Source organism: Grampus griseus (genome assembly GCF_964374135.1).
Source record: "Grampus griseus genome assembly, chromosome: 16".
Classification (NCBI taxonomy): domain Eukaryota; kingdom Metazoa; phylum Chordata; class Mammalia; order Artiodactyla; family Delphinidae; genus Grampus; species Grampus griseus.
Window position 1 is genome coordinate 3,830,250 of NC_139010.1, and position 144,179 is coordinate 3,974,428.

The 144,179-nt window shown below is 45.8% G+C and overlaps 2 protein-coding genes across 4 annotated transcripts; one reads left to right on the forward strand and one right to left on the reverse strand.

The window, feature by feature from the left end:
- Positions 1-14,661: 14,661 nt before the first annotated feature.
- On the reverse strand, positions 14,662-40,829 carry TAF5L (TATA-box binding protein associated factor 5 like). 3 transcript variants are annotated; one of them, XM_082674278.1, is made up of 5 exons: positions 40,697-40,829; positions 31,364-31,508; positions 28,467-28,571; positions 20,803-21,527; positions 14,662-16,589 (listed from the first exon to the last, which is right to left on the reverse strand). In XM_082674278.1, exons 2-5 carry the CDS (start codon positions 31,503-31,505, stop codon positions 15,792-15,794), a joined length of 1,770 nt encoding a protein of 589 aa, XP_082530404.1. In that variant the 5' UTR covers positions 31,506-31,508; positions 40,697-40,829; the 3' UTR covers positions 14,662-15,791. The 3 variants fall into 3 exon arrangements, with proteins under 3 accessions (XP_082530404.1, XP_082530405.1, XP_082530406.1); XM_082674280.1 differs by lacking the exon at positions 14,662-16,589 and adding an exon at positions 18,259-18,680; XM_082674279.1 differs by lacking the exons at positions 28,467-28,571; positions 31,364-31,508; positions 40,697-40,829 and adding an exon at positions 25,183-25,328.
- A 2,294-nt stretch (positions 40,830-43,123) lies between these two features.
- URB2 (URB2 ribosome biogenesis homolog) lies at positions 43,124-67,334 on the forward strand (the record flags this gene model as incomplete). The annotated part of the gene is made up of 9 exons (XM_082673414.1): positions 43,124-43,249; positions 44,599-44,775; positions 46,496-49,802; positions 53,781-53,941; positions 55,531-55,641; positions 57,433-57,675; positions 60,494-60,581; positions 62,282-62,421; positions 66,446-67,334. The coding sequence occupies 9 exons, from the start codon at positions 43,124-43,126 to the stop codon at positions 66,641-66,643; spliced, it is 4,551 nt and encodes a 1,516-aa protein (XP_082529540.1). The 3' UTR covers positions 66,644-67,334.
- Positions 67,335-144,179: the final 76,845 nt, after the last annotated feature.

The following is a 144,179-nucleotide window of genomic DNA, read 5'->3' on the forward strand; positions in this document are numbered from 1 at the left end:
AGGACATTCCCCTTCTCACAGAACGTTCCACTTTAGAGAACCTGAGAACATACCCCTCCTCTCAGAAGGTTCCACAAAACACAATCTGAGAAGATTCCCCTCTTCTCATAACATTCTCCAGGACAGGAAAGGTCAGAGAACATTTCCCTCCTCAAAGAACATTCCATGGGACAGAGCTAAAGAAAATTCCCCTCCTCACAGAACTTTCCACAGGAGAGAACCTGAGAACATTCCCTTCCTCACAGAACGTTCACAGGACAGAACCTGAGAACACACCTCTGCTCTCGAAACGTTCTACAGGACAGGACAGGACTAGAGAACACTGCCGTCCTCACAGAACCTTCCACAGGACAGAACAGGAGAACATTCCCCTCCTCCCAGAACTTTCCACAGGCCAGGACAGGAATAGAGAAATTCCCTTCCTCATAGAATGTTCCACACACAGGACTAGAGGACATTCCCCTCCTCGCAGAACATTCCACAGGACAGGTCAGCAATAGGGAACATTCCCCTTTCCATGGAATCTTCCACATACAGATCTAGAGCACATTCCCCTCCTCTCAGAAAGTTCTATAGGGCAGGACAGGACAGGAGTAGAGGACATTCCCCTCCTCTCAGAACGTTTTACAGGACAGGAAAGGACTAGTGAACATTCACCTCCTCACAGAACATTCTACAGGAGAGAACTAGACAACATTCCCCTCCTCAAAGAACGTTCCACACGACAGAACCTGAGAACATTCCCCACTCTCAGAACGTTCTACAGGACAGGACAGGAGTAGAGAACATTCCCCTCCTCATAGAACGTTCCACAGGACAAAACCCGAGAACATTCCACTCCTCACAGAACGTTCCACAGGACAGGACAGGACAGAACTAGAGAATATTCCTCTCTGCAAACCATGTTCCACAGGAAAGAACGTGAGAACATTCCACTTGTCTGAGAACGTTCTACAGGACAGGACAGCACTAGAGAACATTCCCCTCCTCACAGAACGTTCCATAGGACAGAACCTGAGAACATTCCTCTCTTCAGAGAATGTTCCACAGGATAGAAACTGAGAACATTCCCCTCCTCACTGAACATTCTACAAGAGAGGACAGGACAGAAATATAGAACATTCAACTCCTCCCACAATGTTCCACAGGAGGGAACCTGAGAACATTCCACTCCTCACAGAACTTTCACTGGAGAGGACCAGAGGACATTCCCCTCCTCACGAAACGTTCCATCAGACAGAACCTGAGAACACTCCCCTCCTGTCAGAACATTCTACAGGACAGGACTAGAGAGCATGCCCCTCCTCCCAAAATGTTCCATAGGAAAGAACCTGAGTACTTTGCCCTTCTCTCAGAACGTTCTACAAGACACAAGAGGACTAGAGACATTCCCCTCCTCACAGAATGTTCCACAGGACAGAACCAGAGAATATTCTCCTCCTCACACAACATTCCATAGGAGAGCACTAGAAAATATTCCCCTCCTCACATAACGTTTTGCAGGACAGAACATGGGAACATTCCCCTCGTCACACAACGTTCCACAGGATAGAACCTGAGAACATTCCCCTTTTCTCAGAATGTTCCACAGGACAGGACAGGACAGGACCAGAGTAGAGATCATTCCCCTTCACACAACGTTCCACAGGAGAGAAGTAGAGGAGAATCCCCTCCTCTCAGAATGTTCTACAGGACCGAGCTAGAGAACATTCCCCTCCTCACAAAGGTTCCATACGACAGAACCTGAGAATATTCCCCTTCTCTCACAACGTTCTCCAGGACAGTACACGAGCAGAGAACATTCCGCTCCTCACAACTTTTCATAGGACAGAAGCAGAGAACATTCCCCTCCTCACAGAACGTTCCACGTGATAGAACCTGAGTACTTCCCCTCCCCACAGAACGTTCACAGGACAGGACTAGAGAACATTCCCTTCCTCAGAACAATCTACAGGACGGGACAGGACTAGCGTATTCACCCCCTCACAGAACATTCTACAGGAGAGAACCAGAGAACATCCCCCTCCTCACAGAACGTTCCACACGACAGGAACCTGAGAACACTCCCTTGCTCTCAGAACGTTCTACAGGACAGGACAGGACTAGAGACCATTCCCCTCCTCATACAATGTTCCACACACAGCACGAGAGGATATTCCCCTCCTCTCAGAACGTTCTACAGGAAAGGAAAGGACTAAAGAACATTCCCCTCCTCACAGAACATTCCACATGGCAGGATAAGAGAACATTTCCCTCCTCACAGAACTTTCCACAGGACAGAACCTGAGAATATTCCCTTCCTAACAGAACGTTCCACAGGACAGAACCAGAGAGCATTCCCATCCTCACAGAACGTTCCCCAGGCCAGGACTAGAGGACGTTCCCCTCCTTAGAGTCCATTCTACAGGACAGGTGTAGAGTACATTCCATTACTCACAGATGTTCCACAGGACAGGACAGGACTAGAGAACATTCTAATAATCATACAACGTTCCACCCACAGCACGAGAGGATATTCCCCTCCTCATGGAATATTCCACAGGACAGGACAGCAATGGAGAACATTCACCTCCTTATGGAATCTTCCACACCCAGGTCTAGAGGACATTCCCCTCCACGCAGAGTGTTCAACAGGACAGAATCTGAGAACATTCCCTTCCTCTCAGAATGTTCTATAGGAAAGGACAGGACAGGAATAGAGGATACTGCCCTCCTCACAGAAAGTTCCGCTGGAGAGAACTTGAGAATATACCCCTCCGCTCAGAACGTTCCAGAAGAGACAACCTGAGAATACTCCTTTCCTCTCAGAACGTTCTACAGGACAGGACAGGACAGAAAACATTATCCTCCTCACAGAACATTCCATGGGACAGAACCAAAGAACATTCTCCTCCTCACAGAACGTTCCACAGGAGAGAAACTGAGAACATTCCCCTCCTCACAGAAAGTTCACAGGACAGGAATTGAGAATGTTACCCTGCTCTCAAAACGTTCTACAGGACAGGACAAGACTAGAGGACATTCCCTTACTCACAGAAAGTTCTATACGACAGAACCTGAGAATATTCCCCTGCTCTCACGACACTCTCCAAGACAGGACAGAACCAGAGAACATTCCCCTCCTCACAGAACGTTCCACCTGACAGAACCTGAGTACTTTCCCCTCCTCACAGAAGTGTCACAGGACAGGACTAGAGAACATACCCCTCCTGACAGAACGTTACACTGGACAGAACATGAGAACATTCTCCTCCTCTCAGAACGTTCCACACGACAGGCCAGGACTAGTGAACATTCACCTCCTCACAGAACATTCTACAGGAGAGAACCAGACAACATTCCCGTCCTCAAAGAACATTCCACACGACAGAACCTGAGAACATTCCCCACTCTCAGAACGTTCTACAGGACAGGACAGGACTAGAGACCATTCACCTCCTCATACAATGGTCCACACACAGCATGAGAGGACATTCCCCTCCTCTCAGAATGTTCTACGGGACAGGAAAGGACTAGAGAACATTCCCCCCCTCACAGAACATTACACAGGGGAGGACAGGTATAGAGAACATTACCATCCTCATAGAATGTTCCACACAAAGGACTAGAGAACACTCCCCTCCTCACAGGATGTTACAGCGTAGAGACCCAAAGATTATGCCCCTCCTCATGGAACATTCCACATGAAAGGATTCGAGAACATATCCCTCCTCACAGAACGTTCCACAGGACAGGAACCTGAGAATATTCCTCTGCTCTAAGAACGTTCTACAGGACAGGACAGGACTAGGGACCATTCCCCTCCTCATACAATGTTCCACACACAGTACGAGAGTACATTCCCCTCCTCTCAGAACGTTCTACAGGAAACGAAAGGACTAGAGAACATACCCCTCCTCACAGAACATTCCACATGACAGGATAAGAGAACATTTGCCTCCTCACAGAACGTTCCACAGAACAGAACCTGAAAATATTCCCCTCCTAACAGAACGTTCTACAGGACAGGACAGGACACGAGAATATTCCCCTCCTAAAAGAACGTTCCACAGGACAGAACCAGAGAACACTCCCATCCTCACAAAACATTCCCGAGGCCAGACCTAGAGGACATTCCCCTCCTTACATTCCATTCTACAGGACAGGTGTAGCGTACATTCCACGACTCACAGATGTTCCACAGGACAGGACAGGACTAGAGAACATTCCAATAATCATACAATGTTCCTCTCACAGCACGAGAGGACATTCCCCTCCTCATGGAACATTCCACAGGACATGAGAGCAATAGAGAACATTTACTTCCTCATGGAATCTTCCATACACAGGCCTAGAGGACATTCCCCTCCACACAGTGTTCCACAGGACAGAACCTGAGAACACTCCCCTCTTCTCAGAATGTTCTATAGGACAGGACAGGACAGGACTAGAGGATATTCCCCTCCTGACAGAAAGTTCCACTGGAGAGAACTTGAGAATATACCCCTCCGCTCAGAACATTCCTAAAGACACAACCTGAGAATACGCCTTTCCTCTCAGAAAGTTCTACAGGACAGGACAGGACAGAGAACATTAACCTCCTCACATAACATTCCATGGGACAGAACCAAAGAACGTGCCCTCCTCACAGAACGTTCCATAGGACAGAACCTGAGAACATTCCCCTCCTCACAGAACATTCATGGGCTAGTACTAGAAAACATTCCCCTCCTCATAGAACGTTCCACACGACAGAAATTGAGAACATTCCCGTGCTCTCAAAACATTCCACAGGACAACAGGACTAGAGAATATTCCCCTCCTCACAGAACGTTCCACAGGAAAGAACCAGAGAACATTTCCCTCCTCACAGAATGTTCTACAGGACAGGACAGGACTAGAGTACATTCCTTTCCTCAGAGAACATTCCACAGATCAGAACATGAGAACATTCCCCTCCTCTCAGAATGTTCTACAGGACAGGACAGGACTAGCGAACATTCCCCTCTTCACAGAACATTCCACAGGACACAACCAGAGAACATTCCCCTCCTCACAGAACTTTCCACACAACAGAACCTGAGAACATTCCCCTGCTCTGAGAACGTTCTACAGGACAGGACAGGACTATAGAACATTCCCCTCCTCAGAAAACTTATTCCAGGAGAGAACGAGAGAACATTCCCCTTCTCAAAGAACGTTCCACAGGAGAGGACTAGAAGACATTCAACTCCTTACAGTCCATTCCCCAGGACAGGAGTACATTCCCCTACGCACAGATGTTCCACAGGACAGGACAGGACTAGAGAACATTCCTCTCCCCCAGAACTTTCCATAGGAAAGACAGGACTAGAGAACATTCCCCTCCTCATACAATGTTCCACACACAGGACTAGAGGACATTCCCCTCATCTAAGAACGATCTACCGGACACAAAAGGACTAGAAAACATTCCCCTCCTCACAGAATGTTCCAGACAAAGGACAAGAGGACATTCCCCTCCTCACAGAATGTTACACAGGACAGAAACAGAGAATATTCCCCTCTTCACAGAACGTTCCACAGGACAGAAACTGAGAACCTTCCCCACCTCACAGAACGTTCTACATGACAGGACAGGACAGGACTAGAGAATATTCCCTTCCTCACAGAACATTCGCAAGTACATAACCAGAGAGCATTCCCCTCCTCTCACAACGTTCTTCAGGACAGGACAGGACTAGAGAACATTCCCGTCCTTACAGAACATTCCACAAGACATAACCAGATAACATTCCCCTCCTATCAGAACGTTCTAGAGGACAGGACTAGAGAACATTCCCCTCCTCTCAGAACGTTCCATAGGAAAGAACCTGAGTACCTTGCCCTTCTCTGAGAACGTTCTACAAGACAGGACAGGGCTAGAGACATTCCCCTCCTCACAGAACGTTCCACAGGACAAAACCAGAGAACATTTCCCTCCTCACAGAACATTCCACAGGACAGGACTAGAGAACATTCCTCTCCTCACATATCATTCCACAGTACAGAACCTGAGAGCATACCCTCTTGTCAGCACGTTCTACAGGACAGGACAGGACTACAGAATATTCCCCTCCTCACAGAACGTTTCCTGGGACAGAAGAAGAGAACATTCCCTTCTTCACAGAACATTCCACAGGACAGGATAGGAATAGAGAACATTCCCTTCCTCATAGAATTCTCCACACACAGGAGTAGAGAACATTCTTCTCCTTATACAATGTTCCAGAGGACAAAACCCGAGAACATTCTCCTCACGGAACGTTCTACAGGACAGGACAGAACTAGAGATCCTTCCCCTCCTCACAGAACATTCCACAGGACAGGAGTAGAGAACATTCCCCTCCTCACAGAACGTTCTACAGGAAGGACAGGACAGGACTAGAGAACATTCCCCTCCTCACATAACATTCCACAGGGCAGGACAGGTATAGAGGACATTCCCATCCTGATAGAATATTCCACCCACAGGATTAAGGGACATTCCCCTCCTCACAGAATGTTACAGAGTGCAGACCCAGAGATTATTCCCCTCGTCACAGTACATTCCACATGACAGGATTAGAGAATATTCCCTTCCTCACAGAACGTTCTATGGGACAGGACAGGACTAGACAACATTCCCTTCCTCAGAGAACATTCCACAGGACAGAACTTGAGAACATTCCCTTCCTCTCAGAACATTCCACAGGACAGAACTTGAGAACATTCCCCTCCTCACAGAACGTTCCAAAGGACAGAACCAGAGAACATTCCCCTCCTCTCAGAACGTTCTACAGGACAGGACTACAGAACATTCCACTCCTAACAGAATGTTCCACACGATAAAACTTGAGGTCATTCCCCTGCTCCCAGAACGTTCTACAGGACAGGACAGGAGTAGAGAACATTCTCCTCCTCAGAGAATTTATCACAGGACAAAACCAGAGAATTTTCCCCTCCTCACAAAAAATTCCACAGGACAGAACCAGAGAACATTCCCATCCTCACATGACATTCCACAGGCCAGGACTAGAGGACTTTCCCCTCCTTGCAGTCCATTCTACAGGACAGAAGTAGAGTACATTCACCACTCACAGTTGTTCCACAGGACAGGACTAGAGAACATTCGTCTATCACAAAACGTTCTATAGGACAGGACAGTACTAGAGAACATTCCCCTAATCATACAATGTTCCACACACAGCACGAGAGGATATTCCCCCCCCCTCACAGGCATTCCACAGGACAGGACAGCAATAGAAAACATTCCCCTTTTCATGGAATCTTCCACACACAGGTATGGAGGGCATTCCCCTCCACACAGAGTGTTCCACAGGACAGAAGCTGAGAACATTCCCCTCCTCTCAGAAGGTTCTATAGGATAGGACACGACAGGACCAGAGGATATACCCCTCCTCACAGAACGTTCCACTGGAGAGAACCTGAGAACATACCCTTCCTCTCAGAATGTTCCACAAGACACAACCTGAGAACATTCCCCTCTTCTCAAAACGTATGACAGGGCAGGACAGGACGGAGAACATTACCCTCCTCACAGAACATTCTATGGGACAGAACCAAAGAACATTCCCTACTCACAGACGTTCACAGGACAGGACTAGAAAACATTTCCCTCCTCATAGAATGTTCCACACGACAGAAATTGAAAACATTCCCCTGCTCTCAAAACGTTCCACAGGACAGGACAGGACAGGACAGAACAGGACTAAAGAATATTCCCCTCCTCACAGAACGTCCCACAGGAAAGAACCAGAGAACTTTCCCCTCCTCACAGAACATTCCACAGGACAGGACAGGAATAGGGAACATTCCCTTCCTCATAGAATGTTCCACACACAAGACTAAAGGACATTCCCCTCCTCACAGAATGTTACACAGGACAGAACTAGAGAACATTCCCCTCCTCACAGAAAGTTCCACAGGACAGAGTAGAGAACATTCCCCTCCAAATAGAATGTTCCACACACAGGTCTAGAGGACATGCCCCTCCTCAGAGAACATTCCACAGGACTGGACTAGAGAACATTCCCCTCCTCACAGCATGTTCCACAAGAAAGAACGTGAGAACATTCCCCTCTTCTGAGAACGTTCTACAGGACAGGACAGAACTAGAGACATTTCCGTCCTCACCGAACGTTCCACAGGACAGGACAGGACTAGAGAACATTTGTCTCTCACAGAACGTTCTGAAGGACAGGACAAGACTAGAGAACGTTCCCCTCCTCACAAAACATTCACAGGACAGGAATAGAAAACATTCCCTCCTCACAGAACGTTCCACAGGACAGAAACTTAGAACAGTCCCCTCCTCTCAGAACGTTCTACAGGAGAGGACAGGACAGTAGAGAACATTCCCCTCCTCATAGAACGTTCCACAGGACAGAATGAGAGAACACTCCCCTCCTCACAGAACATTCCAGAGGACAGGACTAGAGAACATTCCCCTCCTCACATAACGTTCCACAGGACAGAACGAGAGAACATTTCCCTCGTCACAGAGCTTTCTACAGGACAGGACAGGAGGAGAGAACATTCCCCTCCTCACAGAACGTTCCACAGTACAGAACCTGAGACCATTCCCCTCTTCACAGAACGTTACACAGGCCAGAACCAGGGAACGTTCCACTCTTCACAGAGCGTACAGAAATTAAGGACATTACCCTCCTCTCAGAACGTTCTACAGGACAGGAAAGGGCAGAAGTAGAGGACAATCCCCTCCTCACACAATGTTCCACAGGAGAGAACTAGAGAACATTCCCGTCCTCTCAGAACTTTCTAAGGACAGGACTAGAGAACATTAATCTCCTTAGAAAACGTTCCTTAGGTCAGAACCTGAGAACATTCCTCTGCTCTCAAAACGTACTACAGGACAGGACAGGGCCAGAGAGCCTTCCCCTCCTCACAGAACATTCCGTAAGACAGCCCTAGAGAACATTCCCCTCCAACAGAAGGTTCCACAGGACAGAACCAGTGAACATTCCCCTCCTCAGAGAACAATCCACATGACAGCACTAGAAAACATTCTCCTCCTCACAGACGCTCCACAGGGCAGATCCTGAGAACATTCCCCTCCTCTCCGAACGTTCTACAGGACAGGACAGGAGTAGAAAACATTCCCTCCTCACAGAACATTCCACAGGACAGAATCAGAGAACAATCACCTCCTCACAGAACATTCCGCAGGATAGGAACACAGAACACTCCCCTCGCCTCAGAACGTTTACAGGACAGGACTAGAGAACATTCCCCTCCTCACAGAACATTCCACAGGACAGAACTAGAGAAAAATCCCTCCTCACAGAACATTCTTCAGGACAGGACAGGACAGAACTAGAGATCATTCTCCTCCTAACAGATCATTCCACAGGACAGGACTAGAGAACATTTCCTTCCTCACAGAAAGTTCCACAGGACAGAACCGGAAAACATTCCCCTCCTCTCAGAAAGATCCACCGGACAGGACAGGAGTAGAGAACGTTCCCCTCCTCACACAACTTTCCACAGGACAGAAAAAGACAACATGCCCCTCCTCTCATAAAGTTCTACAGGACATCACTAGAGAACATTCCCTCCTCACAGAACTTTACAGAGGATAGAACCAGAGAACATTCCCCTCCTCACAGAACTTTCCACAGGGCAGAACCCAAGTACCTTCCCCTCCTCACAGAACGTTCCACAGGACAGAACCTGAGAACATTCCCCTCGTCTCAGAACGTTCACAGGACAGGACTAGATAATATTCCCCTCCTCAAGGAACGTTCCACAAGACAGAACCAGAGAAGCATTCGCCTCCTCAGAGAACATTCCACAGGACGGGACAGGACTAGAGAACGTTCCCCTCCTCACAGAACGTTCTACAGGACGGAACCTGAGAACATTCCCCTCCTCAAGGAACGTTCCACAGGAGAGAACCTGAGAACATTCCCCTCGTCTCAGAATGTTCTACAGGACTCAACTAGAGAACATTACCCTCCTCACAGCTGATTCTACTGTCCAGTGCGGTTCCAGATGTTTGTCTATGTCCATCACATGTTACTAGTCCGTCCTTCTATTTATAGCCCGTTCACTTTTTCTTTTTTGGTTCTTTTGATGAATGGATGTTTTTGAATTTAATCCATCTTCTCTTTTTTTTATTGAGGGCCTTTTGTGTCTTTAGGAATTTCTTCCTATTTCTAGGTCATGCGGATGTTCTTTTAAACGCTTTAGATTTCTGCCTTTCACATTTAGGCTTTATTTTACTTGGAGTTGATTTTCATGCATAGTGAGTTATGGGTCTAATTTTTTTTTTTTCCCTGTCGATTGCCAGTTTTCTTAGCAGGGTTGTACAAAATCTCTCCTTCCTCCCTTGCTGTGTGTGTCACCTTCACAGTTTATTTGTTTCCTATTACCTTTCCTCTTTTCAATCAGTTTCAACGGTCTTTCAATGCTCATTACTCAACCATAACTTCTAGTGCTCAGATTGTGAGTCCCCACCACCCCTCCCCACCAAATCTAATGGATAATTTTGAATCCTTATCTTTTGTGAATTCTCAGTAGCACAGCTGACCATTACCGATTTTGAAGTATTTTCTCCCCTAGGCTTCTGGAACGGTACCCTCTCCTGTTTTTCTTCCTTTGTTGGCTGTAACTCCTTCCTGACCTTTAAATGTCAGGGAACATCAAGACGTAGTCCTAACCCCTGATCTCCTGGTTATCCTTGGTCATCTCATCTATTTGCAAGGTTTCCAATTCCAACTATATGCCAAGGATTCTTGCCCTGTCAGGGACTGATTCAGTGATTAGCAGGCCTAATCCAAATCGGAGAGGTTTGTTGGTGCTTCCAGAAATTTTTTTCCTTGTTCTTAAGAGCATGGAATGGAAAGTAAGGTCACATTCCCACTGGACATGAATATCTGGCCCTCGTTGCTGTTGGTAGCACTCTGCACAGGAGACACACCTGACCTTTAGACTTTGTTATGTGAACCAATAAGATTCGTTGTTTTTAAAGCCACTTGGAGTCCTATTTCTGTCCCACGTGGCAGAAAGCACTGTAATGAAGACAACTCCCGAATTAGCAGGTCGAGGCCCGATGTCTCCTGAGCGCCAGGCGTCTGTCCCTCTCTAAAGGCGTCTGACGTCTTCACTTGGTTCTCTCATAATCACCTCAAACTTGAGGCCCAAAAGTGAACACTTTATCCCTTCCCCAACCTCCTCTTCCTCTAGTATTTTCATCACAGTAAGTGGCAATACCAGCTATGAAATCGCTCTTGCCAGAAACATTGGGGTCATCCATTATTCCTTTCTTCTTTTCTCCCATCCAACCCAGGACAAAGTCCAGCCAAATCCAGCTCTGAAATACTCACTGGACTTGTCCCCTTCTCTCCTTGCCCACTGTAGCCACTCTGGCCCACGCCACCCGCCTCTCTCCCCTGCACGACTGCAATGACCCTAACTGCCCACCACCCTGCCCCCACTCTGTGTTCCTTCCAGCTGCCAGTGATTTCTTTTTAAATCAGTAATTCTTTCACCCCAGTGTGAGCTGGGGATCTGGGCACTTACTGAATGCCTCTGCTTCCAGGTTGGTCAGGAGCGGTCTTATCTGAGGCTCAGCCAGGCAGGATCTGCACCCAAGCTCAGCCGCGTGGCCTGTGGCAGAATTAGGTCCTCACCGGCTCTGGGTTGGAGGCTGCTCTCAGTTCACTGCCCAGGGGGCCACTCGGCAGGGCAGCTGGCTTCCACCACTCAGCTGTGCCCCGCAGTGCCTGACAGCCTGGGTTCAGTAATCGATGCCTAGTTATCCTGACGTTGAAGTGAGTTCCAGTTGTAAACATGTGTCTGTATGCCTCCCTGTTGCCAGCAATATTAAGGTGGAAACCGGGCTGCATCCTTTCCCTGTTCTACACCCTTCCGTGGCTTCCATCCCAAACTCCTGTTGGTGCCTGACGCCATGCCAGTTACCCAAGCTCATGTCACGCTGTGGCATTCCTTACCTGCCCCACTGGACTTCCCTGAGTGTGCCCAGTTCTCTCCTGACTCTGCCTGGATAACTCTCACCTATCCTACAGGCCTCGGCTTAATTACTACTTCTCCGGATCCCTGGGCTTCTTCTTCCACCGCAGCCAGTACAGCACGCGCTACAGACTGAAAACATGTATGTATACATTTATGGCATCATTTGATCAATATCTGCCTCCCTCTCTAAAGTCAAGCCAGGGACTGTGTCAGTTTTGCTTACCACTGTATTTCCACCCACTAACATGATATCTGATTGTAACAGACACTCACATATTAACATAAAAAAATTGTTTTTGAATTTCAGTCAATCATAGGAGAGTATTTAAGTGTCCTTCAACGTGTGAAATTGACAGGGAACATTTGCATTCCTTAAGCTCCTCAGTGAAGATTTTCTGCTCCCCACAAAGCAGTTTGAGTCACTTGGCTACTATGCAGGTGACAATAATATGAAGTTTTGGTGTGGGCCGGGCATAGACATAATGGACACTTCTCTAAAACATGCAACTGAAAGACAAGTTGAAGTACAGACTAATCTTTTAATCCATGTACTTAATACCAATCTGGGCGATAGCAAAATCAGAAGCCTACATATGCAACAGGTTTTTTTTTTTTTAATACAACCAAGACATTTTAAATACGGGAATAAAATGAAAAACTAGGAATCATGGATACAGTTAGAAGCTGGATCTTGAACATAAAAGCTTTAAATTGGTTCCTCTTTTATGTCTTACATTACTTTCCTTTATCCTAATTTTCTCTCTTTTGGCTAGTCTATATTGCTAAATTACAGTCAGATTTTCTGAGCCTGTCAGTCTAAGAAATTTCAGCTGTTCCCCCGTCCCCCACCTTAAACACGTTGCAGAGATTTACCATTGTGCTTCAAAATAAGTGAATATTCTGCGGTTTCTTTTAGCTATATATTAAGTTTTTTCTTACTAGCAGTTCCTGATCCTGCTGTTTCTACTGATTTATCTGGCAAAGGGAAGCATGAGTCTTGTAACTACTGCCAGGAACACCGTTACTAGAGACCTCAGGTCACTCTTTACCTGGTTCTGTGGGAATGAAGGGAGACAACAGCGTGGATGAAGCATGGACCCAGAGCCAGACTGCCCGCTTCAAACTCTGGCTTCATCAGTTACTAGCTGTAATTGATGACACTTGGCAAGTGACTTAATCCATCAGTGCCTCAGATTCCTCGCCTGTACAATGGGGATTATAAACAGCACTTAACCCACAGCGTTGTTACGGAGATAAGTTACTTTTCATAAAACCCTTGGAGCAGTTTCTGGTAGAGAGTAAGAGCTATATACATATGCTTGTTAAGTAACTTATTTATACTCATATTTCCTTTTTGGAGAGTTTTTAAAAAATAAGTTCTTCTATCTTCAGGACTATACCCTCTAGCTAGAACTGGAGGGTTTGGAATATAGATCGTCTATATAACACACCTGAGACACGTTGACTATTCCGTGCTGGGTACAGATACTACAGCTTTTCTGGGTATTTTAGGTATTTCACCTACGAAATGGTAATATCTCTAGTCCTGTCTGCCTCACAGGATTGCTCTGAAGATAAGATAAAATAAAGCAGTACAAGAAAGCGACCTGAAGAGTGTGACCATGTTCTCATGCACCGTTGTGGACATAAGGACACATACACAACCTTACAATATTTCCAAGGGTTTGGGGAAGTAATGTGGGGTAATTTAACTATATCCCACATTAAGATTAGTTCACAAAAGGCCAACTATGCAGATCACTGAGAGCCTGAACTGAAATCACAAAGTGTGTATGTGACTGGTAGTGTGATGGCCGACCAACCTAGTGCACTTCTGTGTTTAATCAGAGAAATTCTGCATTAAAACACAAAAATGAAGCCTAAAATCGGTGGTCCTTTCACTTCTGAGAAAGATTCAGCCCAATTTAGGCGTTTCATTGTTTCCAGCAATACACCACAAATCCAACTTCAGAGCTCACTTATTACGGATGAGAACGTGCTTGAATTCTAGGCTCTACCAGCAGACCACGTGAAAGGTGATGCTGCCTGGGTATGCCGCCAAACATTCTTTCTTACAGTATCTCAAATATATGGATTTTTATGAATAAGAAACATTTCCTGTTAATTAGGATCTTAGGCTCAAGTAAAAAAATTTTTTTGCCTAGAATTCTAGTCTTCCCATTTAATTTCGTGATACATCTTGGTGTCCTTGCCAGAAAATTGTTTTAAAGTACATTTAAAAAATTCTTGCATCATTTAAATCTTTGAATGAGTCCTTTATCTGGAATGGTTCAATAAATGGTCTGAGTTAATTAAATGACACCGTCCTTATGCCCCTTAGAGATTTTACAATGGGGTCTTTAAAGAAAACTGAAGTAGGATCTCACCAAAAAACTCTAGAGAGAAAAATGTATGTTGTCTCTGGCGAGCCACTGGCAAGTTTGGATATATAAAAAGTATCGTATGCTATCAATAATCCACGTGAATGCAAAGAGGAATGATTTGAAGCAAGCTGGATAGAATACAAGAGACAGGAGAGCAGCTCCCCGGGGAGTCCGGGCTACGTAACTGGCTGCCACCTTGCAGAAAGCTGAGCTGTGTCCCCAGAACAGCCCACACCCCCGCCTGTCCTCAGTTTAAAAGAGATGCCAACGCTTTTTGTTTTTTGAAACTAAATACATTTTAATAGAAAACAAAATACAAAATAACTCTTTTCAGAAAACAGAAATATTTAATCCTTTTTCCACAAATTAGAAGTTGCTTTATCCTCAGAGCGTAGTTTTCGACGTGTGTGTTCGTACTTAAGATTTGTTTCACAGACTGTTCATTAAACTGCTATTGCAAAGCAGGAGGTGGGAGGGATGATCTCAGGGGGAAAAGACGCTGGAAGAGCCACACCTCAGAATCATTCGGAAATTCAACATTTTCTAATTCTATCTTTTGACTTCTCACTTCCAATTATTTTCATTTCTTTACCACAATCTGTCCTTTCAGGGGAGAGAACTGTTAATAGAAGTGCAGCCACGAAAAGAATCTATCCCACCATCACTGCAAGAGCCCAAGACTTTCTCAATCAAATCCACCCACCCACTTCTAGAAACATGTCAGCTGGAGTGATCAATCTGTCACCCAGAAATTTTCCCTTTCGCCCAATACACTGTACGACCAAATTCTCTGAATTCCCTGAACCTCAAAATTCCAAGTATCACAGCCAGTGCCAGGAGTAAAACCTGAAAGATGAGAGCAGAGAAGGCCCCTCCGCCAGTGCTAGGTTTCCTCTTCGCATTAATAATAATAATTATAATAATAATAAAAAATCCTGGTTCTCTGCAATCACGAAAAAGGAAAGACATTTGCCAGGATGACCCCGCCCCCTTTCCTCGTTCCCGCCCCCGAATTCTACCCAGATAGAGTCCCTTCCACCCAGTGACCCTGCAGCACTGCTCCTGGGGAGGGTGCCCAGCAAACCTCCTCTGGCCAAGTGCAGCCCCGGCGAGGTGAGGGCATCTTGGCTCCAGAGACAGGAAGGGGCCGCCAGGGGGACACCGCGGGATCTCCGTGATTCTTGATCTCACGTTCGTTCCCCGTCACCGCCCTTCCTCCCCCCGTCCCTCCACACTTGGGGGCTGAGCAAAGGGTGGCGGGCTCGGGATGTCCGCGGGATGAGGGGGCGCGAGGGGGGATGCGTGGGGACGCGGGGAGTCCTTCACAGTCAGTCAGTGATTTCATACGTCTGTCCTAAGACTTGTCGTCTGGAGCCCTTCGCACGCCCCAGTCCGTTACATCAAAGATAAAAATCAATGTTCCTGATTTTCTTGTGTGATTCCGGTCACCAGCAGGAGGTTGCAGGCCATGAACTGCACGCTCAGCACGTTGCTCATCTGGCCGGTGTAGACGCCCACGAGCTCGCTGGACGAGCCGTCAGCGGGTGCGCTGCAGTGCGCGCTCCTGATGTCCCAGATGCGCACCGAGTTGTCCATGGACGCCGACGCGATCAGGCTGCTGTCCGGGCTGAAGGTGAGGCTGGTGATGTTGTCCGTGTGGCCCCGAAGCTCTTTGTAGAGGGTCCCGGACGCCAAGTCCCACAGCTTCAGCCGCTGGTCCTCGCCCGCCGATGCCAAGTACTTACCGTTGGGGGAAAAGGCCAGAGAGAGCACGGGGCCGCGGTGGCCCGTGAAGAGCCTCACCGAGTTCCCCTGCTGGGTGCTCCACAGCCGGACCGTCTTGTCGGTCGAGCCCGTGGCTAAGTAGTTGGAATTGGGGTGGAACTTGACGCAGTCCACGTCTGCCAGGTGCCCGGCGTAGATGCGTAGCGGGTGCGTCCGATCAAACGACCACAGCCTGGCCGTGCGGTCGTGGGACCCACTGGCGAAGTACAGGCTGTGCGGGCTGACGTCCAGGTCCCACACGGGGTAGGCGTGGCCCTGGTACAGCACGGTGTTGGTGAAGCTGCCAAGGTCCCAGTACCTGATGGACATGTCCTCAGAGCAGGAGAGCAGCCCTGAGCTGTCCGCAAGGAACCTGGTGCTGTACACTGGCCCGCAGTGTCCCCGCAGGACCTTCATCTCCGTGCCTGCGTTATCGTCCTCGTCGTCCTGCGGGGACGCACGCACGCATGCACGCGCGCACACACACACACACACACACACAAAGAGAAGAGCGTTTAGTGGTCTGTCATGGAAAACAAACGTCTAGAAACAGACCTGCTTGGGAAACAGCATATACTCAGTGAACGACCCTGCTCTTTACGGTGACTCCAGGAGAAGAACTCTTAATTGCATAACTGAATAAAAAGTCTCCTACCACTTACAAATTGCCTTCCTTAAATTCACCTCGCAGCTAAGACTACAGCAAGGCTACTAGTGCAGAGCGATGACTGTGGACCTTACTCTTAGGTTGAGGAGAACCGATTTCAAGAGCCGATCGCTCGAAAAGACGTACTTTTGAACTTATGTTCTTAGATGCTCTTCTACTGGCATGTCTTCGCCCGTCAGTCTCAGCTGCTTTGCAGGCCATGCTGCCCCCTGTCTCCAGTCCGTTTAGAAAAATCTCCACATGCCTGTTACCGCCACGCCTGGGGCCAGTGATGGAGGCAGGCGCGGTTTCAAGATTTTTATACAGAACCGCTGCGGGAGTTCATCCAAAACTAAAACCTGGACATACCGCAGAAATAACAGTAGGCCAGGGGTGCAGCCATCAGCAAGTTATGCTCACACCCTGTGACCAGGCATGAACGGCTGGTGTCCAAACGAAAGAAGAGTTTTGAAACCGTGACTCTCTGGAGGGTCTCAAATATTTTCCCAAAGTAACAAATGAGGCGTGGAGTCAGAATTGCTCTAAATAAAGCCAAGTGACTCATGTGAGTCTTGGAAATGAATCCCTAGGTGTGGCGACAGAAAGGACGGCTCGTGGTGTGGGGGGGCCCCTCTCCTCATCCTCTTCCCCACAAGCACACTCTCTGTGTTCAAACCCACTCTCCGTTCATTCTCTCGCCTACAAGCTCCTTAAAACTGCAGCTGTCCTCACCCTGGAATTCATAAAGCCAAGTGACCTCACTGGAAGAGCAGGAGGTAGGATGAAGCTTCATGAACCGCTTGCCTCGTGAGCCTCTGGACAGAAAAAGGGCATCCTTTTAATCTGAAAACTATTAAATTCAAAATGGAATGAATGCCTCCAACGTTTATGTATTGGAGAAAAGTTAAGAGAAAATAAACACTGATGTCCATGAAGATTCAAAATGGCTCTTCCAGATACTCAACATTAAAAGCACTTAAGCGTTTGAGAGCTTAAGGTTCTACTGAGCGTTACCAAGAATATTAGTAATTTTCCTTTCCAAAGAGATTACAACAACACTTTAAAGTTACTGCTCTGCACCGGAGAGTTTGTGTCAGAGCTGCGGGGGCAAGAAACGACCCTGGGTGAGTTACACAGAGGGCCTCTGAAAGCTAGCGGCCAACAAGGGCACACGGTAGTCTCCGAGGCTTAAGAGGTCTTCATTTGGACCAGGCAGTCATGGAAGTGGGTCTCCCCTCTGTGTGCTCACAGGCAGAGAGCAGGACACACCGGAGTCAAGCTGGACTCCCCAGGGGCCCAGCCATTGTCCTGAGCCTGTGGAAGAGTGCCTGGTTGACTCTACAAACCAAGAAATGGGGAAGCCAGCATGGGCCTGCTGGCTATCCCTATCAGCTCCCTGCCAGGACCGCAGCTTAAAATAGTCCGGCCACATTTTTTTCTGTGGCTCAACCCATCCCCATTAGGGCCTCAGCACAGTCAAGCTGAAACCCTGAACAGGCAGTGGGTCACACGTGCCTGGCCTCACGGAGCCTCCCATGCTAACAGAACAGCACCGCAAATGCCCTGCCACTGTCTAAACCCTCACAGTAAATTCCACCCCAGATGCATCCCAAATAGGAATTTCTAATTTGTAAGGTACTTTCATGTAATAATAAACTATATTATGTACATGATGAGACATGCTTAAACCAGAAATTTTCAAAGAATAAGAAATATAACATCTTCAAATACTATAGTCTGCTGACCCTGCTTTAGGCCATGGAGTCCCTCCGTCTGCTTCTGTGCTAGGACGTTCCAAGTGGCCCAGCTCACAGTGTGGTCATTCCTAGATCAGGGTACTTTGGGGTCTGAAAGTCAGCCCGGGGCTGTTCTCCAATTAGCTACCGATGGAGCTGAAAGAAATTAAATATGGCTGGGCTTGGGAGTGGGTGAGACTTGGAAGCAAGTGAGACACTGCTATGTGTGTGAGAGATGACAGCAGCCTGACCTAGGAGAGAAAAGGTGGCTGCTGGCTAGTGTGAATGGACGTGTGCTCTACGTGTAAATACACAACGGAGTTCTAAGGCTTAGGACAAAAAGGGAGACTATAACAGACTTCGTTAATATTTAAAAAATACTGCTTATGTGTAGAAATGACAATATTTTGGCCATATTGGATTGAAAATACATTACTAAAATTAATTTTGACTACTTCTTTTTACTTTTGTAATGTGACTACTAGGACGATTTAAGTTACATATATGGCTCACATTATATTCCTATTGGCCAGATCTAAATGACAGTTTTATACACAAGTTACAGAACTGAGTATTACTGACAACACTGACTTGATTTTTCAAACCTAAAGACGACCAGATTGGGGGCAGAATGACCAGACGTTAAATGAACTGAACACAGGTGCTGCACTGCTGGGCTGAGGGCGGGGAGGCTGGTGGTGATGAGGGTGGTCCTGTCCTGTCCACATAACTGGAAAGAAGGGCAAGTCCTCCACTGGGGACCTGTGGTTTTGCCATGCTGTGCAAATATTAAAAACACACAGCTGCCAATCGACAAGCTATCTCCATCCGGTGTGCAGCAAAGTGGGGGAGGGAGGGCAGGCCCGCTCCCCATTCCCAGGCTGCTGGCACCGGGTGACGGGAGCACTGCGGGCCCAGCGAACACATTTCCGAGGCTAATCTAGCTTCTCTTCACGTGGAGACAACAGAAGCTGGAGGGCAGGGCTGTAAATCCAGGTGCATTTGGGATAATTTTATGCTTACACAGGAGCTTTTGGTTACTGTTTTGGTTTTTTTAAAAAAATGAGATATAATTCACATGTTACAAAATGCAGCGGTAGCCACGGTGTAATCTTAAAAACTTTTATTTTAGGCTAACGTTCTTTCCATCTTTGCATCTATCTTTCTACCTTTGCTCTCTTCCTTTGTATTATTTTTTAATGCCTAGAAAAATCCCCAAACTCAGTATCATCAAAGCTAATAAGGTCGGTAGGAATAGTTTTTTTAAGTAAAAAACAGAGTAAACGAGGGCAGTATCCCTCACTGTACGTGAAGAACCACCAAGACGCTAGAGCTGTGTCTCCAAGGAAGCTAAACTCGCGCACTGAAACACATTCTGGAGGGCACTACAGAATTCTAGAAATCGAAGTTGGTGCATCGGAATTTAGACTCTTTTCTCATCCTAACAAACTCCTCTAATTATACTGTCTTAACTGCAAGAAGCAAAGACTCAAAGGCCATACTAACTGGAAGGTGACTAAGAAAACAGGAATAGGTAGAAAAGGGGCTTAATTTGTACACCAATATTCTTGCTACCCTCATCAGTAACGGGAAATTAACTCGAGTGATTTTTTTTTTTTTACTCATTAACTTTTCAACCTGGTGCAAAGGTTTTCCATCCCAAGTAACTTGAGGCCGAGCCACCTGAATTTCAGTGGTGATACGACAGCGCTATCCTACCCACAACTTCCGTGGCGCCACTCTCAGGGAAGGTGAACTCTGTGCAGTTCAATTTCTATCTCCCTTTGCCCATGCTCTTTTTGAGGCAATGACTCTCGGTGACCTGAAACTCAGGCCACTGTGCCTGCCCTTTTCAACTACCACCCGCAAACAGAGCGAACCAGCTCATCACACCGACTGCTGGACGAAATGGCGGCACCCTGGGTGAAGCCAGAGGACTTGCACTGCCCTCGAAAGGCCGAGAGCAGCCAGGGTGGGCGAGGGTGGAGAGAAACCAGTGTCCTCATCTACTGCTCATGGCACTGGGAGGCGGCAGTATCACACTTGAAGACGCAGACCCTCTGACCCAGTGATCCTACGTCTAATTGCTTATTGTCTCCGCCAAGGCTGGGCATTAGCAGGGAGTCACTGGCTACAGGTTACGAGGCATGAGTCTGGCGTTAGCTATACGATGTGGGAAATAAGGAAGTGCGTTTGCCGTAAGATCTGTCACGTTTGGTACAAATATTCCAAGCTGATTAGTAAGGCAGACGCAGGGAAGAAAGACCGACATTCCTACCTCCTTCTCCAAGATATCACAAGCCAAGTGGATGCGGGACACGTCTACTTGATGCGGTTCGGATTTTAACTTCTTGGAGCGCAGACTCCACAGTTTTATACAGGAGTTGTCAAAGCCAGCGGCGAGCAGCTTGCTGTCCGGGGAGACCTCCGCCGTGTTCAGCAGCTGCTCCGTGTTGTAGAAGGCGTAGAAGCAGATGGTGGTGAGAGAGGGGGGGCCGTCCTTGACACGCTTAATGCTCTCCTGCAGGACCTCCAGCGCGGCCTCGTTCTGCAGGATGGGCGCGGGCACGTCGGCAGGCTCCAGGCCGCCGCCCTCGCCCCGGGAGGGGCCGCCGCTGGCGTAGAGCTGGTAGTCCGTCCTCTTGGCGGGCTGCACATCCAGGTGGATGTGCCAGGTGAGGACTCTGCACAGCGCGGTGTTATTGTCACTCTGGAGGTAGCGGAGAAGGTAGTTGTAGCTGTCTTCCTGCAGGCGGACCACGTACTTGTTGTCCAGGAAGGCCCGCAGCCGGAAGTTAGACAGGATGTCCTGGATGGTCTGGGTGGTCTGCAGCTGCTCGATGACGTCCTTCTGGCTGGCATTCTGCAGAAACATTCCATGGAAGCGGCTGTAAAAGCTTTCCACTGTGCTCTTGGGACTGCTCTGGACCAGGTTGAGGTGGAGGTAGACAAAGAGGGGGTAGAGGAGAGGCATCACTTCATGGCTGTGCTGGGATTCAGAATCTGTAATGAAAGAGAAGCAGGGCCTTTACCGTCAGCAGAGTCTCCTGGGGAGCCCGCCGTCACATGGCCTCTTCTGGCCGGGACCCTACTTTCTGAGGCTATGGATTGAAGTATAAGCCCAACACAGAATTCTGCACACTCAAAGTCCAAGCCGGGACTGAGGAAGGAAGAGCACGGACCCTGAAGGCCAGCAAACACGGCCCGAAGTCAGCCGTAAACCCAGAATTCGACGGCCAGAGGTTAAGCGATGTGCCTGTTCTCACATGCATTCAGTAGCTCGTACCAGGTCTTCAAGGGTTAGTATTTTCCCCAGCACATTAGTGTTGCTCCAACTGGGACCTGAGACCTTGGAGAGACCTTAGATGCATTCTTGGGAGACTGAGTTCTTCACAGAAACCTTAACTTGATAATTTAAAAAACAATGAACACAGGTAAATTCAGAATTATCTGGATGGCCTTTAGCAAGTAAGTATTAACATACAGTTTTAGTGCTGTACTTTGTTCTGTGATTCCTCTTGGCCCCATCACCTGCAGTAACATCAAGTTCTTAGTTTAGTGGGTTCATTAACATGTCTAGCCCCCCTGACTGCCATGTCTCAACGGCAACATGACATCGTTCATCTGTAATTGTCCCACATCTGTCAGTGTACTCATTTTGATTTTGCTGGTTAAAAAGTACAACTTCTCTTTTGCAGTGATAATTTACAAGTGGAACACTTTCATGTCATTAAGACTAAATCATTTACTAACCTGAGACTTTAACACCATGAAAGTACATGACAAAGAATGTTCAAAGAAGTGTACAGCTTTGTCACAGGCTAATGAGAAAAGCACAGAAGTGTGTGTGACACTTAAGTGAGGGAGGGCAGAGAGAGCTGTGACGGAGCGAAGGTTCCACAGCCATCTGGACGGAGGCAAGTGGCCAGCGAGCAGGGCCATCGCAGGCACCAGCACCTCAGGGAAGCTGGGTGACACCAGCCCTAGGCCCGTTAGAGTAGCAAGTTATGACTGGCAAAATCCATCTGTTACTTTCACTTGTTGTCAATTTGAAGTTTATTTTTGTGGTTTTGCTTGTACTTTATATGTAAATGAGTTTAGCTTTTATACAAAATAAAGCATAAAGGTTTCATGTGTAATGTCTGTACATACCTAAGTAATTAATATAAAAATGCTTTACGTCAGCTCTTAGCACTTCCGCTAGCATTTTCTTTCTTTCTTCTTTTTTTCCTGAAAAGGAATCCACACCTGGCTCAAGATTCAGGAACACGGCATTAGGGAATCTTATCTCCCTAACTGGAAGGGAGATGATTCCTGCACGCTCTCTCTGCTTGATGCTCTGTTTCACCTCATCACAGGTGAATTAACTGCAGAGTAGGTGCATTTGAGGATCAACATGCCCCCACTCAAATGCATTCTTAGAAGATGAACTTCAATCGCACTGATCCCGCTGAACTGAAGTCAGGGCTCCTGCCTCTGTACCAACAGGCACAGTGAGCTCTGGTGCTGGCTGTGGTGAGGGACCCTGAATGCCGAGGGGAAACTGGACTGTGCTCCACAGGGCGCCGAGGACAGTGCGTCTGGGACACAGGAGGTCACTTAGGGCATCTCTTAGTACCACCATCCCTGAGGTTAAGGTGAGTGGAAATATGGAACAATCCAATCCAGGCAGGACAAGTAGTGGCCCAGGCCCTTCAGGCCGAAGGTTTGCATCATCCCACCAGGTAAGGAGCCAGGACCAGCTGAGGCACTAACTGAAGGCAAAGGGAATACAGAATAGGCGGCAGAGGAAGGTGAAGACCAGCTATGACCACGTGACCAGTGACAGAACCCAGGACTGGACCTGTCATGAGTATTCCTCCTTATTTTGTTATGAACGTGTTTGTGTGTGTGTGTATACCTATACATAAGCAAATATCTTTGTTTTCTTTCCTTTCTTATCCCCTTACCATGGAACATAAGTTATAGTGACTTTGTATCATTGTATTTTTTCTTTTTGTTTTGGCCGTGCCGTGTAGCATGTGGAATTTTACTTCCCTGACCAGTGATCAAACCCTGGCCCCCTGCAGTGGAAACGTGGAATCCTAACCACTGGACCACCAGGGAATTCCCTATATCATAGTGCTTAAGTATTGTTAACTTTACGTCACAGTATTTAAGTTATGGGATCTCAAGGAGAAGGGTAAACATCACCTGTGGACTTTGCTTCCTCTTCTGAGGAAGGCATTAGGGCATTCTTGGTTGTACTTGGGATAGCTGTACCATGTAAAGTAGAAGTATGACCTTGTTAATCACCTTTACTTGCAGGTTAATTATGGTTTAAGGACATGGGTAAGGGTGCCATCACAAGTCCATAGGTGGTGGACTTGTGATGGTTAATTTTATGTGTCAACTTGGCTGGGCCACAGTGCCCAGAAACCTGTTCACACATTATTCTAGATATTTCTGTGAAGGCATTTTTTAAGATGAGATGAACATTTAAGTCAGTAGACTAAGTACACTGGATTACCCTCCACATGTGGGTGGGCCTCGTCTAATCAGCTGAAGGCCTTAGGAGAACAAAGACTGACCTCCCTGGGCGGGGAGAAGGAATCGGCCAGCAGGCGGCCTGTGGACATGAACTGCAGCTCTCCTGAGTCCCAGCCTGCAGGCCTGCCCCACAGATTTTGGACTCGTCAGTCTCCACAATCACGTGAGCCAATTCCTTAAGATAAATCTCTCTATACATATTCATTTTGTTGGTTCTGTTTCTCTGGAGAACCCTAATACAGATTTCAATATTTCCTTACATACTGTAATTCTTTAGAAGACCTCTGGAATATTTCTTTCCCCAAATACTAATTAAAACAAACAAAAAGATTCAACCCTTACCAATTAGACGTCCAATATATTCTACTGGGACGAAGGGCTGTTTTCAACTCCTTACAATCTTAGTTTCAGGCTTATTTTCGAAAATGAGAGGCATTTTAATTTACTAAGTCCAGGATTAAAAAAAACTAGCCATCTAGAAATAGGGATGCAGTACTTTAAAACTTACGGAAATTCACTGTTGTTTCAGCCCATAGTTTCAAAGCTGCTTAACTGTTCTTTCTTGTCTGAAGAGAACAGTATATTAGGTATAAAGCTCCAATCAACATATTCTATATGTGGAACAAGGTGAGACTAACATTAAGTCTTAACTCAATTTGAATCTCGTTCCCTTGAAATTGTAACATACACCTTATATTTTACTGAAAGGACACTAAGTTAAACGAACACCGAGCTTGTTGGTCCTCACTCCCCGGCCCTTCTCCACAGGGCTGGGCCCACCGACTGCACACCGTCCTCAGCTCTGAAACAGCACCAGCTGGCCTGCACCTTCGTGTCCCTGCCTGGGGGCTCCTCCTCTTCCCTTGTTCCTCGAAGGCTCACCTCACTCTGCGGAACTACCACTGCATGTGTGCCTCCCACGAGCCAGGCACTTACACCCACATTGTGTCTAGGAGTCACAGCTGTCCCCAGATTCAGATCCAGAGTGACTGACCCCATAGGCTATGCTCTTCCCACTACATGTCCTGTAGGAAAGGCCCTGGAGCAACAGGCAAGCTCACGGCAGCTCTCAGCCCCACAGCTTCTGGAGGAGAAATACTGGAGGGAGCTCAGCCTTAGAACCTCTTACCTTTCTCTGTTATCTCCTTCGAGAGTTACCATCTCCTAGAATTTATTTTGTATCTCCCCGGGGCTGATGCTGAGTACTGTATCACAGTCTGTATCTTCTGTGTTACGTAGCAGGATGCTATCATGGTAACAACGTAAAAAATAAAACCTGACTTATTTCTGTTCAGTATACCCCACCCCCACCAAAGAGCCTGAGGCATCCTCAGCTCTTCTCCCTTCTTTACTCCTTAGCCCTGGAGATCCTACCTTGACAATGTAACTGTGAACTGAAGACCCCACTTTCAGCATCCACAGCCCTGTCTCACTCCTCAGGGACCACAGTGGACTCAGGCTGGCCTCCCATCGCCCCTCCCACAAACACTCTCGTCCACTGCTTCCACACCCACATTCACGCCCAGGCTTGTCTCCATCACACAGGATGAGGGTCACACTTCTACCCCTGTGGTCAGATCTTGCCTCCATTTTGTCTGTCTGTATCTCCAATCTGAAAGCCCATTTTCTTTTTTCTCTTAAAAAAAAATTTTTTTTTATTGGAGTATAGTTGACTTACCATGTTGTGTTAGTTTCTGCTGTACAGCAAAGTGAGTCAGCTGCACACATACACCTATCCACTCTTTTAGATTCTTTTCCCATATAGGTCATTACAGACTACTGAGTAGAGTTCCCTGTGCTGTACAGTAGGTCCTTATTAGTTACCTATTTTGCATATAGTAGTGTGTGTATGTCAATCCCAATCTCCCAATTTATCCCTCCCTGAAAGCCCATTTTCAACAAAGCCGGCTCCTTCGCTGTTCCTGAAAAAATCATCACCGTCTCTGCCCCTTTGCTCATGCCTTCGCACGTAGGCCGGATCCTCCCACTCTGGCACAGATGCCCAGCGTGCAAGTGCTAACGTCGACCCTACCCTCCTCAGGAAGGCTGCCTCTGACCACCCCACGCCAGCCCCTCCCTTCACTCCAAATGCAGCTCCCACGAACACCCAGCAACTGGCTCCGTCTTGGCCTATGAAAACACTCCCCCAGTCACATCTCATGCAAAACTGTGACTTCTAGCCCTCTTATGTTAGGGTTAACTTTCAGTTCAGATTAATGACTACATGTTGTATTTCATCTTGGTGCTCAGGAAATAACTCTTCATTTGACTTGGTTGACTGCTCTTCAGAGCCCTGAAGGTGGAGAAAAATGTTCCAGGAAAAGCAGTCTGTGAGGAAAAACACATATACTCACCCCCTCAAAATAACCTGTGACCAAGGATTAAAAAATTAAATTACAGGGCTTCCCTGGTGGCGCAGTGGTTGAGAGTCCACCTGCCGATGCAGGGGACACGGGTTCGTGCCCCGGTCCTGGAGGATCCCACATGCCGCGGAGCGGCTGGGCCCGTGAGCCATGGCCGCTGAGCCTGCGCGTCCGGAGCCTGTGCTCCGCAACGGGAGAGGCCACAACAGTAAGAGGCCCGCATAGTGAAAAAAAAAAAAAAAGAATTAAATCACAGACAAGGTAACAGACAGCAGCCTTCTCAGTTTTGAAACAAGATGAGAAATTGCGTAGGAAAAGGCTGATGGAGACTATTACAGTGACAGATTCGGAGCTTCCGCGTTGCCTGGCTCCCTCATCAGAGGGCGGGCCCCCATCAATACACTCTCCTGCAATACCTAGCCCAGGACAGTCAGCCTCACGTAAGTACAGGATGACTGAGGGAAAGAGAAGGGCTGGAAGACGCCAGGCACTTCTTTCTAAACCAGCTTCCTCACCACTAGGTTGATGAGAGAAGTCTCTCAGGGAGAAATCATAACCGTATTTAAAAAACCGAGTAAAATAACTTTCTAAAAACTGATTTTAAAAAATTTAAAAACTGCTCAAAGCCTCAAAAACCAATGCCAATAATGAAAAATAACTTGATTATCTCCAAGTTCTTGCTTACCTCTGAATGAAATCCTTCTTATAAATCCAATTTTTCTTTTTTTATCTTTAGTGGACATGGAAAGCAGCTGATCACTGTTCTGAGACATTTAACATTTATATGATGTGAGGATCTTAATGGAGTTTCTTTCTTTCCAGTTTAAACATAATAGACTCTTTTTATTAGACCCTTAGTCTTCGCAATTTTTTCATCTTTGTAACAATTCAACAGAATGAATTCAACCGTCAACAACTGTGAGACTGATAAGATGACCTTCTTCAGGGTTTTATTTTGTAATCTTTATTTCCTGTAACATTTTGGTCATTTTGCCCGACTACGGAATACCAGAAATGTGGATTCTTTCCTTTAAAATACTAACCATTATAAGGGTGAAGTAAAATTAGGACAACTCTAAGTGTGCAAAATTAGGTCTATTATTTTGGTTTATATATTGATCACTTACTATGCCTCTTTACCATTAAAAATTATTAACCTGAGGGTTGTTCAAATAAGGAAAAAAAAATAAAACAACTTCAAAGTATTTTAGCTATAATTTTCTACTAACCAATACATGCTAATTACTCTCCATCCTTTGAGGACAGAGAAAGTTTTGTATTTCTTGTACCTCAAGGTGTTTTGTATAAAGTACTCAACAAAAGACTTCGATTAATAACCAGAATCAACATGGTCTCGCTTAGTGTAATCATCTTTTCAACATTAAAATTATAATCAGTCATCTTAGGACTAGACGAAATCACTTGGTTTTGCCTCTGAATAGCCTTCTTCACTTTACATATGAGGAACTAAAGGCCCCAGAAAGGCTACACGACTACATTTTTTAGAGTGATTAATTTAAAAAGTCATAGAGTGAATTAGAAAAACTCATTAGAACTCATATCTACTGATTCAGTGTGTCTGTGGTTATCACAGCACCCACGAACTGGACTAAGTTACAACTTCTAATTTTTTGGTGTTGCTGATTCATGAGGATTACTGTCTTGCATTTTTGGAAATAAGGGGAAAAAACCATGTTGAGATGTACTGTATCACTGGTAGTGATATCAACGTCCATTTCACACCTGCTGCATTTAAGGAGGTTTCCCTACATGGCTGACTGAGCTTCTACTTGTTCAACACAAGTCACAGTCACTGTGTTGAAGGCCACGGACAAAACAGTGAGTAACACACCCAGAGCCCTGCCCCTGCACACTTTAATCTCCTGATTTGACTCTCTTGGGAGTTCCAGTAGACCATAAGTGTGAAGGCAAGGCCTGCGTTCAACCACCTTTGAATCCCTGGTGCCTAACACAGAGCTGGAACACAGCCGGCTCTGAGGGAAGTTCGCAGCGCCCTTTAACAAGAGAAGGGGTGGCGTGGGGTACTTACCGGCGAGGAAATTCCGCAGCCGTCCGAACTGCACTTCATATTGCTGGGGCTCTGCCTGGCAAGGGGCCGCAGACACTATGTTGGCACAACCAGATTCCGATTGGACTAAGGAGGAAAAGACACATAAGGTGGGGACGGCAAAGACAATCGCCAGCCCAAACCGTGGCAGGATGGACGGAAGGAGGTGCAGCTGTAGCATCTGACATCTCAGCCCGCTTTCAAAGTACGCTGGGGCTTCTGGTTAAATATGACCCACATGCCTACCCCACCCGCTCCTGACACCCAGTGACGTGACAGCAGAGGAACGAAAGGTATAAAGCACAGGGTACGCGAGCTGGACGAGAGAGGAGAGGCACACAGGCTCACGAGAGACTCCTCTGGACGCATCTGACCCCAGGACCTGACACTGTACCATCGTGTGCCTTGGGATGGGTCCATCTTCAACCCCCGTGCTGGGCATTCAGTGGGCCCTTTCAATCTGGAAATTCACGTCTTCCAGTTCTGAGAAATTTTCTTGAATCATTTTGTTGCTTTCTCTCCTGTGTTCTCTTTCTGGGACGCCTACAATTTCGAGGTAGGTCTCCTGAACTGACCCTTTAATGTCTCCCAGATTTTCCATTTTTTGTCTTTCTGCTCTACTTTCTGGGAGGCTTCCTCAACTTTCAACCCTTCGAATGATTTTTCAGTTTCCCTGTCATGTATTTATCTCAATGTTTTCTTCTCTTAAAATAGCAGTCTCTTCTTGTTTCAAGGCTATCAATGATGGTAGTTTTGAAGGTTTTTTTTCTCTCTGCTGTTTGCTTCCTTCAAGTTGCTTCTCACTGTTTCCTTAAATTTTTCATATGAAGCAGATCAGTTTCTTCCAGGATCTGACAGTCCCTAGTTATCTGAAAGTGAGGCACCACAGAGCTGATGGGAACTCTGGGCGTGCGCTTATCACCCAGGAGGACCTGGATGGGCAATTCCCTGCTGGCGATGTCTTTAGGTCCATTCTGTTGGGCAGGACAGATTCACCAGGGGCGAGGCTTTTAATCACCTTCCTGGACAGCAGGTGCCTGGATGGCAGTGTTCTCGGCAGCGAGAGGAGGAAGGAGGCTGGAGTCTCAATACTCAGGATGTAAACATGCACTTCATCGCCATTCTGTGAGTTCATGCTTTCTAACAAGAAAAGCAAAATTCTCCTACCCTTTCTGCTGGGGGTGGGGTGGGGGACCTCACAACTGGGGAGAGGCGGCGGGGGACTGACAAGCCATCTTCAACAACAATCCGGACGAACACCAACGTGCGTGGGACGCACGTGGGAAAGAGGAAGCAGGAATGTAATTAATGCAGCAGGGCCAAGGAGACACGACAGAGAGCATCGAGAGGCGGGGAGACAGATGGGAAGAGAGTCAGCGCCCCTCCAGGAACTCGGACACACGCTGGAAGGCTGCGGGCCCTCCTGCTGCCCCGCCGTGAGGGAACCAGTCTCGAGTCCTACAGTCACAAGCCCTCACAGGCATCCTCCCCTTGCCATTCCGATGACCACCCTTTAGCTCAGGCTGTCCTGACCTCTCACTGGATCACGCTGCGGCCTTCTGACTAGATCCCCTGGCGCCAATCCGGGCCTTCCCCCGTCAACACAGCCACCACGGCCATCCTCCTAGGACCCACGTCTGATAACCTGGACACCCGCCCCCAGCTTTGCCCCCCGATAAGCTCCTAATGGTTCTCTGGAAACTCAGCTCATGCCTTCTATGATTTACTGACCCCTGACTATATGCTGGGAACATGAGACCTTCTGGGAAGCCCTTGTGACCTGCCGGCCAACCTGAGAGCACCACCTTCTTTGCTCGTATGGAGGCTGAGCAGCCCTCACGGGACCATGGCACGCCGCCCGCGTGCGCTCATCCGCCTGCCTCAGCTGACTGTAGCAGAGCTCCTCGGGAGCCAGGGTCGAGTCTTAGCTCTCTCGAGAACTTCTCAGCACCTGGCCACCAGCAGGCTTTCACGACCATCTGCTGAACGCAGATGTAAGTATTCCGATTACTCAATCAACAGAAAAACCTAGGACAAAATCTTACAATAATCACACTTTAGAAGCTTCCCGCTTTTCCTGGTGGTTTTCCAGGAACACTGACTCTCCTAATACGCCATCGTATCGAAAAGAAGACAACTGAGAACACAAATTTAACAGTGCTTTGCCCTACTGTCTATCAGCAACAGCACAGGCTCCAATGAACACAGGCCAGCGGGAGCTTATCAAAGGCCGTGACGGCGAGTTTAGAAGGAATTACTCTGGTCCTGTACACTGGCCATCCTACTAGAAACATTAAGGCTTTCATGAATCGATTCCGAGTTCATCGCCTGGCCCTGTCCTTGTCAGGGGAACCCAGCAGAGTCTGAAGGCGAGGGAGAGTGAGTGGGTCTGACACTGAAGGGAAGGAGGCTTCCCCTGAGGAGCCGGGCTGAGCTGGAGAAGGCACTGCCACCTTAAGCTCCCCACACCCGGCCATTTAAAGACGCTCATAACCATCCTGACAGCACGGCAGGAAAAATTTCTCCAAAGTTTTTCTAAAAAAGAATCCAAATCCAATTTCAAAACAAAGAGCAGAAGCAAAAAGAAATGTTAAAAGTCTCAGGAACACGTGTATGATGCCAACATTTCCACCCACTGATCCCAAAGGACTCATCCAACTGGAGAACGTGCCTTCCACGGGTGAGGCCCAAGCGACAGGGGAGGGGACACGTGCAAGAGGGGGACAGAGACCCTGGCCCTAGCTCACGGAAGGAGAAAGTCGCACACGACATCAGGTACAGCTCAAAGCCCCCGGGATCCTGCAGGAGGACGTGTTGGGCGGGGGGTTTTCAGAGGCACTTGGGCTGGACGCTGCCTCCGGGACGGGGGTGGGTGGTACCTGCGAGGCTGGTGGCCATCTCCTCGGCGCTCTGCGACAGCCGCAGGCCTTGCTTCAGTGGGCCGTCCGCGTCCCCGTACTGCCGGCGTTTGAGGTAGCAGGACACGGCCATCTGAATCTGCTCGGTGCGCACCCGTTTCATGACCTGAGGGGGAACCATAGGGACAGCCTGACGTCACGCGTGGGTAGAGGCCACGTGGCCAGTCTCCTGGCTGACTTGAGAGCCTTAAGACCAACCTCACCCTCTCTTCCACTTTATGTATTGTCCCGATGAAAACACGGCCAACTTCAATGATGGAAAACAGGAATAGCCTAGATAATAAAGCCCCACGGGACTTCCCTGGCGGGCCAGTGTTAACACTCCGCGCTTCCACTGTAGGGGACATGGGGTCGATTCCTGGTTGGGGAACTAAGATCTCACATGCCTACGTGTTGCAAGGTGCGCCCCCCCCCCCCGAAAAAAAAAAGCTCCACAGATCCTCTGCAAACTCCATTTAGGACCATGATTTCAATCCACTCCGAGGAATTCCAGGGCCCTGTGTTCCCGGCCGCCCCTCGCTCAGGGAGAGGGGTTCAGGGAGCAGGGAGCCAGCCAGAAAGCAGGCAGGAGGCAGCACGAAATCAGAGCCCTGAGACATTCAGAAACCGGGTAAAGAGGTGTTAGAAAGTGAGAAGTTAATAATGGGGAAAGGGAGAGCTATGTTTTCTCTTAGCAGTCAGGAAAAGGCTGCTGGCGCTGAGTCAAGGATTTGAGCAGTGTGTTTTCATGTCAATCATACTGTTTACCTCTTTCACACTTTATTTGTAACGCCAGGTACAGAAAAGCATCAACATTGTAAGAGGGTACGTATATGTGTTAGAAAATCTCATGAATTCTTATACGGAAGGAAATGCACTCAACAGGGGTAAATAACTTCTGATAATTCAAGCTAAGTTGGCGGTTCCCCCTCCAAAAGGACTATTTTCCTTGACTGCTAAATTTATTATCAAGAATGACAGGAACCCCTGATACTGCCATGGGCCTCAAACACTCCTCTGCCTGGAGTAAAGAATACTGCAGTCCAGATGACCAGTGACAGCTGAATGAATTTTCTAGGTTCACTTCTGTGATGTAAAAAATATTTTCTTCTTCAGGATCAGAATATCGTGTCCATTTTGGAATGCATGCAACCTTATCCATACACATGTGATGGTCCCCACCAGGGTAACTTTCTCTAAATCAAGGACTTCTAATTTTTTTGTGTGTGGAAGATGTGTTTTTGATAGTTTATTTGGATGTGTTTAAATTTTCAGTTTCAATTACATGCACTGGCTTTCTCCTTTGTGATCTCCTCCATTTGTTTTTAAGATTTAAAATTCCCCCCATTCCAAAAACCTGTTATTTATTTTTTCTTTAAATATTAAAAAAAGTTTATCTGTATCTAATTTTTATCCATTACAATTTCTTTCAGTGTACAATATGTGGTGAATAACCAAACAACTATTTTACCCAGATACTGCAGCAAACAAGTTGTTCCAGAATCATCTGCAAATAAATAATCCTTCCAAACTGATTCATGGTAACTCTTTTAAAACACAATCTGAAGATCGACTTTTCAATTGCCTAAAAGTCACACAACAGAGCAAACAGTGAAGGCTGGAGACATGCACACACAAAAACACATATATTTATATACAAATATAAAATGTTAAGAAATCATAAATATATTATTTTAAACCAGGTGTAAAGAATGATTATATTATCTATGCATTTCATTTCTGGATTACCAGAGACAGTATCAAATATTTGTTAGAAAGGAGGGGCACTGGGTCTGAAATGATTGAGATTCAGTGATACAGTGAAACAGTAACAAATTTCCTCATACTGAACCACCTTTCACTATGGAATTTGCCTCACTTGGTTATGGTGTGTTAGTCTTTCACTGTATGACAACTCAGATTTTTTTTTTTTTTAATTTTTGGCTGCGTTGGGTCTTCACTGCTGCGCGCGGGCTTTCTCTAGTTGCGGCAAGCGGGGGCTACTCTTCGTTGTGGCAGGCGGGCTTTTCATTGTGGTGGCTTCTCTTGTTGAGGAGCACGGGCTCTAGGCGTGCGGGCTTCAATAGTTGTGGCACGTGGGCTCAGTAGTTGTGGCTCGCGGGCTCTAGAGTGCAGGCTCAGTAGTTGTGGCACGTGGGCTTAGTTGCTCTGCAGCATGTGGGATCTTCCCGGACCAGAGCTTGAACCCATGTCCCCTGCACTGGCAGGTGGATTCTTAGCCACTGCACCACCAGAGAAGTCCCCAGATTATTTTTTAATTAAGATTTTTTTTCTATTGTTTATACAAGAATTCTGAGACTTTGAGAGTGGGGATCACTGCTCTAAGTATTCATCTGTCCATTGATGGAGACAGATAATTGTTTCTTTGTGGTTACTAATAAGCATTCCTGTACCAGTTTGACTATTTCAGTGATTCTGTATGGTTTTCTAACCTGGTTACACATAAGAGTCTCCTGCGAGTGTGTGTATAAATAATTTCAGCCTTGGAGATTCTGATTCAATGTAATATTTAGAGAAAAAAAATTTAAGTGCACACAGAGACTGTGAGAGTACTATCCTTTGCCAGTTTGGACCCAAGTCAGAAGCAGTCAATCCACCAGGCTCCCACCCCCGGCCCCGCCACCACACGACCCTATGCCGCTTGCTAAAGATACTTTCAATCTAACTTCAAGAGTTCTTAGTCTCCAAGCTCTTCCAAAGCAGCCTGATGCCTTGTATTTTGGCTGGGACTAAAACTTTTCCAGACTTCCTACTGCCCATCTCTTGTTGCCATGGGAGTGCATGCTTGTATCAATGTGTGTCCCTTAGTGTTTCAGGTAAGATGGGAGTAAGAGGTCATCTCTCTAACAGGGGAAAAAAAAATGTGCACAGGAAAAGACATGGGAAAACTGACACAGCAGACCCTGCAGTGCCAAGTGTCCCCAAGGTGGGACAATGTATATGCATGTCTGAAGAGGAGGGGAAAAGAGAGAGTGAACAGAAAGCGGTGAGAATGAACAATAGTAAAAAACGGGCCGTATTGGGGATTACTAGAAACTAGCTGGTAAATACTGATGCCAATGAATTTGCCCAAATTAGCTGTCTGGAACAGCAGTTTCTGGCTCCAAACCACCATGTAGGACAAGGACCTTCCCTGAGGGTGGGCTGTGAGCCGGCTGCAGGGCCAAGAGTCTGGGCGGGCGGAACGCGGGCATCAGTCTCTCGTACAGCCACGCTCAACTGAAATACCAGGGACGTTATCCAACTGACTGCCCTGGACTTGATTCCAGGACACACATATTTCAAGTGAAGCAAATAATAAATGAAATGGGAAAAAACCCCACAAACCTTCTTAAAAACAGACCTGTCTCTTGAGAGACTCAGACATGAGACTAACACTGCAATTCCAAGTTACCTGTTTATCTTTTCCCGTAATTATAAAATCTTTTAAATTTAAATTGAGTTTCAATCTAATTACATCTTTGTTAAAAATTTCAGGGTTTCCCTTAATTTTCAATTGACAGAAAATATTTTAACTTTAAAGTTAAAAATGGATGATCACATACCTTTCTTTTCATGTCACATTATTAGGATTTCTGGAAATTAACATGAGGATTCCGACACAATATGTATCTATGTCTCATGCATTAATAGTTGCCTACTGTTACCAAAGTTGCTACAGAAAATCAGGACATGATCACCTTCCTGCCTTAAAGTAACAACTGTGCAGGAAGAGCCACTCTCTTAATACTCTTTGCTACAGCCTAACCCCACCCACTTATGTTCAAATGTGTATGGTTGGTGGAGGGTTGCTCGGAGAGACACCCCCAGCCCAGCACTTCATGGGCTAAGCACTACGCAATTCCATGAGATGCCAATAGAGTACTATATGAACAGTGTGTCTCCCCCTGCCCCTCAGATATAAGGTGTCAGCTTTGAGGATGAATGAGTTCAAAACAAATCCAGGCAAACTCACCACCACTATCCTGAAATCAGTTCCCCAACTGAGTATACGGACAGTAGCTAGGTGTTTCTGTTGTTGTTGTTTTTTAAAGTAAGTGTATTTTTTTCCAATTATAAATTTATGCTTAAAAACAGATAAAAATTATTTTGTATTTTTTCTTAACTGAGAGGTCATGTAAAGTGCCTAGTAGGTGCTCATATATCAGTTCTCTTCTCTTTCCTTGCAGTATTCTAAGTGCTTATAAAATCCATCAAAAGGTCACTCTTAGTAGCACCTACAAACCTAATAAGCTTTTGCATTAATCATTGTGATAAAATGCTTGTGAAAATAAAAATCGCAGCTGAAAAATAAATGAGCTCGGTTTCAGTCATACATGATATAATTTTTAAATTAGGTTGGCCTTTCATATTCAGGCTTTGCTCAGACACAGACGTAACATGAATACACTTGAACTAAAACCTGTGCTCTTTCCCATGGAGTCCTAAGAAGTAAATGGCACACGAACAAGGCTCACAGCTGCGGGCTCAGGATGCAATGTAGAATCTGGGGGTTTAATTTGGGTAGGAGGGTTGGGGGTGGAGCAGAAATCATACAGCCAGGCAGACAGATGCCCCTAGAACTTGACTAACATCAGCTGGGACCTCCATAAAGTCCCAGAAGTCTTTCCTTGTCAACTACTTCCTTTCCCTGCAGCTTCCTACCTGCAGCCACCCCCAAATCTGCTCCAGTCTCCTTACTCAGCCAGCCGACCCTGCTTCCTATGTCAGCGGGCTATTTACTAAGACCTGAGATGCCTCAACTCTTGTCAAATCTGTCACTTTTCCCCACTATCTTACATGGCTTCTAGGCTGCTGAACACACCGCCTCCCCTGCAGGCAGGTCTCTGGCTCCCCTCTTCCACCCTTCACATTCCCTACTGACACAAGACTTGTCCTGTCTCTAGTCAGATCACCTTCCTGAGCTCAAGTCTACAAGACTTCTCTACCTGGACGCTGCAAACATCTGAAATTCGATGTGCTCAAATTCTCTTCCTTCCATACGTCTTCCTTTTCCTAGTTTTCCCAGACAGCTTAATGGTGCCACCATCCACCAACAGAGAAAACCACAACCAAAACCAACCAATCAAATGAAAACTGTCATCTTAAGATGCTTTTCTCTATCTCCCTCCCCCTCACTTCTAAATGGCCATCAACTCTTTATTCTAAACAGGACTCTCTTGGAGCCATTGTGCTACCATATCCTCACTGCTGCGATCTGACAGCACAAATCACTTCTCACCTGGACTATTCCAATGTCCTCCTACTACTCTAGGCCAACCTCAAACACCCTTTTGAATGCAGCCAGACAAAAAGACTGACTATGCTACTGCCATGCTTAAAATCACCCTCTGCACCCCATGCAGACTGCCCACTCCTGCCATCACTGTTCTCTAGTTCCCCCCCAGATGGAGAGTTCCCTAGAACAGGGCTTTTATCTTTGAAATTCACATTAAAAGTAAAGTGAGTGTCATCTAGCTTCTGCTTGGAATTCTTGACGGTTTACTTTAGGCACATGATTTCTCTGGATTTTTATGAACCAAGAAAGCCACAAATATTTGATGCTTACTTCAAATTTATAGAACGGCTACCTACATTTACCGTGTCTTACGTCATGAAGAATACCTTTCACGTGGGCTCCATTTACAAGCACTGTAGACAGAAGAAACAGGATGCTGTGCTCTCAGAATAAGGGGGATATGGTTTCCTATGTTTATCATTCTCCCTGAAATGGAATTCAAATGCAGCAAGTGAGGTTTTGGAGATGCTTTAATGACACCGAATCCTTTATGTGTGTGTGTCTCACAGAGCAGCCGGATCACTTTTTATTCTAGAGTAGTACTGCCCATAGGACTTCCTGCAATGAAGGAAATGTTCTAGGTGTGCACTGTTCAGTGTGGTAGCCACCAGCCACAAAGGGCTATCTAGCAATTAAAATGTGGCTAACGCAGCTGAAGAATTGAATTTTTAATTTTCATTAAGTAAAATGTAAGCAACCACACATGGCTCGTGCTTTCTGTATTGGACAACACAGTTCCAGAGCATGGCATTACTTTGTGAAACTAAAGCAGCAGTGCCTTGACTTAAAAATGGCAATGCACAAAGTCTTGCAAAACACTTCTGATTCCTAAATTGCCAAATCTCCAAAAATTAGTATTTTGTTAGTAAAAATGGAGCTAACTTTTTATTACTATCAAACACTCTAAGGTTACTAAGATACATATACATTTACATACATCTTACCAGAAAGATATCTTCTTTGACTGCTAAACAAAGATTTATGAATGGGAGTTTTCTATAGTGTTTTCTAAAACTTGCCAGTACACAACATTCTTGAAACCTTCTTGAAGTTAAAAAATGAGACGGGGAAAGGAATTTGTTTCAGTAGACAAACAGAGCAGCAGTTACTTTCTGTAAAATGTTCACATAAAAGGCGAGCTCGAACCTAAGACAACTTTACCCCTGCAATGAGAAAATTAAAAAAGAAAAATTTTTGGCTAACTTAAACTAGAAAAAAACCCTTTAGGACTGCAGATCAATTAGTCAAATGTCTGCTTATAATCTTTAATTTATTAACTTCCATGTATTTTAAAATATAGAAGGCAACACATTAATTCATGAAACAATTTTACGCCAACTATTCACTTACATCTTCAACACCAGCGTCTCTGTAGTCACTGAAGCCACTCTGAATCATCAAATTCCATTTTCCAGAACACACCATCTTCGCTCCTACCAAATCATCTATGATACAGCACTTGATGCTCTCGCTGGAAATCTCAACGCAAGCCATCAATACCGATTCAGGTGGCAGAACTCTTCAAATTTATCACTTACTGTTGATACATTGGTGGTATAAATATCCCGAACTAGCAATGACTGAGATTGTTTCAGTCCAATATGTATTTCCCAAACAGCATCTTGTTGTTGGAAAGAGTAATTACAGTGCCTGTAACAGGAGAGACTTAAACATGTGGTACCACCCTCTTTTCAGAGGGATACTCTGGGGGGAATCCTGCCTAGTAGTCAGGCATATACAGTACATCCTTGAAGATGCTTTTTAAGAGAGAAGGTGGCCTGGAATGATCTGGTTTCCTCATGCCTTCTCAGAGTGCTCTTTAGGCTTCCAGATTTGGATTCAAATGCCTGCCTCTGCGAAGCAGTCATTTTCCTTTTGGAGTCACAGGCAGACACAAAGCTGCCAGGACAAGTGGCTGGGCCTTCCCTACTTTTAATCCCACACCACTACAGGCACAATCTTTCCAAACAGCTAATCTGACGTCATCTGTGCTCAGCTTAAAAACTTTCTCCTTCCTTCACCAGTGTGGAGGATAAAAAAAAATCATCTCCACTGTGTCACCCTGAGGTTACTCTTATCTGCCTCTGTTTACAAAACAGGTGGGTACCACAAGGCCTTCTCACCTTAGGGGCTTTGGTCAAAATGGCACTCCTAGCTGGTTTAGCTAACTCCCACTCATGCTTCACAGTCTAGCCTGGCCACTTCTTCCTCCCCAAAGCTTCCTTGAGCCTGATTCCTTCCACCCACCAAACCCAGGAACAAACCTCTATCACAGGAATCACCATACTATTTGTTTCCTACACCACCACTACTAATACCTGGCACTTACTGAGTGTACATCACAGGTAAGATACTATTTTAAGTGCTTTACGTAGACTATCTCGTTTACGCCTCCCGAGAACCCTATAAGCTAGGGAGCATTCTTCAGATAAGAAAGCTGAGGCTCAAAGAAGTCAGACAGGTGCCCAAGGGTCCATGGTGCCAGGAGGGGAGCTTGGGCCACCTGGCTGCATGGTCTGAGCTCTTACCTTTTACAGTGTCTTGCTGCTCAAAGGCTTCTCTCGGGAAACACAACAGTGAAAGCTTACCAAATGCTCGTTGAGAGAGTGATCACAACAGTTACTACCTGAGAAGCTGTCTGTCTGTCACATGGAGAGGCTAGAAACGGTTTCTAGCACTGTCCACTGGGTAATGCTGGTTTAACAGAGCGCCCCCGGGGCTCCCTTCCAGCTAAAACGAATCATCAAATAAACAAAACAAACAAACAACAGCCCTTTCTCCAGAGATGTCCTTCATAGGTATTATGAAGGACATCTGTTTGCGAAAGTAAAACCAAAAAACCAGTGACTGAATAGTTAAGAGGAGCCTTTACCTAGTTCCACAGTGATAGAACCAAACAAATCTCACACATTCAGAGGGAGAAGCAACAAAACTATTCCAAAACACACAAATCTGCTTTACTGTTGATGACAAAACACAAACAAAAAAATGGTCAAGGCAAGCCCATTTTTTGGTTTGCCAATTTAACACTGATTTTTAAGGCAGGAATGATTTATAATTGACAAAAATCAAAATTACATTTAACGCAAAAACTTTAGGCCTAAGAGGAACCTAGAAAGTATTCTCTGTCAAAAAAAGAAATTGTAATAGCTGATAACTAGTATTTACAGAACACTTCCCACTTGTCAGGCATTTTCACATTCATTAATCCTTTTTTGGGTATCCTGTAAAAGGTCCAGTTTATCAGTCATTACCCCATTTTACTGAAGAGGAAACGAAGGCTCCGAGAGGTTACAGATAGTAGTTACATGGTTTCGACCTGAGGCCGATGTAGTCACCAAGCCCCCTCCGCTACATGAAGCTTCTCCGAGTGTAAAGCTATGGCTCCAAACTCCTCTTCCTACTCCCACCCTCAAGCAGAGCTGGGACCCAGACCGGGGCGGCCACCGTGTCCGCCCTACCCCGCAGCGCTAGGTCACCTAATAGTAGACGGCCCCTGCCCGCGCGCCCCTCCCAGCGCAGCCCCGATTCCTGCCAGCCGGGTCTCCCTTCCTAGACCTCCACCTGCAAGGTCAGAGATCAGCGCTTCCAGCCTGCCGCCGCGGGGCACGAGCCCAGGGCGCTCTCACCGCTGTCGGGAGGGCAGCACTTCCGCTGAGCCTCCTAGGACACCCGGTCCCTCACCCTCGGCTCCCCCGCCCACGTCGCGCCCGGGCGCTCAGGGCCTCGGGGCTCCGCGGCGCGCACCCCGTACGCGGCTGTCAGGGGCGCGGCCGCCTTGCGGGCGCCCTTGCAGGTGGGCATCGCCGCGCTCGCCCGCGTCCTCCCCGCCACCCTGCGCCAAGTTTCATCCCGACTTCGGCCCACAGACACTTCCCTCTCCCGTAAATGAAGAAGAGGCCGGGCCCGCGCTCCGGGCCTCCAGGCGGTGCCGCCCGCTCGCCCCGCCCCCACCGCCCAGGCCGCGCTGCCGCCTGCGCTGCAGCCCGCGCCCTCGGCCCGCCGCCCGCACTCACTGAACATCCCAGGCGGCTCCCGCTCCCCCCGCCGCCGCCGGGGTCGCCCCGCGTCCGCCTCCGTCGTCTCCGCGGCAGGCTCGCGCTCCGCGGCCGGCTCAGCCGGGCCCCCGCGCCCAGTGCCCCGCCGCCCCCGCGGCGGCTCTGGGCTGCAGCCCCATGACTGATTGACGCGGAGCCGCCGCGGGCTGGGCCGGGCCGCTCGGGCCTCGACGCGCGACCGTCTCCGCCAATGGGCGCGGCGCCTCGGCGCTCGGCTGGCGATGCCTGGCGTGCGAGCCGTCCCGCCCCACGTTCCTTCCGCCCGGTCCAGCACCGCCCCGCAGCTCCCAGCGCAGCCGGAGTCCGGAGGAAGGAGCGCGATCCCCCACGTGGTGGCCCCGGAGTCGGTCCCGCCGGTGCTGCGGCCGTTCGTCCCTGCGCGGTCCCCATCCAGGGCTGGCCGCCGGGAGAGCTCCCCACCCGGTGACTGCTCTCCGCCCCGCCCGCCGCCCCTCACGGCGGGGTCTGCGTGAGTTCCTCACCTGGGGGCGGCCTGCAGGTGAGCCCCCTCCCAGCCGACCCTCCGCCCCGCCCGCGGTCCTTCCCAGGTGACCAGGTCCCTCCAGGTGAGCTCCCTACCTGGGCATGGCCCTCCCACGCTGGCTTGCTCCTCCGGCGGCCCCTCGCCTCGCTCCTGGCTGCTCGCTTCCTTCTGTTCCGCAGGGTTTAGCGTGGCCGCGCGAGGACGGACGGGGCTTTGCGGTCCGCACCAGGCTTTCCACGCCCGCTCGCAGGGATCGCTGCGGGCACCGAGGGCCCAAGGTTGACAGATCCGGGAGGGTGTATGGGGCGTCTTTGTAGCCAGTTCTGCAGATACTTTTAAAGTACTTTGTAGCTGTCGCCATGGCTGTATAACATTGAATTTAGAAGTTAAATTGTAGCTGTTGAATGGATATTGGACGTTTCGACAAAGAGGAAGACTGACAGCATTTGACTGTTCTAGCCTCTGAAATAGTGAAGGGTACCGTGCTGAACCTGTCTTTCATCCGATGTTCGCTCATTCCCTGTAAAAATCCCTATTGAGAATTAGCTCTGAAGGTAGGTCTATAGGATTTCAGACCCCTTAGATTTTAAAAATCCAGCGATCCAGTTCTCAGGATAGCAAATTGTTTTGGTTTGACAGTATTTAAATTGGAATCACGGGGCTGCGATCTTTTCTCGGTATTTCATTGGCCCTATTTTGTTATTTACGATAATTTTATTTCAGTATTAAGTATCATGAAAAACTTTCTCCCTTGAGGAACTGACTTGTTTACTTTTATGTAATGAAAATGACTTAACCTGATATGTTCTCCCCTTTTTACTTTGGCTTTTAGGAAACTCTAAGCTACATTTACCTCAGTTTTATAGGATTATAGGTGGCTGGTATGTTTGTGTTCCTTCTTTATTCATAATTGTATCCTTCCAGCGTTAATCATGTAACTATATTCTGTAGAGTCTTAGAAGCAGTGTGTGTTGGTAAGTTTATGAAGTTACTGTTGCAGGTGAAAAAACATTCTATCTGTTGGGACTGGGTTTATACTATATTTCTTTTGTATAAGAACATACTATATATTCTTTTGTACTTGTACTATTTCCAAATACTGCTTATTTATCTTTTTTTTTCTTAAAGATGATGTTGGGGGGTAGGAGTTTATTAACTAATTAATTATTGCTGTGTTGGGTCTTCGTTTCTGTGCAAGGGCTTTCTCTAGTTGTGGCAAGCGGGGGCCACTCTTCATCGCGGTGCGCGGGCCTCTCACTATCGCGGCCTCTTTTGTTGCGGAGCACAGGCTCCAGATGCACAGGCTCAGTAGTTGTGGCTCACGGGCCTAGTTGCTCCGCAGCATGCGGGATCCTCCCAGACCAGGACTCGAACCCGTGTCCCCTGCATTAGCTGGCAGATTCTCAACGACTGCGCCACCAGGGAAGCCCTATTTATCTTTTTAAACTGTTCAGTGGGGTGGGTCCTAGTATATACTCTATAGTATGTATTAGAATATTTTTGCAGAAAAAACTCTTTCAGTCTAAAACCATGTGTGAACGAATCTTTTCACAAGTAATTTGAACACTTTGGGTTTTGTTCCATTGAATTCCTGCGCACTGACCTCTGAGGATGTGATGTTTGATCACAGCAGGAATACTTGTATGTGTGTGTGTAATCCATCGTCTGTTTGAATTTCCTCCAAGAAACTCATGGACTCAAGCATCTTATGTATAAACTTCTGCCCAACAGTGTTTAATTCATTAGAAAAATATTTTTAAAGGAGTATAAGTTATGTAGACAATAAGGTACATAGTGTTCATTTTCTGCTGCCTATTAAGTTTGACCTTAATATTCTGGTCCTTTATATTAAAAAAATATAAATTTTTTCCATTGCTTTAAATTGTAGGTAAAGCACAGCAATGGCCGCTGTTTATTCTGGCATTTCTCTAAAACTTAAAAGCAAGACAACTTCCTGGGAAGATAAACTAAAACTAGCGCACTTTGCCTGGATTTCCCATCAGTGTGTTCTTCCAAATAAAGAACAAGTAAGTTTAATGTGAAAGTTACATTTCTACAACCTAAACTAATGATCACTTATGTAAATTGCATATTGACATTTAGTTAAAATTTAAAAAGATTAAAGGTTGGGGAAGGGAAACATGGTTAGAAAGTTAAAAGTCCTATCAGTGAGATAAAGTAAGTAGTTAGGTATTACATTAACAAAGTTTTTCTGTTACAAAACCTCAGCATTTCGTTTATGTTTGGAAACATCTCTTATATTCTGAATTAAATATGTGCATCAGTGAGCAAATTAGGATTTAGGTTACAGAAGTTAAGTTCTGAGTTTGTTGGCAGCTTCATTTGTTTGTAAATCCTAAGTGATGCTCCATAAGCAATTCTTGTTGGTGCTTTGTTAAACGTCTTTGGAACTTGATGAATGGAAGGCTGGAAGTAGGGAAGCTTTAGCATTTGTAGTAAACTGAGGGGAAATAGATTAGAAACCGATAGATTAGAAACAGATTAGGAACCAAGAAAGACATAGCTCTTTGTTAACATTTCTCAAGCTTATCTGACTAAGAAAAGCAGTTAATACAATGGAGACATCGGGATGATGAGCTCATGCAGTTAGATACTCATTTGCTAGTATTAAGCAGCACAAAATGTGTCAGGTGGATTACAGCCATTGAAATGATGAGGTCCAGTATGTAGAGCACTAGCAGAGCTAGTCGTTTCTAAATCTGGCTGCACCTGAGAATCATTTTGTCTGTTTGACCTGGCAGCCGTGGCAGGCAATTTCATCAAGGTTTCCATTACCCTTCTCCAGAGAGAGTTTTTTCCTTTTAGCGTTTGTCACTATTCGTGTTGTTATTGACAGTTCTGGTGTCCTGAGCTGAAGCCTCACCACTTTTCCTTGTGTTTATGAATAAGGAAACATGTCACAATAATGGAAACTGTTTATGTCCAGCCCTCCTTTTAATACAGCACTTGTGAATCATTTCATAGAAGACTCTCTGTCTTCTGAACAGGGTAAATAGGTTTCGGGATGAAGCTGCAGTTAACTCGGGAAGCCAGGACACAAACCCTGGTCTTCTGACTCTGCATTTTTGCTTTTGTGTGTCATTCCTTTTGTGGCCATTCTGAGCAATTGTTGTTGTGCTTTTAACTTGTAAAACTTGGAAGCAATTAGTTAGAAGAAACCGGTTTCTCTTGAAACTTTTTATTGGCCCCAGATGAAGACACACGTAGTTTTTTTGATTGATTCTTTAATAATAAATATTTTAAGACACCAAAATGTAATATAATGTTACCAAAGATAAGTTTTAAAGGAGAGTTTTTCCCCCCTGGCAATTGTATTTGGTTATTCGTTTATTTTTAAAGTATATTCCAAATTCAGGTATTACTTGATTGGGCACGACAGTCGTTGGTTGCGTTTTATAAGAAAAAACTTGAACTGACGGAAGACATTGTCGAAAGGCTTTGGATCTATATGGATAACATTCTACATAGCAGAAAATTGCAGAATCTCCTCAAGAATGGAAAGACAATTAACCTTCAGATTTCCCTCCTCAAGGTAATTAACAGTTTCCTGTGTTATCCTATAAGTGTTACACGTATCTCTATTGATTTCCTGTTAATGCTGGAGGCTTATTTGTCTTACGGTTAATGATATGAAGATACAGACAATATCAAAGTAGGGGAGGAGAAAGAAATAATATTTTTAGAGTTATAATAACGACTGATATTTATTGAATGCATATTGTATGCGCTACACCGTGCTAAGCACTTTATATTATGAAAAGCTTAGAACTTTTTCGTAAAGTGGTTAATTACCTTTTTAGCTGGAAAAGGTAGCCAGCAAATGATGCTACTTTATGACTTTTTTTTTCACCTTTCTGCTGGACTGGAGGGAGGTCAAAGGCCAAAATCTGGATGAGAATTTCCTCAAAGGTTTTTGGCTCCGTGATTTTGAAGTCTCAGGTCGGGATTATAAACTTCACTGTCAGTATTGAGTATTTTGAAATACTGTGAGAATAGCCGGTGACAATAAAAAGCACAAATAAGGAGTACTGAGCGTGGGCCAGGTAACCTGCCGAAAGTCACACAGAAAGTAAGTGGCAGAGCTGGGATTTGAACCTCCATCTGTCTGATGGCAAAGCCTGCGCTCTACGCTGCAGCCTCACCCACACGAGCGTGTGCGCAGGAGAAAAGCAGTAGAGGCTGGGAACAGAAGAATTAAATGGTTGATGCCTGATGGTTCATAGGCTTTAGTGGTTCTTGAAATTATGCTCTAAATTGTGTCACTTTTTAAAATGATAGACCAGTGGTCACCAAAGTGGGTTATTCTGAATGGTTCTTTGGGAGTGTGGGAAGAAAATCTTACATCTCTATATGTTTTTTAAAAAGTCACTTTAATTTCTATGTATGCTTTATAATTATATAAGATACTAGTGCTATAGTGCATACATATAATTTATAACTTTATCGGGTATAAGTGTGGAAAAAGTTGTATAATCAGAAAAATTTGGAGATCACTCTAGTACGTGTGCTGGCATTTAAGTATGTGATATCTTTGTTTCGGCTTTTCCAGAGCCAGCAGTTACTCGGATGGAGATAAACACACCTGTGTCCTTGGGCTACTGCTAACTTAACACCTAGGATAAATTTGATTCTCAGATGCCGTAAGGCTGGGAGCAAGTCACTTAGCCTATAAGTGAACTTTGGAACCTGTCTGGCCCTCATAATTTCTGGTGCTTGTGAATTTCAGAATTTTGGAAGCAATAGACTGTGGGTTTGCTGTATGTTAAGTAGTAGCTGGCAGCGTTTACTTTCCTCTTTTAAGAATGCCTTTTGCTTTGGCTTTTTAAATACAAACAGTATGACTGATTATAAAAATGTGTTTTGGACCACAGGATCATAACCCAAGGCCACTGTCCATCTACCTGTAGCATCTAAGTTGAATTACAGGTTTAGGATCTAAGAAAAAGTGAAATCTTAGGAGTTTAAGCCTTATAAAACTCTGCTCTTTAAAAAGGGACAGCAAATTTACAAAGGCACTGAGCCCCTTCCCAGGTTTATACTGGTAGCAGATGGATGTGTGTAGGAGTTAAGACAGGTCCTCTGCCTTCCTTTGGTGCGCTAAGGAAATGCCAAGTTCACTTAGATGTGCGAATCTGGGCATTTCTCTCATTCAGATGAGGGCAAGGAGTGAGTTCACTGATTGTGTTGTATTTTTTGTGTGTACGTGTGGGTTTAGGGTCAGTGATGAGTTTTCTTTCTTTCTTAATGGTCAGATCATCAATGAGAGAATGGCCGAGTTTGCTCTCTTGGGATCTCAGAGGAGCATCTGTGTTGTGCTGAGCTGCTGCCAGGGTATCCTCTCGACACCCGCCCTTGCTGTCATCTACACAGCCAGGCAGGAGCTGACGGTCGACCTGCTGAGCCAGCTATGCTGGTTGGCCTGTAGGCAGCCGGGAGCCGTGGTGCCCCAGTTGTTCGAGGTTCTTCACCTGACCCTCGGCCTTTACCTCTCGATTCAGCGGCAGCAGGTCAACCCAAGACGCACCTTTGGGGAGGTGACCACACACTTGCTCCAGCCCTGCCTGGTCCTGAGACACTTACTCTTGGCAGGCACGTGGACCCAGGCTGGCCAGGGCCTGCTGCGGCCGGCGCTAGGCCGGGACATTAGGAGTCAGATCGAGGCCGTGCTTCGAGGTGGAGCTTTTCAGGCCGAGCTGCTCCCTTCCTACAAAGAGGAGCTCTTGGAGCAGCAGCAAGGTGACACGAAGATGGGGGCCATGAAGAATCTCCTAGCGCCCCTGGGCACCGTGACGGCCAGGCTGGTGGATGCCGGCTACTGTGAACCGTCCCTTCAGGCTGCTGTGGTGGCCAACTCCGTGGCCCTGCTGTACAAGCTCTTTGTAGATTCTTACCTCAAGGAGGGGAACCAGCTGCTCTGCTTCAAGGTGCTCCCTCCGCTGTTCGGTTGCTTAAGGATTTCCCACCTGCGGGAGGAGCAGCTGCAAGCCCTGTCTGCGTCTGACTGGACCGTGGAACTCCTGGCCTTGGAACAGCTGCTAAATTCAGTGGCCAGTAGTACTATCTACAACATTGCCACTGACCGGATTCGGCACGGGGAGACTCAGTTCCGCTTCTACCGCCGTCTGGCCGAGACGCTGCTAAACCACCCACAGGCCCCCGTGCCAGCCTGGTTCCGCTGCCTCAAGGCTTTGCTGTCTCTGAATCATTTGATTCTGGAGCCAGACCTGGACGACCTGTTGGCTTCAGCTTGGATCGACGCAGAAGTCGCAGAGTCGCGGACCCAGAAAGCCCAGGAGGCACTGATCGGTACACTCTTCCAGACGTTCGCCAAGCTCCGGCAGGTGCCCCGGCTGTTCGGGGAGGTGCTGGGCGTGATCTGTCGCCCCGCGGCCGAGGCGCTCAGGCTGCCCGTGCTGTCTGCGGGCCCCGCTGCTGTGCTCCGCGAGTGCCTCCCGGATCTGCCCCCGAGCCAGGTCCTGGACGCCTGGGCCCTCATCCTGGAGAGCTTCCAGTCTCTGGTCCTGCCTGATTTGCAGGGTGACATGGACATGGCCCTGAAGTCGCTGTCACTGAGCTCGCTGCTGCACTGCGTCATGGTCCACGCGCGGAGCCTGGATGGCGACTCGCCCCTGCCCGTGGTCAGGCGCACGCGGCGCACCATGGACGAGACGCTGCGGGGCCTCGTGAAGCCCCTGCTGGACCTCCTCTGCAAGCCCCAGCCCTCGGTGCCCGAGCCCTGGCAACAGAGGGTCGGTGACTCTGCGCTCCTGCTCGCCCACACCTGGGCCCAGGTGGACACGGTGCTGGGCTTGAGCTGCGACCCGTATCGCTCTGAGCCCGGGGCCCTCGCGGGCACCGCCCCGGAGCCCTCGAGCCTCCCCCCGCTGCTCCCGGGCGTGGAGGCCAGGCAGTGGAAGGAGATAGAGGAGTTTGCGGCTCAGTCCAACTCCCTCGGCAGGTACTGCTTGGAGCAGCTCCACCTGCAGAGGATGAAAAACACCTTGCTGCAAGCGAGCGTCCAGTCTGAAGAAGCCCTCCTTGCTCTGAGGCGCGATGCCGCCTACATCCTGGGCTCCGGGAGAGCGAGCCTGACCCGGGGGACGACGGCCTCCTGGGACGGCCAGGTGGGGACAGTGAGTGCGCTCACCTACCCCGTCGCCCACTGGCACTTGGTCATGTCCAATCTCACGATCTTAGCATCCTATCTTTGTCCAGACGACCTGCGGTACCTGGCCGACATCCTGCTGAGAACTTTGCCAACGAGCAAAGCCCAGGAAGGCCCGGCGGAGGAGGAGCCAGACATCACACTTGAAGAAATATCGAAGGCCGTCCTTCACAGCCCTCTCCTCCCCGAAATGCAGTCCCTCCACTCTGCGCTCTTACTGCGCGTGACTGCGAGCTGCGCTGGCATCCTGTGTGCTGGCGCCCAGGGGGGCCCTGCTCTTCTCCGCCAGCAGCTGCCCTGGCTTTTTGAAGGGGATTATGTGGTCGTGACTCACGGGGAAAGCAGATTTCCAAAGGTCGGGTCGGAAGGTGTAGAGCCAAGGGGAGAAATCGCCCAAAACTTACTCTCCTTGGCCAGGGGTGACTCCCCCGTCCAGCTGGAGGGAGAGCAGCTGGAGAGCATTCTTCGGCTTTTGGAGGTTCTTTCTGCTCTGCAGCTGGACAGCCTCCCGCCCCCCTGCCACGTGCATTGTGTTCTCCTGCTGCTGTCCCTGGCCGGCACCGTGCTGGGCAGTTCTTGCTCCCCCTCGCTGACCCTCAGGTTCTTGATGACGTGCTACCGGCTTCTCGGTTACCTGCAGAGAGGGAAGAGCGCCCAGTCGGTGCTCAGGGTCATGTACGTTAGCGATATCTTTGAGATCACGCTGACCTCCTTGTTCAAAGCCAGTAGGAGGTTTCTTGTGGACATGGACGACCCCTCTTGGCTGGAATTCCTCCAGGTGGTGGGGACGTTCTTAGAACAGCCACTGCAGGTGCTCCTCCAGAGGAAGCTCAGCCCGGAGCTCAATTTTGGGAAAATCCTTGCGTTCCTCTCGAGTTCCCAGCTGCGCCCTCAAGCAGCTCCAGGCACACGGTCGGAAGATCAGACACCTCTGGGCCAGCAGCTCCTTCTGGTGTCCTTAACCAAGCTGTGCCAGGCGCTGGGGCCTTTGGTCAAGGAGCAGGAGCAGCACGAGGCTCTGGAAGCACCGCGTGAGCTGTTGCAGGCGGCTGTGGTACAGGCGGGGGCCGTGCTCCAGCTCTGCACTGCCCGCGGGGCCCGGGGCCGCCGCCTCCCGCCGCCCGTCCTCTCGTCGGTCGCCTCGCTCTTGGAGGCCGATGTGGCCCTGTGCTCTGGGCACGGCGGGACGGACCACGTGCTGCTGCCCCATGCCGCCCTCTACCAGGCTGTCTACTCTCAGATCCTGTCGGACTTGCCGGATCTAGCAGGAGACACCCCATCTCTCCAGGCAGCTGTGCAGTTTTTGACTCTGTTCTTTTTAGCCCCAGAACTGCACCCCCAGAAGGAGTCTGTGTTTACCTCTGTGTTTCAATCTGTGAGAAAAGTCCTTGCAGGTGAGACGTTTTCTCTTGAGCTAGTTCTGTACCGTAGAGCTTTTGGTGAGAGGTCGCTAAGCGGCAGCCAGGTGAGTTGCTCCCCCTCTCCTTTTTGAAGCAGGTCTGCATTTCTGAAGGTACCACACGATGACCTGGGAGAAACTCTCCCTCCCCGGAGTTCGTTTCTGGTGTCTGCCTTCTCTGCACCTGTAAGCAGTTACCTTCACAGTTGTTTTACCTGCTTTTTAGACAGACAGCAGCCTTCTAGGTATATTGTTTTGCACTTCAGTTTTTCACTTATTTTGGAGATTGTTCTAGTTTATAGTTTTGAACCACTCTTCTCTGTTTTAGCCTCTCTGTCCTGGCCCCAGAGGTCAACATAGACCGTTTCATCTTTATTCGTAGGCCCTTCAGTATCAGATCTTCAGCGCCGTCAGTGGACTTCAGAAAGATAAAATCTGCCAACTTTTCAAAACTCCAAGTGACTTAATTTATAGGGAACCTCATAAAATTCCTTGAGGGTAGGACATCGTCCCGCAGGTCTCAGAGTGGTACCGGGCGTCGTGGGGCTGTGGGTGCTGATTGGACAGAGGCTCAGCCTGTGATGTCATCGCAGTGTTGTAGTCGGATGTCACCCTTGCAGGCCAGCTAATCAGGACTGAAAACCCAGCCGGTGTCTTCATTCTCTCCAGCAGGACAGTCACTACCTGCTGTCCCCGAGGTCAGAGGTTAGCAGGCTAGGGTCCGTCCCTAACTTGAGCTCATCAAGGTGGCACTGTTCCCAGTTGGCGTGGGTCCATTTTCTTCTTGTTTGGCTGGTACTGAGGTGGAGGCTAGCTAGGGTAGGCCTCTGAGGTGGGGCTGGGGAGTCTGCCAGCCTAGCCCAGCCATCACAGCACACACAGGTGTTCTCTGGGCCCCGTAGGAAGCAAGGCCGCCTGGGCCAAGGCCAGGGCTGGGGTGCTGTAACCTGAAGGACACTCTGCTGCCCCCCTTTCTGATCTGCCCTGGTTGTGGATTGACTGAAAGGCTTCGGTCTCACGTGTTCTGTCTCACCCTGTCAGCTGCTGTCGTAGGGAACGGTGTCACCTTAGTAACGGGGGCTGAAATTCAGTCCTCTGTTAACACTGGTTAGAGCATTCTAAACGAACGTCCTAAGATATGGCCCCCGGTGGTCCGAAGCTCTGACCCTCCTGCCCCTTCGTTAGACAGAATGCAGTGTTCCCCTTTATCCCTGCAACCCCCTGCAGAACGCAGTGTCTGCCTTTATCCCTGAAATGGAGGTGGCCCCTAAGTCCTAACTGTGTGTCCTTGGACTGCTGGTACCTTTGACTTCGGGGGCAGAGCCGCGGTCGGGAGTGAGGCCAGCCACCCCACTGCTTCCCCAGATCGCAGGCCTGAGCACTGCCCCAGGGCCCAGGCCTCAGGCACCTGAGCTGCTAGACTGGGCCTAGAGAAGGGACCAGGGTGATGGGAGGTCTGGAGCAAAGGCCAAGGGGGGAGTGGCCCAAGGCTTTGGGCTGGGAGAGGGAGGGTTAAGGTGACCACCTGGGTCCTCGGGGGTGATTCAGGTAGGTTTCAGCTCAGAAAAATGAGCATTTTTAAGAAATGCTCTCTGACAGGAGAATCAGCTGCCTCCGTTCAGTTATAAGAACCCACCCGTTTTAAAAACGCTTCATATACATGTGGAACTGTGTCCTCCTCTGGAGATGAACGGGCTGTTGATTTTGCCTTGTCTAATTCAGTAAACAGACGTTCACACAAGTTACCTGAGTCACAGGGTGAGGAAAGGCTCTGAAATGACCAGAGCGGTGGATTGTGCAGGCAGGCGAGGCCTCCGCCATGGGAGGTGGGTGAAGGGAGGGCGGGGAAGGTGGCAGTGCTGACACTCAGCCTCCCAGGGATGGGAGTCTGCGGTGCCCTTTCTTTGATTTGCCAACTGCAAGAGTTGGTGCTGTTCTACCCATTTCACGGATGAGCAAATTGAGGCCCAGAGAGGTCCTGCATCCAGGATCTTAAGTTTGTGGAACACTTGGACCTAGATGTTCTCTCTTGAAGCCTTGGTCCCGCCCGCCCCCTGTAAGCAAAGACTGGGGCGTAGGAGTGTCTTCTGCAGTGTGGGATAGTCTGCTGGCTGGAACGGGGCTGGAAAGTTACTCTGGAGTCAGATTGTAAAGGGCCTTGAACTCCCTAACCGTGGGCTCTCTGATGAAACCTGGGGACACTGGGTTTACTTCAGAAGGCTGTCCTGCATTAAGTGGGAACAACTGGGTGACTGCAGCGGGCAGTCCCCACAAGCTTGGGGTTCTTTCCATCTCTTCAACATCCCCGTCTGTGTTAAAGCACCACCCCACCCCTGTGCCCCTATTGATTTTATAAAAGAATATAAGCAAAGTAGAAAAAGAGTATAAAGAAAGTGCCGGTCACCTGTCTCTCATGGTCCAGAGACAAGCCCAGCTGAACATCATCTTCCTCCTCATTCTCTCGGGCTTTTCTCCGGGCTGGGTGCAGGGCACAGGTGCCGTGGGCAGGGCACAGGTGCCGGGTGCAGGGCACAGGTGCCGTGGGCAGGGCACAGGTACCGTGGGCAGGGCACAGGTGGCACAGGTACCGCGGGCAGGGCACAGGTACTGTGGGCAGGGCACAGGTGCCGGGTGCAGGGCACAGGTGCCATGGGCAGGGCACAGGTGCGTGGGCAGGGCACAGGTGCCGCGGGCAGGGCACAGGTGCATGGGCAGGGCACAGGTGCCGGGTGCAGGGCACAGGTGCCGTGGGCAGGGCACAGGTACCGTGGGCAGGGCACAGGTGGCACAGGTACCGCGGGCAGGGCACAGGTACTGTGGGCAGGGCACAGGTGCCGGATGCAGGGCACAGGTGCCATGGGCAGGGCACAGGTGCGTGGGCAGGGCACAGGTGCCGCGGGCAGGGCACAGGTGCATGGGCAGGGCACAGGTGCCGGGTGCAGGGCACAGGTGCCATGGGCAGGGCACAGGTACCGTGGGCAGGGCACAGGTGGCACAGGTACCGCGGGCAGGGCACAGGTACTGTGGGCAGGGCACACGTGCCGCGGGCAGGGCACAGGTACCACGGGCAGGGCACAGGTGCCGGGTGCAGGGCACAGGTGCCGCGGGCAGGGCACAGGTGCCATGGGCAGGGCACAGGTACCGTGGCAGGGCACAGGTACCGTGGCAGGGCACAGGTGCCATGGGCAGGGCACAGGTGCCGGGTGCAGGGCACAGGTGCCGGGTGCAGGGCACAGGTGCCGTGGGCAGGGCACAGGTGACGGGTGCAGGGCACAGGTGCCGGATGCAGTGCACAGGTGCCATGGGCAGGGTAGAGGTGCTGCAGGCAGGGTACAGGTGCTGCGGGCAGGGTACAGGTGCTGCAGGCAGGGCACAGGTGCTGCAGGCAGGGTACAGGTACTGCAGGCAGGGCACAGGTGCCATGGGCAGGGCACAGGTGCCGGGTGCAGGGCACAGGTGCCGTGGGCAGGGCACAGGTGCCGGGTGCAGGGCACAGGTGCCGGGTGCAATGCACAGGTGCCGTGGGCAGGGCACAGGTGACGGGTGCAGGGCACAGGTGCCATGAGCAGGGTACAGGTGCTGCAGGCAGGGTACAGGTGCCGTGGGCAGGGCACAGGTGCCATGAGCAGGGCACAGGTGCCATGAGCAGGGTACAGGTGCTGCAGGCAGGGTACAGGTGCTGCGGGCAGGGCACAGGTGCTGCAGGCAGGGTACAGGTACTGCGGGCAGGGCACAGGTACTGCAGGCAGGGCACAGGTACTGCAGGCAGGGTACAGGTACTGCAGGCAGGGCACAGATGCCATGGGCAGGGCACAGGTGCTGGGTGTGAGGGGGTGGTGTCATGCTGTGCATGTGCCCTGCAGTTTTGACCTGCACCGTGACCGTTCCTGCGTCCCTGAGATGCTGACCTTTAGCAGCTGTGCACCATTTCACCTGCCCCTTGTCTATCACAGCAGTTTTGTTTTCCTCGCAGATCCTGCGATTCCGGTTCAGGTAGTTGAGGAGATAGAGCCTCATTTGGGAGCCTTGTTCACCCAAATGTTAGAGGTTGGGACGACAGAGGACTTTCGGATGGCCCTGCAGAGTATCCTCCAGGGACTGGACGTCAGTAACACGTGGAGAGCAGATCTGCAGGTGGGTTGCTCCTTTCTCTCTTGCGCGGCAGCACGTAAGTGATATGGGCTTCAACGGGAAAAGTTACTTGCAATGCGGTGTCAGCGCTGAAACTAAACAAATGTGCAAAGTCAATCCGTACTTGTATACTGACCCGTAAAAAGTTCCATTCACATCCATTGTGTGAGACCTCTCACATCGTACTTCTGCTTTTACTTGGTTTGGTCACATAGCCTGGGTCCCATTTGAGGCTCTTTCAGGGTGACGAGCTGCCCTTTGGTCCTTAGCCCCCTAGTCTGTCTGGTAGTTGCTAACGAAGCCCCTCACTCCCACTAGGCCTGTGTGTCTGGGAGGCTCTGCGCGGAGCTGATATGCTCGAGTTTGGTCCTCTGAACGGCCCTGAGTGCCGGACCGGCCAGAGGCTGTCCCTGCTCGCACAGGCAGAGGAAGGCTGGGAGCTCACTGTCTGGGCCCAGGGTGGCGGCCCAGGCCTTTTGGTTCTGAGCTTTCTCTGCCGTATGAGTGGCTTCTTGACTGCTGGTAATAATTGGCACCCAGGAGCTGGGTTTTGCTTTGGGTGGGAGGAGAGCTGGAGAGAGCAGATTGGGGGCAGCAGGGAGGACTTACATCTCCTCTGTGTGAACACGAGGCCCATCTCTGCTGCCACCCTTCTCCCTCTGAAAGTTTTCACCGTGCGTGTGCAGCACGATGGGCTCAGCTTTGAGAAGGCCTCTGGGCTTCCCTTCAGCAAGCCAGGGGAGACAAACCATAAACTTCTACGTAAGCCCGTCAGATGGTCAGAGGAGAGTCGTGGAGGAGGTGAGGCTGAGCTGAGGTCAGAGGTGGAGAGGCTTTGGGTGGGTCTGGGGGGCGTTGCTATGGAGACAGGGAGGGGATAGTACGTGCACAGCGCAATGAGCACAGGTGAGTGCCAGGAGATGGGGGATGGGGGCGCCAGGCAGCAGACCCTCAGCGGGGAGACACACGGAGCTCGGGCGGGTGGGGGTGGGTTGTGGTCAGAGGGAGCAAAGGGCAGAAGCCAGGATTTCGTGGTGTGGGCTCTGCAGCGTTAGGGGCAGGAGGAAGGGGCCGATGGTTGAAGCGGATGCTGAGAGATGCCCAGCACGGGTCACTGAGTCCCTTCCCCTCCCTTCCCATGGTCGGAAACCGTCACCTGTCATCCCGGCACCTGGTCTACTTGTCGCACGTTGTCCGTGTTTCCTTTCACCCCTAGGCACGTGCCGTTCTCGCGGGTGAGTTACAGCGGCCTCCTCTTCCGACGCCACCTTGACGAGACGGGCCTCTGATAAGATCGCCGTGGCCTCCTGTGTTTCACTGTCCTGGCACGTTTACGTGTTCGGTTTAGTGAGACGCTACAGAGAAGGCCCTTCCTTTGCCGCAGTCTGCTCACCTTGTTCATTTCTTCCCGCAGGTGACGTGAAGGGCACCACGCTCAGCACTTGACCCAAGCTGGGTCTCGTCCCTGCCCCAGCACAGGGTTCTAACGGGCTCTGCTTTGTCACAGCACCAGTGACCAGCCTGCTTCCCGAGCTGGGCTTCCCAAGAGAGCTGGTTCCTCCTACTGCTGAGTGTTTTCCCTTGTCCCCTAGGCTGTTTTGTCGGCGGTGACGTTGGTCAAGTTGCTCTTGAACTGCCCGTTTGGTGGCGAGAAGGCCAGTTTGTTCTGGCGTGCGTGCCCACAGATGGTCATGGCTCTAATGGTGAGTACCTCTGGGTCGTGCGTCCCCCTGCCCCTGCCTTTCACGTGCAGACGGGGCGGCGCTTCTGCTTCTGTCACGCTCTGGTTTTATTATGCAGAGTGTGTTTCCGGGGCCGTGTCCTGAAGATGGCTGTAACCACATTGCTTTTCTGTCTGGGTGTCCAGGCAGCACCTCTGTCTGGTTGCACACGTAGTGTCATCAGTAGATGTGATGTGAAGGCCCTTGGGCGTCAGAAAGCATTCGTGGTCCGTAATGGAAGGAACATGGTGCCCACAGGAGGCTTCCATTTAAATTAGGTGACAGGAGAAGGAGTCCCGGGCCTCTCTGTGTCCACACGAAATTCTGTGGGCAGTTTAGTGCATTCATTCGCGTGTAGGAATATGTGTGTTTAATGACGATTCAGTGAGGAAAAAAATGGGTCTAGACTAGGATAGTAAAGTTCCAGATAGACGATTGTTAATCCCATGCAGACGTTAAATTTTGGTACATGTGAACATATACAGTAGTCACATGACTTTTTGTTTCATTAGAACAAAAGCCTGGTTCCGGTGGGCGCTGTCTGTGTTCCTGCTCTCAAAAGAGTCTGGTGTCAAAAAAAAAAGAAAGTGGAGGGGGGGCTTCCCTGGTGGCACAGTGGTTGAGGGTCTGCCTGCCGATGCAGGGGACACAGGTTCGTGCCCCGGTCCGGGAAGATCCCACGTGCCGCGGAGCGGCTGGGCCCGTGAGCCATGGCCGCTGAGCCTGCGCGTCCGGAGCCTGTGTTCCACAACGGGAGAGGCCACAACAGTGAGAGGCCCACGTACCGCAAAAAAAAAAAAAAAAAAAAAAAGTCTGGTGTCAGTATTCCCAGCCTTGGGTTCGGAAGAGCAGTGCCTATTTGACCATCATTATCAACCCTGATTGTAGCTTGTGCTGCGTGAGAACATTGCCTTGGGTTAGCATATTCTCAGGGCAAAAGGGTCTAGAGAATAGACATTGCTTTCTTCTCGGATCTTTTGTTTCGTTGCTTTGTTGTTTCCCTGGGAATCTGCATTAGTGGACGAAGCCCATTTGTACTTAGGTGTATGTAGGGGGAACATCAGGAAGAAGGGGGGGAGGGGGGAATAGGGCCCAGTGCAGTGCCTGGTCAGTGTTGGCCGAGCGCATAGTAGGGCCACGTGGCTATAAACACCAGGCTAGGCGTTTAGGTCACTCTAAAGGGGATAGCACAGCGTCAGCACAGCCAGGGCGCCCAGGAAAGATGATCGCTGAGAGGCCCCAGACGGCCTCAGCTGGGGTGCTGTTTACAGCTGGCCATGTGAGGAGGGCTGTCACAGGTGGGCTCGCCCAGGGTACCCAGGTAAGACTTCGGGCCACCCCTCAACTTCAGTCTCTTCTCTGCGTTCTTTAGAACAATAATTGACTGTCTTGAGCTAGAGCTGTCCTTTATGAAATGTGACAGATGGAGTTGAATTATAGACATTTTAGGACCAAGGATCCTTTTGGGAGAACATTGTTGTGTGTGTGGTGTGAAGTTGTTTATTCTGAGAAAGTAGAGGAACCAGCTCTTCTATGGGAAGTTACTTCTCTCCGTGGTAGGCGCATCCGTCAGAGGGTGTGGGCCGAGACGGCCACGCCCCTCGCAGGTGCCGCCCAGGGGCTTGGACGCTGGTCTCCTTGTCTCTCTGAACTGCCCAGTGACCACTCGGGTCACTTTGGGGTCTGGACGTTCTTCCCTCGGTCATTTTGGGTTTGGGGCTGTTTCTCCGGAGAATCGCCTTCATCTTCTGTCCCTCGTTCTTCACCCTGTAGCTGCAGACCCGAGAGGCTTGTCGGGAACAGCCCGTGGCGCCGGCACTGGTCGGGCCCGTCTTGGACGTCCTGGCTGCGCTGCTGAGGCAGGGGGAGGGGGCCATCGGCAACCCGCACCACGTTGGCCTGGCCTTCGGCGTCCTGCTGGCCGTGCCCCTGGACGCCCTGAGGCCCCCCGAGTATGGGCGCATCTTCCCGCGGGTCCACAACGTGCTCTTCTCGATCCTGCAGTGTCACCCGAAGGTGAGGAGGACAGGGCGCCCGCTGGGCAGGGAAACGCATCCTTGAGAAGAGCGGCGGCGTGGGAAGAACAGTGGTTTGCGGAACAAACTTCCAGCTTCGAGTAATTTCTAGGGCCCAGGTGGCTTCTCAAGCAGAGAAGTATGTGACCTTCACATCAGGCTGTGTTGGATCTGACACTTCGAACATACCTGTGTCCTGGGTGTTTCTGGAAGCCCATTAGAAATTATTCTGTTTTTGCAGATCATATATTTAAATGTCACTCACTGGCGTAGATCTCCTCTCGGGTTCATAATTCAATTGCATGTAGGGAGTGAGCCATCCTGAGTTCCGGTTTTACAGTGTGCTGCTTTTTTTTTTTGCGGTACGCGGGCCTCTCACTGTTGTGGCCTCTCCCGTTGCAGAGCACAGGCTCCGGACGCACAGGCTCAGCGGCCATGGCTCACGGGCCCAGCCATTCCGCGGCATGTGGGATCTTCCCGGACCAGGGCACGAACCCGTGTCCCCTGCATCGGCAGGTGGACTCTCAACCACTGCGCCACCAGGGAAGCCCCAGTGTGCTGCTTTTTAAATAAAATGAGACTAGGAGCAAACGCCCCGTAGAAGAGATTCCAGTTTAGCCACCATTTATTGAACGTTTGCTGTGTGTCTCCTTTCACGCCTACAGCAAGTCTGTGTAGCTGGTGGCAATCCCATTTCATTGGTAGAGAAACCGACGCTCAGAGCTGCGGAACGATTTGACCAGTGTCACCCAGCTGAGTCTGAATTTTAGCTGCAAGACTGGATTTCCTTGGCTGGTGTTCATTTGTGCCTCTGCTCTACGTGGGAAGCGTGGGAACTTATAAATAGGACAGATACACATATACGTAGGCGCGTTCAAATATTTTTTAAGTGTTTTGATGTTCTAAGGTTGGAGACCTGCCAGCAGTGCAGTTTTTAAAAAATTTATTCTCTGGAAAACTAAGCATTCCATCCAGTGTCCTCCCCACTTAAGAATCGCCTTCGGCCCTGCCTATCTTGTGAGGCTCTTTGTTAGAGCTCTGCTGACTCTTAGATTTTTGTGTGACCGTAGAATGTAAATGCAACACCAATCAATTACAAACCGACACTGCAGATCTTGCAAAAGATTCAGGATTTCATGCAGTTGAGGAAAGTGACGTCGGAAAACTGTGTGCATCTCCTGCAAAACCAGTGAGGAATGATCATTGAGCAGAATTAGACCATTTAATGAAAGGAGAGAATTGACAAGGATAATGACACGGTATTGCAGTAAAGAAGGATGTGACTTACGACGGCAGCTCACACTCACTGCCCGCGGGGCAGACTCAGGGGAGCGGGGCCCATGCGTTGGGCCGTGTGGGTGGTGGATGGGGGTTGATACGGGCCCCCGGCTGGAATCGGCTTGGGTAAATGTGCAGGGAGCAGCACAGAGTGAGCCCAGCCAGGGTCCCCGGCAGGGCGATCCGCAGCTGGTGCCATTCTGAGCTCTTGACGTGTTTTAACTTATTTAACCCTCACGACAGCCTGTTATTATCCTCACTTTGCAAATGAGAAAACAGGCACAGAAAAGGTTCAGTGTTCTGTCCGGGATTGCATATTAAGCCAGGGTGTGAACTCAGATGGGCTGGCCCTGGATTTGTGTGCATTTAATCCCTGTGATAGCAGAGGAGGAAGACGGGGCCTCTGGAAATGTGATGACGCCCTGCAATTCTTTGGCAGAAATGACCTCTTTCTGAACATGTTGCTGAAGCTGATAACTTGACATAAAGAATGTGGTGTTATGCTCTCCAGACTTTGCTTGGATAAACTGTACCCAAGAAAAGAGTCCCAACACTTGATTCACTCCTCGTTCACCCTGAGGCTTAGAGCAGTGCCGCCCAGTAGAACTTCTCCTGGGCCAGGCGTGTTCCGTATCTGCACCACCCAGCACAGGAACCGTTGGCCACACGTGTCTTGACTATGTAAAATGTGGAATTGTATGACTAGGAACTGAATTTTAACATTAATTAATTAACATTTCAGTGGCCACATGTGGCTCATGGCTGCCTTATTGGACAGTGCATTGCTTTGATCATGATCTCAGGACGGTTGAGTGTAAAAGAAGCCTGTTTGGGCTTCCCTGTTGGCGCAGTGGTTGAGAGTCCGCCTGCCGATGCAGGGGACACGGGTTCGTGCCCCGGTCCGGGAGGGTCCCACGTGCCGCGGAGCGGCTGGGCCCGTGAGCCATGGCCGCTGAGCCTGCGCGTCCGGAGCCTGTGTTCCGCAACGGGAGAGGCCACAACAGTGAGAGGCCCACGTACCGCAAAAAAAAAAAAAAAAAAAGAAGAAGAAGCCTGTTTTATAACTTTCATATCATTTTTCAAGATAAAGTCCCAGCCAGACCTTTTCATTGCTAAAAAATGAGAAGTTTTGTTTCTCATTTTAAATGGATTTGCTTTATGTAATCTTTTTCTCAAGTGGCAATTATACTTGAATACACTGGCTACTGTACGTTTTGTTATTTATTTCTACCCATTTCCAGAAGGCACCACTAACAGAGTAAAAGACAGATTCAGCAAAGTCTAAACTAGGATTGCTGCATTAGATTCCTAAAGTTATGCAGCATGGAAGCCCCACCCCGAACCATGAAAACGGATGTAAAAGAGTTAAGTAAGTAGGGTGAGCATTTCCCTAGAAAATCCTGGCAAAAAGGAGTTGCCACACTGTTTTGAGTGTCCTGATAGGTAAGGTTAAGAAGGAAATAAATATGAACTCCTTTAAAGCAGATCTTGAAATAAACAGTTGCCTACATATTTTCATAGTCTTTTGTCTATCATTGCAGGTAATGCAGAAAGCCATCCCTTCTTTCTTGAACTGTTTTCATAGACTGGTGTGTTCAGTTATACGTGAAGGGCGGCAGAAAGACAAAGGTAATTCAGAGTAACAGTATCAGATACCGATTTCAAATGTGTTTATTTTACAGATGTCTCTGGCCACACATGTTACGGAAGATGAAACCACACAGTTGAGTTTACGTAAAAGAAATATTCAGATCATCAAATGAACACGTAAACAATTTAAAAAATTTCAGACTGTGACATTTTTTAACTGTATCCACAGCAGTGAATGCATTTAACATCCCCTAATTGAAATAGTTCTTTTCTGGAGAAAAAACGTATCTAGATTCAGGAAATGTTTACTCTCATTTACTGGGGATATAACAGCATCTACAAGTCCATCCTTGCCCTTACAGAGCTCATAGTTTAACGGGGAGATGAAGGAGGAACGGGCAGTGGTGGAGCCAGCTTATTGCTCATCTTATACGGGGGCAGAGTTCCTGCAGCTCACTGTTCCTGCTGCATCTCAGCAAGGTTGTTTTGTTTACCAATGAAGCAAGCTGCCATATGACAATCGCATAAATTATGTGTACAGCTTGTTTTCCAGCCTGGAGGTTTGTTGATTCTTGCTAAATTTCTAATTCGGGGGAGAGTCTCATTATTTAGAAATTTGCGTATTATACTGTGCATTCCAAAAGTCAAGTTCATTGACGCCTAACTTATGTGTAACAAACTGCATCTGTTTACAGTATATACTTTAATGAGTTTTTGTGTGTGTGTGTGTGGTACACGGGCTTCTCACTGCTGTGGCCTCTCCCGTTGCGGAGCACAGGCTCCGGACGCGCAGGCTCAGTGGCCATGGCTCACGGGCTCAGCCGCTCCGCGGCATGTGGGATCTTCCCGGACCGGGGCACGAACCCGTGTCCCCTGCATCAGCAGGCGGACTCTCAACCACTGCGCCACCAGGGAAGCCCCTTTAATGAGTTTTGATGGGTAAATTTGTGCGGGGAAGCACCACCAACGGTCAAAACATAGAGCATTTGCATCATGCCCGAAAGAGCCCTCTTGGGGTCCAGCCCCAGCCCCAGGGAGCCACTGATGTGTTTTTCGTCGCCATAGGCTTGTTTGCATTTTCTAGAATTTTATAAAAACGGTGTATTACTATGCTGAGTGAAAACCGGGGAGGTTGCTCTGCTGAGTTGGGGTCCCTCCCCAACTGCTGTGACAGCCTGTCTGGAGGGGGCTGGGGCGCATGTAACCTGGGTCGCGGGGACACTTCAGGCTGTTAGAATCCCTGGGAGAGGAGTGTGTAAAGGCCTGGGTGATCCTGGCACTTTCGGGTGGGAGGAACTAGGAGTCAGAAATAAACCTGGGAAGCCAGCAAGAGGTCTAGTAATGGTAGTTGAGTCTCATACCTGTCTATAAAGGGGAAATCCTAGATGATTTCTGAAACTTAACGAGGCAAAGACATAATCAGGCCGTCTTATCTTTAGAATCATATTTTCCTTTCTAAATACAAGATTTCACCCTAAAATCTTGGTTATTCTAGTCCGATCCTTAAAAAACCCATGGACTGTTGAGGATTGTAAGTGCCTTTCCTTTTGTAATATAGATCAATATTTGGACACATCCTGTCTCCCTAATTCTGTCTTCAAATTGAGCCAACAAAAGAGTCTGGGGGGAAAAAAAAAGGAAGGTTTGAATAATTGGGGCTATGTTGAAAGAGTAAAATTGGAAGAGTTAAAACGCACGGCTTTTGAGCTAATCGGTTTGGAAACTCTTTACTTCTGTAGGAAGCGCAGAGGACCTGCCAGTGGTGCTGGAGTGCGCCCGCCTCGTGGAAAGGATGTACAGCCACATGGCACTGCGGGCCGAGGAGTTCAGGGTGTTTTCCCCCTTTATGGTGGCCCAGTATGTGATGGAGGCGCAGAAGGTAAGCCCACAGTCCTCGGTTGCAGGGTCCCCCAGCTGTGCGGCCAGCGACCCGTGGGGCCTGGCGGTCCTGTGCAGTGGCGGCTGTCCCGCGTGTGCTGCAGCCCCTGCAGGGTCCCCGTGCGGGCTGCACGAAGACGCAGGGCGCTGGCGGTGCCCGGGTCGCGGGGGCTCTCAGCCACCGGTAGGTCTCTCCTTGCTCTGGCACAAACCCTGGGCCTGTTTTGCTCAGTCTCTGGGATCATGAGGGAGGTGAAATGTTACCCCGGTCCAAGAGCAGGAGGCAGAAAGAGGGATCCTGGGGTCCCTCAGCAGCAGGGGCTCACGGGGCCGCTCTCCAACACTCAGGCAGATGGCCTGGGGGAGATCCCGGTAGACTTGTTCAACTGGATTAAACGCTCTGGTCCCAATTAATCTGACTTTTGGCCTTAGTGTTCTGGATAATTCATTCATTCTTCAACAGTGACCTCACTCTGGAGTGTCAGTGTGCTATTTTCACAGTTCCACAAGACCCCGCGTGACCTGTGTAGTAAGTTCGTTACGAGACTTCGTGTCTTACTTGTTTAAATGGAACGTCACGCTCTTGAAGTAGTGTGTTCAGGTGTATTATCTGCCTCCTTGTGCAGGTATAGATACACAGTTACATCGTTTATCTTGCTCTCAATAGAATACCCGCCTTTGTAAATCTCGTAAGAATGGTGGCGAGCCACTGGTTAAATGTGTTCCATTAGAGGTGTTGGCGTTTCTCAAGGGAGGGTCGTCTGAATGGGCTTCCTTAGAAGGCCTGGTGTGGCCTCAGCTTCCGTCCTGACCCCGCTTCAGGTTGTTTCCACAGCCCCGGCCCCAATCCCTCAGCCAGTGGAGATGGCCGTCACGTGGGCGGACGGTTGGCCGGGTCGGGGGGCGGGGTGTGTAGGAACTGGGGCCGCATACAAAGGCCCCTGCAGGTCGTCGTTTGAATGAGATATGGGCTTGGGGTTTGGTTTCCTTGCAATTATTTAACATTTTTATAGAATCTTGTTGTTTCCCAAGCACTCAAGTCATTAATATGTGAGCTTTTGCTGGAATACAAGCTGGCATGATTTTCTTTTTTTAATAAATTTATTTTATTTATTTGTGGCTGGTTGGGTCTTTGTTGCTGTGCACAGGCTTTCTCGAGTTGTGGTGAATGGGGGCTACTCTTCGCTGCAGTGCGTGGGCTTCTCATTGTGGTGGCTTCTCTTGCTGTGGAGCACAGGCTCTAGGTACACGGGCTTCAGTAGTTGTGGCACACAGGCTCAGTAGTTGTGGCGCACGGGCTTAGTTGCTCCGCAGCATGTGGGATCGTCCCAGACCAGGGCTCGAACCCATGTCCCCTGCATTGGCAGGCAGATTCTTAACCACTGCGCCACCAGGGAAGTCGGAGCTGGCATGGTTTTTTGTTTCGCTGAAGAACAGAATGAGACACGGCAATATCACTTACCCAAGGGCCAAGAGCGGAGGCTGTGATTTGAACCCTGAAGTCACTGATTATTCTTCTGAGATTTACTTTATGAAAAGTCTCTGGTTTGCCAGCCTCGTTATTCGTGTCTAATTTATGCTTATCTGTTATTTTTTAATTTTAATCTTGAAGGCCAAAGGCATTGGGAATTAGCTGAGGCTGTTGCGTCCCAGAATCCACTGGCAGGACAGTCTACGTTTTAACTCTTATTTGTTTTTAAAATCAGGAATGAAGGAAGTATTCCATATGTACTAGAGGCTTCTACTGAGAGAGCCATAAATCTTTCTAGACCAGGAAAACATGTTGAAGTTTAAATACAGGCTAGATGGCAAGTTTTTCAGCAGCAGGCAGCGTAGGTAAAGGTCTTTCGGTGGTTTGGGCCGATGACAGTGAGACGGCCTCGGGCAGGAGGGGCAGCTGCTCCTACAGGCCTTGTTCCTTCCACGCAGAGATGTGTCACCCTGGAGACATGTCGGGGAAGTTACGGTCACTTTTATCTTCTCTTTTACCTGTAGATCAGATTTACAACTGTCCCTCTATATCAGATAGCTTAGAGTAAATAGTTTGCACTATTCCCCTGGCCTAAGGTCCTTTTAGGTTAACTTAGAGATGTTTCCATTCGTTGGCCAGTGACCGTAATGTTGTAGAAATTGACTTTTTCCCCCTGTTTTCCAAATAAGCTGTCTAACGTAAAGATGCAAAGGGGTTGTGTTGTCCTGATACTACCGGCCTTGCTGTCCCATTCCCCCCTCCCCATGCTCCGGGCTGTACTTCATAAGGAGACACACCAGCTAAAGGGCTGTGACATTTGGACTCAGAGGCCCAGTTCAGACCTCAGTGCTGCCACTGGGGAAATTACTGCGCCTCTTTTTGCCTTTGGAAACGGAATTATTTGTTTAGTGAGTGGTGATTCAGTGAATGAATGAACAAGCCCTCACCCAGCTAGTGAGGTTAAGGACTTCTGGTTTCAGTTTGTCCATTTTATTTTTTCTTTCCCTCCCTAATACCTTAGTATGGAATCACAGACAAGCCATTCCTCCTGTGGCCCTTGAATGTTCTTATCATCTATAAAACAGTAAAATTTAATTAAGATGATCATCTGTCAGATGTTTTTTGAGCTACTGTGTGAAAATAACCATATCTGTGAACAACAGTATCGTCTTAGGGGCAGAAACAAATCTCCTCTTTAGGACTCCTGATGACCTGATGAACTCCTAGGTCATCAGGACACTAAGGAAGAACTGGCCACACGCCAGGCCTGTCAGCCGGAACCCTGCTGCTGCTTTCTGGCTACAGCTGCCGCAGTGGGCAGACTCTGCCCTGCCCAGGTCCGGCTGCAGCCTGGGCGGCTCTGGCAGGGTGAGTAGTGCCTGCTGTCCTGGCCTCTGTGTCCACATACCAGCCTGAATCTCTGACCTGCAAAGTTTGTGCCAGTAGCCGATGTAGCCACGCCAGAGCTGGGCTGCCACTCCTCCTGCTGTGGCCCAGATTTTGGTTAACCCAGATTTTTAGGAAGGCTTGCATCTTTGGACACAGGGACCGATAAAACCATTCTGGGGCAGTTAGGGATTTAGGGCCCATTGTGTTATTGTTGGAAGAAGTAAAAATATCTATGAAGTGGTAATTATAAGTCACGTCTGACACTGAGCCACATGACGGGATCTATCAGGGATCCGGTTGGAGAGCGTCAGAGCCACTGCCTACCTGCCCTGCTCTGGGGGGAGGTGGCAACGTTGCCGCCCTCATCCCATAGTGAGTAGAGCTTCCAACGTGATTGGCCACGAGGAAGAATATGACACAGTGTTCAGGTGGCTCTTACCATAAGATTTTTTCTTTTCCCATAAATTTATTTATTTATTTATTTAGGCTGTGTAGGGTCTTTGTTGCTGCACAGGGGCTTTCTCTAGTTGAGGTGAGTGGGGGCTACTCTTGGTTGCGGTGTGCGGGCTTCTCATTGTGGTGGCTTCTCTTGTTATGGAGTACAGGCTCTAGGCATGCGGGCTTCAGTAGTTGTGGCATGTGGGCTCAGTAGTTGTGGCACGTGGGCTCAGTAGTTGTGGCTCGTGGGCTCTAGAGTACAGGCTCAGTAGTTGTGGCACATAGGCTTAGTTGCTCCACAGCATGTGGAATCTTCCTGGACCAGGGCTCGAACTTGTGTCCCCTGCATTGGCAGGCGAGTTCTAAACCATTGTGCTACTGGGGAAGTCCTACCATAAGATTTTTTAAATCTAAAGATTCAAGTTTTTAAATGCCTCTGGTAAGTGCAGAGGCATCATTCACTGAATAGCAAAGCTACCCTTGTGATTTCGTGATGTTTTACTCCATCTCAGGTTTTTGTTTGCTTGAGTTGGCCTCTGTTTCCCCAAAATATAAACTTAAAAGTTTATGAATAGTCAGTTGTTTCACTTACAAGCAAAATGACATTTTAAAAGGAATGTCTTTTCTCAAGTTGGTGGCAGAAGCTGGAATCCCTTGTCAGAGCCTCAAGGGTCTGGCACCTGCCTGTTTGCGCTCACAGAGAAGTGAGTGTGTCCCCCTCTCCCAGGTCACCTTGTATCCGGCGGTGAAAGACCTCCTGCAGGAGGGCATCTACCTCATCCTGGACCTGTGCATTGAGCCCGACATCCAGTTCCTGCGGGCCTCGCTGCAGCCGGGGGTCCGAGACGTCTTTAAGGAGCTGCATAGTGATTACATGAAGTACCACAAGGCAAAGCACGAGGGAGAGAGAAGATACACCGTCTAAGCTGTGCACGGACGTGCACATGCCATGGCCCCAGGTCCAAGAGAGCTGGAGGAGGCAGGACTTCAGATGCTTGAATTCGTGGCATTGAAACACGTGGAAAATCCTTCGGAGTTTATATAATATGTATTGCATTTTACAGTTATTTTTTCACACTATTTCTTAACACTTTTTTATGCAGTAAGTATTGCAATAGAATCCTGAAAATAGATCCTGAATTCAATAAAATTTGCCAGATCTCCCTTGTGGCCATTCCAAATGTGGTTCTTGTCTTGGTCCAGTGGTTTGGGGTCCCATCTCCCCACTAGGAACTACATAGAACTTGTTTTTTTCACTTCAGGTACATGGGTGTGTAATGAAGCCAAATTTAAATATCTTTGCCTTTTACGTTCTTCAAGAAACATGGGACGTTTTCTGAAACACCGCTCTTCTGCCCTCCCTCGGAGCGCATCTTCCGATGGAGCTGGGCAAGTCAGGACGTGGAGACTTGGTGTCGGCTGGGGATGGCGGCCCCTGCTGTGCGGGTGGCCGCTCGGCGGGAAGGTGCTGGGCCTGGCACTCTTCCTTCCTGCTTCCACTCTCGGCAGTTTATTTTGGAATTTTATTTTCCTCTTTTTTTAAATTTAATTTAACATTAAGAAATACTCTTGTTTTTTTTGTATTGCCTAAGCAATATGTTTCATTATAGCAACCTCAGAAAATAAAAGGGAAAAAATTTAAAAATACCCCCAGTCTCAGCTGCACAGACAGCCGCCGTCATCTGGGAGGGCCTTGTTTCTGTCCCTTTGCATATATATATGTAGTTGAGTATTTAAATAAATGTATATAGAGTTGCCAAATTGGATCATAAGTGCATTTTTTTGTTTGTTTTAGTTACCCAGCTTTTCTTCCTGTGTAATATTTCAATAACGTCTTGGGGACATACAGATACTAGACACACTGTAATGGCTGCATAGTTGTCTGCTGAGTAGACACAGCTGTTTTATTTAGTAAATCCTCGTGGTAGACATCAGATTCTTTACAACTTTCCTTTTACAGATGATGCTTGCAGCCAGCTCTTTCCTGCTATAATTATTTCTATAAGATAAATTCCCATAAGTTGTATTATTTGTCAAAAAATCCTGTCGGTTTTTAAGGATTTATGTAAATATTGCCAATTGCCCTCCAGAAGGTATACAAATGTATTTTCCTTCCAGTGAATCAACTTTAATGTTATTGATTTTGTTTTAATGCCTCCTTGATAGGGAAATGTTATTTTGTTTTGAATTTCTCTAATTACTGAGATTTTTCATTTTTTATACTTACCATTTTTATTTCTTATAAAAATTATGTTTATACAGTTATGTTTCTTATGTAATATTAGCCTGTTTCTCAATTGGGATATTTGCTTTTTTCCTTACTCATTATCTTTGTGGAATTTATGTTGGAATTTTCTTGATACCCCTTTTTTAGTCAGTCAAAATATAGACAAATTGTTTGAAGGATCATCCCTAGGCAAAAGGTGTTTGTTTTTTTTTTAATCCTAACTTTTCAAGCACGTGTTATTGTAGCAGACAATATAAAATGGATTTTTTGGCAACCTAAGAGAAATACCCCATTTTTCACGCCTCAAGATTTGATTGTATTTCTTGCACTGGCTGACAGAGCCTGGGAGATAGTTCTGCTGTGCATTCTACATGTTTTAATCCGTTTCCTACCCTCTGTGTAGACATTTGTGTGTAGAAGCTTTCTAAACTCTGGTAACCAGAAATGGATCCGGCGGTCTGACATCTTTTGCCTAATGCTCTGCATTGGCGGAATCCTGTCCCTGTGCCCAGTTCCCTGCAGCATCCTCCGCGGAGTTGATGTTCCTTTTTCACACCTGGAGATGCTGTGCTGGAGCCTGCAGGGGACCTTACAGATGCAGATTGTAAACAAAGCTGGAATGAAGACCATGTTCTTGGCTTTACCCTTTTGGTCAAGTGCCCCGACTGGAGGGTCACTGGTCTCTGAGGCCCTCACAGATTTGCGCCTGTTTTTTTCTCTGCCAGAAGTTCAGGAATCCCCCTGCTTTGGGGCCCTTCCTGGGGTGCAGGCCCGGAGCAGTTCCTCGGGCGTCCTGGTGGTGGCACTGCAGGGCTGCTCTCCTTGCTCAGGACTCAAGAGGTGCCTGCAGCCTGGGAGGGAGGGGACGACGGGCCTGTGGATCCGGGCCGTGCCTGCAGACATCTCTGCTTGAACGCTAAACCTTCCTAGGGGAGAATAATTTTCCACTCTGTTTTGGTGGTTAATAGGGAAGAGGAAACCACTTTCTTAATGGTAATCATGGGAGCTCGGCAGTCCTCATTTTAAATACTTTATCAGACTAGACCTTGCGGGCAGAGAGGTGGCCCCGGCTGCTCTCCTTGTGGCAGTGGGGCGTCCCGGGGTGACAGTGAGACCCCTGTGATGTGTGTGGCCCCAGCCTCTGCCCTGGAGGCCTGTGTGGTTCCTGCATCTGACATGCTGACATCAGTCCCTCTGTGCAGGGCGGTGCTGGGCCTCGCGGAGCTGGCTTCCTGCCGGGGACACCGACCGAGACCTGCCGACAGGTACGCAGGATCATCCTGCGTACATCCTGCGTACATGGCAGGGGGCCCCAGTGCAGGCGCTGGGCGAGGGCGGGGCCATCCTGGGGAGGTGATGTCTGAGCTGAGACCTGCCCGGATGACCAGGAGCCCCCAGGGGCCTTCAGTCAGGCTGCACGGACGTCGCTTGTCACCATGGTTTTGGCCAAGGATGGGCACCCGAAGGGCAGAACAGATGTGCTGGAAGTTGGGGGGCGAGAAGAATGAATGTGGGGCTCTGGGCTGTGCCTGCGGGGGCTGCCCTGGCCATCCTGACCGCCCCCGTGGACCAGAGCGGCCGGGCCTCTGTGGCCTGTCTTCCTTCTGGGCAGCTTCCCAGGGTCCGGCCAAGGAGGGCTCACGCGATTCGGGTTGGAAGTTTTCGTTTGCCTGGTTTCTCGTTTCATCTTCGAAATAATTCAGCTACGCCCCTTCCTCTTTTGTCTAATCAGCTCTCACCTTTATGCTTCAAGTCCCATGAAATCCTCTGCAGAGGCGTAGGCTGGGTCACCTATGATTCTTCGTTCCCTCCCGTGTGTTCCTAGCGCTCTCTTTTCTCTTTCTCGTTTCACTTTCCTTTCGGAGGGTCTCAAGCCCCCTCTGTCTGTCTCCTCCCCGGCCTGACGGGTGTCACAGGTGTCATCCTGGGCGCTGGGCCAGAGGACTCTCGTCACCTGTGTCGCTGTGGACATCCTGCCCATGCCTCCCAGCCCCCTCCCGCTTGCTGGTTCCGTGGCTCTGTGTCCAGTTCCCTCCCATTTCCTGCCTCCGTTCTTTGTAGCCTTGGTGTCCACGCCGAGGACCTCCCCACCCCTGGCCCCCTTCCCGCCGTCCCCACATCTGTCCCCACTCGGCCACCGGCCGCTAGCTGTTCGCCCTCCCGTGGGAGCCCGCTCGCTCCAAGGCACCCTCTTCAGTGTCCCCTCCCCTCCGCACTGCCTGGTCTCGGCCTGCCCCTCGTCCCTCCCTGCACCGTGCCCGCCATGCTTCACGAGCATCCCCCTCCTTTGGCTCCTGTCACTGTGTCACACTCTGGTTATCCTGCGCCCGGGCGGGCAGGAAGCGCTGTGGCTGGAGAAGTAACAGAATCATGATGGTTCTCCACAAAATCCTGTTCTCGCTGCTCGGCTGGCTCCACCTCTTGGGAGGAAAATCTCTTTCTTCCTCAGAGGAAGAAGCATGGCCGAGGCGGCATGGCTTCGAGGTGCTGTGAATTCGTGGTGAATGGATTGTTGTAATGATTTTGCGTGAGGTTATAGCTGATGGTAGAACATAAATGTTACGGAGGAGAGAAAGGTTTGCAAAATGCTCCGTCATGAATGCAACCGAGACGAGTGGGAAAGGGTTCTCCTTACAAAGGAGGGCCGAGGGGTGCGGCTCAGCGGGAGGGCCTCAACCGCGCTGCAGGCGGCAGGACCAGGCTCCACGGGCGTCAGGACGAGAAACACAGTCGGAGAAACGGAACCATGAAGATCCCAGCAGAGAGCGCCTGGCAGGTGCCACAGTGGTGATGAGCCCCAGAGGAAGCAGGCGGGCAGCCACGCAAGTCAGCATACAGGATGTGGCCACACTCAACTGACCACCGAGGCCACGTTCAGGACTGAGGTGATTGCCCTTGTCTGTGCACATGTGGGTGCGCACGGCACTTGGTGTCCCGGCTCTCTGGCCAGGTGGCATGTGCTGGTATCTTCTCTACCCTCTGGGCTTTTATCACAGATTAAATGAGTCAAATAGCCTTTTCCCAGTCTTCTAACCGCATCCTCGGTTTCTCAAATCTCTATCACTTTCCTTTCTGTTTACTGATGCACACAGAATATCTTTAATCTAAAAAACTTGAATATCAATTCTATAATTCTCCCAAATCACCCCAGCCCCTTCTTTTGACCGCCGACCAGATATGAGTAGTCTACGTTTGTCATTCCTATTTACCTTGATATCCTCCCCCTTGAAGCTGCCCTCAGAAAGATCCTGGGGCCAGTTTGAACCACCCAGCTTCTGGGCTATTAGGTTGGCCCTCCATCTTCCTTGTATCCAGGCACCTTTGGCTTTTCTGCTTCTTCCATCTCCAGGGTCCCGGGTGTCCCCGAAGCTCGCTCTCCCTCAGGCCCTGTGTCCCCAGGGGTCAGTCCCTGACAGTCGTCTCTGGACCTGCTTCCTCTCCTCCCCCTCCGACATCACCGAGCAAAGTCCCTCTTAAACTTCCCAATTTCTACTCCTCCAATTGCCTTGTCTCTCGAGTTGACAACTGGAGAGGGCAGGGCAGGTTTCTCAGTCAGCCGCCCAGACTGTTATCTAAGCCCCGCCAGGGCTCTGAGCTCCTGCCGCTTGCATCTGCGTTGCACCCCAGCCCCTGTCTTCCCTCTGTCTCCTGCTGCCTCTGGCCATCCATCCCATACATTGTGTCTAAATGGTCCTAATGGTTGTATCTCATCTTTAAAACCTCCAAGGACCCATTTCCTTCTAAAAACCACCCTCTCATCCTGGCGCTGGAGGCTCTCTGTGATCTGACTACGGTCCGTCGACAGCCTTTCCAGCTGTCGAGGATGGACCTTCACCAAAGTCTCCCTGGCATCCTCCAACACACCCTGCTTGATAAACCTGCGCCTCGTCCCCTCCACCTGCAATGTCCTCCCTAATGAATCACCTCCTCCTGGCCCCTGTAGCTGAGAACAGTGGCTTCTGGAGGTTAAACCTCTAGCTCGGCTGTGGCCTGAGGCTGCCTCTCACTGTGTCCTGTGTGTACTATCTCACCTTCCTTCCTGGCTGTGGTTCCTCGAAGGTGGGTCCCAGCCTGTGTGTCCCTCAAGCCCAGGCTGTCCGTGCTAGAGACAGGATCAGGGAAACCGTCCGTTGAGCTCAGGTAAGCTGCAGACTCTGTGCCAAGGGCTCTTTCCCCAAGCCTCCTTGTGCTGGGCGTGCAGAGAGGGAGGGTCAGCTGCAAGTCAGAGCTCCAGGACACTCAGGCCGCATGTGACTGACCTGGGAATCAAACCCAGCATTGCCTTGTTCCAAAGCCTTTCACACCACACGGGTGAAAGGCGTTTTCAAACTGTCCCCCAGCCCCCCTTTGACAGTGAGTGATTTTCCAAAACAAAATCTGATGTAGAACATCAGTGTTTTTTGAACAGATGAAAATAGGACTGCCATGATTGAAACATCTGGTCCCGCGGTACAGCCCACTCTGCCCTCCCTCCCCTTCCTAATACTGGCTTTTTCCGGGTCAGCCCCCATCCCCTTCCCTCCCCTGGGCTCTTACCTCCCTTACAACGTTCCTGGCTCTGCCTCCTTCTCCCCCCACCCCTACCCTGGTGGACCACCAGGGTCTCCTCTTCTCTCACAGCCTTACTTGAATGTCCCTTTCTCCCGGAAGCCTTCCCAGGGAACCTAAAGCCCCAGCCTCCTGCTTTGGCTGTCCTCACCCCTTCCCTGCTTTATTCCCTTTTCCTCAGTATTTATTGCTCTCAATTTATACGTACTTTACTCATTAATTTTGTCTGGTGTCCTCTCTCCCAGTAGAAGCTGAACGCCACGCGAACAGGGACTGAGCTCTTTGCTGCCGTATTTCAGCAGCAGGAACGGCGCCAGCACGTAGTAGGCGCTCGGTTCGTACTCGTTGAATGAAAGCCCCTTGGGAGCTCCGGGCTTTTAGCAGAGCAGTTTGAAAACCTGCTCTCCACCCTCCTGCTTCCACAAATGTCAATGAATGTGTCTTCGTAGAATAAATATCTAGGAGAACGAGCGAGTGGGCCAGTGCCGTGTGGCCTGAGCCTCTGAGGTCACTGTTTACCGCGGGGAGGCGTTATTGCGGCCTCCTTCCACTTAACGCCCTCCCACAGCTTACTGGAAATGTGATGCTAGCATTGTAATATCTTTTTAGCTTCCTGATTGTAGCAGTTTCCAGATCCATCACCCCTAATCAGGCACATGTCAGGAGGGTGCTTTTAACACCAGAGGCTGATATTTTGGGAACCTGTCTGCCAGGCGCCTGGTTTTGGTCGTCTTTCAGATTTGAGACCAGGCAGAAGGTAGCTCCACCGGAGTTGAATTCCCAGCATGCTCCTGGCCACGCATACACCTGCTGGCGCTGGCTCAGCTTGCGGCGCTGGAAAGGCAGGGACTGGTGGCTCCCTTTGCAATGGGGGTGTGAAGAGGAGGGAGTTTTCAGAGCAGCTGGAGTGGGTTAAAAGCAGCCAGCCCATCTGTCTGTCTGCAGCACCTTTGCACGGAGCAGGGGCGCTAGGCAGACCTAACTGCCTACCTGCCTCTCAGGGGTTCTCTGGGTGGCATTTGGATGCCACTGCTGGTTTTCAGTTGACAGGTTGTCAAACCGATTAGCGTGCGTGTCCAAGGCTGGTGCACTGGCTGTGTGTCCAGTGATGGCTAATGGTTTCCTCCAGCCCCTTCAAAGCTCATCCTCATAGATGCAGGCACGTGGCCAGGGGGCTGCTTCTTCCCTCCTTAGGGGAGACGAGGGAGAACCTTCAGGTCTTTCAAGGTCTCTGGCAAACAGAAACCCACCAAAATTCCAGGTGGTAGGGGTGTCGGGGGGAGCAGTGCAGTGGTTCAGGTGTCTGCACACGTGGGGCGGCCACGGCAGCAGGGCTGGAGGAACTGCGGTCCAGGTGGGCTTCTGGACCATGGAAGGTTTTGTAATGAAACTTTTATCTTATTGAACAACATTGATGCTACTTGCTAAGATACAAGGGAGTTTGGGGAAAAGACCACGTGAGCCGAGATTGGTCAGGGGCCAGAGCAGTGCGGCGGAAACACCCTGTCCTGTCTCAGATCCACTTCAGACCCCCATCCAGGTCTCCAGGAGCCTCTGAGAGCTGCCTCACCCCTATCTGGTTTTAGCTTCTGGTGGCTGTGTTGAAGGTGCTCTGTGCTATGTTGAGCTCTCCTGGGGTCAGAAGTGCTGGAGTGTCTTCACAGATAAGAGAAAGAAATGTGCATTTACTTCAAAACCGAAACTCGTACCTAGGTCTCAGCCTGGCCTTCAGGGAGCCATGAACCACGGAGACGCCATGTCTCAGTTTGTTGGCATGTGCATTTTCCTGGGGAGGGGGCTTCCATTTACTCTCTTAGCTATCTACCTCTGCTCCCCAGGAAGCAGAGTGTGAGACAGAGGACACGTGTGATCTTATTTTATTTCTGGATTGCGGTCCAGGGAGAGGAGGGAGGGCAGGGCCGTGAAGCAGAGAAGAGAGAAGCTCCTAGAAAGGAGGGGATGTCCTGCCCCTCCCAGTGGGCTGCACCTGCCTTGTTCAGGCTTCAGGTGGGAGATGGAGAGGAGGCCTCTGTCCAGGGAAGCGGAGGGGTAGGATGCTCAGTGAGGCCTGCTTGTGTCGGCAGGAGGTCACGATCCACACGGAGCTGGACCAGGAGACAGGCGGCGTCTGGGGTCCAGACGTTCTGATACAGATTCTCCAGCTACCTGCCTACCTTCAGGGCTGCCGTGTACAGGTGTACGGTTTGTGCACTGCCCAGAAGTTCCTGATCTGAACTCTGTTCGCTGAGCCTTGTGTCCAGGGACCTGTGCCTGCCCAGAGGCAAATGCCTTTATCTCTCAGCTCTGAGGGAATACTGGTCACCTTCTTTCCCAAAGTGACCAGTGGGGTCCCCCATGCCACCTGTGCCGCTGTGGCCTGTGCCCCCGCCTGGATGCCCCGAGTATTGCTCAGACACCCCCTCATGAGCAGACTCTGTGCTCACTGCTCGTGGGGCCCCTCCCCCACCTGCCCTGAGTTTGGGTCCAGACCCTGCTTCCCAGAGGCCTTTGCTGTTGCCTTGGGCTTCCTGTGCCTGCTCAGATGTGAGGATTTGGCCCTGGGTACTTCCCCTCCTTCAGCCAGGCCCTCAGTGTGCCCCGTGTCAGGATCCTCGGGCACTGGGCCGTAGTTTTCCTCTGGCAAACAAATACATCTGCTTATGGAATCTGACAGCCTCTGCATTTTTATTTTTAACTTATGGAACTATATATTCTTGCTTTCATTGAGCAAACGTTTGTTAGCTTCGACTACGTAGCAGGAACCATGTCTTAGTGGTGAGATTCTGGGGAAGTGACTTAGTTTCCCAAGTTTCATTTTTCTCATCTGTGACATGGAGATAATAATTATTTACCCCAGAGGGGTCCTGCCCTTTAAGCAAAGCAATGGATTTTAAAGGGCTTCACCCAATACCAGCCATAGAAGGAGTTCAACAGGTGTGGATGTCCCCCTGCCATTGCTCCCTCTCCTCCCCAGAGGACAGTATGATGACACGGCTGCCACCAAGGTGCTCGCGGCCAGCCCAGCTTTTTGGACACTTAAGCTGCTCTCGGAAGTATCGGAAATTGGGGTTTATAACAGAACCAGAAAAATAAAATACATAATGAAATTTAAGAAAAGCCTTGACCTTCTTAGCCATTATTCTCTTTGTGGTCCTTGCCTTTTGAGTCGTAGACGTGAACTGATATCCTTAGCTCTAGGCAATGAAGGATATTTTGACACAGAAAGAGAAAGACTTTTGGGTTCCTAAAGTGGACCCAATCTACTGGAATCAGAACATCCTCCGAGGTGGCTGGACGCTGTGGGCTTTGCAGGTGTTTCCTTTTTATTTGCTACCTCTTTGGACCCGCTCACTTTCTGGGAGCTCTGTGATTGTTTCTGCTCTATTTCATTTTAGAAACAGCTAAACACCAACTGGTAGAGATGAATTTTACGCTGGCTCTGGGCTTTTCTCCATCCAAATTACACATTTATTGAGAATAGCTATGCCTATAATTTTCACTGAAAATGAAAAGATCACTTATGCAAATTGATAGGCAGGGCATTATGTACCTTTAATTATATTTACAATGTATTTCTGATTTGGGCTTTTTGTAAAGTTTTGCTATTTTATTTCCATTGTAGCAGTTGGCAAGAGATCTGTCCCTTTTTTCTCCCTGATATATGAATCTCAAATCAGCCATGTTAAATCAGAAATACTGGAATGGTCTAATTTTTTTAGTGCTGGGAAAAAGGCATTTAGGGATTTCTGTGCTTATTTGCCCTGAGAGTTTCTGTGATTCTTGGTGGCTAGGGTAGCACCTGTGTCTCCCATGGGTGGCTGTAGGGACAGGTCTGCCATCCTGTTGCATCTTCTGGGTGGCAGGCAGTCATCCTGGTGTAAACACGCATGTTTAAGCCATGACGCCACATACGTGGTGTTGGGCTTATTCTGTTGCCATGAGTCATGCGGTGATCGAAACACCGAGGGGGTGCTCGCCATGGGCCGGGCCCCTCACCCGGGGTCCCTGTGTTCTGGTGACATGCATTCACGCACTAGTTTGGGAACATTCACCATATCAGTGAGCCCAGCATCAGCTGGGTTCTGAGTTAACTCACAATGTTATGATCCCCAAACTTGAAAGAGGTTTACAGGGGACAAGATCTATTGATGGTGACTGCCATATTTGACCTATTAACAAAGGCACCAAGCCCTACCCAGTTTCAGAGTCCTTGGGAAGCTGGTTCTCATCGGGGTTTGCTTGGTGAGGAGGATGTTTGTGTAAAGGGGTCTGCAGGGTTCTAAGGACACTTCACGTGGGTCTTTCCACATCATTCCTCCCGAGCTTCAAACGCTGGCAATGCCGAGCTGCTGCAGGGCTCCCGTGTGGCTTTCTAGCCCAGGCTGCTGCACTCCCAGCTCTCTAATTCCACTGTGGTCTGTGCCTTTCCCCCCACCCCCCTGATGAAGTCTGGGGGCCACCAAAGCCTTGCTCATGTACGCAGTTGTGCCCGGCGAAGCTCTGTGCCTTGCTTTTCACCCAGAGTGGTATTGAAATGAAAGGCAGTCAAGGAGAGATACAATTTGCAAATTGCAACAGCTCATTCACAAACATCAATATTTTAACTTTTACTGGTGTCACATTTTCCCCAAAATACCTTACAAATGACCCCACCATGCCAGCAAAAGGCAGACGCTGTCCTTCAGTGTCTGTCCTCCCCTTGCTGAGGAAGAGATTCACCAGGGATGTGGCCACGGACCATAAAGACTACGCCTCCCAGCCTACCTGGCGTGGCCACGTGGCTAGTGGGGCACGAGTGGAAGTCATGTGTGCATCTGCCCTGTTGTTCTCCAGGAGGAGAGGGAACAGGTTCTTTTTCCTGCTGCCTGGAGTGCAACCACGTAGACAAGGCAAATACTCTGGGGCCAGCAGGTGACCAGGCAGAAGAGCTAGGTGCTGCACTTGAGGGTCCATCTGTGCTTGCAGAGCCAGGGATCACCGTTCACCTCACGTCCTCGTGCACCCCTTTCCCTGGCAGCGAGACACATCTGTGCTCAGCCTTCCAGCCTCTGTGTCTCTCCTCCGGCACAGATGGAGCTGGTGGAGACGCAGGTGTGGGGAACAGATCCACAGGAGGCTTGAGACGCAGTGAGTCTAAGACTTACCATTTGGATTAGCACGGACAGTTCTTTACTACATGAATAAATGAATGAATGAATCATCCATCCATCCTTCCATCCACCCGTCCATCCATCCATCCATCCATCCACCCATCCACCCCATCCATCCTTCCATCTACCCATTCATCCATCCATCCATCCCTCCATCCACCCATTCATCCATCCTTCCATCCACCCATCCATCCATCCATCCATCCCTCCATCCACCCATTCATCCATCCTTCCATCCACCCATTCACCCATCCATCCATCATCCATCCACCCATCCACCCATCCAAACCAAAAAAAAAAAGTCTCTGCCCCCGTGGAGCTTATTTTCTCACTACTAAGGGAGTCAGAGAAATTAAAAATTCTTAATCATTGATCCCTTATTTCCCAGATCTCATTCAGTTACTTAGTTTTTTCCAGCAACGTATAAAAAATGTCTTTATTTTCTTGGTTGTGATCACGTTGTATCATAACTCCCTAATACTACACCCCATATCTTGATTATACTTAGGAGTCCCAAATCTCCTCATTCTCACATGTATAGGCAGTATTTGGGGCTATTTTTACAGCTATGGTATTTTGGTATATCTTATTATTAATTTCATTCCCAGAAGCAACTTTATTTCCAAGTTTGGGGGGCATTTACTTCTGTGTCTAAATGGCATTCATTCATTCATTCAAAAGCATTCATTCTTTTAACAAATACTTCTTGGGCAGTAATTGTGTGCCACACTGTTCTAGGTGCTGCGGGTATAACAGTGAAGTGACCAGACAAGTCTGCCCAGTGATGCAAACGGGCAGCAACGTACCATTCAGCTGTGATCGCAAAGGCATATGTGAGTGAGGCTGTAAGGAAGTGTTTTAACCAAATTATTTTCATTCTAGTTAAAACTAAAATAGAGGAATTTGCCTAAAATCTGCATCCTAACTTAAGCATCAACATATAACTTCTTTACTGTATGTCACAGCAATAAAGGTGTTTAAAAAGTTGGTACAGGTCCACATTTTTCTTCAGAGAACTTCTTCTGGTTTCTGTAACTGGTGTCATAAAGACATCAGCCCATTTCCGCTCATCATCATCCCATTTTTTTCTCATTAAGATTTACACTCCATCCATTTGTTGCAGAGGCCCTGGATCTCAGCCATCATTTACTTCAGTCTGTGATACGAAAACCACGTCATGAGCAAAAATTATCACAGGTGATTCTCAAGTGAATTTAACAGTTTTCTTTTATGTTTAAATCCAAGAATCCTTTTTGATTAGCCAAACTGTGAATTCTTCACTTCATGGTATTAGGCCTATTCGTTTTTCATTTTATTCCTGACTTAAATAGAAACATCAGAATGTTTTGTTCCCAGTTTTAACCTGTATGCTGAATACTACCTGGCTGACATTCCAAGTCATATTTTATTTGACATCTTCATATATTTTGATGTACTTTCTACTAATACGTCTTCCTCACCAATTCCACCTCATTCCAAGTTCCTTCTGTTCTCATTGCTTTCTTTCAATACTTAATGAAAACTTCATTTATAAGGCACTTTATTTCCGTTATAAAGAAGAGGGGAAAATCTTTCAAACAACAATTCTTTACTACATGATCAAAGCTGTGCTCTAAAGGGAGCCCCCTCATTTGCTTCCATCTGTAATCCAACTGCGCACACTGGCATTGTTTATTTGATTATTAAAGTCCTTTTCTATTTAATAAATAATTAAACAGTAAGAATCATTGCTTTTCTTTTCAAAGCAATTGAGAGAACAGAAAATAGTATTGGCATATGAATTTGTATTTCACATATTGTTCTTAGAATAGTTTTAGATTGCATTTCATAGAATTCCGCCTATTGATATTGAAAAATAATATTTATGAGATAATATTGATCAAAATCAAATTATTCCACGTAGATCGGGTGACCATCCATCCAGCTAAACCTTTCTTAGTTCCTCAATTTTAACAGAAATGACAACTAGGGCTCCCTGTATAACTCCTGTTCAAATATGTATGGAGGATTCCCTGAACGAAGTGCAGTCTGTACACACACACACACACACACACACACACACACACACACACATACACACACACACACACACACACACACACACACACACACACCCTGGCTCAGATCAGTTGCTCAGAGAGCTATGAATTGGACTGCATTTGTTTGGCCTCACACAGAATTTCTTAAACTCACACATTCTTTTGTTTTATCCTGACTGCGATGAAGCGTGTGAATTGCAAGTGTATGACGTATAAAACTTGTCATTGTACTTATTGTAAAGATGTGGTTAGGACATTATCCATGGCTTCACACAGTTTTATTCTCTTTGTGAAGACTCACAGGTAAAATTCACTGTAGCAGAAAAACGGGGGCTATCCTAATTTTCTTTTTTTTTTTTTGGTCACATCAGGTGGCTTACAGGATCTTTAGTTCCCCGACTGGGGATTGAACCTGGGCCCCCTGCAGTGGAGTCCTAACCACTGGACCACCAGGGAGTTCTCAGTTTTTATCTTAAGCATATTGTGACTCATAATTAGTATTCTTTTTTGCTTTGCTAGGAATCTTTAGTATTTTGGGCTCATTCCTGACTTCCCATTGGGATTATATAGAATGTAATTCTAGGGACTTCCCTGATAATCCAGTGGTAAGGAGTCCACCTTCCAGTGCAGGGGACGCGGGTTCGATCCCTGGTCGGGGAACTAAGATCCCACATGCCGCAGGGCAACTAAGCCTGCAGGCCACAGCTACTGAGTTCTCGCACGTCAACAAAAGATCCCACGTGCCTCAACAAAGATCGCACATGCCGCAACTAAGACCCGACACAGCCAAAATAAATAAATAAACAAAATAAATAAAAATTAAAAAAAAAAAAGAATGTAATTCTAGGGGGTGGTCAGGCTGTAATTTCTTAATCATGTTTTTCCTTTACCTTGACTTCTCAGCTACTTCTCCTAACGGTTAAGACCTTAAGGCCTCAGACCTGATTTGAATTCTAGCTTTACCACATACTAACTGTATCGCATGGCGCAAATTAAAGTCTCTCTAAATCCCAGTTTTTTCACCCCCCAAAAGGGAGATAATAATACTACCTACTGTAAAGGGTTATTGCAGATAAAATGCAATAGTGTAGGTAAAAACTTTAGCATGTATCTGCCACATGGTAAATGTTTAATAAGTAATTTTTGAAAATTATGTATTCTTATGTGTCTCCCAGAAACTTTATAACACAAAGTCATATCAGCAAACAAACAAATGAATAACTTTATGAGCTTTTTCTTTTGTACTTGCTTAGACTGGCAAAATATTTTTCTACCCAGAGAGCTGTAGTGATGAGTAGGGGAGAGAGCATGGGCTTTGGAATTGGATAGACTTGGCCTCAGAGCTCAACCTGCAAGTTACTAGTTCTGTGAACTTGAACTGTGAATCTTCCTGGCTCCCTTGGACTGCCCTCAGCTCCTGAGTGTCCCATCGCCACCTTGCTAGGACTGTCTTTCTTGGTTTTGGCCTTAGAAAATAAACAAAAATATAGCCCAAGCTTGTGTGTAGCTGCTTTATTCAATATGGTGTCTCCCTCTCTGTCCCTACTATGTAAATGCTGGGGCCCGTCTTACGGGGTCTTGTGGCCCTCTGTGTTGACCGCCGACCATGAGTACACCGTGTTATCGATTATATTCTGCTGCTTCACACTCACCATAGCAGATATCTCTTGTTCTTTTGCTTTGCAATAGCAGGCGTCTCCTGATCTGTTGGATTGGCCGCATCTGAATGATACTAAAACCTACATTTTGAAACTTGGGTGTATTACCAGCGAATGTCACCAGCACCCATGTCAAGAAACAACGTTAGCAGCCCTTCCCGGCACACCTTGCTCTTTTATGATCCAACAAACCCTCATTCAGTGCCTCCTATTCACTTGTACATTCACATGTTCACCAAATATTTATCAGTTATGTGCTGTGTGCTAGAGAGTGGGCTGGGAGTCACTGAGGTGCAGAGACGAGCAGAACAGACAGGGCTTCTGGCTTCGCCGAGTGTGTCTTTCAGTGGAGCAGACGGTTCTTAGTCAAGTGATCACACACATGAATATGTGATAGCAAATGACGACAAGTGCCAGGAAGGGAGATCAAAGCAGCTGACCTGCTCTGCGCAGGTCACGTCCATGCGTGACCTTCTTCAGCCCCTGAAAGGCCTGTTAGGTGGGCATGTGGGTATCGACATCCTACACATGAGGACACGAAAAGGACGCCTTGTCCCAAAGTTGTGCAGCCAGAGAGCCAGAGCTGGAATCGTCCTCACCATGCCCTTCCACCCGCCCCAAGCCCCCGACCCGGCCAAGCCCTCGCCAAGCCACCGGCTCTAAGGACGGTAGATGGTAGGGGGAGCCACGCCAAAGCCTCACGCCACTGTTCACCCCTCCTCTTACGCCCGATGTTCGGGAGCTGATATATCGGATTAGGTGCCCAAGTGAGGAGCTGGCAAGCAGGGGCCTCCCCGTGGGAGCCGTGCGTGAGGAACGGTAGGGCCCAAACACGTGACCGTGACCCTCACTCAGAAGGGATGCCATGACCACCTAACAGTCTCAGGTGGCGGGAACAGAGCCATGACAACCACGGAAGGGCCCGATGTATTGTGTCACATGGATGGTAGCTACCAGGAGGGTGTGTCCATTTCAGAGGATGGAGGACTCGCTCTGAAAAATCCCAGCTAATCCACAAGGACATTAGGAGGGGGCAAAACTTGACCCTGGCCTTGGAGGAGGGGCGGGATTCAGGTAGGTGGAGAGGCTGGGAAAGGCTTCCCCTAGTCACCCCCGGAGTTAGGTCCATGCTGTGGAGATGGGTGCCGCTGAGACACCCGCTCCCCACTCCCGGAGGAGAGGCACAGTCCTGGGTCGGCAGCCCTGGCCACCCCTGTCCCCAGCCTCCAGGCAGCTCTACCACAACAGAGAACTTCCCAGCGGGGCCCATGCAGTGTCTCCAGTTGGAAGGGACGTGGTTTTCTAACTCAGTCTGGGATGGACACAACATCGTTTGGGAGTCAGCCCGACGCTGAGCCTCTGACTGTCCGCGGATGGGCCGCACGCGCATAGAAGGAGCTGTGTTGAGGGCTCAGGTGTCTGGGTCTCAGGCAGGGCTCTCACTGAAAGCAGGGTGACCTTGGGCAAGGCGCTCAAACCTCACTTCTTAATTGAGGGTTGGACAAAGCTGGCACTTCACATCTTCTGAAGAATCATTGACTGACGGGGTGTCTCGAACAGGACAGATGTAGACCACAATTAGAGAACCCCAAAACTAGCCTGGAAAAATATGGCCTGCCCAGCGAGGTTGATCCAGGATTATACGCCGCTTTCCTCCCTGCCAGATAGAGCTGCCTCCTGGGGTGCAGGTGGAAATGCACCTCTTCAGGACGGAGGCACTTGGTGCCCTTGAAGGAAGGCAGGGCTTTAACAGGGTTGAATCCTGGTTTGGCCACAGTGCAACCTTGTACAAGTTACTTACCCTCTCTGAGCTAGCCTCTGCATTGATCCAGTGGGGATACAATGTAACTCTTGCTGGGTTGAGTTAGAATTGAGTTCAGACACGTCTGGACCTCGCACGGTGCCTGGCACGGAGCAGGCAGCTCTGGTGCCCTGCGTTTACTCATCCACATTGACACATCCTTTCCACAGCCCTGGACCACACGTGGCAGTCACAGGGAGTCAAATAGCTAAGCCAAAGCACGCTGGGGAGCAGCAGGCAGACCCTTCATGGTAGCGCATGGATGCATTGATGCAATGTTGTTTTTTGTATCTTCTTGCCTTTTTTTTTTTTTTTTGCTCCTCTGAGACTCCCGTGCAAGGCCAGACCAACAGGCAAAACTGTGGAACCAAACACGTCCTCCCAATTCTTACTGTGCACAAACACAAGTGACCTCTAATACCCCCATCCTTGGCTGGCCTCAAGTGTGTGCGTGCGCGCACACACTCAGACAGCTTATCCCCCAGAGAACTTTGCTACATAGTTTCTCCCGGAGCATAAATGCCAGGGAAATAAACAATTTCCACACCAGTGCGAGAGAACCACTTATGGGTTTCAGGACAGCTGGGCCCCCTCATTGTGACTTGTTCGAAAGAAGTGCGCTTGGAAGAGATTAAACTCCCTCTTTAATTTTTTATGCTGTTTCTTTGTTCCTTGTCTTGACCCAACAGTGTCTCAGAAGTTCTAAAAGAAAAAAGTCCCCACCGTGTAGAAATGACTTGAGGTCACGTAATAACTGAAATCTTTTACAGAAGTCTTACTTACTTCCATTAAATATGTTGAAAAATAACAGGAAAAGATGCCATAAAAATGAATAGTTTTCCCCACACACATACTCATCCCAGACTCAAAGGAGGACCAAATTCGCTGTTTCTGTATGTATAGAAAGCACTGTGCCCGGTCTTGATAAGTCTGCAAACCAATTTATGCTGGCTTTGCTTGGGGGAGGGAGCTATATTTGGGGTGCCTTCTAACTCTATTTCTGTGACAGAAATATCTACCCTTTCTAGGTTATAAAGTTATATTTTATCTGCTTTCAGGGGCAAGAATCAGGATTCAGGGGAGGTACCTTCTTTGGTTCCCAGACTTCAGGGTAGATGTGGCTGGCTGCCAGCATGTACTGTCCTTTATTGTAAATGCTGAAGTCACTTTGTCTCCCACCTTGGGATGGGGCTGGAAGGATGTGCTGTGTGTTCATCTATGATCATAACCATTGCTAATTCCGATAATGAAGGTCCACTGAGCTACGTGTACTCCAGAGATCATTTATCCTGCTCAGTTATGTGATTAGCATTTACCCTGGCTTATCTCACCATCAGTAATGTCATTTCTCTTTTTTTTTCCTTGTTTCCCTAGAAATGTTTTTATTAAATATTTAGTTAAATATTTTATTAAATGTTAAGCAGAGTTTTCACCGCTACTTAGGATGCAGAAAGCTGCAAGACCACGTTGCTCCTACCCTCATGAGAAAAGTCCAGATAATGTGCAACACTGTAACTTGTTAAAGGCCTACCTAGAGCTGAGGCTGTTGACTTCTGAATGGGGGTAAATGGAGGCAGCAGCTGTACAACAGTTTGCTAGTTCCTCAGACAGATTGAAGGTGAGAGTATCAGTCACATGAAAAGCTCCTTGAAGGGATGAAAGTCCTCAGGGTTAGGGTCAGGAAGATCCCACATGCCATGGAACAACTAGGCCCTTGCACCACAACTACTGAGCCTGTGCTCTAGAGCCCTCGAGCCACAACTACTGAGCCTGCGCTCTAGAGCCCTCGAGCCACAACTACTGAAGCCCTCTTGCTCTAGGGCCTGTGCTCTGCAGCAAGAGAAGCCACAGCAACAAGAAGCCCGTGCACCGCAATGAAGAGTAGTCCCTGCTCACCACAGCTAGAGAAAGCCTGCATATAGCAATGAAGACCCAATGTAGCCAAAATAATAATAATAATAATAATGATTTTGAGAGAGTGGAGTGACAAGAGGAAGAAGAAGTAACTGAAGAACTGAAGAGATTCACGACACAGGGAATGGCAAGGGCATTTTCTTTATTTGAGGAGGCACTGTTAGTCTTTGAGGCACAGGACCTGAACGTAGAACGGTACACAAATGCAGCCATTCAGAATGCAATCCAGTGCTACCATGTCATCCATGACAAGAAAAAAAGAGCTACTACCCAGACATCACTGGATCGTTTCTTCAAGAGGGTAGGTAGAATTGAATCCATCAAGGAACCAGAACCTGTGCCATCACCGTCAGGCGTGCTTGAAATTGCAGCTTGCCCTCCATCTCCTGTTGCTGACCATCCTTCAGCTCTACCATCCCCCACCTCCTCTCCCTCCTCCAGTCAGGAACTCTTCTTGCCTGTTCACTCGATGCTAGCCCCTGGACGCCAGCTGTTGTACTGCTCTAGTGTACTTTTCAAGGGACTGTACTGTAAGATGAAAAATGTTTTCTTTATTTTTTGTGTTTGTTTTTTATGGATAATTTGTGTGAAAAGTATTATAAACATATTACAGTACAGTACTATGTGGCTGATTATGTTAATTGGCTACCTAGGCTAACTTTGTTGGACTTACAAATTGGACTTGCTAACGTGCTCTCAGAAGAGAACTTGTTCATATGTAGGGGACTTACAGTATTTTATTCCTTTTGATGCAATTGTAAATGGGATTGTTTTCTTAATTTCTCTTTCTGATAGTTCATTATTAGCATATAGAGACCCAACCAATTTTTATATAGTGATTTTGTATGCTTCAACCTTACTGAATGTGTTTATTCAAATAGTTTTTTGATGGAGCCTTTAGTGTTTTCTATATTTAATATCATGTCATCTATAAATAGAGACAGATTTACTTCTTCCTTTCTTATTTGGATGCCTTTATTTCTTCTTCTTGCCTAAATGCTCTGGTTAGGACTTCCCATACTATGTTAAATAAAAGTGGCTAAAGTGGGCATCCTTTTGTCGTTCCTGATCTTAAAGAAAAAGCTTTCAGCTTTTCACCATTGAGTAGGATATTGGCTCTGGTCTTTTCATAAATGGCCTTTGATGTTGGTGAAGTACGTTACCTCTACACCCACTTTGTTGAGAAGTTTTTTTTTTTTTTTAATCATAAATTGATGTTAAATTTTGTCAAATGGGGCTTCCCTGGTGGCGCAGTGGTTGAGAGTCCGCCTGCCGATGCAGGGGACACGAGTTTGTGCCCTGGTCCGGAAAGATCCCACATGCCGCGGGGCGGCTGGGCCCGTGAGCCAAGGCCGCTGAGCCTGCGCGTCCGGAGCCTGTGCTCCGCAACGGGAGAGGCCACAGCAGTGAGAGAGGCCCGCGTACCACAAAAAAAAAAAAAAAAAAAAAAAAATTTGTCAAATGTTTTTTTCTGTATCTACTGGGATGATCATATGATTTTCATTCTTCATTTTGTTAATGTGGTATATCACATTTCTTTGTTTGCAGATATGAACCATCCTTGCATCGCTGGAATAAATCCCACTTGATCACGGTGTGTGATCCTTTTAATATATTGTTGAATTTGATATGCTAATATTTTGTTGAGGATTTTTGCATTTATGTTCACCAGGGATATTGGTATATAATTGTCTTTCCTTGTAGTGTCCTTGTCTGGTTTTGGTATCAGGGTAATTCTGGCCTCATAAAATGAGTTTGGAAGTGTTTCCAACTCTTCTATTTTTTTGGAAGTTTGAGAAGTATTGGTATTAATTCTTCTTTAAATGTTTGGAAGAATTCACCGGTGAAGCCGTCTCGTCCTGGACTTTTGTTTTTGGGAAGTTTTTAGTTACTGATTAAATCTCCTTACTAGTAAACAGTCTGTTCAGATTTTCTATATATTCATGATTCACTTTTGGTAGGTTGTATGTTTCTAGGAATTTATCCATTTATTTTAGGTTGATCAATTTGTTGGTGTATAATTGTTCTTAGTAGTAGTCTTATAATACTTTGCATTTGTGTGGTATCACTTGTAACATCTCCTCTTTTATTTTTGATTTTATTTATTTGAGGCCTCTCTTTTTCTTGGTGATTCTAGCTAAAGATTTGTCTATTTTGTTTATCTTTTCAAAAAAACATCTCTTACTTTCATTGATCATTTCTATTGTCTTTAGTCTTAATTTATTTCTACTTTGATGTTTGTTATTTCTTTATAGCTATTAAATTTGGGCTTTGTTTTTTCCTCTTTTTCTAGTTCCCTGAGGTGTAAATTTAGGTTGTTTATTTGAGATCTTCCTTGTTCTTGATGTAGGCATTTATTGCTATAAACTTCCTTCTTAGAACTGCTTTTGCTGCATCCCATGTTTTGGTATGCTGTATTTCCATTTTCATTTGTCTCAAGGTATTTCTTTAATTCTCTTTTGATTTCTTCTTTGACCCATTGGTTGTTCAGTAGCATGTTGTTTAATCTCCACATATTTGTCAATTTTCCAGTTTTCTTCTTATAACTGATTTCTGGTTTTATACCATTGTGGTTGGAAAAGATGCTTAATTTTATATGTCTTCTTAATTTATTAAGACATTTTGTTGGCTAATATATGATCTATCCTGGAGAATGTCCCATGTGTATTTGAGAAGAATGTGTATTCTGTTGCTTTTGGATGGAATGTTCTGTATATGTGTGTTAAGTCTCTGTGATCTAATGTGTCTGATGTTTCCTTATTGATTTTCTGTCTGGATGCTCTACCCCTTGATAGAGGTGAGGTGCTAAATTCCCTACTATTATTGTATTGCTGTCTATTTCTTCCTTTAGTTCTGCTAATATTTGCTTTATATATTTAGGTGCTCCTGTGTTGGGTGCATAAATATTTACAAGTACTGGATCCTCTTGTTGGATTGACCCTAGGACCTAATTTTTAAAAAGACCAAGTTTGAGATTTTTCAAACTATACAGGTAGTATGAAATTTGGGTTGAAAATCCATGTGAGAACTACCATGTGGTTATGAATTTCAGGGTGGTTTTTTCCCTCCTCTCCATCCAGAGCCAGTGTGAGTCAGCAATTTTTCTCATAGTCACTCTGGGTGAGGACAGGTTTACTCCTGATTCACCCTTGCACTGACAGTATAGCCTCTTTAGATCCTAGCATAAAGGAGGTGTCTCTTAAAAATTTCCCACCTTAGGTAGGCCCTGGTTTTTGTCTCTGGGTCTTGTGTTCCCTGAGGGTGTAAAAACTGAGAACAAAATCCACTGGTCTGGCTTTCAAGACGGATGTTGGCTTCAGCTCTTTGTTTACCTCTTCAGTTCTCATTTTCTTGAGTGCTGCCCTTTAGGTATTCCTTAACTTTTCCTCAGACTTACTGTGTTTAAAAGTTGTGTTATGTATTAGCCAGCACTAAAGCTATTTTACAATATAAAATGAAAGTAATCTTGTGGGATTGAAGTCAAGGTAGATAGTCTGCCATATTTTGAAAAACAATAGATGTTCTTGTCCAGAGATCTGTGGGTTAAGATAGTATTTTTCAAAATGTTGCTCTCTACCATCTAAATCAGGTCTGTTTACTTAAACTACAGCGTATTAAGTCTCAATCAGACCTATTGAATCAAAGTTTTCTAGGGGATGGGGCCCAAGAATCTTCACTTTTAACAAGTAACCTTGGTGATTTTGATGTGCACTCTTTTATGAGAGTCACTCCAATAAGTCTTCCATAAAAATGGAGTAATTCTCATATAATTTCATTGGAGTATTGTGAAGATTAACTAATTAAAGATTATAAAGCTTTAAAAGAATGCTTTAAAAAAAAGTACTATTCTAGGAGGGCACTGGCAAAAATCATTAAACTACCGTAGAAATCTAGTAAAGCCCTTAAATGGACTTGATTGAAGGAATTAGTCAATAAATTACAAGGTAACAGAAAATCAGCTTTAATGTATGCAGCAATGCATTCCACAGTGGAGTGTTGAACTTAAATCAATTAATCATTGCTTGCCTGATGACATAGCAAAATGTTTATAATCTTTGAGGGAAGAAAAAGTGCCAAATTTTTTTCCAGGTATAGAAAAAATATAGGTCTCTTCAAATGAGGCAAAAATTGTTTAATTTTTATTAGTTAATAAAAATAGTTATGTGTTATTCTTTAATTTAAATTAATTTTAAAAGTTAAAATTTTTCTTCTATTGGTATCTGATTAATTTTTGTATACTCTCATTTTTTCATATATTTTTCAATGTATATGTCATACCAAGAGTTCTAAATAAAAGGTGGTAGCCTGATGATCACTCCTCAGGTGAACAATTCTGTCATGACATTTTTAGGAGTGCTGGGAGGCTGATGTCATTTTCCTGTGTCTCCAGCTCTCAAAATAACAGGCAGTTAATATTGTTTAGAAAGATATGGACAGGACACTTTCTAATTTTTAAGGGAGGATCGAGGACCCATTTCCACACCCCCTACTCCTCCCTCTTGATTTGGATCAAGGACCAGCAAATGGGTCAATTGTTGGGTGTGGGCACCCTTCTCCAGGAAAAACAAGGAGATTAAAAGCTTTTGTTCCTTCAGAGGGAGGCATTCTTTTGGGAACACCCCTCTTTTGGTGTTCCTGGATCCTTCTTCTGCTTTGGACTACTTCTTTCTCTTCCTTCTCGTGGAATGTGGGCAATAAAGTAGGCCTAGATTATCTTCCAACCAGGAAAGAAATATCTCTTCTCATACTCTTTATTTCTTTGTTGTTGATTTTCTGCCCAGTTGTTCTATCCATTATTGAATGTAGGGTATTGAAATCTCCAACTATTATTGTTGAATTGTATATTTCTCCTTTCAATTCTGTCATTTTTCCTTCATGTATTTTGGGACTCTAGTATTACATGCATACAGGTTTATAATTGCTATATCCTTCTGATGGATTGCTCCTCTTATCATTATAAAATGTCCTCCTTTGCTTCTAGTAACAATTTTTGTCTTAGTCTGTTTTGTCTGTATAGCCATTCCAGCTCTCTTTTGGGTACTATTGTACTAAAGTATGATATGTCTTTTTCCATCCTTTTTCTTTCAATCTGTTATGCCTTGAATCTAAATTGTCTCTTGTAGACAGTGCATATAGTTGGACCACTTTTTTTTAAACCATGCTGCCAATCATCTCTACCTTTTGGTTAAAGTGCTTATTTCATTTACATTTAATTGTAATTACTTATGAGGTAAGGTTTACATCTGCCATTTTGCTATTTGTTTTTGGTATGATTTATGTCTTATTTGATCTTCTCTTCCTTTGTTACTGCCTTCTTTTTAATTAGATATTTTCTAATATATCATTCTTATTTCCTTGCTATTTCTTTTACCATATATTTAGTTATTTTCTTAATGGTTTCCCTGGAATTACAATTAACATCTTTTTTAAAAAAATTATTTATTTTATGTATTTTATTTTTGGCTGCGTTGGGTCTTTGTTGCTGCGCGCAGGTTTTTCCTAGTTGCAGCGAGTGGGGGCTACTCTTCGTTGTGGTTCACGGGCTTCTCATTGCAGTGGCTTCTCTTGTTGCGGAGCATGGGCTATAGGCACGCAGACTTCAGTAGCTGCAGCATGCGGGCTCAGTAGTTGTGGTTCATGGGCTCTAGAGTGCAGGGTCAGTAGTTGTGTGCACGGGCTTAGTTGCTCCGCAGCATGTGGGATCTTCCTGGACAGGGCTCGAACCTGTGTCCCCTGCATTGGCAGGCAGATTCTTAACCACTGCACCACCAGGGAAGCCCTACAATTAACACCTTAACTTAAAATGATATGGTTCATATTAAAACTGGCTTCATTTAAATAATATACAGAAACTTTGTTCCAATAAAGCTTTGTGTCCTCCCCCTCCTTTGTACTATTTTTATAATACAAATTAAATCCTTATACACTATAAGCCCATCAACACAGTTTTATAATTATTGATTTGTGCAGCTTTTTAAAAAGTCAAATAGGAGAATAAAAGAGTTACAAACAAAATACATTCATATTGTCATGTTCACCTATGTAGTTACTATTATTGTTGCTCTTTATTTCTTCCTGTGGATTCAAGTTATTGTCTAGTGTCCTTTAATTTCAGCCTGAAGGACTCCCTTTACTATTTCTTGTAGGGCCAGTCTGCTAGTGATGAATTCTCTCAGTTGTTGTTTTTCTGGAAATATCTTAATTTCTCCTTTGTTTTATGAAAGATCGTTTTGCTAGATATAGAATTCTTGATTGATTGTCTTTTTCTTTCAGCACTTTGAATATGTCATCCTACTGCTTTCTGGCCTCCACGTTTTCTGATGAGAATTCAGCTGTTAATCTTATTGGAGATATTTGTATATGGTGAGTTGCTTCTCTGTCTTGTTTTTCGAGAATTTGATGATGGTGTGTCTAGGTGTGGATATTTTTAATATATCCAACTTGGGCTTTATTGAGCCTCTTAGATTTGCAGGTTAATGTTTTTCGTCAAATTTGAGAAGTAATTGGGCCATTATTTCTTCAAATATTCTTTCTCTCCTTTCTCTTTCTTTCTCATGTGTATGTTAGTATGTTTGATGGTGTCTCTTAGGCTCTATTCACTTTTCTTCATTTTTTTTTCTTTTTCTCAGACTAGATGATCTCAATTTCTCTGTTTTCAAGTTTGCTGATTCTTTCTTCTGCCAGTTCAAATATTTGTTGAGCTTATCCAGTGAATTTTTTGTTTCAACTTTTGTGCTTTTCAACTCAAGAATTGCTATTTGGTTCTTTAAAAATAATTTCTATCTATTTATAGATATTCTGTATTTGAGGAGACATCATTCTCAAGAGTCCCTTTATTTCTTACACATAGTTTTCTTTAGTTCTTTGAACATATTTATAATAGCTCATCTAATATCTTTTTCTAGTAAGCGCAATATCCAGGCTCCCTCAGGGACAGTTTATCATGATAGCTTATTTTAACTATCGATGTGCCATACTTTCCTGTTTCTCCTCGTGTCTTGTAATTTTTTATTTGAAACTGGACATTAAATAATATAATATGGTAATTGTAGAAATAAGATCACCCTATTCTCCAGGGTTTGTTGTTTCTGTTAGTTGTTGTCACTGTTTGTTTAGTGATTTCTCTGGAGTACATCTGTCAAATCTGTATTCTTTGTTATCTGCAGCCATTGAAATCTATACTTGTTTAACATAGTGGCCAGATAATGATTAGACAGAGATTTCTTTACATACTTTGGATCAACACATCTGTGTGTGTTAAGGTATTGCCATCAATGGTACTGGCAGGCAGTTTACAACTCCTCCTCATAGTCGTCACTGTTTGCTTGTGCAAAGCTTGAAGGTCAGCCAGAGGGAAATTAGGGGCTTCTCAGGTCTTTCTTGGGCATGCACATAACTCTGTACCTGTGTGGCCTTCTAGAGTTTTAGGATTATGTTGGAAAATTTCAACCTATGGGATTATTCCCCTTACAGATAGCTTATTCTCTAGTTTTTCCTTTTAAGAGTTTTGTTCAGCCTGTTGTCAGTGCCAACTGGTATTCTGCCTCAGGCAGCTGAGATGTTAAACAATTGCTACTGATTGTTTTTGACAAATGCCCTGGGGATAGGACTGCTTGCGCTGAGTCAGGTCAAATAAAGACAATTCCAGAGAATGGAGTTTTTCAGGCAGCTGTCAAACCGTTTAAGTAGTGATAATTCTCTGGGGACAAGGCTTTGGAAGAGTTCCAAACCCATTGTCCCCCATCCAGTGGTTGTTAGGCTAAAGTTTTCACAGTCACTGTATTGTGAGGCTATTGGTTTTCAAGGCTAACCTGGAGCTAGGTAGAGGGGAGTGGAATTAGGACAAGTGAAAATACTACAAAGCTCATTGTTCTTACTGACATTCAGCTGTTTTTCTTGAATAAATATTTTGTGGATTGTTGCAAGCCTTTGGTTAATTTCCAGAGTTCTGAAACATCAACTTTGGTAATCTTTTGCCAGTGTCACAGCTGCTGCTATGGAGGAGAGGAATTTTGGAGGTCCTTACTCTGCTGTTGCAGAAGTGCTTCCTCTCTTCTCATCATCTTTAGAAACGATGTGGAAACAAGGGCCCTTCCCTGGAGAAAGGAGACAGGGAACCAGAAATTGTTTCTTAGTCTAGAGGGGCTAAAGGAGTTTTCACAGCCCAGTTCTCTAGGGTAGGAAATAAAATAGGGATTTGGGGCTAAAAGATGCATAAATTTGAACTGTCTTCTAAAGAAACCCATGGGAATTCATTGATGTGGCAGGTGGCATTCTGAGTTTGGAAACCCTGGGGTTCCTAATTACAACGAGCAGGTTGGCCACCTTTGCCCTACACCAGGGATTTCTTCGTTCTTGGGATATTCTGTCTCTCAAATTCCTTTCACATGTGTGAATGTGAATCCTGGCTCATTTTCCCAATGATATATCACCGATCTGTCCATTCTTCCTCCACCACCCTTTCTTATTGTTAACTACGTCGTCTCTTTCTGTTTCTTAGCTCCTCAATTTGAGTTTTAATGGTACTTTCTAACTCTAAAGACCACCGTATGGGTCCCAATGTCACAGTTTAGAAAAAGAAGCTGGGTGTAGTAGGAGCATGGAGAAACACCACACTGGTGAACCCCTACACTGGAGAACAGGACAGATACTGTCACCTAAAGTCAATTTATTAGTTTTTATATGATAAACAGTAATCTTGGCAATTGCAACAGTTTTATGGTAAATGCCAACTGTAGGGTGGTAATTTACATGGAGCTTAGGAAAAGAAGGATTTGGAAGCAAAGATGTTAGACCTGCGCGGTCTCCTAGGAGTTTCGACTCGCCCAGGAAACAACAAGAGTCGGAAGTCGATGCAAAACGCAAGAGGTTTATTGAAGGCCGGTGCACCGGGGTTCCTTGGTCCTCACGCAGGAGGTCGAAGAAGGAACCCTTTTGGGCGCGAATGTCAGTTTTATAGGTTCCCACTTCCCCGTATGTAAATTATAGATTTGGTTGTGTTCTCCTGCTGATTGGTCCCGGCTTAGGCTCGGACCAGAGAGGGAACTTGTCCCCAGCTGCCTGATTGGTCTTTGACAGACACCTTTTTTACATTTTGTTATCTCCCTCCTTCTCCCCAGCTGCCTGATTGGTCTTTGACAGACACCTTTTTTACATTTTGTTATCTCCCTCCTTCTCGGAAGGGGGCCGGACATCCTGGAAATTCACCCATTGTCTAAGAAGCCCCTATTGTCTGGAGAGTTCTTAATCATTAGCTGGAACAATGTCCCTCGAGTCCCACATTCCCCCCTTTTTCTTGTGACTATTGATTCCAATCATGGAATCTCAACCTTCTGTTCGTAAACTTTGGTACTGTTGTCTTAACATTAGAACTTGTACAGTACTGATACGTTCTCTAATAAATGCTATCAAGCGATTTAGAACACATGGTCCAAAAGTTAAAATCAACAATAAAACAATAAGAGGTCCCAACAGAGTAGAGATTAAGGTGGTAAACCAGGGGGACTTATCAAACCATGATTGAAACCATCCTTTTTCGTTCTCTCTCTCCCTTTGCCTTTTATCTAAGCGTTCCCTTAGTTTATCCATGGTTTTGGTAATGGTTCCTGAATGATCAATATAAAAGCAACATTTTTTTTTTAGAGCGGCGCATAATCCCCCTTCCTTAAGAAACAGCAAATCTAGGCTGCAACACCATTTCTGAAAGTGAGGTGAGTGATTCCTTTAGTTGAGTTATGGAACTTTCTAATGCTCGAAGGTCGATGTCTACAGCCTGTCTGAAACTTGCATAATACTGGGGTTGTTGTATGAGGGCTGTGGTTCCTGTTCCTATCCCGGCAGATATTCCTAGTCCTAGAAGGACAGCCAATGTGAGGGTTACAGGTTCTCTTTTGTTTTTTGTTTTTCCTACATATTTATCTAAAAAGGATGAGTCTGAATGGTAGATAAGTCTAGGGACTAATTGCACTAACACACAAAAGTCAGCTGAAGTATTAAGAACCTCTAAAGAGACACAAGGGGTGAGCCCCGTGTTACATGTCCACCATCCATCTTGAGGAGGTACAAGATATCCTGAGCCTGAAGGGAGGCTAGAATCATGACAAAGGTGTCTATGGGACTGGGGAGGTGTTCCTATACAAGTACCATTTCCAGAAACCGAGGACAGGGTTAATTTACTGTTCCCTTCTTGCTTCCATCGACATTGGTCTGAGGAGGTAGAATTAGTATAGTTGGAGCTATATCCTATAGCATCATAATAAGGGGGAGGGGCAGTATAGCAAAGCCAACATGATTTTGTAGCCTCTGGGTTTGTTGCATTGAGAACCGTAAAGGCTGCCTGCACCAAAGAAAGCATCCTATCCTGAGGAGTCCCAGGCTTAACTGTGGGTTCTTTGGATCCAGAGGTTTCATTAGTCTCATTCTTTGTTGACGTAGTTGAAGGGGCCGGGGGAAGCAAAGGGGGGCCAAGTATGGGATTTGGGCCTATTGATATAGGAGCAGGAGTCTCAATCTTTAGCTTAAGGGTCATTAATATTTCTAAATCATATCCTCTCATGTAAAATCTAACGCCCCAAGAATGACCATTTATCCATTTTTTTATCTCTTTTTCCGGGATTACTAAAGGAAATTTTAAGGGGATGACACCATCCTGAACATTTACTCTGGTGTCCGGTATCCTCATTATGAGAATAATTAGCCGTTACAGTAATAAAATCCCAAGTTGAGGTGGGTTTCCAATTAGTATCCCCGGTAGTTTCACATCCCCAGCTTTTGCAATAAAAGTTTTCAGTTCCACCACATTTATAATTCAGAGATCAAGGGCGGTGGAACCCGGGGCATACGTAGAAAGTGAGGATACCAAGCATCATTCTTTTGCCTGCATTTTTGCAACCCGGCCCAAACCAATCAGTTTCCGAAACTTTGGAAGGGGCAGTGTTCATATCATGAGAATCTTCTGTATCCCAATAAGGTGCTCCTATAGCCAATTTACAAACATCAGGAAAAAGATCTGGCCACCAGGTCCAGGGGGGTGCAGTATGACTAATGGACCAGGTTACATCTCCAGCCTGAGAAATTACCTGCCAAGTTAAACGTTGGGGGAGGTGAGGGCTAAAATCACTTACAGTCAGTAAAGGCAGTAAAACCAAAATTATAAGTCTTAGGTTCGTAGAAGCTTGAGTTTGAGCGGGTTGTCGGTTCTTTGGGCCCGCCATCCTGATGATGCCGTCGCTGGTGCAGCCTTCACATGTGAAGCATGGATCCAGGCAGCGATGCCGTCCACTTTTATGGCCGTTGGGGTGGTGAGGAGGACGGTGTATGGTCCTTTCCATCGAGGTTCCAACGTCTGGGTTCGATGCCGACGGACGTATACGGAGTCTCCGACTTGGAAAGGATGAGTTTCTCCCGGTGTTCCCGGTTGGTAGGCCTTGGCGAGTTGGGACCATATTTCTTTCTGGACCAATTGGAGTCTCAGTAGCCTAGCATATAAGTCAGTGTTATTTTGACAATCAGGTTTTATTTCTTTTCCTAAAGTGAGGAGGGGAGGCGGGGCACCATATAATATTTCAAAAGGAGTAAGATGGTATCGGGAAGGTGTATTTCTAACCCGGAATAGGGCCAAAGGAAGGAGCACCGTCCAATCGGTACCGCCAGTCTCCAAGGACAATTTAGTTAGGGTCTCTTTTAGAGTCCTATTCATTCTTTCTACCTGACCTAAACTTTGGGGTCTATAGGCACAATGTAATTTCCAATCAGTCCCCAAATATCTGGCCACATCCTGACTTACCTGGGCGACGAAGGCTGGACCATTATCAGACCCTATTACCTTTGATGCTCCAAATCGAGGAAAAATTTCTTCTAAAATCTTCTTGACTACTACAGCAGCTGTTTCTTTCTTTGTTGGGAAAGCCTCTATCCATCCTGAAAAAGTGTCTACAAAAACTAAAAGGTATTTATTACCGTACCTTCCAGGACGCACTTCGGTAAAGTCCACTTCCCAGTAAGTTCCTGGGCGGTCCCCCCTGAGTCTCTTTCCAGTTTCAAGTTTCCCTTTGTGAGCATTTACCTGTTGACATGGGACGCATTCCTGCACAATTTGTTCAGCTAATTTTGTCATTCCAGGGGTTTCGTACCCGGCTTTTTGTAACAAGCCTACCATCTTTTTAGTCCCCAAATGTGTCCATCTGTGCATCTGTTGTAACATGGATTCTGCTTGCTGAGGGGACAAAGTTCCTTTTGTTGTGGTCGGGATGATTTCTTCATCGCGGCCTGGTTTTTCAGGAACTTTATCTGACAGTCCTAAAATGACTTCTCCCGATGCTATTTCTCGGGCCACTTGGTCAGCCATATTATTTCCCCTAATTATTGGGGTATTTCCTTTTTGATGTCCAGGGCAGTGGATGATACTGACTTTAGTAGGAAGCATGAGTGCAGTCAACAAAGCCACGATTTCGTCTTTGTTTTTAATTTCTTTGCCACCTGAAGTTAGTAGCCCTCTCTGTTGGTAAATGGCACCGTGGATATGAGCGGTAGCAAACGCATATCTACTGTCTGTGTAGATGTTTACTTTTTTATTTTCTGCCATCTCTAATGCCCTCGTCAGGGCAATTAATTCAGCTCGTTGGGCTGAGGTCCCTTGTGGTAGCGCCGCTGCCCATATGACTTGTTTTCCGTCTACCACGGCTGCCCCAGTTCGACGCTTACCTTCCTCCAGGAAACTGCTTCCATCCGTGAACCAGGTGAAATCAGCATCAGGGAGGGGCAGGTCCATCAGATCTGGCCTACTGCCGTGTTCTGCGGCTAGTACTTCCTGACAATCATGTATGATGGTGGAGCCTTCCAAGTCAGGATCAGGTAGCAAGGTGGCTGGATTGAGTCCTGTGGCTGGAGCAAACTTGATGCGATCTGAGTTTAGCAACAGGGTTTGGTAATGGGTCATCCTGGCATTAGTTAGCCACCTAACCGGTGGTTGACGGACTACATTTTCCAGGGCATGAGGAGCTGTTATCGTTAGATTTTGTCCTAAAGTTAGTTTGTCAGCATCTTTGACTAGAACGGCCACTGCAGCGATTATCTTTAAACAGGTGGGCCATCCTGATGCCACAGGGTCCATTTTTTTTGACAAATAAGCAACTGGGAGATTCCAGGGACCCAATTTCTGAGTCAATACTCCTTTTGCAATGCCCTTATTTTCGGCCACATATAAATGAAAAGGTTTGGTTACATCTGGCAGTCCTAGGGCTGGAGCTGAAAGTAAAGCTCGTTTGATTTGGTCAAAAGCCCGTTGTTCCTTATCGCCCCAAGCGAAAGGAGTGCTGTTTTTGGTTAGGGGGTACAATGGGGCTGCCAGCTCAGCAAACCCTGGAATCCATAGTCTACAGAATCCGGCCGTCCCCCAAAATTCTCTAACCTGCCTGGCGTTTTTGGGAGCCGGAATTTGGGCCACCGTATCCTTTCTGCTCTCCGTGAGCCATCTTTGCCCCCCTTTTAATAGATACCCCAGGTAACTGACCTGTTGTTGGCATATTTGTGCTTTCTTGGCTGAGGCTCTATATCCCAGGGTTCCAAGTTCCGTTAACAGTTTTTCAGTACCCTTGATACAATCTTCTTGGGTCTCAGCAGCTAATAAAATATCATCAACGTACTGGAGTAATGTTACCTGGGGATTTGATTCTCTATATAATGCCAAATCCTGATGGAGGGCTTCATCAAAGATGGTCGGGGAGTTCTTAAATCCCTGAGGTAGCCGTGTCCATGTCAGCTGACCAGACATTCCCGATGTTGGATCTTTCCATTCGAAGGCAAAGTAGGGTTGGCTCAGGGGAGAGAGTCTTAAACAGAAAAAAGCATCTTTAAGGTCCAAAACAGTATACCACGTATGTTGAGGTGGAAGAGTGCTCAGGAGGTTGTAAGGGTTTGGAACTGTGGGGTGGAGGTCTGCCACCCGTTTGTTTACCTCTCGTAGATCCTGCACCGGCCGATAATCATTTGTTCCTGGTTTCTTTACCGGCAGGAGAGGGGTGTTCCATGCTGATTGACATCTTATTAAGATGCCCAAGTCTAGTAGCCTCTGTATATGGGGACGGATACCGTCTTTGGCTTCTCTACTCATGGGGTATTGACGGACTGTTACTGGGGTGGCAGTTGCCTTGAGTTCCACTAGCACCGGGGGCCGATTTTTGGCCATCCCCATTTTCTGCCCAGGCTTGAGGGAACCGAGTTACCCAATCAGTAACATTAACTCGTGAGGATGAAGGCTGCTCGTATAATTTATATTCATCTTCTAATTTCATAGTCAATATTTGAAGTAACCTTCCCTTATTATCAGTTATGGTGGGACCTTCTGGCTGAAAGTGGATTTGAGCCCCTACTTTGTAGAGTAAATCTCTTCCCAGCAAAGGATAGGGGCATTCCGGAATAATCGAAAATGAATGGGTTACTCGTCCAATCCCAAGATCTACTGTCCTTCGTGTGGTCCATGAATATTGTTTATTCCCAGTGGCTCCTTGTACCCATGACCTTTTAGCTGAGATAGGACCTTTTGAGTGGAGAAGGACGGAGTGCTGGGCTCCGGTATCTACCAAAAATTGAACAGGTTCCCCCTCCACTTTAAGAGTTACCCGGGGCTCGGGGAGAGGGTTCGAGCCCTGACTTTCCTAGTCTTCTTCTTTCAATGTTAAGATTTTGTTTTTGGTTGGCCTTCCTCCATTCTTTTTCTTAGGGCATTCTCTCGCCCAATGTCCTTTTTCTTTACAGTAGGCACATTGGTCCTTGTCTAATGGCCGCCTTCTGTCTGCCGTTCGCCCTTCCTGCCTATTTCTATCCCCTATATTTCTTCCTCCAACCACAGTGGCCAGTATCTTACTTAAATTCCTCTCCTGTCTCTTATCCCGTCTTATTTCACGGGCTTCCTGCTCTTTCTGCTTTCTTTCTTCCTTCTCTTCCTCTGTTTCTCTTTTGTTATATACTTTATCTGCCTCTTTTACTAACTCCTGAAGCGAAAATCCCTGCAAGCCATCTAGCCTCTGTAATTTCTTCTTAATATCAGGGGCCGCTTGATCTATGAAAGCCATTGCTATAGTAGCCCTATGTCCCTCCGAAGTTGGTTCATAAGGGGTAAAGCGTCTAAAGGCTTCCATTAAACATTCCAGGAACACAGTTGGCGATTCCTGGGGCCCCTGAGTTACTTCCCTTACCTTAGCCAAATTAGTGGGCCGTCTGGCCGCTCCATGGAGACCTGCCACCAGAGCCTGGCGATACATTTTCAGGCGCTCCCTACCTTCCGGGGCATTGAAATCCCAGTTTGGCCTGACGAGTGGGAAACCAGCATCAATCTCGTTAGGCAGCTGGGTAGGTTGCCCATTGGCGCCTAATACATTTTTTCTGGCTTCTAAAAGAACCCGTTGCCTCTCCTCAGTCGTTAGGAGAGTCTGGAGCAGCTGCTGACAATCATCCCATGTGGGCTGGTGGGAGAAAACAAGAGATTCTATTAAAGCGGTAAGGGCCTGTGGATTTTCGGAAAAAGTTGGGTTATGCATTTTCCAATTATAAAGATCTGCAGAGGAAAAGGGCCAATATTGGAGAGGTCTATTCCCTTGGCCATCGGGGGGGCCATATTCTCTAAGAGGTAGGGCAGTGGAGTCCGGGGAGATAGCCCTCCGGCTCCTAGTGCCCACTGAGGGACCCCTTTCTTCTTCCATCATGGATGGTTCCCTTGGTGCCGAGGGCAGTGGAGCTGGGGGTCCTCTAGGTGGTAGGGGATTCGGGGCCGGAGGATAAGGGGGTGGGGAATCCAAAAGAAGCAAATCGGACTGCGGGTCAGGATAAATCGCCTTCGGTAGATCCGGGGCGTCGGGTAGCTTCTCCGTGTTGGGGTTTTTCTTTAAGGCTAATATCTCCGACGCTGCTGATGTATGCGCGGACGTACCTGTTGAGGAAACAAAGGGCCGGACCCACGGAGGTGGGGAGAGAATTAAATCTTCCCAGACCAAGACATATGGTACTTGGTCTGGATGTCCGTGGGTATCTATATTAAATATCTTAGACTTCAGCAGCTTAATCTTGTCTAATAAAAAGGATCCTTCGGGGGGCCATCCTATCTGAAATGTTGGCCATTCAGAGGCACACAAAGTCTGCCACTTTCCTTTCTTTACCTCTACCGAAAAATTATGAGCTCTGGCCCGAACTTCGGTCCAATAGCTTAGGGTAAGGGAAAGGGGGGTCGTCATAGTTTGTCCCATTGTCGTCCGTCAGAGAAGAAGAATAGACCACAATACAGAAACAGTTAAAACTCCACGAAACACATATACGTATGGGCCACCGCGAGCTCGCTTCAAAACCGAAACTTCTTCAGATGGCAGTTATCACCAAGGGAACTGCCGAAACCGAGTGAAGGGGAGACAGAGTTTGCCTCTCCTTCCAGATGAGCCACCAGGGCGTCCCCTAGGGCTCATGGACGCCGGCTATTAGCATGTCTGCCTAGCCAGAGGTCCGATACAGATTCCATAATAAGCCGATTCTTACGGCTTTCCTCCGATAATGGCCCACAAAGAACAAGGGACAAACAGACAATCAAGCTCGAGCTTACCTGGTACCTCCAACTCCCGATGTTCTTGTGGTCCGGGGCGAGTGGAATCCCGGACGAGCCCCCAAATGTTAGACCTGCGCGGTCTCCTAGGAGTTTCGACTCGCCCAGGAAACAACAAGAGTCGGAAGTCGATGCGAAACGCAAGAGGTTTATTGAAGGCCGGTGCACCGGGGTTCCTTGGTCCTCACGCAGGAGGTCGAAGAAGGAACCCTTTTGGGCGCGAATATGTCAGTTTTATAGGTTCCCACTTCCCCGTATGTAAATTATAGATTTGGTTGTGTTCTCCTGCTGATTGGTCCCGGCTTAGGCTCGGACCAGAGAGGGAACTTGTCCCCAGCTGCCTGATTGGTCTTTGACAGACACCTTTTTTACATTTTGCTATCTCCCTCCTTCTCGGAAGGGGGCCGGACATCCTGGAAATTCACCCATTGTCTAAGAAGCCCCTATTGTCTGGAGAGTTCTTAATCATTAGCTGGAACAATGTCCCTCGAGTCCCACAAAGAGTTTATGTTTATCTAGCACTGTCTAATGGGGAGAAAAAGAGACTCTGAATTTTAAAGAAAGGTAAAATATTATAGTTCCTTCAACAGTAAACTCTAGGCAGCACTGAGGTCATTCTGCATGGTCTTCTCTAGACTGGATAAAATAACCTACCAACTCCTTTTGCTCTGATTCTCTGCTTAATCTTCCAATCACTACTTCAGATAACGTCCTAGTGAGGAGATGCCCTGCACAGTGACTCTGAGTGTTTCTGTCTGTACACACTCACCCATCTCCACCTGCTACCTCATGTTCTCATTCCCTGGCTGTATGTCAGCGGCCTTCTCCTTTACAGCTCAGTCTCCCGTGGCCTTGGCTGGTGAGACATATCCCCCTAGAGACTGGTCTGAGATCAGCAGAATCCCAAGAAGCCTCTAGCTGAACCCACCTCTCTCCTTGCTCTGCATTACAACACTGGAGAAACCCAAGATCACAACCACAGGCATAAGGAAAAAAGGCCCTATGAGAGAACAGTGCATCTCTTTTGGCACCAGTGTTATTTAAAAATGACAGTCAGTAACCTTGTTGGCAAATAACCAGGTCCATTCAAAAGAACTGTGGATGTGGGTAATTCCAAGCCTCAAGCAACCAGCACCAGGATCTGAGTGGTACATATGCAAACCTGTGAAGAGAGGCCTTTCATTTTACTGACAATACTTCAGGTCTTCTCATTTAAAAACACACCATTTCCCTCACCCTACTAAGTGGAAGCCACGCTCATTTATATTAGTGAGGATTTTCAGGGCCCCTGGGTTTCTTGCTGATGTCTCTCAAGACTGCTGGTCGTTGCGTGAGCCAGGCTGTGATACGCTTTCAAGTAAAAGGAGCATCTCCACCGAAACAGATGTTGATATCCGCAGGCACAGTGTGCTCTTGCCCTGTGATTTTCTCTCCAAATTTGCATTTGTGTTGTCAGTTGGGGAATTGCGCGGAATGACAATTGATGCCACCAGTGAAAGAAGTTATGATGGTAATGAGGGATGGGGAGGGGAAAGAAACAGACTCGTTAATTAATGGCTCTAGAAGGGGGAATGGGCTCTCTCAGCTCACATAAGCTGCTTGAACTTGAGTGGGGTTAATTGTTTTCTATGCGAGCCCCATGGCAGCTTCCATCTCAGGAGTTGGCAGTGAATGTGTCTTAATTAGCCAACCTGATCGAATGTCATAGTCAGTTCCATGTAGGACATCACCCCGTTCATTCTCAGTTCTTCTGGAATGTATACACACAAACACACACACACACACACACACACACACACACACACACACACCCCACCTGGTTAATCATCCTTTCACTGAAAAGTGTAGGAAGAAGAGTTCCTTTGTCATTGTAAAGCATCTGAGTGAGCCAGGCTTCAGGCCCGCCAGCGTGTGGGCATGGGTGGGTAGCTGTCCTAGGTTAGCTTAGCTTCTTTGCCGAGTGACAGACTCTGAGCTGGAGACTGAGTATGGGGGTTAATGGGGGGGGGACTCTGGTTCATCTCCCAGGGACTCTGACGGGGGGACAGCCCTCTGTGTTGGGTTAAATGAGGCTGGGGGGCTGGGCCTTTGGACCCCACACTATGAGGAGTCTCAGGGAGGACAGTAACCTGGAGCCCTGGCATTCCCTCCACGCGAGGGGGGTCCTCAAAGAGCAGCTTGGGTGGGGCTCTCGGCAGCCAACCTCCTGAAGCCTCGGCCCTGGAGCTGGAGCCTGGGGGTGGGCAGGGCTCCATCACGGGGCTGTTGCCCCTCTCAATGAATGGGCCAGGAGTAAAGGTGGGCCGTGACCTCACCCCCTGACCAACTGCTGGATTTCTGTTCAGAGCAGAGTTTAGAAAATGGTTCTGGTGGCATAATGAAGCAAATATAGAGAGTCTAATGGTTATTTTTTTTAATTATTATTATTATTTTTGCGGTACACGGGCCTCTCACTGTTGTGGCCTCTCCCGTTGTGGAGCACAGGCTCTGGATGCACAGGCTCAGCGGCCATGGCTCACGGGCCCAGCCGCTCCACGGCATGTGGGATCCTCCTGGACCGGGGTACGAACCCGTGGAACCCGTGTCCCCTGCATCGGCAGGCGGACTCTCAACCACTGCGCCACCAGGGAAGCCCTGGTTACTCTTACTCTTTTATAGAGGTAAGGAATGAGGGACCTGCCCTCAATTCTCCTATGAAGAAGGACCCAGACAACAATGGGCTCCACATACCTTCTGAAATGCACACCCTAAGTACGGGGGTAAATGGGTGACTTGAGCTGTCTGAGTGCCATGAAGCGGCTGACCCAGAACTTATTTGTGACCGAGCTGAGATGCCAGGTCTTCTTAAACTTCAGGATAGTCAGTGCTCCTTCAGTTTCACACCTTCAAAACATGTTATCTTTTAAAAAGTAAGGGAGGTCACATTTGCGAATGTTGACTTTCCCGTGATATGGCTTACTCTTTTTTCTAGCTTTATTGAGATATAAATGACATACAGCATTGTGTGAGTTTAAGATGTTCAACGTGTGGATTTGATAGACGTATATATTGTGAAATCATTTCCAAAATGTTATTGAACATCTCTACCACCTCACATAATTACTGTGCATGTGTTAAAGACACCTTACGATCTGCTCTCTTAGCAACTTTCCAGTTATACCACAGTCTTGTTACCTATAGTCACCATGCTGTCCACTAGCTCTCCAGAGCTTATTCATCTTACAGTGAAGATGGTGTGGTTGGAACATCTCCCCATTTCCACCAGCCCCCAGCCCCTGGCAACCACCCATCTACTCTCTGTTTCTATGAATTTGGCTTTTTTAGGTTCCACATATCAGTGAGATCATACAGTATTTCTCTTTCTCTGTCTGACTTATTTCACTTAGCATAATGCCCTCAAGGTCTATCCATGTTGTTGGAAATGTCAGAATTGCTTTCTTTTTTATGGCTGAATAATATTCCATTGTGTGTGTATAGATGTAAATATAGGTATATAAATAAAATAGATATAGATACAGATTACATTTTCTTTATCCACTTAGGTTGTTTCCATGTCTCAGCTGTTGTGAATAACATTGCAGTGAACATGGGTGTGTGTGTGGGGGCAGATATCTCTTCAAGATAGTGATTTCATTTTCTTCCAGTAAATACCTGAGAGTGAAGTTGCTGGATCATATGGTGACTCTATTTAAAAATTTTGAGTAACCTCCATAGTGTTTTCCATAGCAGCTGCACCAGTTTACATTCCTACCAACCATGCACAAGGGTTAACCCTTTTCTCTACATCCTCATCAGCGTTTGTTAATCTCTCATCCTTTTGTTAATAGTAGTATGACTTACTTTAAACCCATCTTGAGGTACAGTAGACAATGACACCCTGAGGGATTTCTAGGCCCACGTGTGGTCTGAAAATCAGAGTTAATTGAGAAGCAAAGTAGTTGCATTTCATTTCCAATTTCCTGCTCTACCCAGACCAGAATGAAGGATTCCATTATAGTTCTGCTGGTTCCATGTGACACAGACCCGGCCATCCTTGTGGGGCAAGACGATCACCCTCTGTGGACCTCTAAAGTCTGGGGAGGGAAACAGGAGACATGGGGACAGGCAGAAGGGGCACTGGCCCCAGAGTGGAGTCCGGGATTTACTAGGCAACTGCAGAGACTGTACCGAGGCCATAGGTACCGCAGTCTCCTCCTTGTTCGTTTTCCTAGTCTGTTCCTGCCCTCTGCCCGACTCTTGCTTTCCTCCCGACCACCAGCACCCAGACTCTCCCCTGGTGCTTGGCGCACAGCGGCCACTTGATAGCCTTTTGCGAGTGAATGAATGCTGGTCCCAGTGCCTCTCAGGTTGGCCCTGGGAGAGACAACAGGATCTTATCAACCTTCCCTGTTGACATTCTCTGTGGCCCACCTGTATTTCCTCCTCACACTGAGCTGATATTTGCATAACTTTTCCTCCTTATACCATGCAAGTAACTTACATGCCAACTGTCACAGTTTTTTACCGACCTCTCTAAGTGTCCTAACCGTGACATGGCCACAGCCAAGGGGTGTGGAAAAGAGTGGGTAGGAATGTTCCTAGGTACCAAGGAATCCTATTTTTATTCAGCAGGATGTTCTAAATGTAGGTAGTCTGCCTGTCTCCAAATTCTAGGACTCGCTGCGGGCCGGCATAGCCTGGTCTTCTGGGGAGTTTATCTCTAGGCTGCAGTCCTTTGCCCAGATTGAGCTGTTTCTCCAACTTTTCCCGTTGCTGCGGATGGGCTGGGCTGGGCTGGTGTTGGCGGTGGCCCTGGCATCTGCTTCTTTCTTTGAGAAACAAGTTGTCAGGGAATGCAGAAATGGGGAGGGAGGAGGGGGCATGCTGGGCTGTTTCCAGTCAGTTGAGGGGCTAGAACAAAGTGAAGTGTGACAAAACATTAAACACACTATTTCTTTTCCAGGCATTTTCATGAAGGAGGAAAGATACATCTACATATATGCATACGCACACGCACACACGTATTCTATATAAAGGCATTATTGTGCTCAGCACACACACATAAACTCTTGGGAAGGGAGACAGACCCAAACCCTGAGACCCGGCTGACAGCAGGCAACCTCAGCCACCCAACGTCTGACTCTATCTCTTCTGCTAACTTGTAGTGCTGACTTAAGCAAGTCAATTATCCTTTCTGTGACCCACTCCCTAGCCATCTACGTGGAAGAGAGAGAACTGGCCCCGCTCTGAGCGGTGCCAGGAGATTAACCTGTGTCTTCCAAGGGCTCATCATCGTAGCGTGCTGTGTAAAGGCAGGTGCTGTATTTTTGTTAAAGCCTGGATGATTATTCATGAGCATCTCTGCGCTGCCACCCTCCCCAGCCTCCCTGGATCCTGCTGAGCTGTGGGGCTGAGGCTTCTGGAATGTGTAAAATGGAAATGTCCCGGGCCTCAAATGCTCTCTGCAAATAGCACACTTCAACAGTGTGTATTTACCAATGAAATGTTAACGAACAGGAGTGGCATTTGGGTGTGAAACCAAATGGATCTTTAAGGTGGCAGGGGTGTTGGTGAGAGAAGGAAGTAACATTTAGGCAGTGCCAAGTATCGTGAACACTTCTTAGCTGACGTGATCGGACTGGTGCTATGGTCTGTTAAGTCGAAGTGGGGAAGCATACAGAGTGATATACTCAGACCTTAAACACATTTTACCTTAAGACATGAATCTGTTCATTTTGGGGGCTGATCTGTTGATTTAAGGCCGAGACTCTTTCTTTGAGGATAGAAGCTGACTAGTATTCCATCTCATTATTCTTGCATAAACTACATCTGTGATCCCTCAGCTAAGATTTCCAGTGTGAGATCCTCTAAAGTGGAGCAAGGACCTGAAAGTATGTGGACCAGTCAAGCAAAGCACCTTTCTAGATTTTGACTGTTTCCCACACTCTTTCACAGATGTCTCACGTGCATGTAATCTGATAGTAATTCATTAAAAAGACTGGCCTTTATGGAGACTTTCCAACGCATTCAAGTTGTCTTTCGTAGAAACAATAGTGTCCTTTCTTTTTGCACTCATATTTCATCGATTTAAGTAATATTGAGTTAAATTACATAATTACATTGTGAAGTACAGCCAACAAACAGGCTTGATAATAGACCCACCTGATGTGGAACGCCTCTGACTCCGCTGGTGAGAGCTGAAGTATCCCTCAGTATCCATGCGGATTGGTGCCAGGACCCCCATGGGTACCAAAATCCACAGGTGCTCAAGTCCCTTATATAAAATGGTGGAGTAGAGTCAGCCCTCCACATCCAAGTGTCCTGCCTCCGTGGATACAGAGGGCTGATTCTATGGGAAGTACGGGCAAGGGCAGGTAGACTGTGAATCCGCAGCAGGCCTAGGTCAGGAAGATGGAGAAATTAAACTGGCAAGTTCGTTGAGTAGCAATTGGGTAAGAGAGCTTCTCCTATGTTTTATTTACTCTGCCTCATCCAGTCCTTATGATTACCCTATGAGTTTGCGGTTATCATCTCTATTTTAAGGTACAGTATTTGAAGTCCAGAGAGGTTGGATAGTTTACCCACAGTCACACAGCTAGCGAGCAGCAGACTCAAAATTTCAGTCCATTTCTGGTTTTGCCTATATGGGTCTCACTGAAGACTCACTTCCTTCAGGAACTTGTTTCTTCACCTGTTTCACTGAGTAAAAATTTAACAGTCACATACACGGAAAGCCATATTGCTTTCTTTTTCTTTCAATCTAATTAAATCTGGCTTTCACATTTAATTTGCCAGTTAGTATGGCAAGAAATTCAGTCATGTTTTGAGCTCCCCAGCCTAGGATTTTAAAAAGAATCTAGGGGTTTACATATTTACTTAGACATTTGTTGAAGGGACCTGGTCCTTCAACAATGGTGATTGTTCCTTCTAAATCAGTGGTTCTCAATGTGTGGTCCCAGACCTGTGGCATCAGTGTCACCAGGAAACCTGTCAGAAATGCAAATTCTCAGGCTCATCCTCAATCTATTGAATCAGGAGCTCTGGGCTCAGCAACGTGTGCTCTGACAAGGCCTCCAAGGATTCTGATGCGTACGGATGCATTCTGATATCATACATTATGATAACGGTTTGAGAACTACTTCTTTCTAGCATTCATTCAACAAATACATTTTGAATGTCTGCTATGCGTCAGGGACTGGTGATAAAATGATGAACGTGGAGAGGGTACCTGGCCTCCTGGAGCCAACGTTCCAGTGGTGTGCCTGATTCCCTGCCTTTGCCAAGGCCCTAACGCTCCAGGCAGGCTCAGATATCTCTCCCTGGCTGTAGGCCCAGCCAACAGATTACCTCCATAGGCCCCTGAAGTTCTTTTCCCTTCTGTGAAGCATTGATTTTTTTTATCTTGCAACTTTGCTGAATTGATTTATTAGCTCTAACAGTTGTGTGTGTCTGTGTGTGTGTAATCTTTAGGGTTTTCTACATATAAGGTCATGTCATCTGTGAACAGAGATAATTTTACTTTTTCCTTTCCAATTTAGATATCTTTAATTCCTTTTTCTTGACTATTTGCTCTTGCTAGAACTTGTGTTACTATGCTAAATATCGCTGTAAAAGCAGGCATCCTTATTCCTGATCTTAGGGGAGAAGCTTTCAGTCTTTTATCATTGAATGTGAAGTTAGGTATGAATATTTCATATATGGCCTTTATTATTTAAGGAAGTTTCCTCCTATTCCTAATTTGTTGCTTTTTTTTTTAATCATGAAATGATGTTGAAGTTTGTCAAATGCTTTTTCTGCATCAATTGAAATGACTGTGTGTCTTTCCCCCTTTGTGTGTCAATGGGGGTTGAAATGATTGTGACACACAATCATCTGAAATGATTGTGTGTCAATGTGGTGTATTATATTGATTGATTTTCGTATTTTGAACTCTCCTTTGCTTTCCAGGAATGAATCCTACTTGGTCATGGTGTGTAATACTTTTAATATGCTGCTGAATTCAGTTTGCTAATATTTGTATCAATATGTGTAAGATATTGGTTTGTAGTTTCCTTTTTTTTGTAGTGCCTTTGTCAGGCTTTGGTATAAGAGTAGTGCTGCCCTCATAGAATGAGTTAGGAAGTGTTCCTTCCTCTTCAATTCATTGGCAGAGTTTCGGGAGGAAGAACATTAGCTTTTCTTTAGGTGTTTGGTATAATTCTCCAGTGAAGTCATCTGGTCTTCACAGACTTTGCTTTGTTGAGAGGTTTTTGATTGCTGATTCAATCTCTTTACTTGTCTATTCAGGTTTTCTATTTCTTCGTGAGTCATTTTGGAAGATTGTGTGTTTCTTATATATTCCATTTAAGTGATCCAATTTGTTGGCATATGATTATTTATAGTATTCCCTTGTAATGCTTTTTATTTCTGTAATATCAAAATTAGTAATATCCTATCTTTTATTTCTGATTCAGTAATTTGAATCTTCTCTCTTCTTTTCTTGGTCAATCTAGCTAAAGTTTTTCAGTTTTGTTGATCTTTTCAAAGATGTAACTTTTGGTTTTATTGATTTCCTTTATTATTTTTCTATTCTTTATTTCACTTATCTCCATTCAAATTTTTATCATTTCATTCCTTTTGCTAGCTCTGGGTTTAGTTTGCTCTTCTTTTTCAAGTTCCTTAAAGTGTATAGTTAGGTTATTGATTCGAAATCTTTTTTATGAATGCATTTATAGCTGTAAACTTATCTCTTAGTACTATTTTTGCTGCATCCCATAAGTGTTGGTACGTTGTGTTTTTATTCCTCATTTACCTCAAAGTATTTTATAATCTTCCTTATGATCTCGTGTTTTACCTATTAATTTTTAAGAGTGTGTTGTTTTCACATATTTTTATTTTCACATATTTTCAAATTTTCCAGTTTTACTTCTATTATTCATTTGTAGCTGTTCAAAAAGATAATTTTTATTTCATTCTTTTAAAATTTATTAAGACTCATTTTGTGTCCTAACATATAGTCTATTCTAGAGGATGTTTCATGTACACTTGAGAAGAATGTATATGTTGCTGCTGTTGGATGGAGTATTCTGTAGATATCTTTTAGGTCTAATTGGTTTATTGTGCCATTTAAATCCCTCTATCTCCTCACTGATCTTCTGTCTGGTTGTTCTATCCATTATTGAAATATCCAGCTATTATTACAGAACTGTCTTGCCTTATATGCTTATAAATGTTATATCTTCTTTCTGTTTCAAACCTTTTACCAATATACAGTGTCCTTCTTGTCTCCTGTAACCTTTTTTGATTTAAAGTCTACTTTAACAATAATATAGACACTTTAACTCTCGTTTTGTTACTATTTGCATGGAATATATTTTTACATCCTTTTACTTTCAACCTCTTTGTGCCTTTTTATTTGAAGTGAGTCTCTTGTAGAAAGCGTATAGATAGTTTCTTTTTTTTAACCCAATCTGCCAATCTTTGCCTTATAATAGGAGAATTTAATCAATTTACATTTAATGTTATCACTGATATAGAAGAATTTACTTCTGCCATTTATGTATTTGTGTTCTGTATGTCACATATTTTTTGTTGTTCAATCCCTCCATTACTTCTTTTTCATATTACTTCCTTTTTTCATATTCATCTTTATTTATTTATTTTTTTGTAGAGCATCATGTTGATTCCCATCTTTTTTCTTATCTGTTCATTTTTAGTTATTTTCTTGGAGGTTACCTTGGGGATTACAGTTAACATCTTAAATTTATAACAACCTATTTTGAATAAGATAAACTTAGTTTCTATAGAATACAAACACTCTGCTCTTACACACTCTATCCCTCCCCCTTTACATTGTTATTGTCACAGATTATATCTTTCTACATTGTACTTCTATAGACATAGATTTATAATAATTGTTTATTGTGTTTGCCTATTAAATCACATAGGAAAAAGAAAGAAGTTACAAATCATACCAAAAATACAATAAACTGGCTTTTATATTTGTTGGTCTTTTATATTAACCTATGTAGTTACCTTTACCAGTGCTCTTTATTTTTTCTTATGGCTTTGAGTTATTCTCTAGTGTCTTCTAATTTCAACCTGAAGAATTTTCTTTTGAATTTCTTGTAAAGCAAGTCTACTGGTGATAGCTCTCTCAGCTTTTGTTTATCTAGAAATGTCTTAATTTCTCCCTCATTCTTGAAAAACAGTTTTGCTGGATATGGACTTTGGGGTTGATAATTTTTCTTTCAGGACTTTAAATATGTTATCCTGCTGTCTTCTGGCATTTATAGTTTCTGAGAAGAAATCAGCTGCTTATTTTATTGATGATTCCTTGGCCAAAATGAGTCATTTCTTGCTTGCTGCTTTCAAGATTCTCTTTTTGTCTTTGGGTTTTAACAGTTTGGTTCTATTGTGTCTCTGTGTGAGTCTTTTTAGAATTTATCCTTATTGGAATTCACTGAGATTCTTGGATGTGTATGCTCATATCTTTCCTCAGATTTGGGAAGTTTGGGGCCATTTCTTTCTGAAATTATTTTTCTGCTCTTTTCTTTTTTCTCCTGTGGGAGTCCTATAATGTGAACATTGATACATTTGATGGTGCTCCATAGGTCCCTCAGGCTCTGTTCATTTTCCCCATTCTTTTTTCTTCCTGCTCCAAAGACTGGATAATATCAATGGTCTTATCTTTAAATTCACTGATCCTTTCTCCCACCTGCTCAAATCTGCTATTGAACTCCTCTAGTAAAATTTTCATTTTAGTTACTATACTTTATAACTCACAGTGTGTTTGGTTTCTTTTTATAATTTCTATCTTTTTATTGATATTCTCATGTTGATCATACATTGTTTCCCTGATTTCCTTTAGTTTGTTGTCCGTAGTTTCATTTAACTCATCGAGTGTATTTAAGACAGCTGATTTAACATCTCAAGTAATAATTTCAATGTCTAGACTTCCTCAGGGATGGTTTCTGTCAAATTCTTTTTTTCCCATGAATGGGCTATATTTTCCTATTTCTTTGTAAGTTTTATAATTTTTTTATTGAGAAGCTGGACATTTTGGATATTATGGTAACTCTGAAAATCTAATTCTCCCATTCCTCAGGGATTGGTGAATCTTACTTGTTGAGAGCTGGAGCCATCCTTTGTGACTTTTCCAAAATATTTTTGTAAGGTGTGTATTCCTTATTGTGTGTGGTTGCTGAAGTTTCTATTCCATTTTCTCTGTGGTCAGCCAATGTCCTGACAAAGACTTATTTAAATGTCTGACTCCTAAAAGGAGAGTCTTTTTAAGTTCCCTGGAAGCCACTTCAGCCCATGGGGATTGAAACAGTGACTGCCACCCCCTCAGTGATCAAAGGCAGCAATCATCAATCAGAACACACAGTCCTGACATTTGGAAGACAAGGTCCTATTGTCCAGCCTGGCTCCAGCAAGCCACACCAGGAATGCAGGCAGCCACCACCATGGATGCCTGCCACAGGGCTTGGGACTGGTGGCTGGTAATCTCTAACATGCAACAGGTTAAAATTCACTGAAATTTACTGGTCTCTTCATCACTGTCTCCCCTGGATTCTGCAAGTGTTTAACTAGACTATAGGGTCCCAAAGTAGTTACTTCAGACAGTTCCTGCCAGTTTGATCATTGTTTAGGTGGAAGGTTGGATTCCTGGAACTTCCTACTCTAATTTCTTCTATAATGTCACTCCTTTGATGATCTCTTTCTGCTATTATCTGCTTGTTAACTCTTTTCCTTGCCAGACCTTGTTTAAATTCCACTTAATCCAAGTGGATTTTATTATCAACCAGCTTATAGTCACCTTCCCCATATCACTTTTGGCTTTCTATACCATAACACTTTATCGCAGTTTTTGCCTTAAAATTATTTCTGTATACATCTTTCTCCACCACCAGGTTACTACTAAGTATCTTTATTTTATCTTTTCTGCTTGCAATCCATGCTCCATTATGGATGAGTATTTTGATCTACAGCTCAATGAGTCTTGGCTTGGAAGCCCACAACAGTGCTTGGGCACTGTCACCATTTCCATCTGTACAATGGTGTGTGCATTTAAATATTTTATTGCATTTGTCCCTTATTATTTTATAAAAGTGAAAGGAAAATGCAAGTGTCAATAATAGTGATAAAGGTATAGATCTTATAAACTTAATTTGATTAAAACAATGATGCAAATCATTAGATATGCTGACAGTGGAAACTTTAGTCTCACTTGGCTGTTCTTTAGAATTAAGCCCATTGAGAATGTGTTCAATTGTGAAAGAAAAAGTACAAAATTAAGGAATGTGTACAGAACACTGAAAATGTCATCAGATATCAAATGAAAAGCCCTGGTGTGAGGAGCAATTTCACAATGTTTTAGCTCTTTGGGAAATAGGATCCTCTTATAACATGTAAACACATTTAAAAATTTCCTTTCACTTTAGCATAGTTTTCAGGGATCATTAATATTAATGTAGAGGACTTGGACCTTAGCGACCACATTTGTTCTTCAGGTTTCTCAAACCATTAAGGGAAGATCTTATTGTCTGATTGTCTTCCTGTTTATTCACTGATCCAACAATGATTGAGTATTTGTGCCAGATATAGGCTAGGTCCCAGAGAAACTATCGTGAATAAAATTCTATACTAGGCTTACATTCTAATGAGTGAGAGGGATGTTAAGCAAATAATCACTAGAATAAATATAAAACTACCACTGGAAAGAAGGGTTGGCACTTGTAGGATGGCTGGAGCCCAGGGGTCTGAGCTGTGGGTGAGGCTTCCTAGGGAAGGGATGTGGGAACTGAGTCTGAAGGGTGAGCAGTAGGAGTTTCCTGGGTAGTCGTGGTGGGGGGGATTGTGAGGCTCTGGGTGGAGGGAAAGCATGTGCAAATGCCCCATGGTGAAGGGGACATGTAGGGCTCTAACAGGGAGACAAAATGAATGGATGCACGTCACAGGGAGGCTGTAGTCATTACTGGAGCATATTACTTGAAAATATATTGTTATATATATATTCCTGTTACCTAATTCTATTAGATTTTAGACCTATACAGCTCATTACCATACCTTATAACATATGAAAGTGAGGGATGTGAGTAATGTTCCAGCCTCTAATCTTTCTCACACAGGCTGCTGGCGACATTCACAGTTGGAGGTGGCTGGGCTACGTCTCTGGCTGCCTGTCTAGCCCTGACTTTCCCCTGAGCTGCCGACTGTCACACCCAACCACCTCCTCAACTGCTCCACATCTAAGCAGCATCTCAGACTAACAGTCCAAACCTGAACTCCTGGGCTCTCAGCAAATCTGCTCCTCCTCTGGTCTTCTTCCCAGCAAATGGCAATCCAGCCCTACCAGTAGCTCAGGCTGAAGTCCAGACATCCTTTAACCCTCTCTTTCTGTCATACCCCACGTCCAAACCATCACCAAGTGTTGACAGCTCAACCTTCAACATACATCTAAGCCTTGACAACTTCCTTCCACAGCCATCACTCCCACCCTGATCCCAGCAACTACCATCTGTCCTGGGTTATGGCAAGTGCCTTCTCACTGGTTTCTCTGCTTTTAACCCAGTCCTAGACAGTTTCCTTCTCTTGCCAAATACCCTGACAGAATGATATTTTAAAAACAGAGATTAGGGCTTCCCTGGTGGTGCAGTGGTTAAGGATACACCTGCCAATGCAGGGGACACGGGTTCGAACCCTGATCCAGGAAGATCCCACATGCCGTGGAGCAGCTAAGCCCGTGTGCCACAACTATTGAGCCCACGAGCCACAACTACTGAAGCCCCCGTGCCTAGAGCCCGTGCTCTACAACAAAAGAAGCCACTGTGATGAGAAGCCCATGCACCACAACGAAGAGCAGCCCCCCACTCGCTGCAACTAGAGAAAGCTCACACAGCAACAAAGACCCAACGCAGCCAGAAAAAAAAAAAAAGTTGTCAATGGAATTTATATAACTTTAAAATCTTAACATAATTTCAAACTTACAGAAAAGTCACAAAAGCAGAACAAAAAATTCCTATACACCTTTACCCAAATTGGCTACTTATTAACATTTTACCCCCTTTGCTTCCTTACCAATGTAATTTTATAAGCATGATAATGCAGAATAAAATGATTTCATAGCAACTATAATTAATCAATATTTTTTAAGATGGTTCAAACTCAAGTTAAAGGGAACACCACTTTGCTGCCAGGATCACCAAGTACCAAGGGGTCCAGATTTCTACCCTTCTACTCTTGACACCATGTCTTATCACCTTCCCGTCATCCATCCCTTCAAGCCACACAGATTTCCTTACTGCCCCTCCGACATGACTGGGCTCGTTTCTGCTCCAGTGCTTTTTCACATGCCTGGATGTCCCTCCCCCAGATATCTGCATGGTTCACTTCCTCTCGATCCCTCTCTTCCCCCAGGTGTCTCTTCAGATATCACTGTAATAGAGGCTCCTCTCCTGGTCTTTCTATATAACATGGGAACACATGGCAGTCCCACCAACATACTCCTTTTACCCTTGCCCTGTGTCATTCTCCATAGGACTCACCATTTGAAATGCTATGTATTTATTTAATCATCAGCCCCCTTCTCTATAAGGAAATGCCATGAAGGTGGAACTTGTCTATTTTGTTCAATGGTGTAATCTCCAGTGTCTCCAAAAGTGCCTGACACATAGGACAAGCTCAATAAATAAATGAGTGACACCATCACCCTCTGTTCACTTCTCTCAAGATGTTTCTGCTGGTATTTCTCATCTCGAGGAGACAGCAGCAAGTGGTCTTGAAGCTGGATCTTAGTTCCCTGCCCAGGAATTGGACCTGGGTAGCCTGGATGAAAACCAGGCATCCTAGCCACCAGTCCACCAGGGGCTAGAGGCTAGAAGCAAAGCTCCCCTGGCTCTTGCCCTGTTTGAAAAATGAATTTCTCAAAGAGGCAAAAACTGTAAAAACAGGTACAAAGTTTATTATTAGAGACACAGCACAATATGTGGGAGAGCACACAGAGAAACAGTTTATTTAAGACAGAAGCAAGGCAGAAATACACACCTGGAGAGAAAGGGTGTGGGTGTCCTCCATAATGAGGAGAATTGCAGTAAAGAGACGGTTAAGTCATTTATATAGTGCAGTTCTTCTGCGTCTTTGTTCTCCTTTGGCCAATTATCTCACTTCTTTTCCCACATCTGACCTGCCCTAGGCTCTTTCCCAATATGCGTACGCATCTTTTTGCCAAGATGGGTTTCAGAGCAGAGGCTAATGGGAGGTTTGACAACACCTACTATGGGGTGGCGACCTTTGCTTTTTGACCCGCAAGGAGCCTTCCTGTGCATGTTTAGCAGGGGAGATCTCCTTGACTCAGGAGTGATCATCTTTTCTCTTTGCTCGGGCAGAGCTCAGCTCCTGCCATTAACTTGGTCCTGGGAGCGTCCAGGGAAAACAGAGCTTCAGTGTTGCTCCAGTTGGCAAGCACCAGCTGCCCAGCCCAGGAGCCCTTCTACCTCCTACCTCACTCCTGCTGTCCTTACAGCTGGTGGCCTGCAGAGGACTTGCAGCCTCTTATTCACGGGAAACTTGGTTTCTTTTCCTCTCTTGCTCCGAACTGCAGTCTGTATTCCTTGAAATGCATAATATTTCCTATCATTTATCCTCTTGTTTTATATTTTTCCAATTATTCTCTTTTGCTGCTCTTACGTATGTTAAGAGTTGCCATTCTTTTTTATCCTCGGGAAATGTCTGTTTTCCTGACAATGACACCAGGAAGATAATTGCAATAGGAAACAACCCATGCTTCTCCAAAATTTTCTAGTTCTTGAGAACAAGAAATGGAATGTTTCTTTTTTTTCAAAACATACATGTAGATGTGGGACAGGGACCACACTCGCTGCCGGTGAGAGATTGTCATTGCCTGTTTTCTTGGAAGAAACTCCCTTTCAACACCTTTAACACGACACTACCCATCTTGTGTTCCATATCATCTTTATGGGACATAAAATCCTCAGATCATACCCATTAGGATGGCTACTATATTAAAAAAAAAAACAGAAGATAAAAAATGTTGGTGAAGATGTGGAGATATTGGAACCCTTATGTGCTGTTGGTGGGAATGTAAAACGCTGTAGCCACTATGGAAAACAGGGTCTTGGACAGATATCTGTACATCCATGTCCATTGCAGCATTAGTCACAATAGCCAAAAAGTGGAGACAACAGGTGTCCATCAATAGATGAATGGATAAAGCAATGTGATATACACATGCAACGGAATACTATTCAGCCTTAAAAAGGAAGGAAATTCTGACACAGGTTTACAACATCATGAACCTTGAGGACATCATGCTAAGTGAAATAAGTCAGTCACGAAAGGACAAACACCGTGTGATTCTATATATGGGAGATATGTAGAGGAGTCCAATTCATGGAGACAGAAAGCAGAATGGTGGTTGTCAGATGCTGGCTGAAGGGATAAATGGGGTGTTGATGTTTCATGGGTATAAAATTTCAGTTTTACAAGGTAAAAAGAGTTCCAGAGATTGGTTTCACAACAATGTGTATGTACTTAACACTACTGAACCGTACACTGAAAAAAGGCTAAGATGGTAAATTTTATATTATGTGTATTTTACTACAATTAAAAAAAATCCTCAGAGACAATTCACTGTGGAAATATACTGGAAGGTGTAACTTGGAAAGGGAGATTTATAAAATCTTACTGAATAGCTTTTAAAAATGTATAGACCAACTTTATAGTTAATATTTTAGCTCTGCAAATGATCAACTTTGTTAATGATAAAATGCATGTAAAATAAAGCATCTTAAAAATCTGCTAACACATATTGTATTATCAGAAGTGAACCAAAACAATAAAACTCAGTGTTGGCAATTTTGGGGGGAAATAGCTATCCTAACACACATTACCATTATACTATTCTTTACCACAATTCTATTATACATTGGTACTTTTTTTTTTTTCTGGAGAAGAATCTGGCAACAAGTAATATGATCTTTAAAAAATGTTTATTTCCTCTGGCTTGGTTATTCCACTTTGGGGAATTTGGGGTTAGCCACTAACCATTTCCCTTTCCTGTGTCAGGCACTGTTCTGGGTTCTGTGAACACAGTGGTGAAGTCAGTATAACCCCTGCCCTCAGAGCTTATAATCCTACAGGGAGAAAGAGATACATTCATGGGTGTCGTAGACACATGTGGTTTGGTGCCCAGAATCCATGCTCCCTCTTTCTGACAACAAGAGTCTAAATCTTCTTTATAAACATCTCCTCCTCATTTCTACCACGTGAATAGATTGACCACTCACCCAGTCGCCCCTAATTTAATTCTACCACTGTATTTCACCTCCCTGGCCACAGTAATTCGTTCAGAGATGGTACAGAACTCATTGGGGCCAATGAGGTGAACACAGATGTTTGCTGGGGCTTGTGGGAAAGATACACTTTCTTTCCCTGTATTTCGTGAAGGTGTGAGGCTTGGAAGCTGCTGCCGCCATCGCAGTTCCCTGGAGTGAAGTCCACTCCTGGAGAAAGCAGAGCTAAGAGATCAGAACACAGCCAGCTGGTGCCTTCTGAGGCTCCGGATGGGGGAGCCTGTAGTCAGCTCTGCCCTTGGACTTTCAGCTGTGTGAGTCAGTAAGTTGTCTTCTGGGTACAAGCCAGCCTGAGTTGCACGCCATCACCTACACAGAAGGAAAACCAACCCATGCATGTGCTATACTGATAGGATGTCACTGTAGATTGACGGGGTAGATGTGAGCTAAGGGACTGGATGGAAGGGAGTCTCCCGGCATACACCGAAGGACAGAGCTAAGAAGAAATGTAGAGCGATGTATCCCAAGGTGTTTACAGCAACCTTGTTTCTAAGGGGAAAATGGCAATGACCCAAATGCTCAGTGACACATCACTGCATCTAGATATAATGCAGCACACACACACGTGACGAAAAGTCATTGAGATTGACAGATACACGCACTATTTTGATACACGGCAACACGCTATCTGGTTTTGTTAAGCTCTTGGAACCCGGTGGGATATAGACCTGAAACAGTCTAACGTTTTCCCTATCACTGTCCTCCGTCAAGTCCCCCTCCTTTACCTTGGCAGCATTTTCAGCCAGTCCCACAGCGGTTTCCAGTCGCTTTCAGTTATTCAGACGCCAGGCCTGGGTGTGACTTCGGGCTGAGCTCATCCCCTTCCCCCGCAGAGCCCACCGGTCTCACTTAAGAGGAGGGCGTGTGAGCTGCTCTGTCACTGTCTCCTCTGCAGCATTTTAGAAGGAAGCTGTAGGTGGGGGTCTGCTTCTGGACTTATTAGTCGCTCAACTCCCACTGATTTTCGAGGTCTAATTTCTGTGGTGTTGGGGACTGCAAGAGGCGGAGGGGCAGGGACCCTATGGTCCTGACCTGAGAGTGCCCTGCTTGGGCCATAACCTTGGCTTTGGTCTCTTTGTCTCCTCCAGCCTCGGGGCTCTCTGCATTCGGGGCTGCAGGGACTCCCCCTCTGACGCTGTGAGCTGGGAGAGGATGCTGAGAATCTTCCTCTTGAGAATCACAGCACTTTCTTTTCTCTCTGCCTTCAGCTGTTCCTATAGGCTGCTTGCCTCCAGAAACTTCCAGGGGAGAAGAAAATGCCTTTGTCAAACTCACAAGTGCTGCACAACTCCCAGGGCTGCAGATCAAGCTCTCCCCATAATTCTCTTATTTCTCTCCATGCCGGTGGCTGCATTATTATGGGCCTGCTGGCTTACAGCTCAGCAGGGATGCAGCCAGTGGAGAGATGCCTCTCCTTCAGACAAGTCATCTCAGACGCTACAATGGATTTTCTTTGGTCCCCCTCCCAAAACGGGGCTGGGGAGCCTCTTTAATGTGAATCTTGGACTCTTCCCTAAGCCAAAGACTTCCAACTTCAATCCTTCCCCTTGACAACCGTGGCCCCATATGGGCTTGTGGTGAGGCAGGTGGATGGTAGTTGGGATGCTGGCACGGGGCAGTAGGGCTAACTCGTCCATCACTTAATAAAGGGGTGCTGGCTTCCATTTCGGGCAGCTTTCTTTAGAATATGGAATACTTCGCGCCTGTGGTTTTCAGCTGTGGGCCTTAGTGCCAATTCCAGGACAGTGGTCTTACTGAACATCCTAGTTCATGTATTCTTCAGGTCTCATATTTCTGCTGACTTTCTGTCTACTTGTATCATTGCTGAGACGAGAGTGAAAGACTCTCCAGCTATTATTGTGGATTTTTCCTTTCAGTTCTATCAGGTTTGCTTCATGTGTTTGAAGCTTTATTTTTAGGTGCTTATAGATTTAGAATTGTTGTGTCTTCCTGATGAATTCGCCCCTCTATCGATATAAAATGTCCCTCTTTATTCTCGGTAGTGTTTCTTGTTCTGAGAGCTACTTTTCTGATATTAACAAACTATTCTGGCTTTTGGGGGGATAGTGTTTTAATGATTTATCTTTTTCATTCTTTGACTTCTAACCAACTTGTGCCTTTATATTTAATGTGAATATCTTATAGACTGTATATAATTCAGTCTTGATTTTTAAATCTAAACTGGCTATATGCCTTTTGATAGTATGTTTAGATTCCATAATACAGTTATGGGTATGAGTGGAATTAAGTCTACCATGTTGTTATCTGTTTCCTTTTTATCCATATTGTTCCTTTTCTACTTTTCCTGCTTTCTTTGGATTAAATGGTTATAGCTTTAGGATTCCATTTTATCTCTACTATTGGCTTATTAGCTAATCTTGTTTCCTTTTCTTTTCTTTTTACTCTATGTGCTGCCTAAGCAAGCACCGTTTTCTTTACTTTTTAATTGTTGCTCTAAGGCTTAAAATATGCATTTTTAACTAATCACATTTTACTTTCGTATAATATTATACTACCTCAAGTAATAGTGTAAGAAACTAAAAACAGTGTACTTACCCTTTCTTAACCTTTATGCTATCGTTTTAATAGATTTTACTTTCATATGTCGTCACACATAATTCATTGTTACTATTTTCCTTTATAGTCAATTATCTTTTTTAAAAAAATAAATTTATCTATTTATTTTTGGCTGTGTTCGGTCTTCATTGCTGCACGTGGGCTTTCTCTAGTTGCGGCAAGCGGGGGCTACTCTTTGTTGTGGTGCGTGGGCTTCTCATTGTGGTGGCTTCTCTTGTTGCGGAGCACAGGCTGTAGGCATGCAGACTCAGTAGTTGTGGCTCGCAGGCTCTAGAGCACAGGCTCAATAGTTGTGGCGCACGGGCTTAGTTGCTCCACGGCATGTGGGATCTTCCCGGACCAGGGCTTGAACCTGTGTCCCCTGCATTGGCAGGTGGATTCTTAACCACTGCACCACCAGGAAAGCCCTATAGTCAATTATCTTTTAAGGAAATTTAAAATGAGAAAAATGTGTTATATTTACCTACATATTACCATTTCTGGCATTTTTCATTTTTGTGTGTACATACAAGTTTTATCGTGTTTCCTTCTTCCTGAAGAACATCATGAAGAATTACATTTCTTTTTTTAAATTGAAGTAAGATTGACCTACAAAATGTATCAGTTCTATGTGTACAACACAGCAGTTTGAAGTTTTCATACGTTACGAAGTGATCACCACCATAAGTCTAGCTGCCATCTATCATCATACAAAGATGTTACAATGTTATCTACTACATGCCTCATGCTGCACGTTTCACCCCCCCCCGACTCATTTATTTTGTAACTGGGAGTTTGTACCTCTTAATATCCCTCACCTATTTCACTCATCCTCCCACCCCCTCTCCTCCAGGAACCACTTCTTTGTTCTGTATATCTATGCGTCCGTTTCTGCATGTTTGTTTGGTTTTAGAAATTCCACACATAAGTGAAGTCATATGGTATTTTTCTTTCTCTGTCTGATTTATTTCACTAAGCATAATGCCCTCTAGGTCCAATCATTGCAAATGGCAAGATTTCAGGGTTTTTTTTAATGGCTGAGTAATATCCTAATGTGTATGTGTATATATATGTATACACACACACACACACACACATATACACACAAATGTATACATATATACACATATACATATATATGTATATATATACTCGTGTCTTAGTCATCTATTCATCCATCAATGGACACTTAGTTTGCTTCCATATCTTGCCTGCTGTAAATAATGCTGCAACAACCTTAGGGCTGCATGTATCTTTTTGACTTAGTGTTTTTGTTTTCTTTGGAAAAATACCCAGAAGTGAAATTGCTGGATCATATGGTAGTTCTAGTTTTAATTTTTTGAGGAATCTCTATTCAGTTTTCCACAATGGCTGCACCAGTTTACATTCCCACAACAGTGCAGGGGGGTTCCCTTCTCTCTACATTCTCCCCAATGCTTGTTATTTGTTGTCTTTTTGATAACAGCCATTTGAACGGGTGTGAGATTTGCATTTCCCTAATGATTAGTGATGTTGAACATCTTTTCATGTGTTTGTTGGCCGTCTGTATGTCTTCTTTGGAAAAATGTCTATTCAGGTCCTCTACCCAGTTTTTAATCAGGTTTTTTTTTTTTTTGATGTTGAGTTATATAAATTCTTTGTCTATTTTGGATATTAACCCCTTATCAGATATATTGTTTGCAAATATCTTCTCCCATTTAGTAGGCAGCCTTTTCATTTTGTTGATAGTTTCCTTTGCTGCACAAAAGCCTTTTAGTTTGATGTAGTCCCATTTGTTTATTTTTGCTTTTATTTCCCTTGCCTGAGGAGACAGATCCCCAAAAAAAATCGCTAAGACTGACGTCAACCAGCTTACTGCCTAGGTTTTCTGCTATGAGTTTTATGGTTTCAGATCTTATATTTAAGTCTTTAATCCATTTTGGGTTTATTTTTGCATATGGTGTGAGAAACTAGTCCAGTTTGATTCTTTTTGTTTCACATATTAAAAACTCAAGGTGCTATTAGAAGGTCTTTTACATACAGAGAACCATACAAAATTAGTGCCAGATCTCTGTGACCCTTTCTACTCAGATGATGTAGACATATCTTCTTTCTGAAATGCCTAATCACTTTATCTCTCTCTCTAATTTCTCTTTTGTCTTTGACTCCAACAAAAGGTTTTTTTTTCTCAATAATCCATCTCAGTCTTGTCTACCTCAAATGAACTCAGAGTGATAGCCATTGTCTATATAATGTCCTAGAAGGTCCCATATAGTCTTGTCCTCCATTACTCGTTGGTCCCATCTCCTCCTCATTCTCATTCTCTTGCAGCTGCACTGGCGTCCTTGCTGTTTCTCTCTTTTTTAAAAAAAATTTTATTTTATATTGGACTATAATCGATTAACAATGTTTTGTTAGCTTCAGGTGTACAGTAAAGTGATTCAGTTATACATATACATGTATCTATTCTTTTTCAAATTCTTTTCCTATTTAGGTTATTACAGAATATTGAGCAGAGTCCCCTGTGCTGTACAGTATGTCCTTGTTGGTTATCCATTTTAAATACAGCAGTGTGTACACGTCAATCCCAAACTCCCAGTCTATCCCTGTTCCCCTTCCCCCCAGTAACCATAAGTTTAGTTCTCTAAGTCTGTGAGTCTTTTCTGTTTCTGTTAAATAAGTTCATTTGTATCATTTTTTTTTAGATTCCCCATATAAGCAATATCATATATTTGTCTTTCTCTGACTGACTTACTTCACTTAGTATGATAATCTCCAGGTCCATCCATGTTGCTGTAAATGACATTATTTCTTTCTTTATAATGGCTGAGTAATATTCCATTGTATATATGTACCACATCTTCTTTATCCATTCATCTGTCAATGGACATTTAGCCTGTTTCCGTGTCTTGGCTATTTTAAACAGCGCTGCAATGAACATTGGGGTGCATGTATCCTTTCAAACCATGTTTTTCTCCAGATATATGCCCAGGAGTGGGATTGCTGGATCATATGGTAGCTCTATTTTTAGTTTTTTTTTTTTTTTGCGGTACGCGGTCCTCTCAGTGTTGTGACCTCTCCCGTTGAGGAGCACAGGCTCCAGACGCGCAGGGCCAGCGGCCATGGCCCACGGGCCCAGCCGCTCCGCGGCATGCGGGATCCTCCCGGACCGGGGCACGAACCCATGTGCCCCGCATCGGCAGGCGGACTCTCAACCACTGTGCCACCAGGGAAGCCCTATTTTTAGTTTTTTAAGGAACCTCCATACTGTTCTCCATAGTGGCTGTACCAATTTACATTCCCACTAACAGTATAGGAGGGTTTCCTTTTCTCCACACCCTGTCCAGGGTTCACTGTTTGTAAACGTTTTGATGATGGCTATTTTGACTGGTATGATGTAATATCTCATTGTAGCTTTGATTTGCATTTCTCTAATAATTAGTGATGTTGAGCATCTTTTCATGTGCCCTTCGCCATCTGTATGTCTTCTTTGGAGAAATGTTTATTTAGGTCTTCTGCCCATTTTTTGACTGGGTTTTTTGTCTTTTTGATATAGAGCCACATGAGCTGTTTGTAAATTTTGGAGACTAATCTCTTGTCGGGTCACATAATTTGCAAATATTTTCTCCCTTTCTGTGGGTTATCTTTTCATTTTGTTTATGGTTTCCTTTGCTGTGCAAAAGCTTTTGAGTTTAATTAGGTCCCATTTGTCTATTTCTGTTTCTATTTCCATTACTGTGGGCGACAGCTCAAAAAAGATATTGCTGTGTGTTCTGCCTGTTTTTTCCTCTAAGAATTTAATAGTATCTGGTCTTACATTTAGGTCTTTAATCCATTTTGAGTTTATTTTTGTGTATGTTGTTAAAGAATGTTCTGATTTCATTCTTTTACATGTAGCTGTCCAGTTTTCCCAGCACTGTTTATTGAAGAGACTGTCTTTCCTCCATTGTATAGTCTTACCTCCTTTGTTGTAGATTAATTGACCATAGGCACATGGGTTTATTTCTAGGCTTTCTATCCTGTTCCATTGATCTATATTTCTGTTTTTTTTTTCCAGTACCATACTACCTTGTTTAATGTAGCTTTGTAGAATAGTCTGAAGTCAGGGAGCCTGATTCCTTCAGCTCCTTTTTTCTTCTCAAGAGGGGTCTTTTGTGTCTCCATACACATTTTAAGATTTTTTGTTCTAGTTCTGTGAAAAATGCCATTGGTAATTTGGTAGGGATTGCATTGAATCTGTAGATTGCTTTGGGTAGTATAGTCATTTTCACAATGTTGATTCTTCCAATCCAAGAACATGGTATATCTCTCCACCTGTTTGTGTCATCTTTGATTTCCTTCATCAGTGTCTTATAGTTTCTGAATACAGGTCCTTTACCTCCCTAGGTAGGTTTATTCCTAAGTATTTTATTCTTTTTGTTGCAGTGGTGAATGGGATTGTTTCCTTAATTTATCTTTCTGATCTTTCACTGTTAGTGTATAGGAATGCAAGAGATTTCTGTGCATTAATTTTGTATCCTGCCACTTTACCAAATTCATTGATTAGCTTTAGTAGTTTTCTGGTGGCATCTTTAGGATTATGTACCTGTAGTATCATGTCATCTGCAAACAGTGACAGTTTCACTTCTTCTTTCCAATTTGTATTCCTTTTATTTCTTTTTCTTCTCTGATTACCATGGCTAGGACTTCCAAAACTATGTTGAATAATAGTGGCAATAGTGGATATCCTTGTCTTTTCCTGATCTTAGAGGAAATGCTTTCAGTTTTTCACCATTGAGAATGATGTTTGCTGTGGGTTTGTCATATATGGCCTTTACTATGTTGAGGTGGGTTCCTTCTATGCCCAGTTTCTGGAGAGTTTTTATCATAAATGGGTGTTGACTTTTGTCAAAAGCTTTTTCTGCATCTATTGAGATGATCATATGGTTTTTAGTCTTCAATTTGTTGATGTGGTGTATCACACTGATTGATTTGTGGATATTAAAAAAATCCTTGCATCTCTGGAATAAATCCCACTTGATCATGGTGTACGATCCTTTTAATGTATTGTTGGATTCGGATTGCTAGTATTTTATTGAGGATTTTTGCATCTATGTTCATTAGTGATATTTGCCTGTAATTTTCTTTTTATGTGGTATCTTTGTTTTTGGTATCAGGGTGATGGTGGCTCATACAATGAGTTTGGGAGTATTCCTTCCTCTGCAATTTTTTGGAAAAGTTTGAGAAGGATAAGTGTTAGCTCTTCTCTAAGTGTTTTGTAGAATTTGCCTGTGAAGCCATCTGGTCCTGGACTTCTGTTTGTTGAGAGTTTTAAAATCACATTTTCAATTTCAGTACTTGTGATTGGTCTGTTCATATTTTCTATTTCTTCCTGATTCAGTCTTGGAAGGTTGTACCTTTCAAATAATGTGTCCATTTCTTCCAGGTTGTCTGTTTTATTGGCATACAGTTGCTTGTAGTAGTCTCTTATGATCCTTTGTATTTCTGTGGTGTCTGTTGTAACATCTCCTTTTTCATTTCCAATATTTTTTTTTTCATTTCCTTTTTTTTCTTCATGAGTCTGGCTAAAGATTTATCAATTTTGTTTATCTTTTCAAAGAACAATCTTTCAGTTTCTTTAATCTTTTCTATTGTTTTCTTCATTTCTATTTCATTTATTTCTGCTCTGATTTCTTTCCTTCTACTAACTTTGGGTTTTGTTTGTTCTTCTTTCTCTAGTTGCTTTAGCTGTAAGGTTATGTTGTTTATTTGTGATTTCTCTTGTTTCCTGATGTAAGATTGTATTTCTATAAACATCCCTCTTAGAACTGCTTTTGCCATGTCCCATAGGTTTTTTTCAGTTTGGGTTTTCTGTTTGTTTTGTTTTTTTAATTAATTTTTACTGGAGTATAGTTGATTTACAATGTTGTGTTAGTTTCTGCTGTACAGTAAAGTGAATTAGTTATACATATACATATATGAACTCTTTTTTAGATTCTTTTTCCTAAATAGGTCATTACAGAGTACTGAGTAGAGTTCCCTGTGCTATACAGTAGGTTCTTATTAGTTATCTATTTTATATATAGTGTATATGTCAATCTCAATCTCCCAGTTTATTCCTCCCTCCCTTCCCCCTTCATAACCATAAGTTTGTTTTCTACATCTGTTACTCTTTTTCTTTCTTGTAAATAAGTTCATTTGTACCATTTTTTTAGATTCCACATATAAGCAATAGCACATATATGTCTGTCTCTGTCTGACTTACTTAACTCAGTATAACAATCTCTAGGTCCATCCATTGTGCTGCAAATGGCATTTTTCATTTTTTTTATGTTTTTTCATTTTTTTTTATTCCATTGTATATATGTACTACATCTTCTTTATCCATTCATCTGTTGATGAACCTTTAGGTTGCTTCCGTGAATTGACTATTATAAATAGTGCTGCAATGAACACTGGGGTGCAAGTATCTTTTTGAATTATGTTTTTCTCCATATGTATATGCCCAGGAGTGGGATTGTTGGATCATATGGTAGCTCTATTTTTAGTTTTTTAAGGAGTCTCCATACTATTCTCCATAGTGGCTGTAACAATGTACCAGTGTTCTCCATAGTGACTATACCAATGTACCAATGTACATTGGCTGTACCAATTGTATACCAACAGTGTAGGAGAGTTCCCTTTTTGGATCATCATGCTTTTGTTTTCATTTGTCTCTAGGTATTTTTTTTGATTTCCTCTTTGATTTCTTCAGTAATCCATTGGTTGTTTAGTAGCATATTGTTTAGCCTCCACATGTTTGTGTTTTTTTTACAGTTTTTGTTCTTGTAGTCGATTTCTAATCTCATAGCATTGTGGTTGGAAAAGAAGCTTGATATGATTTCAATTTTGTTAAATTTGCAGAGGCTCGCTTTCTGGCCCAGCATATGATCAATCCTGGAGAATGTTCCATGTGCAGTTGAGAAGGATGTGTATTCTGGTGCTTTGGGATGGAATGCTGTATAAATATCAATGAAGTCCAGCTGGTCTAATGTGTCTTTTAAGGCCTGTGTTTCCTTACTGAACTTCTGTCTGGATGATCTGTCCTTTGGTGAAAGTGGGGTATTAAAGTCTCCCACTATGATTGTGTTACTGTTGATTTCTCCTTTTATGGCTGTTAGTATTTGCCTTATATATTGGGGTGCTCCTATGTTGGGTGCACATATATTTACAATTATTATATCTTCTTCTTGGATTGATCCCTTGATCATTATGTAGTGTCCTTCTTTGTAACAGTCTTTATTTTAACGTCTATTTTGTGTGATGTGAGTACTGCTACTCCAGGTTTCTTTTGATTTCCATTTGCAAGGAATATCTTTTTCCATCCCCTCACATTCAGTCTGCATGTGTCCCTAGATCTGAAGTGGATCTCTTGTAGACAGCATATATAGGGGTCTTGTTTTTGTATCCATTCAACCAGTCTATGTCTTTTGGTGGGAGCATTTAATCCACTTACATTTAAGGTAAATATCAATATGTATATTCCTATTTCCATTTTCTTAATTGTTTTGGCAGGACTTTTTTCTTCCCTTCCTCTTTTATTCCCTTCTCTTGTGATTTGATGACTAACTTGTATTGTGTTTGGATTCTTTTTTCTTTTGTATATGTGTACGTATTGTAGATTTTCAGTTTGCCATTACCATGAGGTTTTGATATAGCAGTCTATATATAAACAAGATTGTTTTAAGTTGCTGGTCTTTTAATTTCAAATGCATTTCCAGTATCCTGCATTTATTCTTTCCTCACAGTTGCTGGTTTTGATATCATATTTGTGTGTGGATGATTTCTTATCTGTATTGTATGTTTGCCTTTACTGGTGACATTTTCCATTTGTAATTTTCTTGTTTCTAGTAGTAGCCTTTTCTTTTCTGCTAAGAGAAGTTCCTTTAGCATTTGTTGCAAAGCAGGTCTGGTGGTGCTGAATTCTCTTTTGCTTGTCTGTAAAACTTTTGATTTCTCTGTTGAATCTTAATGAGAGCCTTGCTGAGTAGAGTATTCTTGGTTGTAGGTTCTTCCCTTTCATCACTTTAAATATACCATGCCACTCCCTTCTGGTCTGCTGAGTTTCTGTTGAGAAATCAGCTGATAACATTATGGGAGTTCCCCTGTATATTATTTGTTGCTTTTCCCTTGCTGCTGTTAATATTTTTTTCTTTGTCTTTAATTTTTGTCAGTTTGATTACTATGTCTTTCAGTGTATTCCTCTTTGGGTTTATCCTGCCTGGGACTCTCTGCACTTCCTGGACTTGGGTGACTAGTTCCTTTCCTATGTTATGGAAGTTTTCAGCTATTATCTCTTCAAATATTTTCTCAGGCCATTTCTGTTTTTATTCTTCTTCTGGGACCCCTACAATGTGAATGTTGGTGCATTTAATGTTGTCCCAGAGGTCTCTGAGACAGTCCCCATTTCTTTTCATTCTTTTTTCTTTATTCTGTTGGTGGCAGTAATTTTCACCATTCTGTCTTCCAGCTCACTTATTCGTTCTTCTGCCTCAGTTATTCTGCTGTTGATTCCTTCTAGTGTATTTTTCATTTCAGTTATTTTATTGTTCATCTCTGTTTGTTTGTTCTTTAGTTCTTCTAGTTCTTTGTTAAAAATTTCTTGTATCTTCTCGATCTGTGCCTCCATTCTTTTTCTGAGATCTTGGATCATCTTCATGATCATTGCTGTGAATTTTTTTTCTGGCAGGTTACCTATCTCCATTTCTCTTAGTTGTTCTTCTGGGGTTTTATCTTGTTCCTTCCTCTGGGACATATTCCTCTGCTGCCTCATTGTGTCTAACTTTCTGTGATTGCAGTTTCCTTTCTGTTCGCTGCAGGATTGTAGTTTTCTTACTTCTGCTGTCTGTCCTCTGGTGGATGAGGCTATCTAAGAGGCTGTGCAGGCTTCCTGGTGTGACGGACTGGTACTTGCCCACTGGTGGGTGGAACCGGGTCTTGTCCCTCTGGTGGACAGGGCTGTGCTCAGGAAAACTTTAAGCAGCTTGTCTGCTGATGAGTGGAGCTGTGTTCCTGCCCTCTTGGTTTTCAGCCTGAGGCATCCCAGCACTGGAGCCTACTGGTTGTTGGGGGTAGGGGGCTAGGTCTTGGGGAGGAAATGGCAGCCTCCAGGAGGGCTCACACCAATAAGTACTTCCAGAACTGCTGTTGCCAATGTCTTTGTCCCCACAGTGAGCCACAGCTGCCCCCATCCCTGCAGAAGACCCTCCAATACTTGCAGGTAGGTCTGGTTCAGTCTCTTATGAGGTCACTGCTTTTTTCCCCTGGGTCCTAGTGTGCATGAGAACCTGTGTGCACCCTCCAAGAGTGGAGTTTCTTTTTCCCCCATCCTGTGGAATTCCTGTGATCAAACCCTGCTGGTCTTCAAAGCCAGTTTCTCTGGGGGCTCCTCCTCCTGTTGCCAGACCCCCAGGCTTGGAAGCCTAATGTGTGGCTCAGGAATTTCACTCCTGTGGGAGAACTTCTGTGGTATAATTATTTTCCAGTTTGTGGGTCACCCAACCGGCAGGTATAGGATTTGATATATTGTGATTGTGCCCCCCCTACTATCTCATTGTGGCTTCTTATTTGTCTTTGGATGTAGGGTATCTTTTTGGTAGTTTCCAGGGTTTTTTTGTCAATGTTTGTTCAACATTAAGTTGTGATTTTGGTGTTTTTGTAAGAATGGGTGAGCTCATGTCCTTCTACTCCTCCACCTTGCAACTTCCTCCTCCAGTTTGATTCTTTTGCATGGAGCTGTCTAGTTTTCCCAACACCCTTTATTGAAGAGGTGGTCTTTTCCCTATTGTATATTCTTGCCTCCTTTGTCATAGATGAATTGACCGTGTAAGTGTGGGCTCTCCCTGTGATCATCCGTTCTTCTGAGTTTATTGAGCATCTTTATGATCATTGCCTTAAACTCTTTATCAGGTAGGTTACTTATCTCCACTTTGCTTAGTTCTTTTGGGGTTTTATCTTGTTCCTTCATTTGGAACATTGCCACTGTTCCACTATCGCCTCATTTTACCTAAATCTCATAGTTTTTATTTCTATGTATTCGGTATGTCAGTTACATTTCCTGATCTTGGAGAGGTGTTCTTATGTAAGAGATGTCCTGTGGGGCCCAGCAGCACAGTCCTTGCTGGTCATCAGAGCTGTATGCTCTTGGGGTGCCCCCTATGTGTTTCCTTCTGTTGTGGCCAGGCCAACTACTGTGGGCATGCTGGTTCACAGGGCTGTGCCCCGACCCCGTTGGCTGCCAGGCCCTGCCTTGTGTGGAGGCTGCTGGCTACTGATGGGTAGGATAGGGTACTGGTGTAGCTAACGTTGTTGTCTGGGGCCTTTGAGGCTGGTGCCAGCCCACTGATGGGCGGGACTGGGACCTTGGGTGTCCTGGAGCTGGTTCCAACCTACCTGTGGGCAAGGTCAGGTCCTGGGCCTGCTTATGGCTGGGGCTGGACCTTAGGGCTGCTGGCTGGGAGGGCCGGGGAAGTGGTCTGTGGTTGGTGCTGACCAGCTGGTAGACAGTTAAACCCCAGGTGCAAGTAGGCTAGAGGGAGGACTCCAAAATGGCCCTTTTCAGCACTAGTGTCTTCACAGTTGAATGAGCTTTCAAAAATGGCTGCCGCCAGTGTCTATATCCCCAGGGGGAGTCCCAACTGCCTCCTGTCTCTCTGGGCAGCTCTCCAAGTTCAGCAAGTGGGTCTGATCCAGGCTCCTTAAAAATTGCTGCCTCTGCTCTGGGTCCTGGAGAGTGTGAGGTTTTGCATGTGTCCTTTAAGAGCAGAGTCTCTGTTTCCTACAGCCCTTGGCTCCTCTGTACACAGGCCCCAGTGGCCTTAAAGCCCAATGTCCTGGGGGCTCATCTTCCTGGTGCTGACGCACCCGATGCGGGGCTTGGAGAACCTCTAGTATTGCGACTATCCTCCCGTTTGTGGTTTGCTTGCCTGAGGGTGTGGGTCTTGACTACACACTCCCCTCTTACCCCTTTCGTTGATGATCCTTCTTTATACCTTCAGCTGTGGATTCTCCTTGATGGTTGCTGCATAAATAGTTGCAGTTCTGGTTTTCTGTGGCAGGAGGTGAGCCAGGATCTTCCTACTCTGCTATCTGGACACCCCTCAGAATTACATTTCTTTTAGGGCAAGTCTGCTGCTGGGAAATTCTTTCAGCTTTTTCTCATCTGAAAATTTTTATTTTGCTTTTAGTTTTACACTGGGTATAGAATTTTTTTTTTCCTTTCAGCACTCCATTGTCTTCAGGCTTGCATAATTTCCATCAAGAAGGTCATAGTAATTCAAATCTTTCTTCCTTTGTCTGTAATGTATCATTTGCCTCTGGCTACTTTTAAGGTTTTTCTCTTTATCACAGGCTTTCATCAGTTTGATTATAATGTTCCTTTGTATAGTTGTCCCTGTTAGTTATTGTGATAATTGGGGTTTGTTAAGATTCTTGGCTCTTTGGGTTTTTTTTTTTTTAGTTAAAAAATTATTTTTTTGGCCATGCTGCACAGCTTGTGGGGTCTTAGCTCCCTGACCAGGGATCAAACCTGTGCCCCCTGCAGTGCAATCGTGGAGTCCTAACCACTGGACCACCAGGAAATACCTGGATCTTTGGGTTTAGAGTTTTCATTGGTTTTGGAAAATTTTCAGGCATCATTTATTCAAGTTTTTTTTTTTTATTTTTTTAATTTTTGGCTGCATTGGATCTTCGTTGTAGTGTGCAGGCTTCTCATTGCAGTGGCTTCTCTTGTTGCAGAGCATGGGCTCTATGCACACGGGTTTCAGTAGCTGTGGCTTGTGGGCTCTGTAACACAGGCTCAGTAGTTGTAGCGCATGGGCTTAGTTGTTCCACGGCATGTGGGATCTTCCCAGACCAGGGCTCGAACCCATGTCCCCTGCATTGGCAGGAAGGTTTTTAACCACTGTGCCACCAGGGAAGCCCCATCAACTTTTTTTTTTTTCTATCCTCCTTCTCTTTCTTCTTTGGATTCTAATTATATTTATGCTAGACTACTTGATAATGTCCCAAAGATCACCGAGGTTCTTTTCCCTTTTTCTGCAATTTTTTTCTTTTTGTGTTTCATTTTGAATTCAAGCTCATTGCTTTTATTCTCAGATGTCTAGTCTGTAAGTTCTACTCTGTAAAAATTTCATTTTCAATGTTATACTTCTCATTTGCTTCTTTTTTACACTGTTCACTTTTCTCCTCATTATTCATGTGTTTTCCTTTAAATCTTTGATCATATCACACCTTTATAATATCTATTTTTATGTTTTTTAATAACTCCATTTCTCTATTTTTTCTGGGTCCTCTTAATTTTTTGAGGAAAATTTATACCTATATTTTTATTACAAATATACAATCAACTAGAATTTACTCTGAACATTACATTTTCATTTAATTTAATTTATTTTATTTAAAATTATTTTTATTGAAATATAGTTGATTTACAATGTTGTGTTAGTTTCAGGTGTACAGCAAAGTGATTCAGTTATACATATATGTATGCTTATATATATATTCTTTTCCAGATGATTTTCCATTATAGGTTATTATAAGATATTGAATATAGTTGCTTGTGCTATACAGTAGATCTTTTTTGTTTATCTATTTTATATATAGTAGTGTGTATCTGTTAATGCCAAACTCCAAATTTATCCCTCCCCGCCCCCACCATTTCCCCTTTGGTTACCATAAATTTGTTTTCCATGTCTGTGTCTCTTTCTGTTTTGGAAATAAGTTCATTTGTACAACGTTTTTTAGATTCCACTTATAAGCAGTATCATATGATATTTGTCTTTGTCTGACTTAGTTCACTTAGTATGATAATATCTAGTATCCATGTTCCTGCAAATGGCATTATTTCATTCTTTTTTATGGCTGAGAAATATTCCATTGTATATATACCACAGCTACTTTATCCATTCATCTGTCAATAGACATTAGGTTGTTTCCATGTCCTAGCTATTGGAAATAGTGCTGCAGTGAACATTAGGGTATATGTATCTTTTTAAATTATAGTTTTCTCTGGATATATGCCCAGGAGTGGGATTGCTGGATCATATGGTAACTCTATTTTTAGTTTTTTAAGTAACCTCCATACTGTTTTCCATAGAGGCTGCACAAACTTACATTTTCCTGGGTCTTTTTTAATTGACTGATTTTTCTACTAAGTTATGTGTCACATTTTTCTGCTTCTTGGAAATCTAGTAATATTTTATTGGATGTAAGACGTTGCATTTTTTTTCATTGTTGAGTGCTAGATATTATTTTATTCCTTTAAAGTTTGTTGGAGTTTTTGTTTGTTTGTTTGTTTTTTGACAGGCAATTAAATTCCTTGTGGATTAGTTTGGTCCTTTCAAAGCTTGTTTTAAAGCTCTTATAGAGTAGTTGTAGAGTACCCTTTACTTTAGGGTTAGTTTAGTCCCATTTCTAAGATGTGACTGTCTCTGGGATCTATGCTGAATGTATTCAGTGAGATCCCTCTATCTGGCTGGTGGATACTCAAATGGTTCCCAGCCCTGTGTAAGCTCTGGGAATTTTTTGGCTTGAAGCTCCTGGTAATGCTCTTTTCTTGGATGTTCTCTGTCCCACTTGTGGAGTTTTAGCCCTGTGGAAGTTGGTCTTTTGATCAAAGATGCAAGGGGACCCCGTTCAGATTTCTGGAGGTCTTTCTCTATGCATCTCCTCCTATCTGTACTCTGCCCTGAATTCTAGCTGGCTTGGCCTCCCTGAACTCTGATATCTGTCATCTCAATTTGATGAGACTGCTGGGATCACAGTTCTCCCTCAGCCCAAAGGGCAGTTCAGAAATTGCCTCCAGGCAGGAGGACAGGAGGGTTGTATAACTCACTTCACTTGTCCCCTTCTCTCAGCAATCACAGCCCTGCACTGCCTGCTGTCCATTGTCTGAAAGCAGTTTGTTCTGTTTTCTACATTTTTTTTTATGGTAGAAGGCAGTTTTGGACTCTCTTATTTTTTCATGCCTTTCTTTTGATGAGAACTAAAAAAAAACTATAGAGATATGAAATGCTAAGTTCGTGGGAATTTTAGAGTGAGAGGTAAAGTGAAAAGACAGCAACGTGTTTAATACTATAAGTCTATGGGTGTGAGGCAGGTGGGGTTTCTCTGCAAATAGGTAAAAGGTTTTCTAAAGAAACAGCCAGATCTACAAGGGCTGGTTCTTAAACTAATGCAAAGAGAAGCATTCGGGTGTTAATGGGGAAGATTCTAGGCTTCTTGCAAAAGATCCCATTCAGAAGGTCTAGGGTGGGGCCTCATGATTTGGTTTTTTAACAGGCACCCTATGGTGATTCTGATGCAGGTGGTCTGCGGATCTTTCTTGGAAAAACCCCAGCTAAGGATCCCAGTTGGGGTATCCTGGTGTGAACCTATAGAATTCCATCTCAGGCACACGGGCAGGGCCTCTACACAGGTAAAAGCCTAGAAGGGGAGCAAAAATGGGGTGACAAAGGGCCAAAAAGAAAGGAGCTTGTCTTCAGGACCAGATGGAAGGTCAAGGGATAGGAGAGTGTGATCAGGAGAGGGGGTATTGGGTCTCAGAATTGTTTCACTTGGCAGGCTGCCTAGATTGTGTACGGAAGGTGCACCTCAGGAAAAGGGGGCTGAGGGCCTCCCACACAGAAAGGTTCAAACACAAGAGCAGCCCTGAGGGAAGACAGCTAGAGTCAAAGCAGCAAGAAAACCTCACTTTGCTGGCAACTACGAACACTGATTTAGATGAACCCTTTACCTCTGCAGTGGTCTGGCCTTTTTCACGAGACACTAATCTTCATCTCTGTGAGCTCTCTAGGGACATGGTTTTAGCTTTGTAGTGATTCACGCTAGGTTATTACACAGGACAAATTGCCTTAGTGCTGTATCGAAGAGCTGAGTACAAACAGAGGAAGTGGGGTTTATCTCATCATCAGAGTTCCTAGAAGCCCTATCTCAGCAAGAATTTAAGAATTCAGTTTCACTGAGTGCTCCTCCGAATCCTTTATTAATTTTCTCTTGATCTATCAGCAGTGAGGAGTTAAATCTTCCTATCCTCTGGCGAAACCCACTAACCACCTCTAGTGCTTGGAGCAAAGAGAGAAGTCTTTCAACTGCAGATAAAGGGACCACACAAGAGGAGTCTTTGGGGACAAAGAATGCATACTCTCACAAACAGGCCCACCCTGTGGCTTCTTCAGAGCGGGGTGTGCACTTGGACCCATGAGCAAGGAGAGAGCATTGGACTTTCATGTTAATTAATGACACTAGGACGGTGAGAACAGAGGTAAAACAACAGGGAAATGTCTTCGTGGCCTAGTTTATGATCTTTGGTGATTGAAGACAGCTCACGGAGCCGGGAAGTGACCCTGTTCAGAGGGGACGGGCACTAAAGAAAGGACAGACCTGCTGTGTGGGGAGTCAAGAGACTCCAGTGTTGCAGGATTTTGCAACCACAGTTGCAAACTGTCCATCACAGTTCCATGGTGGGTGGGCTCGGAAGAGTCACAGAAATCTTACTCTTGGAGAGGATGGATGAATTTAGGAGGTGATTTGATTAAATAAACAACAAAGAGAACCCTTCACTTTGTGGAGAAAAACACTGTTTCACCTAATGTAAACTTATTGAGAATCCGTAGATTATTTTTCTTCTATGAATTATAGCAGCATTTTCCAAATGTGTTTTGCCCAATATTCACCCTTCAGGATGCTCCGTAAGAAAAGTGTTTCATGGTCAAATCTTTGGAAACACTGCCTAGTGTATCTTTCTTGTGGACATGTGCAGAAGACTATTCAACCAAAAAAAAAAAATGAGAAATACAAAAAATATAATACTTGCTTATACTTTTAAAAAGATGGAAGGATAAAGCATTAAAAAATGATTATCTATAGGGGAGGGAGGCAATAGTGTAGAAGGAGCATAGACAGAAATTAGACTTAACCTGAATATACATTATTTGTTATATTTAACTTCAGAATCATGTAAATACTATGGAGAATTCTAAAACAAAGCTAAATAAATTTTTAAAAGCAGTCACTGAACATTGGAAGTAAAATAAAACAAATGAACCCGTTCCTAGGTGGGACATAGTTCTTTTTTAGAATTATTCTAATTGAGTTTAAAACAGAATCATTTAACTGTATATCCGTTGTTAGGAATACACCCTTAGCATGTAAACCAAAACAAACCAAACCACTCAACCAAACAAGAAAACCCCCAAGGTGTGAAACAGTCTTCAGTCATCATATTGTTGATAGTAGTGTTGATATTGTTATTTGGAGACTTTTGTGTGTATTATTATAGGAAAAGTAATTGTGCTAGTGGTGTTGAGAATTGAGATTTTTGGCATGGTTGAAAGGAAATACAAATGTAAAATTGAGGAAATTATTTTTTTTAAATAAATTTATTTACTTATTTATTTACTTTTGGCTGCATTGGGTCTTCGCTGCTGTGCGCGGGTTTTCTCTAGTTGTGGCGAGCAGGGGCTACGCCTCATTGTGGTGTGTGGGCATCTCATGTGTGGGTTAAGCCTGGGAGAATTACCTGATGACACTAGACAGAGCAAAAGAGTGGAAATACTGGGCTTAGGAAGCAGGAGGGCCGCGAGATGGTCCCAACTACACCCATGACAGGCTTCCCAGCCTGGCTTAGAAGTGGTTCATTCTGCAATTTTGGGATAAGTTCTGGGAGGTTTTAATGTTCCATATACATAAATTTCAAACCCGCCCTTGAGTTGAGTCCTGAATGACAGAAGGAGTAACAGACTTAACCATTCATTCATTCATTCAATAAATATTTACTATTAAATATTTATTAAGCATCTATTATGTTTTTAATGGGGAAAAAAAGATAAGGAAAAGAAAGACAGCAGCTATTATAATCATATAATTGAAGTACTTCAATTTTAAAAATTGGTTAAAAAAAAAGGCAGTGGCAACATTATCATTTTTGTCCCAATACCACCAGGTACAAGGCCCTATAAAATTTTTTTTTAAATCTTGAAAATCAGGGTGTTAGGTCACTTGAGAACAACCGCTCCCATGAGCTCAGTAATTTAGACAGCTTCCATCAAAGGAGGAAGAGTTGTCATGCTCTGATAACCTGGTTTCCCATCTTTAGCCTTCTGCTTTCAGTCCTTCTGACCTGGGAACAGTAGCTCTTCTATAAGATGAGGGGAAGAGCCTCCCTGAGTACAGGATACCCAGTCCCAGTGGCCACGACTCCCAAGCAGGACAGAATTTTTCAGAGACAGGAAAACAGAAGAGGAATCCAGCCAAGCCAGCGAGAGAAGACCCCCACTGTCTGCCTCTCCAGGCTTTGAGACACAAGGCTGCGGTTGCCGAGGGGAGCACGGTTTACTCAGGGACAGCTATTTGGCTTGGCAGGAGCTTTTCAGATCCTGGTTTAACACTTTGCTGGTGGTGTTTAACATCTAAAATACCTGGAATAATCTAGAAGTCTAAAGTACCCGGAACACCTCGTGGTGGGGGTCTAACAAAAGTGTGTGTATTGACAGCCTTCCTGTAAGTTTTTGCTAAGTTTTCAAATTTCATCTGGGCTTATTGGGAGGTTCATATCTGGGTTCGTATTGGCAGGTCCGCGAAGGCAAATGCTTTCTTGGTTTCTTGAAACGTTCCTCTACAAGTCCCTTCATGGTTTCAGGAAGAGTGGGGAGCCCCCCCCTCTTCTTCCCTGGGAAAGACCCTGGCCATCTATGACAGATTGAATCTAAAGCTACTGAATAGTAAAAACTCATGAAAAATAAGTGCAGTCAGACAAAGAAGTCTTTCTAGAGCAGCCCTTCCCGTCATATTTTCCTGATGGCCTCTATCGAATTTATGATGGTAATTCCATGGCAATTCCTCTTAATTTCCTATTATGGGTAACTTATTTTTTGCCCTTCCGAACGTGTAGTGTAAAATTTTTATTTCACACATGAGGGAAAACGAGACAGCCTCCAACACGGAGCCGATGCCAATACGACATCTTGAATTGTCCCTTGGATATAAGCTTCTGTAAAAGTTAATCAGTTGAAAGTCTGACTGTATAGTGAGAACAGTTTTAATTAGAGTCTCTATGTAACCCCTGGATGCAAGGAAAAATTTTAGCTGTCGCAAGGTGAAAAACACTGGGGAAAAACAGGGCCTGCAACCATAGATTCCGAAAGCATTTCCAGCAAGATCCAGAGGGATCGACCAACTTCCCCACATGTTCCCAATCCAGCGCTGAGTGCACAGCCCCTGACACTGGTCATCTAGATGTCTTTGGGTAACCAGGGGACAGAGCAGCAGCAGGAAATGGGAGCAAACAGGAATACAGTGGTTGGCTAAGTGGAACACACAAGATGAAACCCATACTGCTGGACCCAGCCCATGGAAGTTTCCTTTAGGGAGAAGAAAACTGCGGAGAAGGTCTAGAGTTGTAAAGCGGCTGCTTCCCCAGGACACCCCCAGGGGTGAAGGAGATGAAGCAGCAGGGGCTGCAACGTGCGCTGCGGGCAAAGACACTGCTTAACACAGGTTAGCAAATCCAGCTTTGCCCACCCTTTTGGCCAATAAATGTGGGTTCCATGAGTCTAACTATACTGCCAAAGAAGGCTGAAACTTTCTTCCCCTCCCACACAGAATGAAGAGCAAGTATTTAAATTTCTAACATCTACGAAATTGATATATTGGAAAGGACAGAGATCTTAGAGCCGGAAGACCTACCACTGAATCCATGCTGTGTGCTGGTTTGTTTGATATTAATTTCTATTTCCCATTTGCAAAGAGCTGTGAGTTGGAATGATATCTCTGCCACGAAGAATGGTGTGAAGTGGGCAAACACCTTCCTCTCACATCTCTCCATGAAACATTATTTTTGCTCTGTTTTCAGCTTTTACTACATTTACCGTCATTTCCATGCAATTCAGTACTTACATCATTGTATCTGTATGTATTTGGTCTCTTGAGCTAGTCTAGGAGGCCCTAGAAACAAAGGCCCATGTCTTAGTGACTTTGGCGGTAGAATGGCTGGAAGCAGGACCTCGGTCCTTGTCTTCTTTGAAGAAAGAATTCAGCAAAGAGACCGAGATTGTGAAGCAGGTAAAACGTTTATTGGAAGTAAAGTACCTGTGGAAGAGCACAAGGGTGAGCTTGGAGTGAGTTGTATCCAATAGGGGTGGGTTAGGTCACTTATATGGGGGTGGTCTTCCAGGTTGTCTCTGGCCAATCATCTTGTTTGTGCCTGTAATCTGGTCTGACTCAGTGTCCTTCCTGGTGGGTGCACGCATCTCTCAGCCAAGATGGATTCCAGCGTGAAGGTTTCTGGGGGGTTGGCTGGGTGTATTATGGGCTGGTGCCCCCTCACTCCTTTGGCCCCTCCCCAGACTGAGGACCTTCTCTGTGCACATGTCAGGCTGGGAAATCCCTTTGACCACAAGAATGAGGAGGTTGTGGTAGCTTCGCCTTCCACCCAATCAGGGCCCAATGCTCCTGCTGGTACCTTATGTCGAAGCATCAGCAGAAGGGTTGTAGCTGCTCAACCCGGGGCCCATCTATCTCCTACCTCATCAGGTCACCCCATTCTGCGTGGCACCGGGTGTGCACTGTGCTGGGACTATACAGAGTAGATGAGGACACGCTTGGTAATTAAGGAAAAGACCTTCAGTTTCCTCACATATAACTGCCCAGTAGTGATCTAAAATGCCTGGTAATTACCCCTCTGGACTCTGGGACAGCACAGACTCTTGGAGTGTCCATGCGCATCGCTGAGAAAGTGTAGATTTGATCCTGCCACGCACATGTGAGCCGTGTGACGAGGCTTCCTCCCTCAGCTCACCAGAGTGTCTTTTTAATTAGTTGAAGTCTGTAGGCTTTAAGTCACAACGAGACCATGCAAGTCGGTTACAGCACAGTAATTTAAATGTAGGCACAACTGTAATATCTGAATGACAAAAAGTGCGATTGCTTTATGGCACTGCAGTTTTCCAGAGGCTGGGAGCCTCTGCTGCGAGTCCTGGCCATACCCAGCTAGCTGGGAGAGGAGGTCCTCGGACCCTTGGTCTGGACAGCCTGACCCCTGCTGATGAGGTGGGGCAGACCCCACAAGCGGCCACACCCCATCTGCAGAGGAGGAAGAGTTGGTAGATCTGATGGAGAGCCACCCTGGGCTCGGCCTTGACTGGGCAGCTACATGGTACCCAGCACTGTGCTCAGTAGGGGGATCCAGAAATGAATCAGCAGCTCCTTGAAGATGTGGAGTCATTTAATGATTCAGGGTCAGTAGACAGATTCGGTGGATGTTTGTCCATGTCTCTCTCGCACGCGCGCACACACACACACACACACACACCAACCATCACAGTAGGAGGCAATTAGTAGCTCTGACCCTACAGTTGGAAAGGGGAGGTGCCAAGAGCTCCAGGAACAGCAGGATCAACATGGGTGAAGATGACCTAACAAACAGGAAAGCTTTACCTTAAGGATGGGCAGTTAACTGGTGGCCTATGGGGGTCAGTGCTTTGTATGTTTCTCCAGTGCAAAGCGCCATTGACCCTTTAGATTCTGTCAATTGTACTTTGCAGACTGGCTCTGTGCGGAACTCCCTCCCCCTTAGGTAGAGGTCCCGAAGTGACAATCTCTATGTCAGTACCTCTGACACTGGCATCGTCATCATCACCTCTTGGCTGAATTGGTGACATGGTCTGATTCCTCAAGGCACGATGTCACCCTATAGCTGGCTCCCGCTTTGCCTGGCTCTGACATCTGGAAAACCGTTTTCTATGTCATACGTCTTCTTCCACGTGGTTTCCTCCAGTTCACTGAGTACTTGGCCCTGCAATGGACGTGACCTCAGGATGTGTAGACACCCTCGGGAGCCTGCCTGTCTGGAAGGAGGAGAGTGTGGAAAAAGAAACAATTGTAGATCCCACAGGTCTGCAGACAATCTCAAGTTCTTGTTTTTCAGAAGAAGAGGTATGTCCAACGGAGCAAGCGTCAGTAGGGCAGGGTGAGCTGCAGATTCTGAGGGGTAAGTTTCCCTCATACCAGGACAGGTGAGGACCTTGGAGGAAGCATCCAACTCTAGATTCAGGCAAACAAAGTGATATTAAAGATGGTCTGAGGAACCAAGTGGCCATTACTGGTCAGTGTCTGATGGGAAGATAGAGTCGAGGGGGTGGGAAAAAAGTTTCTATAAAAAAGTCCTGACTTTCTGAACATCAGGACTGCTACACATGGTCCAGGAACCTGTCATGACAGTGGCAGTGGCCCTTTGGGGCCTCCCACTAGAACGCAAGTTCTGGGAGGGTAAGAGCCCTGCCGGCTTGTTCTCCGTTGTGTCCCCAGAGCCCAGCCCAGAGCCTGGCACCAAATGAGGCCTTCACAAACAGCTGTCGAATAAGTGAATGAATATTAATTGAGGAAATAATGTAATGCCAAGTGATCATAAATTCACTTTGGGTTTTTTTTTTTTAAGATTTTTTGATGTGGACCATTTTTAAAGTCTTTATTGAATTTGTTACAATATTGCTTCTTTTATTTTATGTTTTGGTTTTTTGGCCCCGAGGCATGTGGGCTCTTAGCTCCCCGTCCAGGGATCGAACCCGCACCCCCTGCGCCGGAAGGTGAAGTCTTAACCACTGGACCACCAGGGAAGTCCCCACTCTGGTTTTTAAAGGACTTGCATTTTATAATCCAATAACATGCAGATTTATCTGAAATACTGTTGTGTAAACAAGTGTAAACTAGATTCCAGAAACTACTCTACTTACTAAAGGTTGGGTCTCAAAGGCTGTCTGTAGGTCTCTTTGTCCAAAATGAGAGGACACAAGCAACGTTAATGCCACCCAACAGTGGCAGTGGAGTCGATGCGTTTCTGCTGATACTAACACACAACAGCTTTTGCGTTCTTACCACGTGCCTCACTCCTGCTAGCGCTTTACCTGCATTACTTCCTTTAACCCATAGCTGTCTGAGGAAGGTACTGTAATAACCCCCATTTTACAGATGAGGAAACCGTAGCTCAGAGAACTGAAGTGGTGTGGCCGAGGTTTCTCACCCGCTGGTGAGTCACAGGGTCAGAATTGGAACGGAGGCAGCTACTTTGAACTTAACCACTACACAATGCTTTTGTTTCTGACATAAAAGTTTCTAAATGGAAAAGTTGTGTGTAGACTGGTTTCCATATTGATTTGTTTATTGGCCATGCTTAGCGCTCAAATGCGGCCCCGCCTGTAGGTACAGGTTTATTCTAGCTTAACCCCCAAAACACAGTCCCTGAGGCTGTTTATTCATTTCCAATCCAACAAGGGACTCATACTTACCTAAAAGTCCATTCGAATGGAACTCCCCCCCAACCTGGGCAAATTCTCTGTCTGCAGGACAGGACTTGGGGTCATGTTTCCTGATTAGAGCTCCTCTTCCAATTCCTCTGCTTGAACTAGAGCTCAAAATGCAAGTTCCCACACCTGGGGCCCAGGGCACCCTACCTTAGCATCTTAGCCTGCTCCCTGTGGGCCTATATAGGGTAGGCTAGACCCCCTTAACAAATAGATTCCAAATGCACAACAGATCCAGCCCACTAGAGGTTTATTTCTCCTTCACATAATTAGGCCTAGCGGTGGTTTTGGTTGTCAGGATGTTCTGCTCCTACAGTGATTCAGGGATCCTGGCTCCTTTTAGCTCGTGGTTCCATCA

Coding starts and splice junctions, on each gene's coding strand:
- TAF5L (XM_082674278.1), bottom strand. CDS start 31,505: ATGAAACGGGTGCGCACCGAGCAGATTCAGATGGCCGTGTCCTGCTAC. Junction 21,528..28,466: donor GCTGCGGAATTTCCTCGCCG/GTAAGTACCCCA, acceptor CTTTCATTACAG/ATTCTGAATCCCAGCACAGC. Junction 16,590..20,802: donor GTGATATCTTGGAGAAGGAG/GTAGGAATGTCG, acceptor GCGTCCCCGCAG/GACGACGAGGACGATAACGC.